Raw genomic sequence first — 144,179 nt, forward strand, 5'->3', positions numbered from 1 at the left:
TCTCCCTTACAGCAGCTCCTGAGCCATGCGTTCATCTGCTCTATCCTCCTATTCCTATGTGGCTGTCCATGATGGGTACTTTCTCCCCTGTTCCAACCCCCATGTCTGCTTGCTCAGGATATAAATCGTCCACTCCTCTCCATTAGGTTCCAGTCTACAAACCTCACCCGGGTTTCTGGTATTCTGTGATTGCTATGTGAGATAGAACATCAAAATAATATTGGGATTTTCAAAATTTAAAGCTCCATTAAAGATTCCCTGGATGTCAGATCAACACAGGACATTCACACACCTGGGTTAGGCTCAAGACTCACTTTCCCTGACACTGAGAGGCTCCTGTGTCACATTCTCGATTGGAATCCGACACTGTGTTTGGGAACAGGACATGGCACCATGGGCTTGAGACAACCTTCCATGTGGATGTTCAGAGCCAGTAATCTAAAAGGGAATCAGAGCAGAGCAGAGAGAGTCACAGAACTTGGTGTTCAATTTGTGGAGTAATTCCGTCACTGTTACGTCAATCTGATTCAGTGTCTGTCTGGGTGGCTGTGTGTCTGCGTACATCTGTGTATAAAATGGGGAGAATAGAGAGTGAGTCGAAGTGTGTGGTGTTGGAAAAGCACAGCTGGTCAGGCAGCATCTGAGGAGCAGGAGAATCGACGATTCAGGCATCAGCCTATCATCAGGAATGCCTTAAGCCTGAAATGTCGATTCTCCTGCTCCTCTGATGCTCCCTGACTGGCTGTCATTTTCCAGCACTACACTCTTCGACTCTGATCTCCGGCATCTGCAGTGCTCACTTTCTTAGAGTAGAGAGGGAGATTAAATCAGATTAAACCTGCCTTTATAATTTGTGGTTGGGACATCATCGAGGAAGCTTTACTGTGTATCAAACCCTGCTCTAGGAGGGATTGATGGGGATACAGTAAAGGCAGCTTTACTGTGTGTCTAACCCCATCTTGTCCCTGCCCCGACAGTGTTTAATGGGGATCTTTACTTTGGAACATAGGAACAGGAGGAGGCCATTCACTCCCTCGAACCTGTTCCAACTACGGGATCAATGGCTGATTCAATGATTCAATAGGATCATGGCTGATATGTGGCCTAACTCCACATTCTTCCTTTGACCCATATTTCTTAATACCTTAAAATGTATCCCTCTCAATCTCAGATTTAAACTCAATAACTGAACCAGCATTCACTGCCATGTGTGAAAGAGAGTCCCAAAAACTCTCCAACTCTTTGTGTGTCTACATGCTTCCTAGGATGTCTCCTGACCACTCTGGTCCCTCATTCTCAGCTTCTTCTCCCTCTCATTCTAGAATCTCCAACCTGTGGGAATTGTTCATTTTGATCTAGCCTGTCTTGTTCTGTTAGTATCCTGGAGGCTTCAGTCAGATCACTCCTTAACATTCTCAATTCTAGAGGAAACAGGCCTCATTTTAATAATCTGTCCTCAGAATGTAATCCCTGAAGACCAGGATGACACACACACACGCATACATATACACACACACACTCTGATATACTGTCCTATTCACACACAGACACACACTCACACTCCCTCTGAATTACACTCTCTCACACTCACACATACAATCTCTCTGATGTACACTGTCCCTCTCACTCACAGACACACATAATCTCTCTGATATACACTGACCCTCTCACTCACACCCACCATATCTCTGATGTACAGTTCCTCTCACTCACACACATTCTTTCTGATGTATATTGTCCCTCTCACATAGACACCCACACCCACACTCTCTCTGATGTGCAATATCTCTCTCACACATGAACACACATTTTCTCTCTCTCTCCCTCTGTCGTACACTGTCTCTCAGCTATAAAACACAGAAGGACTGTAACATACACACTCACACAAACAAACATACAGATGAATACATGTCCCTCACACACAAGCTCACGGATCGAGACATATCACTCAGTGAGGTACAGAGGGTGTGAGCTATAAGGAGAGGCTGAATAGACTGGGGCTGTTCTCTCTGGAGCATCGGAGGCTGAGAGATGACCTTTATATGGGGGATAAATGCTGGGCCCAGGCAGTGATGATCACATCCCATGAACAAATGAAAAAAAACAATCCCTTTGCCTTCCTAATCACTCACTGCCCCTGCAGACTAAGTCTGCAGACATAGCAAAGCTTCCTCACTTCCCTAGTCTCATGCGCTGGTAATAATGGGCAAACCATCCTAATATCTGATGACACCATTCTGTGATTTGTGTACAAGGATCTGGAAAATAATGTTTAATACTTAATAAGACCTGAGGTAAGGGAGGACTTGATTCAATATGCAAGGTGCTAGTCTCTCTCTCTCTCTCACACACACACACACACACACAGTTACCGTGGGACATAGAATGACAAAATAATATTGGGATTTTCAAACATTAAAGCTCTATTAAGGAATCCCTGATATCAGATGAACACTAGACATTCACAGACCTGGGTCAGGCTCAAGACTCACCTCCCTCCAACACTGAGAGGCTCTTGTATCACAGTCCAGATTGGAATCAGACGATGTATTTGGGAAAAGGACTTGGTGCATGGGATTAGGACTACCTAACCCTGTGCTGGCCCTGCCCTGGGAGGGATTGATGGGAATATAGAAAAGGCAGCTTTATGGTGTATCTAACCTCATCTGTCCCTGGTCTGAGAGTGTTTGATAGGAACAGTGTAGGGGATCTTTATTTGTAACATAGCAACAGGAGTAGGCCGAACAGCCCCTCAGGTCTGTTCCATCATTCAATGGGATCATGGATGAACTGTGGCCTAACTATGCATTCCTTCTTTGGCTCATCACTCTCAGTATCTTCACTTAACAAAAATGTGTCACTCGCTGATTTAAACTGAACACTGCTGTTTGTGGAAGAGAGTCCCAAACTTCTCCCCACCTTTGTGTGTCAAAGTGCTTCCTAACATCTCTCCTGAACGCTCTGGGCCCTCATTCTCAGATTCTGCTCCCTCTTGTTCGAGAATCTTCAACCAGTGGAAATCGTTGATCTAGCCTGTCTCATCCTTATACTTTGAAGTTTTGATCAGATCACCTCTTAACCTTCTCAATTCGAGAGGAAATATTTGCACAATCTGTCCTCAGAAAGTAACCCCTGAAATCATCAGATCCATACAGTGCGGAAACAGACCATTTGGCCCAACAAGTCCACACTGACCTCCAAAGAGTAACCCACCCAGACTCATTCTCTAACCTATTACTCTACATTTACCCCTGACCAATGCTCCTAACCTACACATCCCTGAACAAAACGGCAATTTAGCCTGGTCAATTCACTTGACCCGCACATCTTTGGATTGTGGGGGGAAACCACAACACCTTTAGGAAACCCACTCAGATACAGGGGGAACGTGCACACACCATACAGACAGTCGCTCGAGGCTGAAATTAAACCTGGGTCCCTGGCGCTGTGAGGCAGCAGCGCTAACCACTAAGCCACTGTTCTGGATCATTCTGGTAAATATCCTTTATGCTCACTTTTTACTCCAACCTGATAACCACACACTTGCTTGCACTGAACTCCATCAAACACAGCTTTGCCCATTCAAAGATCCCTGTAATTTTAAGCTACCATCTGCACTGTCTATAATGCTGCCTAACTTTGTACCTAACCCTGTACTGTCCCTATCCTGGGATTGTTTGTTAGGACAGTGTAGGAGTATCATTACTCTGTATCTAACACCATTCTGCCCAGACTGTGGGAGATTCAGATGGAGAAAGCATAGAAGGACACATATTCTGTATCTAACCCAGTGTTGGAGCTGCCCTGAATGTTTTTGATGGGGACAGGATGGGGGAAGCAGGTGATTTAATCAATACCTTACCCTACACTGAATATGGCCTGGAAATTTGAAATGTTGCAGGTAGATTTGCTTTGTATCTAACCCCATTCTCTACCTATCCTGGAATTTTAGACGGGGACAGCTTTGATATGGGCAGTCTGGTGAAATGGCAGAAGAACTGGAATAATGTGAAATATGCTTGTTGGATGTTTCACTGAAGACAAGATAAAAACAAAACGGTCAAATGTTCAATTGGGAGCAGGAACATAGAAAGCTCCTGGTTCATTTATGTTTTGTTAGATATCTCCAAGTTTCAGTTTGGGGCTGAAAAATTGTCACTGTGGGCAATGTCTCAAAAGCTGTTTTATGTTCCATATTAATGCATCACAAAAATGTGAATTCTCTTTGCACAGATAGGAAATGGAGACAGCTATCTGAAGGTGATTAAAATGCAAATTCCAGAATCCTTTCACAGAGAATGCCTGAGACAATGTCAGATTCCAGCAATGTCTGCCTTACTTTCCAAACTCCAAATATTTGAAAGACTCAAGTGTACAAAACCTGAAATAGCTTAGTCACTGAATCAAAATCAGTCAGAATTTGAATCCTCTGTGGCTAGGCCCCATCCCAAAATCAAGTGTTTATCAAATACCACTCTGACCTGCTGGGAGTTCAAACCGTGTGTTGTCTACAAATAAAAGAAAGTAATGCATCTACAAATAATGCAACGTTGTGTGTTCGTTTGTGTCATTGTGGTTACACAGGATTGAAGATAAATGAGACAGTGCGAGATAGGTAGCATTGTAACCAGTATAGTAGTGCCATTATAAAAGGATACTACTATCTTCAGTGATTGGGGCAAACAGAGAGGGATGGCGTTCAAAGTAGGCAAGTAATTTTTGATTTGTGATTTGTCATCTCTCCAATTTCCTTTCCAAGCTACTTCTTCCTAATCAATGTTTAAAACTAACACTGTCCTGATCTGATGCCATTTGGAAATCTGAATCTCCTTCTGTCCCTTCCTGCCTGTTACTCACTGTATGAGTGTCTGCCTGTTTCTCTCTCATCTTTCAGAACACATGGAAACCTCCATATACAGCAGCTGAATCCTGCGTGACGCAGCTCATTGTTGAGTTGGTCCATGGTGGGTACTTTCTCCCCTGTTTTCTCCCCTCTCATATCCAGTTACTCTATATATAAATCACACATTCCCCTCAATTAGATTTCAGTCCATAACTCACTCCCAAGTTTCTGTTGTTCTGTGTATAAACCACCTTGACTAGATTAATTTCAGTCTGTAACTAACTGTTATTCGATATACAAATTACTTTAAAACCCTCAATTAAAATCCAAACTGTAACTCAGCCCTAGATATATATTAGTCTACGCATAAAAAAAACCTACTCTGGACTCTTCGATAGGATTTTAATAGGTAGTTCACTCCCAGGTATATGTGGCTATTTACATAGATCACCTCAAACCTCTTGACTAGATTCCAGAGTGTATCTCACTTCTGGGTGTCAGTTCTTCTGCATATAACCCACTTAAAAACTTTTAATTTGATTCCAATTTGTTATTTACACTTGGGTACCTATTCTTTTTATAAATATAGCCCTGATCTATCAATTAGAATCCAATCTGTAACTCACTAAGAAACCACTCCAAAACCTTAGATTAGACTCTAATCCGTAGGTCACTCCTGAGTATCTGTTATTCTATATGTAAACACCCCAAGCCCCACAATAAAATTCAAATCTGTAACTGACTTCCATTTATCTAGGATTCTGTACATAAACCACCTCAAACCCTTAATCAGATTTTGATCTGTAATTCATTCCTGAGTATGTGCTATTCAGTACAAAAACTACTCTGAATCCCATCAATTAGATTCCAATGTGTTACTTACACCCATGTGTCTATGATTCTGTTTCTGAAACATCCTGAACTGTACATATGGGATTAACTCAGTTCAGGAAACCCGGTCGGCATGGGCCAGTTGGACGTAAGGGTCTGTTTCCGTGCTGTATGACTCTATAATTTCTATCATCTTGCTAATTCACTTCTGAATGATTGTTACTCTGTATAAGAAACACCTTGAGCCCCTCAATTTGATTCCAATCTGTAACGCATTCCTGGGTATCTGTCACTCTGTGTATAAACCAGCCGGAGTTTTCAATTAAATTCCTGAGTGCAACTCACTCTCAGGCATCAGTTAATGTGTGTACAAATTACTCCCAACATTTCAATTAGCTTTAAGTCTGTAACTCACTCTCTGGTAGCTGTTACTCTGTAAAGAAAGTCTGCGCCCCAAACCCCTTGATTAGAGTTACAGAAATCAGTTCTGTAACTCTCTTCTGAACTCTCTGTTATTCCATATATAAATCACCCTGATCTCCTCAATTAGATTCCTGTCTGTAATTCAATTCCTGGTACCTATTACCCTGTATGTAAATCCCTACTGAACCCTTGATTAGATTGCATGCTGTCACTCATTCCCAGCTATCTATTATTTGATATATAAACCTCCTGAACCCACACTGAGTGAGAATGAGTAAGAGAGGGTAAGTGTGCATGTGTGTGCTGTGTAAGCGAGAGTCAGTATTTGTATTTGAAAATGTGTGTTTATAAGAGTGTGTTGAGCACAAGTGAGGTTGTATGAGCACATATGTGAGAGCATCTGTGTGTTAGTGTGTGTGTCAGCTTGTGTGTGAGTGTGTGTGTCTGTGTGTGTGAGAAAGTTAGAAGTTCCTTCATGGGATTATTGACACTCAAACTGTTCACTCAGATGGACACACAGCCAGGCCTGGTCTCTGTCGCTCACACAGACATGCTCGCTCACAGTCAGAAACACAATCAGACACACAGACACACAAACAAACAAATGTAGTCACATTTGTTGGAAACATAGAAATAGAAGACAGGCAGAGAGAGTTATATATGGGAGTCACACTGACAGCAGGAGTATTCTGAGACAGAACCTCACCAATGATCCCCAGGATCTGCCTGGTCCTCTGTGTCAGGGGGTTTAGGGTCAGAGAATCTTACATGGGACCAATGTTCAATATTTTAAAACTGTATTGATGTTGCCAGTCTCTTTTGCTTTTCCCTATTTATAAAGTCAATGTCAGTGCTGTGCGAACACAAAATGGCTGCCAGGAACATACCGGTGAGATTGTGCATGGGAGAGAGCGATAGTGATATGATGTATGAGAGAGAGTGAGATTGTCCATGAGAGAGTCGGTAAGAATGAGTATGAGGGAGAGTGGGTCAAGTTAAAGTGGTGCTAGAAAAGCACAGCAGGTCAGGCAGCATCCGAGGAGCAGGAGCAGGAAAATCTGTGCTTTTCCAGCATCACTCTAATCTTGACTCTAATCTCCTGCATCTGCAGCACCCACTTCCACGTGAGTGAAAGTGAGACAGGGCATGTGAGACAGAAAGAGAGAGTGAAATTGTAAAAGAGACAGATAATGATTCTACATGAGAGAGAGGGAGAGAGTGAGATTGTACGTGCAAGGAAGAGAGAAATCATGAGATTTTACACAAGAGAGAGAGTGAAATTGTGAGATTGTGCATGAGAGAGGGTACCCGGTTTATCAGTTATTCTATGTATAAAGCACCCCAGTCCTCTCGATTACATTCCAGTCTGTACCTCAGGCATGAGTACCTATTATTCTATAAATAAACACCCTGATTCCCTCGATAAAATTCCAATCTATAACTACCTTCCATTTACCTGTTATTCTAAATATAAACCACCCCGACCATCGCCATTAGATTCCAGTCAGTAACTCACTCCTGGCTATCTGTTATTCCATGTGTAAACCAGCCCGAACCCTTCAATTAGATTCAAGCCTGTACCTCACTCTCTAGTATCCATGACTTTATATTTAAACAGCCCAAACTCCTCAATTAGATTCATTCCCCAGTATCGGGTAATTAATATGTGAAACACAAATCCTCGAAAATACTCCTATCTGTAACTCACTCACTCGTACCTGTTACTCTATACATAAAGTACCCCAAATCCGTCAATTATATTTCAGACTGAAATACATAACCTCACTGAGACCACCGATGAAATTCAAGTCTCTGACTCAGTATGAACAGTTGAATATTAAATTGGGAGCGGGAACAGAGAAAGTGGAGTTTAATTTCTGCCACATTCTGTTTCTCCAGAAACATTAATTTGATGGAGTGCAGCGGTTCAATAAGGCAGCTCCCTCCCACCTTCTCAAGGGCTGATGGGAATGGGGATAAATGCTGGGCCCAGCTAGTGATGCTCACATCCCATGAATGAATGAAAGAAGCAATCCCTTTGCCTTCCTGATCACTCGTTGCTCCTTTAGACCAAGTCTGCAGACACGGCAAGGATTCCTCACTTCCCTCGTCCCATGCCCTGGTAATAATTGGTAAACCATCCTCATATTTGGTGACATGAGCACATTAGATTTCTGTGCTTTGTGTACGATGATTTGGAAAATAATGTTTAATACTAAATAAGTACTGGAGTAAAGGAGTACCTGACCAAATAATGCAGGGCCCTGATGTCTCTCTCTCTCTCTCTCTCTCTCACACACGCACACACACTTACTGAGGGACAAGGAATGACAAAATAATATGAGCATTTCCAAATCTTAAAGCTCTGTTAAACAATCTCAGGAGTGGTTGATGGGGACAGTGTAGAGGGAGCTACACTCTGTATCTAACCATGTGCTGGCCCTGCCCTGGGAGGGGTTGATGGGGATGCAGGAAAGGCAGCTTTACTGTGTATCTAACCCCATCCTGTTCCTGCTCTGAGAGTGTTTGATAGGGACAGTGTAAGGGGATCTTTATTTTGGAACATAGGAACAGGAATAGGCCATTCAGCCCTTCAAGTCTGTTCCATCATTCAATGAGATCATGGCTGATCTGTGGCCTAACTACACATTCCTTCCTTTAGCCCATATTCTTAATATCTTTGCTTTACAAAAACATACCTCTCTCCGATTTAAACTGAACAACTGATCCAGCATCCACTGCTGTTTGTGGAAGAGAGTCCACATTCTCATTCTCAGACTACTCTCTCATTCTAGAATCTCCAACCAGTAGGAATCGTTGATCTTGATCTAGCCTGTCTCATCCTGTTTATACCTCGAAGGCTTTGATCAAATCACCCCCTAACTTTCTCAATTCTGGAGGAAAACGGCCTCATTTGTCCAGTCTCTACTCAGAATGTAACCCCTGAGGTCCAGGATCATTTTTGTAAACCTCCTTTGTCTGTATTCTAACCTGATAACCACACAATTGCTTGCACTGAACTCCATCTAACACAGCTTTGCCCAGTCACCCAGTCTATCAATATCCCTTTCTAATTTTAAGGTACCACCTGCAGTTCTACAATGCTGTCTAACTTTGTATCTAACTCCATGCTGTACCTGTCCTGGGACTGTTTAATGTGGACAGTGTAGAGACAGTTTTACTCTGTATGTAACTGTGTGCTGTATCTGTCCTGGGAGTGTTTGATATGGACAGTATAGAGGGATTGTACTCCATGTTACCCCATGCTGTCGCTGTCTTGGGAGAGTTCAACTGGAACAGAATAGGGTGATTTTTATTCTATATATATCTCACCATGCTGTTCCTGCCCTGGGGACACTGTATAGGGAGATTTGCTCTGTATCTAACCCTATGCTGTCCCTGTCCTGGGATTGATTGATGGGACCATTGTCTGTATCTAATCCCATTCTCCCCAGACTCTGGGAGATTCAGATGGAGAAGTATAGAGGGACACATACTCTGTATCTAACCCAGTGATGATGCTGCCCTGAGTGTGTTTGATGGGGACCGGATGGGGGATGTGGGTGGACAATTAATATTTAAACCCATGCTGAACATTGTGTGTCAGTTGGAAAAGCTGCAGTGTGAGAGATTTATTCTGTATCTAAGTGCATTTGCTACCCACCTCAGAGTTTTAGATGGGGCAAGTTTATGTAGGGCAGGAGGACTGAAATAATGTGAGATGAGAAGTGATGCTTAATGGATATTAGACTGAATACAAGATAAACTAAGTGGTCAAATGTTAAATTGGGAGCAGGAACATAGAAAACCTCGGTTTCACTTCTGTTATGTTACATATTTCCAAGTTTCAGTTTGGGGCAGAAATACTGTCACTGTGGGCTGTCTCTGAAGCTGTTTTCTGCCCCACATTAATGCATCATCAAATTGTGAATTCCCATTGCAGAGGTAGGAAATGGTTTCAGCTTTTCGAAGGTGATTAAAATACTAATTCCAGAACCTGTTTACAGTGAATGCCTGACACAATGTCATATTTCAGCAATATCTGCCTTACTTTCGAAGCTCCAAATAACTGAGAGAGTTGAATATATAAAATTGAAAGTTATCTGTTATTCCACAGACAAGCCACCTCAAAACAATCAATTAGATTCCAGCCTACAATTCACTCCTGGTATCTGTTACTTTATATATAAACCACCTCAAAACACCCGCAGATCCCAGTCTGTAATTGACTTGTGTTATTCTATACATAAAAATCACCCTGAACCCCTCGATAGGATTTCAACATGGAACTCACTCCCATGTATTTGTGATTATTCACATACACCACCTCAAACACCTTGACTGCTTCCCAATCTGTAATTCACTTCTGGGTATTTGTTATTCCATATATAAACCAGCTCACAGGAGGCCCAATTCCACCATAAACTGTTCCCAGGAGGCCCAATTCCACCACAGAACTTCCCTTCTTCAAAAACTGGAATTTCCCCTCCCACACTGATATGCCCTCCAGAGCATCTCCTCCACTTCCCGCACCTCCTCCCTTGAACTCCACCCCTCCAATCGCTAGATAGACAGAACCCTCCTGGACCTCACCTTACACACCACCAACCTCATTGCATCATCCTCTGCCACTTCTGTTTCCTGCAAACAGACCCCACTACCAGGGAAATATTTCCCTCTCCACCCCTATCAGTGTTTTGGGGAGACTATTCCCTCTGATTCCCTTGTCAGATCTATAGCCCCACTAACCCACCTCCCACTCCCAGTGCCTCCCCTTGCACCACAGGAAGTGCAAAACCCGTGCCCATACCTCCCACCTCACCTCCATCCAAGGCCCCAGAACATCCTTCCACATCCACAGAAATTTAACTGTACTTCCACCAATGTCATATACTGTATCCGTTGTACCTGATGTAGTCTCCTCTACACGGGGTATCTCTGGGACACCCACATCAACCAACCCCACCACCCTGTGGCTGAACACTTCAACTCTCCCTCCCACTCCACCAAGGACATACAGGTCCTGGGCCTCCTCCATTGCCAAACCCTGACCACCCAAAGCCTAGAGGAAGAATGCTTCATCTTCTGCCTTGGGTCCCTGCAACCACACAACATCAATGTAGATTTCACCAGTTTCCTCATTTCCTCTCCCACCACCTTATCCAGTCCCAAGCCTCCAACACAGCTCCTCCCTCTTGACCTGTCCATCTTCCTTCCCACATATCTGCTCTATCCTCTTCTCCGACCTATCACTTTAACCCCCATCTTTATCTACCTATAGCATTCACAGCTACCTCTCCCACAGCCTCACCCCCTGGCCCACAAGCTTCATTCCTGATGAAGGACTTTTGCCCCAAAGTTAATTCTCCTGATTCTTGGATGCTGCTTGTTACCTGTGCTTTTCCAGCACCACACTCTTGACTCTGATCTCCAGCATCTGTAGTCCTCACATTCTTCACATATAAACCACCCCAAACCCCTCAGTTAGATTCCAGCCTGTAACCTACTCTAAGGTACCTGCTATTCTATATATAAGCCACCCTAAACCCCTCAATTAGATTCCAGTCAGTAACTCATTCCTTGCTGTTATTTCATATACAAACCACCTCAAAACCCTTGATTAGATTTCAGTCTGTAACGCATTCCTCATTATTTATTAGTCAATGTAAAAACTACCTTGAAACCCTCGATTAGATTCCAATCTGTAACCAACTCCTAGGTATTCTGAATGCAAACCACCCCAAACTCCTTGATTAGATTCTAGTATGTAACTCACTCTCAGGTATCTGTTATTCTATATAAATTCACCTCAAACCCCTCAATTAGATTCCATTTTGTAATTCACACTTAGGTTTTATTTTAATAAAGAAATCCCCTGATCAAGTGATTAGGTTCCAGTGTGTAACTCAGTCCCAGATATCTGTTATCCGATATATAAAACAACCCAAACCCCTCGATTAGATTCCATTTTATAACTCACACTTGGGTTCTTTTTTTTATATAAATAAACCCCTCAATCGAGCAATTAGAATCCAGTTTGTAACGCACTCCTGAGTATCTGTTATTCTACCAATATACCACTTGCCCAATTCTCTCCATGAGATTCCAGGCAGTTACTCACTCTTGCATCTACGGTGTTCTCTACATAAACCACCCCAAACCCCTTGATTAAATTCTAGTCTAGTGGGTGGCACGGTGGCACAGTGGTTAGCATTGCTGCCTCGCAGCGCCAGAGACCCGGGTTCAATTCTCGCCTCAGGCGACTGACTGTGTGGAGTTTGCACGTTCTCCCCGTGTCTGCGTGGGTTTCCTCCGGGTGCTCCGGTTTCCTCCCACAGTCCAAAGATGTGCAGGTCAGGTGAATTGGCCATGCTAAATTGCCTGTAGTGTTAGGTAAGGGGTAAATGTAGGGGTAGGGGTGGGTTGCGCTTCAGCCGGTCGGTGTGGACTTGTTGGGCCGAAGGGCCTGTTTCCGCACTGTAAGTAATCTAATCTAATCTAATCTAATCTCACTCCCAGATATCTGTTATAACCACTCCAAACCCTTCAACTAGATTCCAGTCTGTAACTCACTCCTGGGTATCTGTTAAATTATATATAAACCCATCCTATACCCCTCAATTTGATTCCAGTTAGTAATTCACTCCCAGGTATCTGTTATTCTATATATAAACCATTCCAAATCCCTTGATTAGCTTCCAGTCTGTAACTCACTCCTGGGTATGTTGCCCTGTATATAAACCACACTGGATCTCTTGATGAAATTCAAAAGTGTGACTCAGTTCCATGCATCTGTTGCTCTAAACTATCCTGCACCCCTCAATAAGATTCCAATCTGCAACTCTCTCGCATGTTTCTGTGTCTCTGTACATTAACCACGATGAATCCTTCAATTGGATTCCAGTCTGTTAACACTCTCCCAGATGTCTGTTATTCTCTACATAAACCACCCCAAAACCCTCAACTGGATTCAGTCTGTTACTCACACCAGGGTATTCAATATTCTCACCAGGCTGAGAGGCAGGATTCCCCAACAGGGACATTAAAACCCAAATGATGTGAACCTCTCTAAAAAATTGACATAATATCAAAGTAATGTGGGTTATAGAGAGGACAGGATCAGAAAATTCGACAGTGAGAAAAGGTTGTGAAAAATTTAGAGAGCAGGTGAAACAGTAGAGAGAGAGGGACATTTTGAGATTGTGGGATATCTGTAATGCTTGATTCTGGGTTGACAGTAAATAATTAAACTGAAGATGCATCACAGAGGGGGAAAAAATAATCAGATTAACCCACAGCTGCACTGTTGCATGTGGGATCGTGCTATGCACCAGCTTCCCCAGTGTTATCATTGCAGGCAATGAGTGTTTTAATCAGCTAATCCATCATTTCAATGCTTTTCCAAGGTTCTGGCATGAAAACTCAGCACATTGCCCAATATGTTTCTTTGGATGTTGTGGAGAGATTGTCTGCGCCACAGAGGTAAACCTGGGATCTTGCTGTGCTATTTCTCCTGCTTTGCCTTTCAATTAATGATGTCCCTTCCTACCAAGGAGGGACCACTTGAAGATTCAAAGAGAGAAACTTTGGAATCAGGAGACCTTTCTACAAGAGCTTTCTGCAAAGGGAGAGACAGTCCTGAGGCCTGGCCTTTCTGCATGCTGTGGGGGACCACAGGTTGCATGTTGATTTACCCACAGAGATGTACAGCATGGAAACAGCCCCTTTAGTCCAATTCACCCATGCTGACCAGATACCCTGACCTCATCTAGTCCCATTTGCCAACATTTGCCCCATATCCCTCTAAACCTTTCCTAATCATACACCCATCCAGATGACTTTTAAATGTTGCAATTTTACCAGCCTCCACTACTTCCTCTGGCAACTCATTCCATACATGCACAACCCACTGGATGAAAAAGTTGCCCCTTAGGTCCCTTTTATACCTTTCCCCTCTCGCCCTGAACCTCTGTCCTCTAGTTCTGGACTCTCTCCACCTCAGGGAAATGACTTTCTCTATTTATCTTTATCCATGCTCTTCAGGGTTTTATAAACCTTAAAAGTCACCCCTCAGCCTCTGATGCTTCAGGGCAAACAGCTTTTTCCTATAGCTCAAATCCTCCAACCCTGGCAAAAGTCCTGGCAATTTTTTTCTGAACCCTTCTCATAGGAAGACCAGAATTGCATGCAATATTCCAACAGTGGCCTAACCAACATCCCATACTGCCGAAACATGACCTCCCAAATCCTACACTCAATACTTTGACCAATAAAGGAAAGCATACCAAATGCCTTCTTCACTATCCTGTCTACCTGCAACTTTACTTGCAAATAACTATAAACCTGTACTCCAAGGTCTCTTTGTTCAGCAACGCTCCCAAGGACCTTACCATTAAGTGTCTAAGTCCTGCTAAGATTTGCTTTCCCAAACTGCAGCATGTCACATTTATCCAAACTAAACTCATCTGCCACTCCTCAGCCCATTGGCCCATCAGATCAATATCCTGTTGTAATCTGAGGTATCCTTTTTGGTTGTTCACTGCATCTCCTCCGGGTGCTCCGGTTTCCTCCCACAGTCCAAAGATGTGCAGGTCAGGTGAATTGGCCATACTAAATTGCCCGTAGTGTTAGGTAAGGGGTAAATGTAGGGGTATGGGTGGGTTGCGCTTCGGCGGGGCGGTGTGGACTTGTTGGGCCGAAGGGCCTGTTTCCACACTGTAAGTAATCTAATCTAATCTCCAATTTTGGTGTCATCTGCAAAGTTACTAATTATACCTCCCATGTTCACATTCAAATCATTTGCATAAACAACAAAAAGTAGTGGACCCAGCACCAATCCTTGTGGCACACCACTGGTCACAGGTCTCCAATCTGAAAAGTCACCCTCCACCACCACCCGGTCTTCTTCCTTTGAGCCAGTTCTGTATCCAAATGGCTAGTTTTCCCTGCATTCCATATGATCTAATCTTGCTAACCAGTCTCCCATGAGGAACCTCGTCAAATGCCTTACTGAAGTCCATATAGATTACGTCCACTGCTCTGCTCTCATCAATCCTCTTTGCTATCTCTTCAAAGAACTCAATCAAGTTCAGGAGACATGATTACCCATGAACAAAGCCAAGTTGACTATCCCTAATCAGTCCTTGCCTTGGGCGACATAGTGGCACAGTGGTTAGCACTGCTGCCTCACAGCACCAAAGACCTGGGTTCAATTCCCACCTTAGGCGACTCTCTTGTGTGGAGTTTGCATGTTCTCCCAGTGTCTGCGTGGGTTTGCGCCGGTTTCCTCCCACAATGCAAAAATGTGCAGGTTAGGGGAATTGGCCAGGCTAAATTGCCCACAGTGTTAGGTGAAAGGGTAAATGTAGGGGAATGGGTATGGGTGGGTTGCGCTTCGGCGGGTCGGTATGGACTTGTTTGGCCGAAGGGCCTGTATCCACACTAAGTAATCAAACACACGTAAATCTGTCCTTCAGGATTCCCTCTAACAACTTGCTTTCAGGCTCACCGGTCTATAATTTCATGGCTTTTCCTTCCCTTTCTTAAATAATGGCACCACGTTAGCCAACCTCCAGTCTTCTGGCATCTCACCTGGGACTATCAATGATACAATTATGTCAGCATGGGGCCCAACAATCACTTCCCTAGCTTCCCACAGAGTTCCAGGGTACACCTGATCAGGTCCTGGGGATTTATTCACTTCTATGCATCTCAAGATGCATTCAATTCTAAATCCAAGTAGCATTGAGTTGGGCTGAAGTGCCCTGATTTGAGAACGAGTTGGAATAAGGTGGAGTAAATCGGTTTGATTCAAAAAGTGAGTATGAACAGAGTAAACTGAAGTGACTTGTGGGGCAAGGCCAAACAGGATCAGAGGGCCTTCTCGTGAGTCTGCTCCTGAACAAGGTGGCAATTAACAGGTCAAGGCAGTTGGAGGGGGGCACTTTACTTTATTTAATTGACATAAAAAGTGAATGAGTGGAAATCTTTGCTCTGTATCTAACCCCCTCCCCATTGTTGTACAGTCCTGCAAGTGTTTGTGGTGAAAAGTGTCAAGGGAGCTTTCTTTTCAGCTACATAGTAGCTATCTGTTGTACTTATCCTGGGAGTCACTAACAGGGACAGTGTTGAGTGTGCTTCAAGTTAGTTTAAAAGAATAGGTGATTTACTTTTAACAGAGTAATTTAATTTCTCTAATTTGAAAGAGTCAAGGCAACTTCACACTGATCCTGAGCTAGGATTATAGAATCCCAACAGTGTAGAAGCAGGCTATTTGGCCCATCTAGTTCTCACCTACCCTCCAAACAGGATCTCACCAAAACCAACCCATGCTGTAACCCTACACTTCCCATGGCTAATTCACCCCACCTGCCCAGCCCTGAACACTACGGCAATTTAGCGTGGCCACTCCATCCAACCTGCACATATTCAGGCTGTGGGAGGAAACTGGAGCACCCAAGGAAACCCATCCAGACACAAAAAGAGAGTGTGCAGACTCCACAGACAGTCACCCAAGGGTGGAATCAAACCAGAGGCCCTGGAGCTGTGATGCAGCAGTGCTAACCACTGAGCTACCGTACTGGCCAAGCTATACATGTCTTGGAAGTGTTTAAATGAGATCTTCACCTTGCAAATGTTAATCCAAGCAGATGGAATAGACAGTACAACCTGAGATCAGTCTTTAATTTCAGAGACATGGCTTTGATCATTGTGAGATGAAAGATTCAGGCACTGATAAGATACCTGGCACAGATTCTTTGCACACGTACACACAAGCTGAGACCAATGACGGCTGGGGACTGATGGTTCGAAGGATTTCAGCCCAATGCTCAGTGTGCTGAGTATCAAATACACTGACTGCGAGGAAGGTCAGATTAGTGTTGCACAGGGATATTGATGATCAGATATGCTGTAAACACCATTCATGAGCATTCTGGAACATGTGTAACCATGGTGACAAGGTGAGAGATTGTCGCCAGTCCTGAGGCATCCAGGGCCACTGCCACAGTAAGGTGCAGCGTTCTGGGTGAGGCATCATAGCCAAGTGGCGCCCGTCAGCAGAGCACAAAGCAGCAATTCCCAGTGGTGACCCATTAGGATTCTGGGGATATTTCTCTGTAGGCACACCAGAATCATCACAGTAACGGATTGGAGCTAGGTTCCTCTCGGTCACTTGCTTCAGCATAGAGTCCGACTCAAACTGCATGTAACCTACAAAGGAGACAAGAGAGAGAATGAGTTGCACTCTACCAACTTTGTTGAGCTCAGTGCCTACTCTCTGGGGTCACCAGTTCCAGCCCCTACCGTAATCACAGCATTCAGCCTAGGCTAGGCAACCACAGATAGAGTCCCAGGTACATGGTAGTAAGCACATAGTCCTAGGAAGTAATCCTGAACACAGGACAGGGGCATTCAGAGTTCAGCAGTCCTAGGCCTATCCATCCTACTTGAATGACTTATGTACAGATACATCCAAGCCTCTTTGCTAACGCAGTCTTTCGAACAGCAGTGTTTAGTGTAAAGAACATGGAGGGGCTGCATAAAGTGCATCACCTCAAACCTCTGCAGTGAACATTATATGCCAACTTTATCAACTTATCAATGCCCTAATAAATTTCTGATCTTGAGGGGCAACTTCTTCACTCAGAGGGTGGTGTGTATAAGAAGTGTGCTGGCAGAGGAAGTGGTATAATTATAAAACATTTAAGAGACATTTGGACAGCGACATGGAAAGGAAAGGTTTAAAGGGATATGAGCAAAGTGCAGGCAAAATAGACTGATTCCATTTAGGAAACCTGGTTGGCTTCGACACAGGGTCTGTTTCTGTGCTGTATTTGATACTCAGCACACTGAGCATTGGGCTATGCCCTCCTCATAGTCTACCCTTGCAAATTTTGTTTCACCTGCAAACTTTCTAATTGTCCCCTGCACATCAACATCTGGACAGGACTGGCAGCTTAATGTTCCAAGGTATATATGCTACAAGAAGGGTAGAACAGGATGCAAGATAGAAGGGGGAGTAGCGTTTTTAAAAAAAAGGGATAACATTACAGCTGCACTTAGAATCCTTAGTGTGGAAACAGGCCCTTTGGCCCAACAAGTCCACACCAACCCTCCGAAAAGCAACCCACCCAGCATCCTACCCTGTCATCCTATATTTACTCATGACTAATGTACCTAACCTACACATCCCTGAACACTATGGGCAATTTAGTATGGCCAATTCACCTAACCTGCACAGCTTTGGATTGTGGGAGGAAACCGGAGCACCTGGAGGAAACCCACGCAGACACGGGGAGAATGTCTGTGTGAAGTTTGCACAGTCGCCCGAAGCTGGAATTGAACCCACATCCCTGGTGCAGTGAGGCAGCAGTGTTAACCACTGAGCCATTGGGTCCAGGTAAGTTATTTGGGTGGACTGAGAAATGAAAAAGGGATGAACACCTTATCAGGAAATTGAGCAGGAAATTGAGAAGCAGATATGTACAATCTCAGTTATCTGTAAGACTAAGACGGTGGGTTATGGTAGGGGATTTTAACTTTCCAAACATAGACCGGGACTGCCATAGTGTCAAGGTCTTGGACAGCGAGGAATATGTTAAGTGTGTACAAGAACATTTTCTAATTCAGTATGGATACCTACGAGAGAAAATGAAACTCAACCTGGTCTTGGGAAGTAAGGCAGGGCAGAGGTATCAGTGGGGGAGCACTTTGTGGCCAGTGATCATAATTGTATTAGTGTTAAAATACTGATGGTAAGGGGTAGACTAGATCCAAAAAGTTAAAGTTCAAAATTGGAGGCATATTGACAACATTACACAAGAACTTTCAAGTTAATTGGGAGCATAGTTGTAGCAGAAAAGCTGATGGCAGCTGGAGCAGAGGCTGGTGCAATGTAAAAAGTTTCCATACTTCAGCAGATGAACCCTGGCTGACTTTTCTCTCCGAAATCGCTCCTGCCTGTAAGAACTTGGTTTTGAATTTATCTTTTTGCGAAGAGGTATGTTTATGGGATATTGCTGGGTTGGAACAGTTATCTAGTACAGAGAAAACACAATTATCTAAATACTAATTATCCAAAAATCTGATTATCCGAAGGAGATCTCCAGGTCCCGATAGAAACATTACATCAAAGACGTGTTTCCAACAGTGATCATGCTTTTTGTCAACAGTGATTAAACAGGCATGGTCTCCAAATGACTGACCTCCCAATTTCTCTCTCTCCACACACTTTCCCTGGAGTTCTACATAGGGGTGTACCCTAATACCCAGCCTTCCCAGGAATAATCTCTCCAACATTGTCACGTGCAGGGCAAACATGGAACATGTCAAAAATTTGCTGTAAAAAGTTGTGAGAGGGGCTGGGCCTGTGTCTGTGCGCTATTTGGAGACTTACCCCACAAAGGCAGCAGCAGCAGTATTGTTGTTGGTATGCAATCCAGATGCACCGGAGAGTGGATGGGGGGGGGGGGGGGGGGGGGAAGCTCGCGGTTTGTGCTGGGGAGCGGGGTTGGACCGGGTGGGGAGTTGGGGTTGGAAGGCCTTTAGGGGGCGGGGTGTGGTGGGAGCCAGGGGCAGGGTTGGAAGGGATTTAGGGGGCGGGCAGCGGGGTTGGACCAGGTTGTGGGGTGGTGTTGGACGGTGGAGTGGGGGGGGGGAACGGGGGGGGGCAGTGTTGGCCATGGAGTCTTGCGCGCTGTGCTGCTGCTGCTAGTCTCCTGAACGAGAAGCAGACTTTAAAACTCCGAGCCCCAGAGGAAAGGCATTTCATCGATTTTCCAAATAATCTATTATCCGAACGAAACAGTGTCCACCCATCACGTTCGGATAATCAAGTTTCCGCTGTAAATAGTTAGTTTTCTTAAATTCCGTTTTCTTTTGTTAGTGTTTCAACTGTAGTGTTTAAATAAACCTTGTTTTCCTTAAAACTGAGTGGTTTGGCATCACACGTGGATATCCACTTCACACCTGCGTTTAGAATAATAAACAAGTCGGCTCTAGGCCACCTTCTAAAGATATTTTGAGGGGGTCTAGCCTGGTCCATAAAACGCCCCTAACAAAAGAATTGTCACCAGTACTGCCCTCTGTTTTTCTTTCTCCCTCCCATAGTGCAATGGGCTTGACTGTTGCTGCACTCCAAGGATCCATCACCATCACTGATATCTGCAGTGGACAATCAGTTAGTCAGTAGAACCTAGAAAACAGAACATTACAGCGCAGTACAGGCCCTTCGGCCCTCGATGTTGCGCCGCCCCGTCATACTAATCTGAAGCCCATCCCACCTACACTATTCCATGTACGCCCATTTGCCTGTCCAATGACGACTTAAACACACTTAAACTTGGCGAATCTACTACCGTTGCAGGCAAAGCATTCCATACCCTTACTAGTCTCGGAGTAAAGAAACTACCTCTGACATCTGTCTTATACCTATCTCCCCTCACTTTAAAGTCGTGTCCCCTCGTGTTTGCCATCCCCATACTTGGAAAAAGGCTCTCCCTGTCCACCCTATCTAACCCTCTGATTATCTTATATGTCTCTATTAAGTCACCTCTCAACCACCTTCTCTCTAACGAGAACAGTCTCAAGGTCCCCAGCCTTTCCTCGTAAGACATTCCTTCCATAACGGCAACATCCTAGTAAATCCCCTCTGCACCCTTTCCAAAGCTTCTACATTCTTCTTATAATGCGGGGACCAGAACTGTACACAATACTCCAAGTGTGGCTGTACCAGAGCTTTGTACAGCTGCAGCATAACCTCCTGGTTCTGGAACTCAATTCCTTTATTAATAAAGGCCAAAACACTATGTCTTCTTAACAACCCTAGAGTCGGACCTCTATGAACTCCACACTACCTGCCTGTTTCTCTGGCTGCCTGGTGAATTATTAGGGATTAATAGTGAACATGCAGAGGCTAATACTGAAAGCAGGAATGTTACGAGATAGGGAGACGAGGGGATAAATGGTAGGGCTGCAGTTTAGAAGGATTCAAAGTTAGGATGTGTTACAGCCTTTCACTCAACAATCTGGAAGCTAAGGTTTCAGACGCACGGTGCATCTCAGCCACCTACAGCTCAGGCTGGAGTGTAGCAGAACGGTCAGTCTCTCACCTTCTCCATGGGCCACCCAGATGCCGAGAGTTGAGCCTTCCATTCCCTGCAGCAGGATCGAGCAGCTCTCCAAAATGGTCACTGTGACAAAGCGCGACTCAAAGCGCCTGGACCGGTTGTGGGTCAGCAGCACGCCCTGGCGTAGTTCACCACCTGAAAGAGATATTAGTCACACATTCTGCAACCAACTCCTGGGGCAAAGGACTCCCTTTCAGCCCAGGTCACTGCTCTGACACAAAGCTAGCAGGAAAATCACTAAAATTACCAAGTCAACAGTGTCATCTTTAAAGTCAAAACTGATCTTTGTGGTTACCTACAGAAAGGTAGGAATGAGAAGTATAAAAGTCAGGGGCAACTCTTTCTCCGCACCCTTTGGTCTTCCATTTATAATCAAGATGTTAAAAACATCAGACAGGGAGCACATACATTTAGAAGATTGAGATCAAAGCTGCAAATCTTTTAAAATTTTAAAACATATTTATAAATTAGAAGACTGGTGAACTTAGTTGGTTAGATGGCTAGAGTAAGGGGCTAAGAAGAATTCCAACACCAGGGAACAATTCCTCTTCTGGTGGTGATAGACCCACGACCTGCCTCGACAGTGTTTGAAATGTTTGATTTAAGGGAGAGAATTTAGCATTTTAGGAAGAAGCAAGTTAAATGATGTAAGGCAGGAATGTCACAGGTCGAATATCAATGCCGACACAAATATAAGAAAAAAGGTTCGAGATCCATGCCGTGTTCCTTGTGCAATGGAACGACTCCAGTTCGAGATGTGCTCACCGTCTATTGGTTCGCAGTCAACGTCAGAAACCACCCAACCAAGCAGCGCCATCAGCTGACAGCCGTTACACACTCCCAGGCTGAAGGTATCCTCTCGAGAACGGAACCGGGAAAACTCAGCACGTGCAGCAGGATTGAATCGTACGGTTGCTGCCCAACCTGTGGAAGAGGAAAGGTGAGGGATATTAATGGATCGGAGCTGTGCACTGCAGCACTGACAAGCAGATCAGATCGTCAATCAGGTACAAGATAACTGTTCCTACATTCCTGTGATTAAATACTCATATTCCATTTGATTAAACGTTCCTGCTTTGTACTCCAGGATGATTAAACATCTATTTCTATAAAATTCCAGGATTAAAGTAGCCCTCTTCCTTAAATAGTCCCACTCCCAGGTGATTAAACATTCCAGTTCCTACATTTCTCCTACCTTTGGCCGAGCCGAGGACGTCTGCATAACTGAATCCTCCGACAAACACCACTCCACGGAAAGAGTCCAAACTCATTCCTGCACAAATATCTGTCATTGTCACATCCCAAACCTACAGGAGAATGGAGTCAGGTTTTACTAAGCATCTATCACGACATACACACTATCATCCCTGCAATTCTGATATCACCCACCTGGGTTACTCACACTAGTTTCTTGTATTCAAGATGGTGTTGATGCACAACAACACTTTGCAAGCTCTCTACAGCAGATCTTATTCTTACACATCTTCCAATCATTCTGCTCTTTTAAACCTCAATTCGAAGTCTGTTAAAATCACTAACAACGCTCTCTTAAATCTGTTTGCAGGTCAGATTGTCCCAATACAGACACTGGATCTGGGAGGAAACCTATCAGCTTGTGGCAGGTCCGATGTAATGGACCTCAGGGAAAACCAGGACAGAGGCCCAACGAGTCCTGGAACGGTACCTTACCCCATGGTGACCCAACTTTGAGGAAGGCTGCCCCATCCCGAGGAATTCCAATCAAACTAATTTCCAATTCCAGGACCTAGACCTGTGCTGTCCTCTGCAATTATATCCTTGACTGCCTGACCCACAGGCCACAATCAGCGAGAATAGGCAACAGCACCTCTTCCAAGATAATGCTCAACACCAGCACCCAGAAAGGATGTGTACACAGCCCCGTACTATACTCCCTGCACACTCATGACTGTGTGGCCAAATTTCATCCTAACTCCATCTGCAAGTTCGCTGATGACACCACAGTTGTAGGGTGGATCTCAAACACTGAGACAGAATACAGGAAAGCGATAGAGTGCTTGGTGGTGTGGCGTAAAGATAACAATCCCTCCCTCGACATCAGCAAAACTAAAGAGCTGGCCATTGATTACAGGGAACAAGACGAGGGTAGGCCTCACCCGTCTACATCAATGGACCTCAGGTAGAGATGGTAGAGAGAGTCAGGTTCCTGTGAGTGACAATCACCAATCTGTCTTGGTCCACCCACATTGCTGCAAGAAAGCACAAAAACGCTTCTTTTTCATCCGGAGGCTAAAGAAATTCAGCATGCCCATAAAGACTTTTACTGATTTTTGCAGGTGCATCACAGCTTGGTATGGTAACTGCTCTGCCCAGGACCGTAAGAAACTACAGAGTTGTGAACACAGCCCAGTCTGCTATCCAAGCCAAATTTCCATCTATTAACTCCATCAACATACTTCTCACTGCCTTGGAATGGCACTCCCAGCCTGGATATAATCTCTTCTAATCTTTTGTCAGGAAAGTTTAAAAATATATACCAACAGATTCAAGAACAGTTTATTCCCTGCTACTATTAAACATCTAAGTGGACCTCTCAAATTTAACACTGACCTTACTCTTTGTGCACTCTCTCTGCAACCATAACATCCCATTCCTCACTCTGTTCCATTACTCTTACGGACTTGGTATGATATGATCTGCCTGTACTGCATGCAAAACAAGACATGTTCCTTGGAACATGCGACAATAAATAATCAAATCCATTACAAACCAGCCGACTCCCAATGTACCATCCAAAAGATACACTGCAGAATCTCAAGATTCCTTCCACAGCACCTTCCAATCTCAGGACCACTTCCATTGGACAAAATAAGTGCAGCAGATACATAAGACAACCCACCGTGCCTGCAAGCTGCCCTTCAATTCACCTGCCGTCCTGGTTTGGGATATACAATTGGGAATTTCTTCAGTATCAGAGTCAAAATCCTGAAACATCCTCCCGAAAAGCACAGTGGATGACTGTGCATTCTGAAGACAGCAGCAGTTCAACACAGCAACTCCCCACCATCTTCTCACTGCTTTACCTTACCAGTTGACACCCTGAACCCAAAGAGGGCGAGTCCTGTGCAACAACCCACTTGGACAGGCAACGGATTCCCCAGTCTCCCACCCCAGCTGCCTGCCCAGGGGTTGCAAATCCGCCTGGCAGAGGAAACTGTTCACTTCCGATCTATTTCCTCTCACCTGGAATCCAGCCATGACAAGCGATGCCACCATCTCCCTGTCACCATTACTTCCCTCTTCATGGATTACTGCTACTCGCGGCTGTGGCAAATCTGCTGACATGAAATCAGGTGTAATAGTCAGATGTTAAAGAGGACCGAAAGATCAGTAGCAGGTTTGTAACGTATGCATCAACTAGTACTGACATACGCTAGAGCGATATCACCGAGCATGGGCAGACAGCACCTGAGATGGACTGGGGGGTGATCACAAGCTGTGGTTCCAGAGTGCAACGCTCTCATATTTACCTAAACTGGTTGATAAGCTGAGTCTGTTAGCTGGTTGGAAGCTGAGTGTGTACCGGGGAGCAGTGCGATGCTCCAAACTGCTTTCTTCCTCCTCTACACATGCCCTATTAGACTGTAGCCTCTCCAGGCGAAAACTGGTTTCCTCCCACCAGGATCGGACAGTGGCTGTTCTTTCTGACAGAACCTCTTCCCCATTCACTCGCACCGTTATCTGGAAGAGAACATTTTTAAAAAATAAACTGGGCAACAAATCCAAATGAAATCACCCCATTATACCCTGTGTGCAATCCTGATCAACATCTGTGCCAGATATGGGTCAGGCAGGAATTATTCTCAGCTCATACGCTGGTCTTGATTGGTATACTGAGCTGAAGTGGATATCAGAGCCTTAGCTTGTGCAGCATGGTTTAATGGACAATCCTCAAGGCCAGAGCTGCTGATTGTTGCTGACGGTGTCAACCCCACACATTCAGCACAGACTGTAGATGGAGGCCAAGATCCTCCAGTGCTGTGGGGAAAACCCGGAATCCCTACTGTGTGGAAGCAGGCCATTCTGCTCTATGAACAGCATCTCACCTAGGCTCACCCTATTCCTGTAACTCTCTATTTGCCATGGCTAATCCACATATCCCTGGTCATTTGCTGCAGCTACATATTAACTTTGTGTTCATGGACGGTGACACCCACACCCAGATCTCTGTACCATAGCATGTTGCATTCTCCGCATTTAAATAAAATTTACATTTTTCCACACATCCTCCATTTACCAAATTTAGCCCAGCTATTTAAAAAAAAAACGACATGCCTTTCCATGCTCTCATCCTCCTAAAACTTCCTTCTCTAACCATCTTTCTATCATTAGCAAATTTAGCAACAATCCATTTGGTCCTCTTATCAAGTATTTAATATACTTTGTGAAAACATGAGGCCCCAACACTAATCCCTGTTGCATATCACTCACTGCATCTTGTCAGTCTGAAAATGACCCGATTCCTATGCTGTTGCCGATAGCCAACCAATCCTCTATCCAGACAATATGTTGTAGCCTGCACCATAGACCTGTCATGTGGTACCTTGTCATGGAATCAAACAGCAGAGAAACAAACCCTTCAGTTCAATTCATCCGCGCCGACCAGACATCCTAATCTGACTTATTCCCATTTATCAGCATTTGGCCCATATCTCCCGAACCCTTCCTAGTCATACACCCATGCAGATGCCTTTGATGTATGGTAATTGTACCCGCTTTCACCACTCCCTCTGGCAGCTAATTCCATACATGCACTATCCTCTGCGTGAACAAGTTACCACTCAGGTAATTTTGAAATCTTACCCCTATAACCTTAAACCAATAACCTCTAGGTTTGGAATTCCACCACTCTAGGAAAAAGACTGGGGCTACTCATCATATCCATGCCCCTCATGACTTTATATTCCAATGCTCCAGAGGAGAAAGCCCCAAACTATTCAGCCTCTCCTCACAACCCAAACCCTTCTCAAGTTTAACCACATCTATCTCATAGAAGGACGACTAGAATTGAACACAGTATTCGAAAATTGACCTCACCAATGTCCTGTACAGCTACAACATAACATCTCAACTGCTTTACTCCATGTTCAGACCAATAAAGCAAACGTGACATACAACACCTTCATCCCGTCTACCTGCAACTCCACTTTCAAGGAATTATTTACCTGCACCCCGAAGTGGTTCTTTCCTCTGTTTGGCAACACTCTCCAGGGTCTTACTATTAACCGTGAATCCTGCCCAAGTTTGTCTTACCAAAATGCAACACCTCATATTTAAATTAAACTCATTCTGCCACTCCTTGGCTCACTGACCCAGGTGATTAAGATCACTTCTTTACTATCCACTGTACGACCTATTTTGGCGTCATCTGCAAACATACTATCAAATGGCTTCCGGAAAGCCAGGGACACCACATCCCCCAACAAATTTACTGTTCCAGCAGCAGGAAGAGTGGGAGCTCTAACCAAAAATAACTGTTGTTAAAGCAAGGCTTTTCGATTTATATTTCTTGTGTATCATGTGATTAATTAAAGGTTTAATTGGTTAATTGAATAAGACCAGAGCATACAAGTACTAGAAATTATTTAGTTCATAAATTGTACAAGTTAAGTAAGAAGTCATGACTGGACAGATGATGCGTTGTAGCTGTATGATGTGGGAGCTGGCTGATCCCATTGTGAACGGCAGTGACCACATCTTCAGCAAGTGTTGGCTCCTGGAAGAACTCCGGATCAGAATTACTGATCTGGAATCTGAGCTTCAAACTCTGCAGCACATCTGGGACGGGGAGAGCTACCTGGACACTTTGTTTTAGGAGGCAGTCACACGCAGTAGGTTAACAAATTCAAATTCAGTAAGTATTCAAGGACAACCGGGTGTGACTAAGTGAGGCAGGTCGGAGGATTCTGAGTTCAGGAGTGCAGGAGCCTCAGCCCTTGACCTTGTCCAACAGATACGAGATTTTTGCTCACTGTATGGATGAGGAAAAGGGCTGTGGACAGGATGAGCCAGTTGACCACGGCACCATGGTGCAGAAGGCCATTCAAAAGGGGGGAACAAAAAGACAAGTAGTTGTTATAGTGGACGCGAAAATTAGGGGGAACAGATGGTATCCTATGCAAGCCGGATTGGGAGTCCCTCATGGCGCGTTGCCTGCCCGGTGCCAGTGTGCAGGACATCTCCGACCGGCTTGAAAGGATTTTGGAGTGGGAGGCAGCAGATCCAGTTGTTGTAGTCCACGTTGGGACTAACAGAGACAAAGATAAGGTGGAGGACCTGTTTGGAGATTATCAAGCACTAGGAAGGAAACTGAAATACAGGTCCTCAGATTACTGCCTGAGCCACGTGCCAATTGGCACAGGGATAAGAAAGTTAGGGAAGTAAACACATGGCTAAGGGATTGGTGTGGAAAAGAGGGATTCTATTTCGTAGGGCATTGGCATCAGTTTGGAACCAGGTTTGGGGGGGGGGGGGGGGGGGGGGCGGGGTGGAATGGAATCTGTACCTGAACCGATCTGGACCCAGTGTTCTGAAGAAAACGATAAATTGGTTGGTCACTCAGACTTTAAACTTCTGAGTCGGTGGAGGGGGCCAGCGAAAGCGACAGGAAGTATGGAGTTAATGGAAAGATAAGCACCAGAATAGCATGTGCTGGGTTTAAGCTTGAGGCAGACTAGGAATGAAGCAAAAAGGAAGGATAACTTAGGACATTTTATGATTTCTGATATCTCTAATAATAAGCTAGCATTAAGGCACTTCATCTGAATGCTCGTAGTATTCGTAACAAAGTAGATAAATCAACGGCACAAGTCATCGTGAATGATGATGTGATAGGTATCACACAGACATGGTTGCAGGGGGTTCAGGAATGGCAGGTAAACATTCAAGGATTTATAACTTATCAAAAAGACAGGGAGGTGGGCAGAGGGGGCGGAGTTGCCTTGTTAGTTAAGAATGAAATTAAATCTATGGCATTGAATGACATAGGGTCTGTGTGGGTGGAGTTGAGGAACCTCAAAGGCAAAAAAACCATAATGGAAGTTATGTACAAGCCTCCTAACAGTGGTCAGGACCAGGATTGAACAGACTATGTTGTTTTACAGATTGTGCTGGTCGATGACCGGGACACAGCAGCGAAGTCAGAGCTGAACCAACGAGCAGCTCATCCTGTAGATCTCAAGCTTGACTGGGTTCCAGGAAAAATGCCCCAGAAGGTGAGGAAAAGGGGATTTATGTATGGGAGGCAAGGGTGAGCTTTCATCAATGTCCAAGGTTAAGATCCAGCCAACGGAAGAGGCTGCAAGACACGCTGATTTTCATTGTTCATTCACAATTGGCAGTTGGGCTGTGTGTGTCCAGGGGTGCATGGAATGGGGATTGAGGAGAGTGGATCCAGATTATCCCCGATTTCTCAAATCCTCAAAGTGGTAAGCTACCCCCTCTGCAGGATCCCAAACGATGCTTGTAACCACAGTATTGTTCTGTCTGGTCTAGTCAGTTTTTGGTTAGCAGGGATTTAGTGATGGCAAACCACTTGAACGTGCAAAGAGATTTATCCTCATTTACTATCCCCTACAGTCCAGAAGAAAGGAGAAACTGAAAGAATAAATCTAGCAGCAGAGAGGGAACCCAGGCTTTATGCACCAGCAGAAAGCAAGCTGTATCTAATAGCTGCAACACCAAAAGCCCCAACTTCAACAACTGAAAGCAAGACTAAAACCCTGGCTCTGTGAGCCTGACTCCACGCACCCATGCTTCTTTTGCCCATTTTGTTTAAGTTTTAAAAAAACCCAAATCTTTACTCTGCTTTCCACGGAGCAGGCACCCCACCACCAGGTTTACAGCATCTCTCTTGGAGAACCAGAACAGACAGATTCCCCTTTGAGGCACATTACATCACAACTGTTGTAATTGTACCCACCTCTACTACTTCATCTGGGCAGCTCATTGCATAAGTGTACCTAACCTCTGTGTGAAAAGTTAGCCCCTCAGGTCCCTTTTAAATCTTTCCCCTCTCACTTAAACCTATGCCTTCCAGTTTTGGACTCATCCACCAAAATATCTTCGCTATTCACCTTATTTATGCCCCTTATGATATTATAAACCTGCAGGAAGCTGACCCTCAGCCTCCTGCACCAGGGAAATATGTTCCAGCTTATCCAGCCTATACTTATCACTCAAACCCTTCAGTCTTGGTTATGTCTTTGTAAATCTTTTTTGCACCCTTTCCAGTTTAATAACATCTTGCCTAAAGCAAGGCAACCCAGAATTGCGCACAGTACTCCAGAACTGGCCTGAGAAGTGTCTTGTCCAGCCACAACATGGTGTCCCAACTCCTGTACTCTCTGCTCTGACTGAAGGCAAGTGTGCCAAATGCCGGCTTCACCACCCTGTTTATCTGTGTCGCTACTTTCAAGGGACCTGCACCCCTAGGTCTCTCTATTCGACAGCACTCCCTGGGGTACCACCATTAACTGTGTAAGTTCTGCCCTGGTTTGTCTTACCAAAGTGCAACATGGACGTGGAACACTACAGCGCAGGAAAGCGCCCTTTGGCCCATGATGTTGTGCCGAACATGATGCCAAATCAAACTAAACCCTTCTGCCCGCCCTCGGTCCATGTCCCTCCATTCCATGCATATTTTTGTGCTTATCTTAAAGTCCCTAATTGCTCCTTTGCCCCTATTGTATCTGCCTCCACCATCATCCCAGACAGCCTCCTATCACTATGTAAAATAAAACTTGTCCCTCATGTCTCCCTTGCAGCTTAAATGCATGCATCCCTCCCCCACCCCCACCTCCTGAACATCACAGTCAGGCCTGCAGGGACTGACCAAACATCCCTGCCACCGCCCATTTTAATCTCCTTTCCCAACATGACTATCCTTGGCTGCCTCCATTGCCACAACGAATCACACTGCAAATTGGAGGAACAACACCTCATCGTCTGCTTGGGCAGCCTACAGACCAGAGGACTCAACCTTGAGTTCTCAAATTTCAAATAACCTCCCTTTCTATCCCTAGACTCCCTTTCCAACCCCTCCCCCTCCCTTCCACATTCCACCCTGACACCAACCGGATTCATTTCTCCCATTGACCAACCAGGTTGTACCCTCTACCTATCACTTATCCCCACTTCACCACCCAGCCCCCACCACACCCTTTATCTCCAGTTTCAACGACACCCACTCCCAATTGTGAAGAAGGGTTACACCCGAAATGTTGACTTCTGCACTTCCAGATGTTGCCGGTTTGCTGTGTTCTTCCAGCCTCCTGATTGTCAACTTGCAATTCTCTATTTGTCAAGAGCATTTCTGGGCACCTTCTTTCTCTCCTAGTTCCTTTCTTGCCTAATGTTCCTCACAGGCCCTGTCTGATTTTAGTTTCCTCAACCTTGTGCTGCTTCTTTCCTTTTGACTTAATTCACAACCTCCGTCATTTCCAAGAGTCCCTTACCTTGCCATCCTTGTCCTTCCTTCTCACTGGAACATGCCAGACTTGGAACTCTACCAGCAGGTCTTTAAACAGTTTCCACATGTCAAATATGGAATTGCCTGATAACAGCTCCTCCCAATTCACACTTCCTAGCTCCTGCCTAATGCTGATGTAATTTGCCCTCCCCCAGTTGAGAACCTTCCCACAAGATCCTGACATCCTTTTTCATAGCTATCTTAGAACTTGAGTTGTGGTCACTGTTTCCAAAATGCTCTCCCATTGAAAGGTCAGTCACCTGGCCACACTCATGAGCCAACACAATGCCCAATATAACGCCTCCTCGAGCTGGACTATCCAATACTAATTCAAGAAACCTCTTAGATGCACTTGATTAGATTAGATTAGATTCCCTACAGTGTGGAAACAGGCCCTTTGGCCCAACAAGCCCACATCGACCCTCCAAAGAGTAACCCACCCATACCCATTCCCTCTGACTAATGCACCTAACACTATGGGCAATTTAGCGTGGCCAGTTCACCTGACCTGCTCATCTTTGGACTGTGGGAGGAAACCAGAGCACCCAGAGGAAACCCACGCAGACACGGGGAGAATGTGCAAACTCCACAGTCACCAGAGGCTGGAATCGAACCCAGGTCCCTGGCGCTGAGGCAGCAGTGCTAACCACTGAGCCACCGTGCTGCCCCTCCCTCTTGCTCTAAGGGATTCCCAGTCAATCTTGGGGAAGTTGAAGTCACCCACTATGATATTTTACCTGCCTACACATTTGCTCCACAATCTCTTGGTGGCTGTTGGGGGGGGGCTTATAGTATAAGCCTATCAGAATGTTTGCACCTGCCTTTATTTTTGAGCTGTAGCCATACTGCCTCAGTGGATGAGCCTTCCAGCATGTCCTCTGTGTGCAGGTGTAACATTCTCCCTGATTAGTAATGCAACTCCTCCACCTCCTTTACCTTTCTCCCTGTCTCGTCTAAAACAACGAAACCCTGGAACGTTCAGCCCTGTCCCTTCCTCAACTAAATCTCTGTCATGGCCACACCATCATAGTCCCATTAACTGACCCCGGCTCTAAGCTCATCTGCCTTTCCGATAATACTCCTTGCACTGAAATAAACACACTTCAGCCCATTTAGCACCATGGTGTTCATTTACCTGTCTCTGCCTATCCTTTCATTTTGATTTACTGATCTTGGCATCTACCTTCCACTCTTAGCCCTGCACTTGCTGACCTGCTGCTCTGGTTCCCAGCCCCCTGTCACTCTAGTTTGAAACCTCCCAAATAGTTCTGCAAGATTTAATTTATCCAAATTAAACTCAATCTACCTTTCCTTGGTCCAATTGATCAAGATATTTAAGATAACCTTCCTCACTGTCCAATATGCCACCAATTTTGGTGTCATCCGTAAAATTACTAATTATTCCTCTTATGTTTTCATTCAAATCATTTTATATGAATGATGAGCAACTATGGACCCAGCAGTGTTCCTTGTGGCACACCGCTGATCACAGGCCTCCAATCTGAACAACAACCCTGTCTCCTATCATCAAGCTATTTTTGCATCCAATTGGCTAGCGCTGTCTACTAACCAGTCTACCACGCGGAACCTTATCAAAGGCCTGATAAAGTTCATGTGGACAACATCTACCGCTCTGCCTCCATCCATCTTCGTGGTCGCCTCTTCAGAAAAAAACTTGATCGCCTCTCACAAACGTGATTTCCTACGGACACAGCCATGCTGACTATCCCTCATCAGTCCCTGTCTTTCAAAACGCATGTGGATTTCTCTCAGTATCTTCTACAACACCTTACGTACCACTGACATCAGGCTCACCGGTCTGTCGTCCCTTGGCTCTTCATTACAGCCTTTCTTGCGTAAAGGCACAACATTAGCCACCCTCCATTTTCCAGCACCTTACTTGTGACTATCAATGATTCAAATCTCTCTCTTAGGAGTCTTGCAATTTCTTCTCTAGCTTCCCACGATGTCCTGGACTGCACTTGATCAAGTTTGAGAGATTTATTTACCTTTACGCATTTTAAGAGCTCCATCACCTCCTTTTCTATAATGTGGACTCGTTGAGACATCACTGTTTATTTCTCAGAGTTCCCTAGCTTCTATGCCTTTCTCCACAGTAGATTTTGATGCGAAATTTTGGTATATCACCCAACTTCTATGGTTCCCCAAATAAATGGCCTTGAAGATCTTTAAGGGGTCCTATTCTCTCTCGTTGTTCTTTCACCCTTAATATGCTTGCAGAATCTCCTTGGATTTCCCTTAACCTTATCTGTCAAGGCTATCTCATGTCCCCTGCTGAAAATGTGTTGCTGGAAAAGCACAGCAGGTCAGGCAGCATCCAGGGAACAGGAGAATCGACGTTTCGGGCATAAGCCCTTCTTCAGGATTGAGGAAAGTTTGTCCAGCAGGCTAAGATAAAAGGTAGGGAGGAGGGACTTGGGGGAGGGGCGTCAGAAATGTGATAGGTGGAAAGAGGTCAAGGTGAGGGTGATAGGTCAGACTGGGGTGGGGGCGGAGAGGTCAGAAAGAAGATTGCAGGTTATGAAGGCGGTGCTGAATTCGATGGATTTGACTGAAACAAGGTGGGGGGAAGGGGGAAATGAGGAAACTGGTGAAATCCGAGTTCATCCCTTGTGGTTGGAGGGTTCCTAGGAGGAAGATGAGGCGCTCTTCCTCCAACCGTCGTGTTGTTGTGATCTGGCGATGGAGGAGTCCAAAGACCTGCATATCCTTGGTGGAGTGGGAGGGGGAGTTGAAGTGTTGAGCCACAGGGTGGTTGGGTTGGTTGGTCCAGGTGTCCCAGAGGTGTTCTCTGAAACGCTCTGCAAGTAGGCGGCCTGTCTCCCCAATATAGAGGAGGCCACATCGGGTGCAGAGGATGCAATAGATGATGTGTGTGGAGGTGCAGGTGAATCTGTGGCGATATGGAAGTTTCCTTTGGGGCCTTGGAGGGAGGTGAGGGGGAAGGTGTGGGCGCAAGTCTTGCACCTCCTGCGGTTGCAGGGGAAGGTGCCGGGAGTGGAGGTTGGGTTGGTGGGGGGTGTGGATCTGACGAGGGAGTCACAGAGGGAGTGGTCTTTACAGAATGCTGATAGGGGAGGGGAGGGAAATATATCCTTGGTGGTGGGGTCCATTTGGAGGTGGCGGAAATGACGGCGGATGATGCGCTGTACATGGAGATTGGTGGGGCGGTAGGTGAGGACCTGTGGGGTTCTGTCCTGGTGGCGGTTGGAGGGGCGGGGCTCAAGGGCGGAGGAGCGGGAAGTGGAAGAGATGCGGTGGAGGGCATCGTCGACCACGTCGGGGGGGGAAATTGCGGTCCTTGAAGAAGGAGGCCATCTGGGTTGTACGTTTTTGGAACTGGTCCTCCTGGGAGCAGATGCGGCGGAGTCGAAGGAATTGGGAGAATGGGATGGCGTTTTTACAGGGGGCAGGGTGGGAGGAGGTGTAGTCCAGGTAGCTGTGGGAGTCGGTCAGTTTGTAGTAGATGTCCGTGTTGATTCGGTCGCCTGAGATAGAAATAGAAAGGTTGAGGAAGGGGAGGGAGGAATCGGAGACTGTCCAGGTGAATTTGAGGTCGGGGTGGAAGGTGTTGGTGAAGTGGATGAACTGTTCAATCTCTTCGTGGGAGCACGAGGCGGCGCCGATACAGTCATCGATGTAGCGGAGGAAAAGGTGGGGCCAGTGTAGCTCCGGAAGATGGACTGTTCCACATATCCTACGAAGAGGCAGGCATAGCTGGGGCCCATGCGGGTGCCCATGGCTACTCCTTTCTTTTGGAGGAAGTGGGAGGATTGGAAAGAGAAGTTGTTCAGGGTGAGGACGAGTTCAGTCAGTCGAAGGAGGGTGTCAATGGAAGGGTACTGGTCGGTACGGCGGGAAAGGAAGAAGCGGAGGGCTTTGAGTCCTTCGTGATGGGGGATGGAGGTGTACAGGGACTGGATGTCCATGATGAAAATAAGGCGTTGGGGACCGGGGAAGCGAAAATCATGGAGCAGGTGGAGGGCATGGGTGGTGTCCCAAACGTAGGTGGGGAGTTCTTGGACTAAGGGGGACAGGACGGTGTCAAGGTATGCGGAGATGAGTTCTGTGGGGCAGGAGCAGGCGGAGACAATGGGTCGGCCGAGGCAGTCAGGTTTGTGGATTTTGGGCAGGAGGTAGAAGCGGGCGGTGCAGGGTTGTGGGACTATGAGGTTGGAGGCGGTGGATGGAAGATCCCCCGAGGTGATGAGGTTATGGATGGTCTGGGAGATGATGGTTTGGTGGTGGGGGGTGGGGTCATGGTCAAGGGGGCAGTAGGAAGAGGTATCTGCGAGCTGGCGTTTGGCCTCAGCGGTGTAGAGGTCGGTATCTCATGTCCCCTTTTTGACTTCCCGATTTTCCACTTAGGAGTACTCTTCCACCACATACGCTCAAGGGGTTCATTTAATTCCAGCTGTCTATATTTGACATACGGTTCCTTATTTTTCTTGAGCAGAGCCTCAATTTCTCCAGTCATTCTCTATTCCTGCAAACCTGGCCCTTCACACTAACAAGAACAGTTTGGCAGACCTGCCTTCATTGCTCAGTCCTTTTGAGTATAAGAGTTGGGAAGTCATGTTAGGATTGTACAGGACATTATTGAGACCTGTTCTGAAATACTGTTCAGTTCTGGTTGTCCACTTACATGAAGTATATTATTAAGCTGGGGAGGATTCAGAAGAGATTTACCAGCATGTTGTTGGGTATGGAAGGTTTCAGTTATAAGGAAAGGCTGGACAGACTTCATTCCACTAGAGTGTAAGAGGTTGAGAGGCGACCTAATGGAAATATCTAAAATAATGAGTGTTAACAGTTGTTGAATTTCACCCATGATCAAGGTCAGAGGATATTTTTTTAAAAAAAGCATGAGGCAAAATTTTTTATATAGCGGGTGTTGTGCGTGTGAAATGAACTTCCAGAGGAAATGGAGGATGTGAGTACAATCACATCATTTAAAAGACATTTGAGTAAGTTCATGAATCGGAAAGATTTGGAGGGATATGGGCCAGGGGCAGTCAGATGGGACTAGTTTAGTTTGGGATTATGGTCACCATGGACTGGTTGGACCGAATGGTCAGTTTCCATGCTATATGACTCTACGCTCTCCCTGAACCCATGTTATCTTACTTTTGAAATCCTCCCACTTGCCAGATGCCCCTTTACCTCCGAACAGCCTCCCCCAGTCAACCTTTCAAAGTTCCTCTGAGGTCATCAACACTGGCCTTGCCCCAATTTAGAACTTTGGCTTGTGGGCCAGGCCTATCCTTGTCCATAACCATTCCCTTAACACTATGGCAGTCCCAGGCTATGTTTGGAGAGTTAAAATCCCCTACCTTTACAACCCTATTATTCTTTTAGCTGTCAGCAATTTTCCTATGCATTTACTGCTCAGTTTGCTGCTGACTATTTATGGGACACTATTTTGTATAGTGAGCACCCCCTCCTTATTTCTCAATTCCACCCATATAGCTTCATTTAAGAATCCCTCAGACATATCCTTTTACGTACTGCCATGATGTTTTCCCTAACCAAAATTGCCATTCCCCCAGGTAGACTGCCTCCAATTCTATCCTTCCTATCACATCTGTATCCCTGGAACATGGAGCTATCAGTCCTATCCCTTTCTCAGCCATGTAATAATTATAATCTCCCCGTCCCATCCATGCCCTGAATTCATCCGCTAGGCCTCTTCCATTGAAATAAATGCAGTTTCATTCATCAATCTTTTGGCTCTGCTGTAAAGCAGGGTTGCAGTCGTGATGCGAAAGACCTGGCTGCTGCTGCTATTTTCCCTTGAGGCGCTGTTCTCCTCCTCGTCCTCTTCCTCCACCCACTCCCTCCCTGCTGCAGAACAACTGTACCTGTCTGCATCTCCAATCGATCGCCCATTTACTGACTGAACCTGTGCTGTCACTACCTCCCTCAAGCTATTATCTATCACACTGTCTGCTTCCTGTATGCTCCTCGGTGCTTCCAACTGCTGCTCCAACCAATCTGTGTGGTCTGAGAGGAGCTGCAGCGAAAAACTCTTCTTGCAGACATTTATTTTGAAAATCTATTCCTGTCGAGAGTGTCGCTTTGCTGATGGATGTGCCATATTTTCATCCAAGAATTGAAGGAAGAGATCATTCTACCATCACAACCTGGAATTTCCATATCTTGCCCTTAGAACTGCAATGCTGAGCAAATTGCAAGGTATACCTGCAGCATTACTTGACATTTGGGAAGATTTAATCTGGACAAATGAGAGGTGATGCATTTCAGAAGGTCTAATGCAGCAGAGGAATATGCAGGACATGTCAGAACCCTTAGAAGCATTAACATACGAGGGATCTAGACATACAGGTCTGCAGTTTCCTGAAGGTGGCAGGCAATACAAATGGATGACGTAGTGAAAAGGTAAATGGCATTCTTGCCATTATCAGTTGGGACATAAAGTATAAAAATTGGCAAGTCATCTGTATAGTTTAGCCGTCCACAATCCCAGAGGGATGCGAAGGCTTTGTATAGGAAAGGTTTAAAGGTATCAGCCTGCTTTGGAAGTTATTAGCTAGGAGGAGAAATTGGATAGGGCTCCTGAAGAAGGGCTCATTCCCGAAACATCGATTCTCCTGCTCCTTGGATGCTGCCTGACCTGCTGCACTTTTTCAGCAACACATTTTCAGCAGGAGAAATTGGATAAACTTGGTTTGTTTTCACTTGAACGTCAGAGACTGAGGGCGCCTGATAGAGGTTTACAAAATTGAGGGGAATGGATAGTCGGAGTCTATTTCGCAGGGTACAAATAGGGCATAAGTTTAAGGTAAAAGGGGAAGGGGGGGGAGAAGTATAAAGGAGTTGAGAGGCAAGTTTTGTATAGAGAGTGGTAAACGTCTGGAATGCAACGCAAAAGGAGGTGGTGGTAAAAACAGAATAACAATGTTTAAGTGGCATCTTGATAGATATTCTGTGCCTCTTCATGTAGAGGGATATAATATGGATTATGTTGAGGCGAAAGGGTTTTAGTTTAAAAAGGTATCGTGTATTGGCACTGTCTTGGTGGGCAGAAGGACCTGTTCCTGTACTGTATTGTTTCTTTTGCTCCACTCCACAGCCCTTGATCTCATACTGATGAAGCATATGTCACATCAAATGTTGGTGTTTTCTTGCGTCTCCCTTCACTCTGCATGTCTTTCTTTGTGCAGGAGTTCATACTGAATCGGGCAAAGCCTGACCTTAAACCTCTGATCCTTCCTGACCTTTGGGTGAGGGATGCCCTGAGCCGTGTACCACAACTGCCATCTGTGGCGAGCAAGAGATATCTGACTAATAAGGTAAGGTGGAGTGACCAAAGAATCAGGAGGGTCTGAGATGGAATATGCAGGTGCCACTGGGGATAGGGTGGGTTTGTTCCAGGTTGGAGGTTTGCAGTGTCTACTATAAAATTTATTTGTTGTTTGGCAAGGAGATTTATTGTGGCTCAGAAGGAAATGGATTCAGATTTAGCTGGGCAGAGTTTGAGTTGGTTGCCATTTCTGGTTTGGTACTGGAGAAGGGAAGGAAGTTTCAGGTTTGGAGAGGGCTTTTTAAAAAAATTATTCCCAGAATGTGGGGGTTGCTACATAGGCTGGCATTTATTACCATTCTGTTATGGCCTTGGAGAAGATGTTGAGCTGCTGTCTTGAATATGTTGCTGGAAAAGTACAGCAGGTCAGGCAGCATCTGAGGAGCAGGAGAATCGACGTTTCGGGCCACAGCCCTTCATCAGGAATGTGCCGGTGGATCCAAAGAAAGGGGATTCATGGAATGCTTACATGATGGCTTTCTGGAACATGGAGGCCTCAAGGCTATTCTGGACTTAGTGCTATGTAATGAGCCAGACTTCATAAAAAATCTTCAAGTAAGGGAACACTTAGGAGGCAGCAATCATAATATGGGAGAATTCAGTCCGCATTTTGAGAGAGAAAAGGCAAAATTGGATGTAATAGCGTTACAGTTAAATAAAGGTTATTACAGGGGCATGAGAGGGGAACTGACGAAAATCGCCAGGAAGCAGACCCTAGCAGGGAAGACAGTAAAGCAACAATAGCAGGAGTTTCTCGGTGTAATCGAGGACATGGTGCAGAGGTTCACCCTAAAGAGAAGATAAATTATCCAGGAAGGGGAGAATTAGACAGCCATGGCTGACAAAGGAAGTATCAAAGGAAAGGACAGAGCCTATAAAGTGGCCAAGAGCACTGGGAAATCAAAAGACTGGGAAGGCTACAAAAACAAAACAGAGGACGATAGAGAGAAATAAAGGAGGAGAGGATCAAACATGAAGGGAGGCTAGCCAGTAATCTTAGAAGTGTTAGTAAAAGCTTCTTTCCATACGTAAGAAACAAATGACAGGCAAAAGTAGACATTGGGCCGCTCCAAATTGATGCTGGAAGGCTAGTGCTGGAGATAAGGAAATAGCTGAAGAACTCAATAAGTACTTTGCGTCAGTCTTCACAGTGGAAGACACGAGTAATATCCCAACAATTAAGGAGAGTTGACTATGGTAGCCATTACAAAATGTAAAGTACGAGAAAAGCTAAAAGCTTTCTAAAAACTGAGAAATCCATTGGCCCCTATGGGTTACATCTTAGCGTTCTGAGGGAGGTGGCTGAGGAAATAGCAGAGGTGTTGGTTGTGATCTTTCAAAAACCATTGGAGTCAGGGAAAACGTAGATGATTGGAAAAATCACTTGTCACCCCCTTGTTCAAGAAAGGATCAAGACAAAATATTAAAAATTAAAAATCGGCCAATTAGCCTAACTTTGGTTGTTGGCAAAACTCTAGAATCCATTGTTAAGGATGCGATTTCTAAATTCTTGGAAGTGAAGGGTCGGATAAGACCAAGTCAGCAGGGATTTAGTAAGAGGAGGTCGTGCCTGACAAATCTGTTAGAATTCTTTGAAGAGATAACAAGTAGGTTGGACCTGGGAAACCCAGTGGATGTAATCTACCTCGACTTCCAAAAGACCTTTGATAAGGTGCCTCACAGGAGGCTGCTGAATAAGGTGAGGACCTATGATGTTTGAGGTGAGCTACTGGCATGGATTGAGGATTGGCTGCCTGACAGAAGGCAGAGAGTTGGAATAAAAAAGTTCTTTTTCGGAACAGCAGTTAGTGACAAGTGGTGTCCCGCAGGGTTCAGTGTTGGGGCCGCAGCTGTTCATTTCATACATTAATGATCTGGATGATGAGACTGGGGGCATACTGGTGAAGTTTGCCGATGATATGAAGTTAGGTGAACAGGCAGATAGTACTGAGGAGTTGGGGAGGCTACAGAAAGATTTAGACAGTTTAGGAGTGTGGGCCAGGAAATGGCTGATGAAATTCAATGTGAGCAAATGAAAGGTCTTGCACTTTAGGAAAAAGAATACAGGCATGGACTATTTTCTAAACGGTGAGAAAATTCATCAAGCTGAAGTACAAAAGAGATCTTGGAGTGTTAGTTCAGGATTCTCTAAAGGTTAACTTGCAGGTTGAGTCCATGATTATGAAAGCGAATATATTTTGCCATTTATCTCAACAGAGTTGGAATATAAAAGCAGCAATGCGCTTCTGAAACTTTATAAAGCTCTAGTTAGGCCCCATTTGGAATATTGTCCAATTTTCAACATCTGCCAACACCTCAGGAAGGACATACTGGCACTGGAGTGTGTCCAGCAGAGATTCACATGGATGATCCCTGGAATGGTAGGCCTAACATACGATAAGTGGCTCAGGATCCTGGGATTGTATTCATTTCAGTATAGAAAGTTGAGGAGAGATCTAATAGAAACTTACAAGATAATGTATGGCTTCGAAGGGGTGGACGCTGGGAAGTTGTTTCCATTAGGTGGAAGACTAAGAGCTGAGGGCACAGCCTTAGAGTTAGAGGGGGTCAATTTAAAATGGAAATGAGACAACATTTCTTCAGCCAGAGAGTGGTGGGCCTGTGGAATTCATTGCCACGGAGCGCAGTGGAGGCCAATTAAATATCTTCAAGGCAAACATTGATAAATTCTTAATCTCGCAAGGAATTAAGGGCTACAGGGAGAATGCAGGTAAGTAGAGTTGAAAGGCTCATCAGCAATGATTAAATGGCAGAGTGGACCCGATGGGCCGAACGGCCTTACTTCCACTCTTACGTCTTCTGGTCTTAATACGGTGTATTACTTTCTCAAAGAACTTAAATTTGTCAAACAGAATTTACCTTTCACAAAACCATGGTGACTATGTCTGATTTTAAGTGCTCTGCTACAACTCTCTCAATAAGAGATTCCGGCATTTCCATTTGACACACGTTAAATTCCATGGCCAGTAGGTCCCTACTTTCTGTTTCTCTCCTCTCCTAAATAGAAGATGGGACACTTATGTGCTCTCCTTTCACACCTGACTCTCATGTCAGGGGGCTGGAATGGAGAGGAAATCTGGAGTTCAGCAAACATGTGGATCGTCAGAGCTGTCTTAATCAGAAGTGTACATTGGGATGGCTGTAAATTCCCTGAGAAATGGTCACTCTGCACATTGAGATCCCTGAAAAATGGTTACTTACCTTGCTCTGAGGGCCTTGCTCAGTGGTTGACCCAATTCTCCAGCACTGAAGGCCAGCAGTTCTATACCGAGCACTCACTTGGTCCACAGCCGTCTGCGACACCTCCAGTACCAAACCCAGTTCCTCAGCAAACAGCACCTCAATCACTGTGGAAAGAGAAGAATAGAGATTCAGTGCTGATATGGTGAGTGTCACAGGATCCTAGAATCCCTGCAGTGCACATACAAGCCATTTGGCCCATCAAGTTTGCACTGATCCTCCAAAAGCTATCCCAACCGTCTCCTAACCTGTCCCAGTACTCAACATTTACCATAGCTAACTCACCTAACGTGCACAACCTTGTACTGTACTTTTAAGAAAGTGAATGCTGGCAAGTACCTAGCAGGCACAGAGAGTACTGGAAAATCGAAAGTAACAGTTGACTGTGAAACAACTACTTGAGCTTGGTTGCTAGGTTTTCACAACAATCCAGATTAAGCCAGTTTAAATTATGCTCGGAGAAAGTGAGGACTGCAGATGCTGGAGATCAGAGTTGAGAGTGTGGTGCTGGGAAAGCACAGCAGACCAGGCAGAATCGATGCTGCCTGAACTGCTGTACTTTTCCAGCACAACACTCTACAGTTTAAATTATGCCCCAAGATACTAAAACCCAATCGAATTTGAATTTAACTGTTTTGACAACATCAATGAGATGATCCATTATTTTGGGGTATAAAAATCAGGCATTTTGAACAGATAGCCAGAGGGAGACCAAGAGCACCTACTGCCATACAAACTGTCTGCAGATCCGCTCTCTGAAAAGTTTCTTTTCATATGAAACATCTACGCAGAAGACCAAAGATGATCCAGAGGAAATCAACAGAGGTAGTTCGACATCTGAAGATGGCAAATGGTTTCGAAAATTTATTTGCTGTCAATTTAATAGGGACTTTATCAGATCAGTATATTGTTATAGAGTGGGAGGTAGATAAATTGTTAAGACTAAGGAGGCTTCCAGTGTAGATACTTCTTGTTTAATGTTCTCTTTGGAGTTAAAGAATAAATTAATATTTCCTTAAATAGTGGAATTTGGAAACTGTTACTCATACTTTCACAAATTACAAGGCAAGGTGAGCTTGTGTGTGTCTGGTTTAAATTAGCAGAAGGTTTTAGCCTGTGTCATAACAGACAAAGTGCTTGCAAACTCTACACAGTCAACCAAGGCTGGAGTTGAATCCAGGTCCCTGATACGGTGAGGAGAAAGTGAGGTCTGCAGATGCTGGAGATCAGAGCTGAAAATGTGTTGCTGGAAAAGCGCAGCAGGTCAGGCAGCATTCAGGGAACAGGAGAATCGACGTTTCGGGCATAAGCCCTTCTTCACCCTGATACGGTGAGGCAACAGTGTTAACCATTGAACTGCCACGTTAGGGGAGATGAATGGAGACTTTGGGACTTGAATACTGGATTCTGTGGGGCAGAAAACAAGCAATGGACAGATTTCTCAAAGGCAGATGAAAACAGGGCAGTGAGTGACCGAGCGCTCAAAACCCCCAAATTTCCCAGAAATTCAATTCTGTGGCTGATGAATCAGATGTCAAGATGCTGGCACACAAGTGAGAGACAGAAACCATGAGGAGCTGTTCCTCCAACTGGAGATTCTGTTGCTCACCTCAGCTTCTGACAGAGCATAGTGCAGCACTGAAGAAAGAACTAGATGACCTCAGGCTCATCCAAGGGAACGAGATCTTTCTGGACAGGGCCTTCAGTGAGGTTATTACACCGAGCATACCAGAAGAGAGTAGAAGGGAGAAGACGATGAGGAAGGCAGAGGCGAGACAAGTGCAAGAGACCCCGGGGTAAGTACCTGTCAGGAACAGGTTGAATCTCTTGGAAACCATAGAGACAGACGTCACTGCCAGTCAGAGAGGTGGTCAGGACTGCCAATCAGAAATTGGCGTGGAAGCAGAGCCCAGGAGTCAGGCATCACACAGAGCCGTGGTAATAGGGGACTCCATAGTGAGGGGGACTGAAAGGGGTTTCTGCGGCAACAGGCGGCATTTGAGTATGGTGTGTTGCCTTCCTGGTACCAGGATTAAGGACATCGCAGACAAAGTGCAGGAAATCCTTAAGGGCGAAGGTGAAGAGCCAGACGTGGTGGTGCATGTTGGCACATATGACGTTGGGAAGAGGAGGGGGGACATTCGACAGCGGGGTTTCGGAGAACTCGGAATAAGGCTGAAAAGCAGGACATCCAGGATGGCTATCTCCGGTTTGCTTCCAGTTCCTCGGGCTGGAGAGGGCAGGAACAGGGAGATAATGGACTTGAATGTATGGCTGGGGAACTGGTACAGGAAGCAAGAATGTAAATTCTTGGATCACTGGGGTATGTTTAGCAGTAAGGATAAATTATACAAGAGGGACGGGTTGCACCTTAATAGGTGAGGGACCAGCATTCTGGCAGACAGGTTTGCCACTGCAACACAGTTACGTTTCAACTAAATAGCGGGGGGGAGGGGACAAACTGGAAGTTTAAGAAGTAAGTTAAAGGGAAAGTTAGAACAAGAGAAGTCAAGAAAGACAACAAAATCAATGGAGCAGAAACCTCAAAAAAGGATCATGCCCTAAGGTCAAGTGAAATAGGGATTGATAGGAAGGGGTGAGGGGAGTAACAAATTTAAAAATATTATATATGAATGCACGAAGCATTAGAAATAAGGTGGATGAGCTTGAGGCTCATTTGGAATTTGGCAGCTACGATGTTGTGGGGATAACTGAGACGTGGCTTCAAGTGGACAGGGCCTGGGAAACGCACCATCCTCAAATCCCGCCTGTTGCCGCAGAAACCCCTTTCAGTCCCCCATTACCACGGCTCTGAGATGTCTGACTCCTCGGCTCTGCTTCCACGCCAATTTCTGATTGGCAGACCTGACCACCTCTCTGACTGGTAGTGACGTCTCTACGGTTTTCAAGAGATTCAACCTGTTCCTGACAGGTACTTCCCCCGGGGTCTCTTACGCTTGTCTCATCTCTGCCTTCCTCATCGTCTTCTCCCTTCTGGTAAAGGAAACACTGACTGGCAAAGGGGATGGGGTGGCCCTGTTGGTAAGGAATGATATGCAGTCCCTTGCGCAGGGGGACCGAGAATCAGGGGATGTAGAGTCAGTATGGATAGAGCTGAGAAATTCTAAGGGTAGAATGACCCTCATGGAGTTATGTACAGGCCCCCAAACAGTAGTCTGAATGTAGTGTGTAAGTTGAATAAGGAGCTGAAATTGGCCTGTCGCAAAGATATTACTACAGTTGTTATGGGGGATTTCAACATGCAGGTAGACTGGGAGAATCAGGATGGTACTAGACCCAAGAAAGGGAGTTTGTGGAGTGCCTCCGAGAAGGATTCTTAGAACAGCTTGTGCTGGAGCCTACCAAGGAGAAGGCAATTCTGGATCTGGTATTGTGTAATGAACTGGATTTGATCAGGGACCTCGAAGTAAAGGAGCCATTAGGAGGTAGTGACCACAATACAATAAGCTTTAATCTGCAGTTTGAAAGGGAGAGGGTAGAATCGGAAGTGAAATATTTCAGTTGAATAAGGGGAACTATGGAGCTATGAGGGAGGAGCTGGCCAAAGTTCAATGGTGCAATACCCTAGCTGGGACGACAGTGGAACAACAATGGCAGGTATTTCTGGGTATAATGCAGAAGATGCAGGATCAGTTCATTCCAAAAAGGAAGAAAGATCCTAAGGGAAGGCAGGGGTGGCCGCGGCTGACGAGGAAGTTAAGGACCATATAAAGATAAAATGGAAAAAGTATAACATAGCTAAGATGAGTGGGAAACCAGAGGACTGGGAAGCTTTTAAAGAACAGCAGAGGAGAACTAAAAAGGACATACACAAAGAAAAAATAAGGTACGAAGGTAAACTGGTCAAAAATATAGAGGAGGATAGTAAAGACTTTTATATGTATGTGAAAAGAAAAAAAAATGGTTAAGACTAAAATTGGGCCCTTGAAGACAGAAACAGGTGAATTTATTACGGGGAACAAAGAAATAGCAGAAGAGTTGAATTGGTACTTTAGATCTGTCTTCACTGGGGAAGACACAAGCAATCTCCCAGATGTAATAGTGGCTGAAAGACCTGAACTGAAGGGAATTTATATTAGGCAGGAAATGGTGTTGGAGAGACTGTTATGTCTGAAGGCTGATAAGTCCCTGGGACCTGATAGGTCTACATCCCAGGGTACTGAAGGAGGTGGCTCTAGAAATTGTGGATGCATTGATGATCATTTTGCAATGTTCTATAGATTCAGGATCAGTTCCTGCGGATTAGAGGGTGGCTAATGTGGTCCCACTTTTTAAGAAAGGAGGGAGATAGAAAACAGAATTATAGACCAGTTAGTCTGACCTCAGTGGTGGGAAAGATGCTGGAGTCAATTATAAAGGACGAAATTACGACACATCTGGATAACAGTAACAGGATAGGTCAGAGTCAGCATGGATTTATGAAGGGGAAATCATGCTTGACTAATCTGGAATTTTTTGAGGATGTAATTCTGAAGATGGACAAGGGAGATCCAGTGGATGGAGTATACCTGAACCTTCAGAAAGCCTTTGATAAAGTCCCACATAGGAGGTTAGTGAGCAAAATTAGGGCACATGGTATTAGGGGCAAAATACTGACTTGAATTGAAAATTGGTTGGCTGACTGGAAACAGTAGTGATAAACGGCTCCCTTTCGGAATGGCAGGCGGTGACCAGTGGTGGGACCGCAGCTTTTTACCATGTACATTAATGATATAGATGAAGGAATTGAAAGTAATATTAGCAAATTTGCTGATGACACAAAGCTGAGTGGCAGGGTGAAATGTGAGGAGGATGTTAGGAGAATACAGAGTGACCTGGACAGGCTAGGTGAGTGGACGGATGCAAGGCAGATGCGGTTTAATGTGGATAAAGGTGTGGTTATCCACTTTGGTGGCAAGAACAGGAAGGCAGATTACTACCTAAATGGAGTCAAGGTAGGTAAAGGGGCAGTACAACGAAATCTAGGTGTTCTTGTACACCAGTCAATGAAAGCAAGCATGCAGGTACAGCAGGCAGTGAAAAAAGCTAATAGCATGCTGGCCTTCATAACAAGAGGAATTGAGCATAGAAGCAAAGAGGTCTTTCTAGAGCTGTACAGGGCCCTAGTGAGACCACACCTGGAATACTGTGCGCAGTTTTGGTCTCCAAATTTGAAGACAGACATTCTGGCCATTGAGGGAGTGCAGCGTAGGTCCACGAGGTCAATTCCCGGAATGGTGGGACTATCTTACGCTGAAAGATTGGCGTCACTGGGTTTGTATACGCTTGAGTTTAGAAGGCTGAGTGGGGATCTGATTGAGATGCATAAGATTATTAAAGGACACTCTGGAGGCTGGAAGCATGTTGCCACTGATGGGAGAGTCCGGAACCAGAGGACACAGTTTAAAAATAAGGAGTAGGCCACTTAGAACAGAGTTGAGGAGAAACTTCTTCACCCAGAGAGTGGTGGGTGTATGGGATGCTCTGCCCTAGAAGGCTATGGAGGCCAAGTCTCTGAATACTTTCAAGAAAGAGTTGGATAGAGCTCTTAAGAATAGTGGAATTAAGGGTTATGGGGATAAGGCAGGAACAGGATACTGATGGAGGATGATCAGCCACGATCATAATGAATGGTGGTGCTGGTTCGAAGGGCAGAATGGCCTACTCCTGCACCTATTATCTATTGTTCCTCCAAGCACACGTTCCTTTTCTCCTGCTGTTGTTGCTCATGAGATCAAGAGATGAAGTCGCTGGTTGGAGGAACGGCAGTGGTGGGACAGAGGGACCGCTGCATTGGAGAAACCACAGAGCTCCTGCTGCTGTCACAAGGAGACTGCAGCCATATCGCCATCAATCGTTTTGAGAAGTAGAGCATTATACTGAGCTGGTCTCCCGGGTTCTGACGGACAGCCAGCTGATCGCAAGGTCCCGAGGCTTTGGGCAGCAATATCCTAGTAACCAAGCTTGAAGGCACGCCGCAGTAACCCAGCTAAAAGCTAACATGGCATAAGATAAGAATGACTCACCTCACAATCTGGGGATGGGTTGGAAAAGCAATGGAGTGCCATGCTCCAGGAATCTTTGACAATTGAGCAATTATATGGCACCTTTAACAAAATGAAGGTTCCAAGGTGTTTCGCACAAACACCAAAGCGGAGTAAGACAATAAGCAGATTGTCAGCCAAATGACCAAAAGCACGGTCAAAGAGGTAGGTTTTGATGAATATCTTCAAAGAAGAAACTGAAGTCAAGATGCCACGAGGTGTGGGGAGAGAATTCTAGGGATTGGTGTCTATTGAAAGCAGGACCACTTCCGGTGGAGCAATTAAAATCAGGGATAAACAACGAGACATTTGAGTGCGTGTTGGAGGCTGGAAGAATTGCAGAGATGGGGAGGAGTCAGGCTACAGAGAGATTTAAAAACACAGATGGTAGTGTTAAAACCAAGATGTTGCTTGGTTAGGAAGCAACATAGGGGCTGTAAGTAAAGGAGTGACAGGAGAATGGAGCTTGCCATGATTTAGACAGCAGGGGTTTGGATGTCATCAGATGGAGGTTAGAATGTGAGGACCAATCAGAAATGCAGTAGTCAGACCTGCAGGTAATGGAACACATGACGGAGGATTCAAGAACGTTGCGAGTGGAAAATGGGGGACAAAGGATTATGCCGCCACTTGGATCATGAGTCACTCACCGCTGGCATCGCTGTTTGAAATGTCAAGCTCCATACCACAGTTTCCCGCAATGGCCATCTCGAGCAAACACGTGAGCAGTCCCCCGTCACTGACGTCATGACCTGCACTCAGCAGTCGCTCTGGGAGGGGTGGGGGGAAGAGACGCTATGAGAAACTGTGCAGTGCAAGCACATCAAAAGCTAAATGCAAATTGTAGTTTCCAAAACTCACCCTCCAGGAGCTGCTGGGTGACTCTGAAGCAGGAGATCAGCTGCTGTGGGCTGTCCATGTCAGGACACACATTTCCAAGCTGCGAGTAACACTGAGCCAATGCACCTCCTCCCATCCGGTACTGACCGGGAGTGACTGGGACATATAGGAGCTGCCCTGAAACAAGGACAAAGTGTGCGACTACGCTTACAGCAAAGGTCAGACTAGACTCCTTTCCGCTTTCACCCTTACCATGCCCAGGTATCCTCCCTGCACACCCAGCCTCCAGATACTGAGCACAAATCCCCATGTCAGACCCGGTATGCCAGAGCAGACACACTGGCTCGTTACACTCAACATCCTCCAGCTCCTTGCCATACGATTACACCCTTGCTCCTCGTACCCACATCCTGAAACGCCGACTCTTGCCCTCATTCCATAACACCCAACGATGCCCCAGTACCTGCACCTCAGAAATCTCACCTTTGTGCCCAGCTCTGGCACTCCTACCCCATGATTCCCACGACCCACACCCTGTACTCCCAACCCGGGACTGTAAACTCTGTTCCCAGCAGAACTGATAGTCTGACTCCCGTACTCAAATTCCTCGGCCCCAACCATTGTCCCCTGCGCTCATCTTCTAGTCTAACAGTTGCCAGCTGCACAGAGCCCAACTCTCTTTCCAAGTCTCACAACACATCCCTGTGCTCACAGCTCAGGACTGTACCAATAGCAACCCCATATTCTCATACTGGGGCCCAACCCTATCTCCCAGTACTCTCATCCCTCACCACAAACATATTCTGATCCAGGACCACAACCCAAACCAACTCCCACCCCCTCAAACCCATGCAGGTCTGGATCCCTAATTCTAACCTCCCTATTTACTACTACTTTGGGACCTTGATCCTTGCCACTTGTAGTCACATCCCAGGAACCTGTCCACCCTCTCAATCCAAGGTGCATAATTTCCCTTCACGGCGTCATCCATACCTTGTCCGTGGGGATTTTTCAAGTCAGGGGTCACAGTGCAGGTGATATCAGGACACACAGCATAAACCGAGATCACAAGGGACCCTGAAACCAGCAGAAATGAGCATCAGTTGGAGAAACAGTACAGCAAGGACTCTTAAAAATTGTGGGACTCATAAGGAACGTCAGGACAGCTGAAGAGAAAACATACAGAATCAAAACTGAAGAAGGAAACAGAGTCAAAGAGAGTCTGAAGGAATTACAAATGCCCAAAAGGTTGGCACGGACACGATGGATCCAAGGTGAATTGGTGCCAAGGCCCATTTTATTCCCTCACCTGGGGCCTTCACTGTCTCTTCCCCAACACGTGCGGCCATGCTCAGAGAGTCCTTCCCACCATCAACTGCAACGCCGAGTTCAGACAAGGTGAGGCACATTGCCTTGCAGGCATCATACAGGGCAGCCCCCTCACCTGGCAACTTGGCAGGCCACATCCAGTTAGCGCTACATTTTACATCCTGGCACAGAGAGGACAACAAACATCAAACCCAGCACCAAGCAAATAAAGAGCACCACAGACTGAACCAGCTGGTAGGATAATCGTGGCAGAGATGGGGAATACTCTTAGCCAGGGGGCCGGGGCTAGATGATGAGACCACAAGAAATAGCAACAGAAGTAGGTTTTTTTGAGCTTCTTCTGCCATTCAATAGGATCATGGTTCACCCAATATTCCTCATTTCCAATTCCTTGTATTTTTCTGTAAACCTCAATTCCCTGACTGATTAAGAGAATGCATCTCAGCCTTAAATATATACACAACGGCTTTGCCTACAGCTCTCTGTGACAAAGAGTTCCAAACACACTCAACCCTCAGAAGAAATTCTTCTTTATCTCAAATTTAAATTGGCACCCCTTTATTCTAAGACTATGCCCGTCTGGTACTCTACTCTCCTGTAAGAGGAAACGTCCTCTCAACATTTACCTTTTCAACACCATTAAGGATCCTATATGTTGCAAAGGGATCACCTCTCATCCTTCTAAATCATAATGAGTAGAGTCCCAAATTATTTAACCTTTGCTCATAAGACAATCCCTCCATATCAGGGATATCTAAATGCACCTTCTCTTAACTTCCTCCAATGAAATGATATATTTCTTCAAATAAGAGGGCTAAAACTATTCTCAGTACTCCAGATATGGCCTCAGGAGCACTTTGCACAATTGTGCAAAGACTTCTCTACTCTTATTTCAAAGGGCTTGGAGTCTAAGGGCCAACGTTCCATAAACCTTTCTGAATATTGCCTCTGTGTTAACTTTGTGTTCCATGCACAAGTACCATCCAAGTCCTGGATATAAAAGTTTGTTCATTGAGCTGGAAGGTTCATTGTCAGACATTATGTCACCATACTCGTAACATCATCAGTGAGCCTCCGGTGACGCGCTGGTGTTATGTCTTGCTTTCAACTTGTGTGTTTGGGTTTCCCTGTGTTGGAGATGTCATTTCCTATTCTTTTTCTCAGAGGGTGATAGAGGAGGTCAAAATCAGTGTATTTGCTGATAGAGTTACAGTTAGAATGCCATGCTTCTCGTGCATGTCTGTTTGGCTTGTCTGAGGATGGATGTGTTGTCCCAGTCAAAGTGGCGTCCTTCCTCATCTTTATGTAAGGATACCAGTGATAACGAGTCATGTCTTTTTGTGACTAGTTTGTTAGTGGATACTATCACTAGTATCCTTACATACAGATGAGGAAGGACACCACTTTGACTGGGACAAGCCAAACAAAGAAACGCAAAAGAATTCCTTAAAACATGGCATTCCAACCAGAACTCTATCGACAAACACAGATTTCGACCCCATCTACCATCCTCTGAGAAAAAGAACAGGAAATGGCATCACTAATACAGGAAATGACATCAACCACCCAAGGAAACCTGAACACAAATAGAAAGCGGGTCATACACCAGTGCTTCACCAGAGGCTCACTGACTATGTTACCTAGTATGGTGACAAAACGTCTGAAAACGAAATTGGCAAGTCAGCGAGCAAACTTACATCCAGAACCTCAACCTGAGCTACAAATCTTCTCAAAATTCACTCACCCCGCCCCACCAAATCCCTGTACGTTACTGCTTTCTGCAGTATCTGTCAGATTAAAAAATATTTGATTCTTTTATTCTCCTTTCAAAACGAACAACATTATATCACATTAAACTCAATTTGCTCACTTTCATATCAAAATCTCTGAACTGTTCATATCCCTCTTGTAATCTGCCTTTCCACCCATGTTTACAGCCAGTGGGGTTAAACACTCACGCTCAGTTCAGTAACACGTGCAAATATCAGATTGGTCAGAGCTTCTCCAATAGCCATCCGAGCTCCTGCAACAGGATCAATCAGTCCTTTGATGGGCTGCTCTCCGATTGCAGTCGCCGCTCCCACGGTGTCAAAGTAGGACAGGGCGACAACAGCGACATCAGCTAAAGGAGTGTGGAGAGGACCCACACACTGCTGCTGGGCAACCAGGCCAGTCACAGAGCGGTCAACCTGCGGATCAAAACCGTGAGTCAGTGATCAACATTAGCATCAACACTGCCACCTTAAACGCCATCCTAACAAAGACCACTTCAGCTCAAGCCAGGAATATGATGAAATAATCTCATTTGCTGCAATGCTTCAACTGATATGACTTACTGCGGTATCATGCTGGAAATCTGACCCACAACTCCAGGAGAGATCGTTGTAGATTTCATAAAAGATTGCAAAATTTTCCAACTGACCTGCCTTTTAGACCCATGTTCTCAGTAAGCATGGGCCAGGTTTCTGGAGTTAGAGAGTACAGGACAGTAGATAACAGGAACAGGTCCTTTGGCCTACCATGCTCGCATCTTCCATGATGCCACCCTAAACTAATCCAATCTGCCTGCACGGGATCCTTATCCCCCTGTCGCCCGACTGTGTCTGCCTGAATGCTTCTTAAGCATTTAGATTAGATTAGATTACTTAGTGTGGAAACAGGCCCTTCGGCCCAACAAGTCCACACCGACACACCCGTGGCCATACATTTACCCCTTACCTAACACTACGGGCAATTTAGCATGACCAATTCACCTGACCTGCACATCTTTGGACTGTGGGAGGAAACCGGAGCACCCGGAGGAAACCCATGCAGACACGGGGAGAATGTGCAAACTCCACACAGTCAGTCGCCTGAGGCGGGAATTGAACCCGGGTCTCTGGCGCTGAGAGGCAGCAGTGCTAACCACTGTGCCACCGTGCCGCCCACATTTCTAACATGTCTGCTTCTATCATTGCTTCTGGAATCACATTCCCAGTACCTACCACCCGCTGTGAAAAAAAAATCTTGCTACTCATGCCTCCTTTAAATTTCCCTTCTCACCTTAAATCTATGCCCTTAGTATTTGAAATCTTCACCCTGGGGAAAAAAAATTCCATGCCCACTCCATCCACATCTCAATTTTATGTGTTCCTTTCACAACTATCCTTGTTGCGCTTCTTTAACAAAGGAATAACATTGGCTATTCTCCAGTATTAAGACCTTGCCTGTGGTGAAAGAAGATACAAACATTTCTGTCAAGGCTCTAGTAGCTTTTTCTCTTGCCTCTCCCTTCAGTATCCTGGGAGAGATCCTAACAGGCCCTTGGGATTTATCTAGTGTAATGATTTTCATTATACCCAACACTACCATCTTAAGTTCGATATACCCTAGAATGTCAACATGCTCCACCCCAATCTTACTATTATCCATTTCTTTCTCTTTGGTGAATTCCAATGTGAAGTACTCATTCAGGACCTCACCCATTTCCTCTGGCTCCTCACGTAAATCACTTCTTTTGTCAAGTGGATATACCATTTTTTTAGCCATCCGCCAATATAGTTACACAGCACGGAAACAGGCCCTTTGGTCTAATCACTCCACACCAACCATGATCCCAAACTATTCTAGTCCCATATCCCTCCAAACCTTTGTTACTCATTTACTTATCCAAATGTCTTTAATTTTGTAACTGCACCCACATCCACCACTTCCTCTGGAAGTTCATTCCACATATGACCCACTGTTTAAAAAGACCCGCCCTCATGTCCTTTTTAAAATCTTTCTCCTCTCAACTTAAAAAAATGGCCTCTAGTTGTTAAATTTCCCCCAACACAGGGAAAAGATACCTGCCATTCACTGTATTTTACAAGGTGATTAGGAGCTTAGATAGGGTCGACAGTGAGAATCTTTTTCCACGTATGGAGTCAGCTATTACAAGGGGGCATAGATTTAAATTAAGGGGGGATAGGTATAGAACAGATGTTAGGGGTAGGTTCTTTACTGAGTCGTGAGTTCATGGAATGCCCTGCCAGTAGCAGTGGTGGACTCGCCCTCATTATGGGCATTTAAGCGGGCATTGGATGGGCATATGGAGGATAGTGGGCTAGTATAGGTTAGGTGGGCTTGGATCGGCGCAACATCGAGGGCCGAAGGGCCTGTACTGCTCTGTATTCTTCTATGTTCTATGTATGTGCACCCTTCATAATTTTACAAACCTCGAGAAGGTCCTCATTCTCCTGCGCTCGAGTGAAAACAGTCCCAACCTATTTAGTCTTTCCCTATTACTTTCCAGCATAAGATCTTTTATTCAATGCCTCGTCAAATAAAGTATCCTATGTGCCTTCCTAACTACTCTATTCACATGTTCTGTTTCGATCATGGACCTACGCACATGCATACCAAGGTGCTGGTAATCCATTACTACTGAGGTTTTGACCGTTCATCATGTACTCCCTTGTATGACAAGTCCTATTAAAATGCATTACTTCACATTTTCAAGAAATTGAAAATTTTCTCTGCAACTGTTCTGGCCATACGACCCGCCTGTCTATTTCTTCCTGTCATCAAAAATTTTCCTCCTTGCTTTTTATCAGACCGATTTTTATGTCATGTCCGAATTAACCGAAAAACCTGGATGTAACTTTGCTTGCTGAGCTGGAAGGTTCCTTTTCAGACGTTTTGGCACTGAAAAGCCTTTTATATTCACATATAGATCATTAATACATATTACAAAAAGTGGCTCAGCACTGCATCAACCACACACCATTCGACACAGGCTTTCAGACTGTGTTTGACATGGATGATGATGTGATAGTGTAGGGGGACAAGCTGAGAATAGTTCACAGGTCGGCGCAACATCGAGGGCCGAAGGGCCTGTTCTGCGCTGTACTGTTCTTTGTTTTAAACAAAACCTCTGCCCTTTTGCCTCCTGCCACTTAAGTCAAATTAACATTGAATTTACAAAACTGCCTTTGATCCCAAGGGGTCTTCGGTTCTTGATTAGTCTTTCATGCAATACACTGTCAAAGGTCGTAATGACGTTCATCAGTTGCATGACCCTCAGCCACACATCCAGTCACCACCTCAAAACACTAAACAAATTTGAATATGTGATCTCTCCCTGATAAATCCATGTTGAGCATCCTTGATTAATTCTCATCTCTCCAAGATGAAATAAGTTCTGTCTCAGAATTTTCTTCAGAAGTTTCCCAACCATTGATGTTAGACTTACTGGTCGATTGTTCTTTGGTTTTATCACTTCCATCATTTTGCTCCTCATATAATGAAAAAGCCTCAGGATTCTCCTTTCATCTACTTGGCAAGGAAATTTCATGGCCCCTTTTAGTCCTCCTAATTCCTTGTTTAAATTCTTTCCATCTTCCTTTATATTATGGAGTCATAGAGATGTACAGAATGGAAACAGACCCTTCGGTCCAACCCGTCCATGCCGACCAGATATCCCAACCCAATCTCGTCCCACCTGGCAGCACATGGCCCATATCCCTCCGAACCCTTCCTATTCATATGCCCGTCCAAATGCCTTTTAAATGTTGCAATTATAACAGCCTCCCCCATTTCATCTGGCAGCTTATTCCATATACTTACCACCCTCTGCGTGAAAAAGTTGCCCCTAAGGTATCTTTTTATATCTTTCCCCTCTCACCCTAAACCTATGCCCTCTAGTTCTAGACTCCCCGACACCAGAGAAAAGACTTTGTCTACTTACCCTATCCATGCCCCTCAATTTTGTAAACCTCTATAAGGTCACCCCTCAGTCTCCAACGCTCCAGGGAAAACAGTCCCAGCCTGTTCAGCCTCTCCGTATATCTCAAATCCGCCAACCCTGGCAACATCCTTGTAAATCTTTTCTGAACCCTGAGGGGCGAGTCCGATTTCAGTTCCCTAAACCTCTCACATGCTTCCTTTAATTTTTGACACAAGTTTCAACATTACTTGTCATCCAGGGCTCCTGTATCTTGCTATTGTTATCTTTTACCCTCACAGGAACATGCTGGCCCTAAATTCTGATCGACTGATGTTTAAAACACTTGCATGCCAGGTGCTTAAACAGATAGCCTTAATCTAATTCCTCCAATTCCTGCATAATGCTGATGTCATTAGCCTCCCCTGCAAATTAGCACTTTCACACAAAACCTTATCCATACCCATCTTAAAACTGCAAAATTATGATCACTGTTCCCAAAATGGTCCTCCAAAGAAACTTCAATCAACTAGCCAGGATCATTGTCTGGTTATACCCAGTTCTCTCATTGGACTATCTACATATTGTTTCAAGAAACCCCCTTGGACACCTTTTCAATTCCACTTCACTGAGGGAGTCCCAGTAAACACTGGGGAAGTTAGAATCACTTAGTATATATTAATGATGTGGATGAGGGAACCGGGGGCATTCTAGCGAAGTTTGCCGATGATACGAAGTTAGGTGGACAGGCAGGTAGTACTGAGGAAGTGGGGAGGATACAGAAGGATCCAGACAGGTTGGGAGAGTGATCCAGGAAACGGCTGATGGAATTTAACGTGAGCAAGTGCGAGGTCTTGCACTTTGGCAAAAAGAATAAAAGTATAGACTACTTTCTAAATGGTGAGAAAATTAATAAAGCCAAAGCACAAAGGGATCTGGGAGTGCTAGTCGAGGATTCTCTAAAGGTAAACATGCAGGTTGAGTCCGTGATTAAGAAAGCGAATGCAATGTTGTCTCTTATCTCAAGAGGGTTGGAATATAAAAGCAGGGATATACTACTAAGACTTTATAAAGCTCTGGTTAGGCCCCATTTGGAGTACTGTGTCCAGTTTTGGTCCCCACACCTCAGGAAGGACATACTGGCACTGGAACGTGTCCAGCGGAGATTCACACGGATGATCCCTGGAATGACAGGTCTAACATATGAGGAACGGCTGAGGATACTGGGATTGTATTCGTTGGAGTTTAGAAGATTAAGGGGAGACTTAATAGAGACATACAAAATAATACATGGCTTGGAAAAGGTGGATGCTAGGAAATTGTTTCAGTTAAACGAGGAGACTAGGACCCGTGGACACAGCCTTAGAATTAGAGGGGGTCATTTCAGAACAGAAATGCGGAGACATTTCTTCAGCCAGAGAGTGGTGGGCCTGTGGAATTCATTGCCACAGAGTGCAGTGGAAGCCAGGACGCTAAATGTCTTCAAGGCCGAGATTGATAGATTCTTGTTGTCTAGAGGAATTAAGGGCTACGTGGAGAACGCCGGTAAGTGGAGCTGAAATGCGCATCTGCCATGATTGAATGGCGGAGTGGACTCGATGGGCCGAATGGCCTTACTTCCACTCCTATGTCTTATGGTCTAAACAAAGTTACTACTTACAGTAAATTGATTCTAGCTATTGACATGAACTGTTGACATATGACTCTACCAGTTAAAACTCCAACACAGACACATTCCGCTTACAGACACATCCTTGCAGGAGGTACAGACCAATTGTTTCACAAATTCTAAGGCCTCTGACCTATTGGTTAAAAATAACAGCACACAGAAATCGGTGAGGATAAACAAACTGACTTTCTTCAGGTATTAGGTGTTTGTCACTACAGTAAAAAGGACACCACCTTCCCTTCTCAGCATTTATCTCAGCCACATCTCAAGCCGTTCAGCCAATGGGTAGTCAATCATGTTGTTGACTTACAGAAGGCCAGTCACCATTCCACTGACCACTCAGCCACTTGTAGCTAGCCAAATCTTATTCTGTAAACACCCCTCGTGTGCGTTTGGCTGCAACTAAACTTCTCCCACCGTTTGAACAAACAGCAGTTTAAACATCACCTTATGGCAAGCTTGCTTTATAAAAAAAAAGTACAGGAATTCCTTTCACAGTCCTTTTCCCAAATTCAGTCCATATTAAATATTGCATAAAAATCAAGAGATTCAAATATTACGCAATAAGTTTGAACAAGCTAGGACAAAGCAGCCATTGAACTGGCACCTCATCCATGACATTCCATCGTCAACACACTGTGGCAGCAATGCACCCCATCTGCAAGTAGTACAGCAGCAATTCATCAATGCCCGTATGACAGCACATTCCAATTCCACAACCTATACCTCCTGAACCATAATAGCAGCTGATGCATGGAAATACCACTAACTGAAAGTTCCTGCTCAACTTGAAACCCTGTTGCCAAACCATCACCGTCACTGGGTCAAAATTCTAGAATTCTATCCCAAAATGCATTGGTTGTACAAGAACTGCACAGGTTCAAGACAGCAGCTCAACACCTTCTCCAGCACCATATCAGATGGGCAATAAATACCAGCCTATGTAGCAACCCCCACATTCTGGGACTGAATAAAACAAAGCACTCTCCAAACCTGAAACCTCCTTCCCTTCTCCAGTACCAAACCAGAAATGGCAACCAACTCAAACTCTGCCCAGCTAAATCTGAATCCATCTCCTTCTGAGCCACAATAAATCTCCTTGTCAAACAGCAAATAAATTATGCAGTAGACCCTGCACACCTCCAACCTGGAACAAGCCCACCCTATCCCCAGTGGCACCTGCATATTCCATCTCAGACCCTCCTGATTTTTTGGTCACTCCACCTTACCTTATTAGTCAGATATCTCTTGCTTGCCACAGACGGCAGTCGTAGTACACGGCTCAGAGCATCCCTCACCGTAAGGTTGTCAGGAAGGATCAGAGGTTTAAGGTCAGGCTTTGCCCGTTTCAGTATGAACTCCTGCACAAAGACAGACATGCAGAGTGAAGGGAGACGCAAGAAAACACCAACATTTGATGTGACATATGCTTCATCAGTATGAGATCGAGGGTTGTGGAGTGGAGCAAAAAAAACAATACAACACAGTACAGGAACAGGTCCTTCTGCCCACCAAGACAGTGCCAATACACGATATCTTTTTAAACTAAAACCCTTTCGCCTCAACATAATCCATATTATATCCCTCTAAATGAAGTGGCACAGAATATCTATCAAGATGCCTCTTAAACATTGTTATTCTTAAACATTTTTACCACCTCCTTTTGCGTTTCATTCCAGACATTTACCACTCTCTACACAAAACTTGCCTCTCAACTCCTTTATACTTCCCTACCCCCCCACCTTTTACCTTAAACGTATGCCCCATGTGTACCCTGCAAAATGGACTCCTACTATCCATTCCCCTCAATTTTGTAAACCTCTATCAGGCGCCCTCAGTCTCTGACTTTCAAGTGAAAACAAACCAAGTTTGTCCAATTTCTCCTCCAAGCTAATAACTTCCAAAGCAGGCTGACACCTTTAAACCTTTCCTATACGAAACCTTCACATCCCTCTGGGATTGTGGATGGCCAAACTATACAGATGTAACATGACTTGCCAATTTTTAATACTTTATGTCCCAACTGATAATGGCAAGAATGCCATTTACCTTTTCACTACGTCATCCACTTGTATTGCCTGCCACCTTCAGGAAACTGCAGACCTGTATGTCTAGATCCCTCTGTATGTTAATGCTTCAAAGGGTTCTGACATACACCATATATTCCTCTGCCTGCATTAGACCTTCTGAAATGCATCACCTCATTTGTCCAGATTAAATCTTCCCAAATGTCAAGTAATGCTGCAGGTATACCTTGCAATTTGCTCAGCATTGCAGTTCTAAAGGGCAAGATATGGAAATTCCAGGTTGTGATGGTAGAATGATCTCTTCCTTCAATTCTTGGATGAAAATATGGCACATCCATCAGCAAAGCTACACTCTCGACAGGAATAGATTTTTAAAATAAATGTCTGCAAGAAGTGTTTTTAGCTGCAGCTCCTCTCAGACCACACAGATTGGTTGGAGCAGCAGTCGGAAGCACCGAGGAGCATACAGGAAACTTCAGGGAGGTAGTGACAGCACAGGTTCAGTCTGTAAATGGGCGATCAATTGGAGAGGCAGACAGGTACAGTTGTTCTGCAGCAGGGATGGAGGGGGTGAAGGAGGACGAGGAGGAGAACAGCCTCTCAAGGGAAAATAGCAGCAGCAGCCAGGTCTTTCGCACCACAATTGCCACTTTGCCTTACAGCAGAGCCAAAAGATTGATTAATTAAACTGCATTTATTTCAATGGAAAAGTCCCAGCAGATTGAATTCAGGGCATGGATGGGACGGGGAGACTATAATTATTACATGGCTGAGGAAGGTGTAGGACTGGCAGCTCCATGTTCCAAGGGATACAGATGTGATAGGAAGGATAGAATTGGAGGCAGTCTACCTGGGGGAATGGCAATTTTGGTTAGGGAAAGCATCATGGCAGTACTTAGAGAGGATATGTCTGAGGGATTCTTAAATGAAGCTATATGGGTGGAATTGAGAAATAAGAAGGGGGTGCTCACTATATACAATAGTGCCCCATAAATAGTCAGCAGCAAACTGAGCAGTAAATAAATAGGAAAATTGCTGACAGCTAAAAGAATAATAGGGTTGTAATTGTAGGGGATTTTAACTCTCCAAACATAGCCTGGGACTGCCATAGTGTTAAGGGAAGGGTTATGGACAAGGCCTGGCCCACAGGCCAAAGTTCTAAATTGGGGTAAGGCCAGTTTTGATTGGGGCAAGGCCAGAGGAACTTTGAAAGGTTGACTGGGGGAGGCTGTTCGCAGGTAAAGGGACATCTGGCAAGTGGGAGGATTTCAAAAGTAAGATAATATGAGTTCAGGGAGAGCGTCCAACCTTCAGTCCAACTAGTCCATGGTGACCATAATCCCAAACTAAACTAGTCCCATCTGACTGCTCCTGGCCCATATCCCTCCAAACCTTTCCTATTCATGTACTTACCCAAATGTCTTTTAAATGATGTGATTGTACTCACATCCTCCGTTTCCTCAGGAAGTTCATTTCACACGCACAACACCCATTATATAAAAAAAAAGCATGAGGCAAAATTTTTAACAACTCTCTCCTCTGACCTTCAAAATGTGCCCTAATCCTGGGGGGAAATTCAACAACCGTTAACACTCATTATTTTAGATACTTCCATTAGGTCACCTCACAATCTCTTACACTCCAGTGGAAAGAAGTCCCAGTCTCTCCAGCCTTTCCTTATAACTCAAACCTTCCATACCCAGGAACATCCTGGTAAATCGCTTCTGAATCCTCTCCAGCTTAATAATATCCTTCATGTAAGTGGACAACCAGAACTGGTCTCAAAAATGTCCAGTACAATCTTAACATGATTTCCCAATCTTATTCTCAAAAGGACTGAGCAATGAAGGCAAGTCTGCCAAACTGTTCTTGTAAATGTGAAGGGCCAGGTCGGCAGGAATAGGAAACAATGCATGACTGGAGAAATTGAGGCTCTGCTCAAGAAAAATAAGGAATCGTATGTCAGGTATAGACAGCTGGAATGAAATGAACCCCGTGAGCGTCGGGGGTGGAAGAGAACACTTGAGAGGAAAATCAGGAAGTCAAAAAGGGGACATGAGATAGCCTTGCAGATAAGGTTAAGGGAAATCCAAGGAGATTCGACAAGTTTATTAAGGGCGAAAGAATAACGAAAGAGAGAATAGGACCCCTTAACAATTGACAAGGCCATTTTTTGGGGAACCATAGGAGTTGGGCGATATACAAAAAATTACCGTGGAGAAAGACATAAAAGCTAGGGAACTCTGAGAAATAAGCAGCAATGTCTCAGAGTCCACAGAAAAGGAGGCGCGGGAGCTATTAAAATGCATTAAGGTAGATAAATCTTTCAAACTTGATCAAATGTAGTCCAGGACATCGTGAGAAGCTCAAGAAGAAATTGCAAGACCCCTAAGGGATATTTTTGAATCATTGGTAGTCATGGGTAAGGTGCTGGAAGACCGGAGGGTGGCTAATGTTGTGCCTTTATGCAAGGAAGGCTGCAATAAAGAGTCAAGGAACTACAGACCGATGAGCCTGACGTCAGTGGTGGGTAAGTTGTTGTAGGAGATACTGAGAGAGAAATCTACATGCGTTTCGAAAGAAAGGGACTGATTAGGGATAGTCAGCATGGCTGTGCACATAGGAGATCAGGTTTGTGAGAGGCGATTAAGTTTTTTTGTGAGGTGACTATGAAGATAGATGGAGGCAGAGCGGTAGATGTTGTCCACATGAATTTTATCAGGCCTTTGATAAGGTTCCACATAGTAGACTGGTTAGTAGAGAGCGCTAGCCAATTGGATACAAAAATAGCTTGACGATAGGAGACAGAGGGTGGTGACAGGGTTGACCTTCAGATTGTAGGCCTGTGACCAGCGGTGTGCCACAAGGATCGCAGCTGGGTCCATAGTTGATCATTTACATAAAACGATTTGAATTAAAACACAAGAGGAATGATTAGTAAGTTTACAGATGATACCAAAATTGGTGGTATAGTGGACGAAGAAGAAAGTTGTCGTAAGTATCTTGATCAACTGGGCCAAGGAAAGACAGACTGAGTTTAATTTAGATAATAGCAAGATGTTGCAGATCTACTTGGGAGGTTTCAAACTAGAGTGACAGGGGGCTGGGAATCAGAGCAGCAGGTCAGCAAGTGCAGAGATTGAGGGGAAGGGAGATGCCAACATCAGTAAATCAAAATGAAAGGATAGGCAGAGACAGGTAAATGACACCATGGTACTAATGGGCTGAAGTGTGTTTATTTCAGTGCAAGGAGTATTATCGGAAAGGCAGATGAGCTTAGAGCGTGGGTCAGTACATGGGACTATGATGGTGTGGCCATGACAGAGACTTGGTTGAGGGAGGGACAGGACTGGTTGCTCAACGTTCCAGGGTTTCATTGTTTTTAGACGAGACGGGGAGAAAGGTAAAAGAGGTGGAGGAGTTGCATTACTAATCAGGGAGAATGTTACACCTGCACACAGAGGACAGGCTGGAAGGCTCATCCACTGAGGCAGTATGGCTACAGCTCAAAAATAAAGGCAGGTGCAAACATTCTGATAGGCTTATACTATAAGACCCCCCCACAAGCCACCAAAAGATTGTGGAGCAAATGTGTTGGCAGGTAAAATATCATAGTGGGTGACTTCAACTTCCCCAAGATTGACTGTGACTCCCTTACAGGAAGAGACTTTGTTTAGTGCAACCAAGAGGGCTTTCTAAAATTAGTATTAGATAGTCCAGCTCGAGGAGGCGTTATACTGAACATTGTGTTGGCTCATGAGCCTGGCCAAGTGACTGACCTTTCAGTGGGACAGCATTTTGGAAACAGTGACCACAACTCAAGTTCTAAGATAGCTATGAAAAAGGATGTCAGGATCTTGTGGGAAGGTTCTCAACTGGGGGAGGGCAAATTACATCAGCATTAGGCAGGAGCTAGGAAGTTTGAATTGGGAGGAGCTGTTATCAGGCAATTCCATATTTGACATGTGGAAACTGATTAAAGACTTGCTGGTAAAATTCAAGTCTGGAATGTTCCAGTGAGAAGGAAGGACAAGGATGGCAAGGTAAGGGACTCTTGGAAATGAGGGAGGTTGTGAATTAAGTCTAAAGGAAAGAAGCAGCACAAGGTTTAGGAAACTAAAATCGGACAGGGCCTGTGAGGAACATTAGGCAAGAAAGGAACTAGGAGAGAAAGAAGGTGCCCAGAAATGCTCTTGACAAATAAAGAGAATTGCAAGTCGACAAGGAAGAGGCTGGAAGTACACAGCAAACCAGGCAACATCTGGAAGTGCAGAAGTCAACATTTCGGGTGTAACCCTTCTTCAGGACTGGGGATGGGTGTAGGTGGAACTGTAGATAAAGGGGGTGGTGGGGGCTGGGTGGTGAAGTGGGGAAAGTGAGGACTGCAGATGCTGGAGATCAGAGCTTAAAAATGTGTTGCTGGAAAAGCGCAGCAGGTCAGGCAGCAAAGGAACAGGAGAATCAACGTTTTGGGCATAAGCCCTTCTTCAAGAATCCTGAAGAAGGGCTTATACCTGAAACATTGATTCTCCCGTTCCTTTGATGCTGCCTGACCTGCTGTGCTTTTCCAGCAACACATTTTTAAGTGATGAAGTGGGGATAAGTGATGACAGGTAGAGGGTACAACCTGGCTGGTCAATGGGAGGAATGAATCCGGTTGGTGTCAGGGAGTGGAAGGGAGGGGGAAGGAGCTGAAAAGGGAGTCGGGGGATAGGAAGGGAGGTTATTTGAAATTGGAGAACTCAAGGTTGAGTCCTCTGGGCTGTAGGCTGCCCAGGTGGACAAGGTGGTGTTGGTCATCCCCTGCAGGCCTGACGGTCATGTTCAGGAGGTGTGGTTGGGGGTGGGGGTGGTGAGTTCAAAGGAGACATGAGTGACAAGTTTTTTTTTAAACAGTCTGTCAAGAATGATGGTGGAAGCAGATACAATAAGGGCAAAGGAGCAATTAGGGACTTTAAGATAAGCACAAAAATATGCATGGAATGGAGGGACATGGACCGAGGGCGGGCAGAAGGGTTTAGATTTGGCATCATGTTCGGCAAAACATCATGGGCCAAAGGGCCCTTTCTTGCACTGTTCTACGTCCATGTCGTACTTTGGTAAGACAAACCAGGGCAGAACTTAAACAGTTAATGGTGGTACCCCAGGGAGTGCTGTCGAATAGAGAGACCTAGGGGTGCAGGTTCCTTCAAAGTGGTGTCACAGGTAAACAGGGTGGTGAAGTCAGCATTTGGCACACTAGCCTTCATCGATCAGAGCATCGAATACAGGAGTTGGGACACCATGTTGTGACAAGACATTTCTAGAGTACTGTGTGCTTTTCTAGTTGCCCTGCTTTAGGAAAAATATTATTAAACTGGAAAGGGTGCAAATAAAATTGACAAAACACAAAGACTGAAGATTTTGAGTGATAAGAACAGGCTGGAAAGGCTGGGACTTTTCTTCCCTGGTGCGCAGGAGACTGAGGGGCAGCTTTTTGCAGGTTTATAATATCACGAGGGGATAAATAAGGTGAATAGCCAAGATACTTTAGTGGATGAGTCCAAAACTAGAAGGCATAGGTTTAAGGTGAGAGAAGAAAGATTTAAAAGGGATCTGAGGGGCAATCTTTTCACACAGACGTTAGGTACACTGAGAGAATGAACTGCCAAATGAAGTGATAGAGGTGGGTATGTTGCAGCTGTACAGGACATTGGTTAGGCCACTGTTGGAACATTGCGTGCAATTCTGGCCTCTTTCCTATCAGAAAGATGTTGTAAAACTTGGAAGATTTGAGCTATAGGGACAGGCTGAACAGGCTGGGGCTGTGTTCCCTGGAACGTCGGAGGCTGAGGGGTGACCTTATAGAGGTTTACAAAATTATGAGGGGCATGGATAGGGTAAATAGGCAAAGTCTTTTCACTGGGGTTGGGGAGTCCAGAACTAGAGGATATAGGTTTAGGGTGAGGGGGGGGGGGGGGGGGGGGGAATATAAAAGAGTCCTAAGGGGCAACTTTTTGACACAGAGGGTGGTACGGATACGGAATGAACTGCCAGAGGAAGTGGTGGATGCTGGTACAATTGCAACATTTAAAAGGCATTTGGATGGTATGTGAATAGGAAGGGTTAGAGGGATATGGGCCGGGTGCTGGCAGGTGGGACTAGACTGGGTTGGGATATCTGGTTGGACCGAAGGGTCTGTTTCCGTGCTGTACATCTCTATGACTCTATGTGCCTCTAAGGGGAAGGTGTCTGTTCTGGTTCTCTTCAAGGGATGTAGTAAAGCTGGTGGTGGGGTGCCTGCTCCATGGAAAGCAGAGCAAATAGCTTTGAGTTTTATTTAAAAACTTAAAACAAAAAAGCAGCATGGGTGGGTGGAGTCAGGCTCACACCCAGCCAGGGTTTTAGTCTTGCTTTCAGTTGTTGAAGTTAGGGTTTTTGGAGTTGAAGCTGTTAGATACAGCTTGCTTTCTGTTGATGCATAAAGCCTGGGTTCCCTCTCCGCTGCTAGATTCATCTTTCAGTTTTTCCTTTCTTCTGGACTGGAGGGGATAGCAAATGAGGATAAATCTCTTTGCACGTTCAAATGGTTTGCAGTCACCGAATGCCCACTACCAACGTCCTAGGGGTTACCACTAACCAGAAACTGACTAGACTAGCCTGAACAATACTGGGGTTACAAGCAGCATTTGGGATTGTGCAGAGGTTATCTTGCCACACAGACGATTTGAGAAATCGGGGATAATCTGGATCCACTCTCCCCAATCCCCATTCTGTGCACCCCTGGACACACACACAGCCCAGCTGCCAATTGTGAATGAATAATGAAAATTAGCATGTTTTGTAGCCTCTTCACTGGCTGGATCCTGACCTTAAAAACTGATGAAAGCTCACCCTTGCCTCCCTTACATCACAATCCCCTTTTCCTCACCTTCTGGGGCATTTTTCCTAGGACCCAGTCAAGCTTGAGATCCACAGGATGAGCTGCTCGTTGGTTCAGCTTTGATTTCGCTGCTGTGTCCCGGTCATCGACCAGCACAATCTGTAAAACAACATAGTCTGTTCAATCAAACCTCTCAGCCTACAGTCCTGGCTTCTCCATATGAAGAACCCCACTTGATCAGCTAATTGCAGCTGAGTTCCCATTCCCAACAACAAATCACAGCCCATCCCTTCCAGGAGCAGCCAAGCAATGCCAACCACACTACTCCAGGACAGCCAATTGCTGTGTGTCCTTCCCTGTGAATTATTTCCCCTACAGACACCCCCATAATGAACCTCAAGGCTCACATTCCAATCCCGGTGTCCTGCTCCGATCCCCATCTCCCAGCCCTCCACACTAACCCTGCCTGCACTGATCCCAATGCCCACATCTTAATCCCCACACTCAGTCCTGCTCGCCACCATCTTCCACTGCACTACACTAACCCAAACTCGCACGGATTCCCAAACCCCCCACACGGAGCTCAGACCCCTGACTGATCCCCATTTCACAGCTCCCCAAAACAAATAGAAAGTCTGACTCCATCTGCCAATCCCAGCACCAGCCTCCCACCTTAGTGATTAGATTAGATGACTTACAGTGTGGAAACATGCCCTTCGGCCCAACAGGTCCACACCAATCCTCTGAACAGCAACCCACCCAGACCCATTCCTCTACGTTTACCCATTCACCTAAAGCTACGGGCAATTTAGCATGGCCAATTCACCTAACCTGCACATTTATGGACTGTGGGAGGAAACTGGAGCACCCGGAGGAAACCCACGCAGACACGTGGAGAATGTGCAAACTCCACACAGACAGTTGCCTGATAAAGAGGTTTCACTCACCTTTCCATCTCCTGTTATTTTACCCACAAAATCGACTGGACATTTCTCACGATCACAGATGGCTTGGAGAAATGCTGAGTCTTTGGAGCGCATTAGAAGAGCATTTGATTCTTGATACTCAGCTCCCCACAGCTCAAGCACACTCAGGGTCGGATCACCAACCTTCAATGACAGCAAACGTAGTCAAGGGCAATATTCAAATCCTTGAGGCATCTCCCACCTTCAATGATGGGGAACATGGGTCATCATTGACCCTATGTTTGGAGGTTCAGTGCAAGGTAAGAATACTTAAATATATGTGCTGTATATGTTTTCTCACTAACAGGAATCTGACAAAATATCAGAGATGTGAAGGAAGTGAAGGCACTGGATTGTGCAAAAACCGAGGAGTGAGATTTAATGCAAAGACTGTCGCTCTGAAGGGTAAATCAGTCACTTCGACTGGATGGCTTGTATCTCAACTTGATGAAAATAGCAGGGGTGAAAATAGTGAGACAGCTTGCCATAATCACTATGTCCCCAAAACACAGGGATGTTAGATGATTGGAGAACAGCAACTGTAGTAGGCAAGTGCACAAGATGGGGAGAGAAGAGGTGGGCACGTGAGACAGGCAGAGAAAGGACACAACAGAGTGTTTAAATGAGAGTGGACCATAGGCCTAGTTTTGGTTATGGAGAAAATCCCCATGATAATTTCACGACAGAAGTCGGTTCAGGGATCAGTTGCCCAACTGTAAAAGTATAATGACAGAATGCCTTCAGGTTCACTTTCAATTGGTTATGACAGAACTGCGTGTCTGTTAAAGGCACAGAATAATTACAAGTAGAAAGAGATTGTTGGTTGCTTTAAATGATTTTGCAATACAAGCTTCACTGAAAATGGTTAATCACGGCTGGTTTTAGTTTGTGTGCTACAGTAACATCTTAAAAATTGAAATCTTGTGTAGTTGGTTACTAGGATTTCAAGTATCTGAGTTATCAGTCGCAACAGGGACTGCAATACCATTAACTGATAGTGGTGTCGAAAGATGATGAAACTCAGATTTCAGCATTTGCGTAAGAGCTACAGGGGTAATATGAAAAAGAAATGTTTTATTCAGTGAATGGCTATTACATTTTTATGCACAGAGCTGATGAGGGGAGATCTGCAATTTTACTTGAGGGAATAAACATGCAGGGGTAATCAGGGAAAATGAAATGGACTGTAGGACAGAGAGCCATGGTCATCCCTTTTCTGTGCTCATCATGACTTGCTTTTCGCAAATGGGTCAGCAGTGAGATTAGATTGGATTAGATTAGATTAGGATTCCCTACAATGTGGAAACAGGTCCTTCGGCCCAACAAGTCCACACCGAACCTCTGAAGAGTACCCACCCTGTCCCATTTCCCTCTGAAAGGTGCACCTAACACTACGGGCAATTTCTCATGGTCAATTTACCAGACGTGCACATCTTTGGACTGGGAGATGAAACTGGAGCACCCGGAGGAAATCCACGCAGACACAGGGAGAATGTGCAAACTCCACACAGACAGTCACCTGAGGCTGGAATTGAACCTGGGAACTTGGTGCTGAGACAGCAGTGCTAACCACTGAGTCATCGTGCTGCCCCTAAATCTGAACCCACAGTCATTCACATTCAGTATTGAGCTGCCTCCATTTAATTTCTTGCTGTGAACACTTCTACTGTATCAACAACGTGCCCACCTTGAATTTGCTGGTGTAAATCGTAGCCCCAGCTGGCTCACTCAGCTCCTTCAACACGTTACCTACACGGCAGAACAAAACCATCAGCTCTTGATACCAGCCAAATACAGATGGTAGTAATAGACTGCAGAAAACAAGAATCCCTAAACCACTCCCATTCATTCACACAATCCCAATGAACTAAATCCCTTCCCAGTCACTCTTACTGTACAAGATTCTAAAGAATTCAAACTCCTTCTCATTCACTCCCATTGTAACCAATCCCAATGAATCCCCATCTCATTCACTCACACTGACAGAATCCCAAAGGATCTAAACCCCTTCTCATTCTCTCACTGTAGTTAGAGTCATAGAGTCAGAGAAGTACAGCATGGAAACAGACCCTTCGGTCCAACCCATCCATGCCGAACAGATATCCCAACCCAACCTCGTCCCACCTGCCAGCACCCGGCGCATATCCCTCCAAACCCTTCCTATTCATATACCCATCCCAATGCCTCTTACATGTTGCAATTATACCAGCCTCCACCACACCCTCTGGCAGCTCATTCCATCCTGTGTGGAAAAAGTTGCCCCTTCGGTCTCTTTTATATCTTTCCCCTCTCACCTTAAACCTATGCCCTCTAGTTCTGGAATCCCCAACCCCAGGGAAAACACTTTGCCTATTTACCCTATCCATGCCCCTCAATTTTGTAAACCTCTATAAGGTTTGCCTACGATGCTCCAGGGAAAACAGCTCCCAGCCTCAGTCTCACCCTATAGCTCAAATCCTCCAACCCTGGCAACATCCTTGTGAAACTTAAAAGGGTTCAGAAAAGACTAACAACATCTTGGCGACAGGATGGAGACCAGAATTGCACACAATATTCCAACAGTGGCCTAACCAATGGCCTGAAACGCCGCAACATGACCTCCCAACTCTGACCAATAAAGGAAAGCATATCAAACGCCTTCTTCATTATCCTATTTACCTGCGACTTTATTTTCAAGGAGCTATGAGCCTACACTCCAAGGTCTCTTTGTTCAGCAACACTCCCTAAGACCTTACCATTAAGCGTATAAGTCCTGCTAAGATTTGCTTTCCCAAAATGCAGCACCTCGCATCTATCTGAATTAAACTCCATCTGCCACTTCTCAGCCAATTAGCTCATCTGGTCAAGATCCTGTGTAATCTGAAGTAACCCTCTTCACTGTCCACTACACCACCAATTTTGGTGTCATCTGAAAACTTACTAACAGTACCTCTTATGCTCGCATCTAAATCATTTATGCAAATGACCAAAAGTAGAGGAGCCAGCACTGGTCCTTGTGGCACTCCACTGGTCACAGGCCTCCAGTCTGAAAAACAACTCTCCACCACCACCCTCTGACTTCTACCTTTGAGCCAGTTCTGTATCCAAATGGCTAGTTCTCCCTGTATTCCCTGAGATCTTACCTTGCTAATCAGTCTTCCATGGGGAACCTTGTTGAATGCCTTATTGAAGTGCATATAGATAACATCAACCGCTCTGCCCTCATCAATCCTCTTTGTTACTTCCTCAAAAAACTCAAAGTTTGTGAAACATGATTTCACACGCAAAGCCATGTTGACTATCCCTAATCAGTCCTTGCCTTTCCAAATACATGTACATTTTGTCCCTCAGGATTCCCTCTAACAACTTGCCCACCACCAACGTCAGGCTCACTGGTCTATAGTTCCCTCGCTTGTCATTACCATCCTACTTAAACAGTGGCACCACGTTAGCCAACCTCCAGTCTTCAGGCACTTCACCTGTGACCATCGATCATACAAATATCACAGCAAGAGGCCCAGCAATCACTTCTCTAGCTTCCCACAGAGTTCTTGGGTACACCTGATCAGGTCCTGGGGATTTATCCACCTTTATGCGTTTCAAGACACCAGCACTTCGTCCTCTGTAATATGGACAGTTTGCAAGATGTCACCATCTATTTCCCTGCAGTCGATATCTTCCACATCTTTTTCCACAGTAAATACTGATGCAAAATACTTGTTTAGTATCTCCCCCATTTTCTGCGATTCCACACAGAGGCCACCTTGCTGATCTTTGAGGGAGAAAGTGAGGACTGCAAATGCTGGAGATCAGAGCTTAAAAATGTGTTGCTGGAAATGCGCAGCAGGTCAGGCAGCATCAAAGGAGCAGGAGAATCGACGTTTCAGGCATAAGCCCTTCTTCAGGAAGAAGGGCTTATGCCCGAAACGTCGATTCTCCTGATCTTTGAGGGGCCCTATTTTCTCCCTTGTTACCCTTTTGTCCTTAACGTATTTGTAAAAACCCTTTGGATTCTCCTTAATTCTATTTGCCAAAGCTATCTCATGTCCCCTTTTTGCCCTCCTGATTTCCCTCTTAAATATACTCCTATCGTCTTTGTACTCTAAGGATTCACTCGACCTATCCTGTCTATACCTTACATATGCTTCCTTCTTTTTCTTAAACAAACCCTCAATTTTGTTTAGTCATCCAGCATTCCCTATATCTATTAGCCTTTCCTTTCACCCTAATAGGAATATACTTTCTCTGGATTCTCGTTATCTCACTGCTGAAGGCTTCCCATTTTCCAGCCGCCCCTTTACCTGTGAACATCTGCCCCCAATCAGCTTTCAAAAGTTCTTGCCTAATATCATCAAAATTGGCCTTTCTCCAATTTTGAACTTCAACTTTTACATCTGGTCTATCCCTTTCCATCACTATTTTAAATCTAATAGAATTACGTTCGCTGGCCCCACTGACACCTCAGTCACCTGCCCTGCCGTATTTCCCAAGAGTAAGTCAAGTTTTGCACTTTACACATCCACATACCGAATCTGAAAATTTTCTTGTACACACTTAACAAATTCCTCTCCATCTAAACCTTTAACACTATGGCAGTCCCAGTCTATATTTGGAAAGTTAAAATCCCCTACCATAATCACCCTATTATTCTTACAGATAGCTGAGATCTCCATACAAGTTTGTTTCTCAATTTCCCACTGACTATTAAAGGGTCTATAATACAATCCCAATAAGGTGATCATCCCTTTCTTATTTCTCAGTTCCACCCAAATAACTTCCCTGGATGTATTTCCAGGTATAATTTCCCTCAGCACATCTGTAATGCTATCCCTTATCAAAAACGCCACTCCCACTTGTCTCTTGCCTCCCTTTCTATCCTTCCTGTAGCATTTCTATCCTGGAACATGGAGTTTCCAGTCCTGCCCATCCCTGAGCCATGTTTCTGTAATTGCTATGATATCCCAGTCCCACGTTCCTAACCATGCCCTAAGTTCATCTGCCTTCCCTGTTAGGCCCCTTGCATGGAAATAAATGCTGTTTAATTTATTAGTCCTACCTTGTCCCTGCCTGCCCTGACTGTTTGACTCGCTTCTGTTCTCAACTGTACCAGTCTCAGACTGACCTCTTTTCTCACTATCTCCCTGGGTCCCACCTCCCCCCTCCCCCAGCCCCCCACCTTGCTAGTTTAAATTCTCCCGAGCAGCTCCTGCAAATTTCCCTGCCAGTATATTAGTCCCCTTCCAATTTAGCTATAATCCATCCTTCTTGTATAGGTCACTTCTACCCCAAAAGAAATTCCAATGATCCAAAAATGTGAATCCTTCTCCCATGCACCAGCTCCTCAGCCATGCATTCATCTGCTCTATCCTCCTATTCCTGCCCTCACTAGCTTGTAGCACCGGGAGTAATCCAGATATTACTACTCTCTCGGTCCTCCTTTTCAAATTGCTGCCTAACTCTCTGTAATCTCCCTTCAGACTCTCAACCATTTCCATTTCTATGTTGTTGGTTCCAATGTGGACAATGACCTCTTGCTGGCCCCTCTCCCCCGTGAGAACATTCTGCAACCTCTCTGAGATGTCCTTGATCCTGGCACCAGGGAAGCAACACACCAGTCTGATTTTTAGCTGCTGGACACAGAAATGTCTGTCTATACCTCGGACTAGAGAATCCCCTGACACAATTAATCTCTTGGAACCCGACGTACCCCTTGTTGCATTACAGCCAGTCTCAATACCAGAAACGTGGCTGCTCGTGCTATGTTCCCCCAGGAATCCATGCCCCCCTACATTTTCCAAAACAGCATACTTATTTGAAATGGGTATAGCCACAAAAGATTCCTGCACTAGCTGCCTACCTCTCTTACCTCTCATACTGTTGTTGGTGCAAATTCCTCATTGCTTCTAACTGTCTCTCCAACAGATCCATTTGATTTGATAAGATTTGAAACCAACAGGATTTATGGCAGATATAATCCACTGTAATTATTAAACTCCCTTTAAACTCCCACATCTGACAAGACGCACATATCACTCTACTAAAGGCCATTTTTGCTTCTTCACAATCTACAGACCCAGAAAATAGTACCGTCTTATTCCTCTACAAGCACTGCCCCAGGTTAAATTAATAGTTATGACTTATATTTTAAGTTTAATCAAGAGACATATCTCCAAAAACAGAAGAACCCACTCTACTCACTACTGCAGACTTTCTGTTGGTCACACTTAAAACAATAATACTTATCTGCTTCTGTGCTGTGAACTTCACCCAACAGTTCCTCCCCTAAAACCTCTCTTCACCCACTCCAACCATGCAGAATATTCAAACTCCTTCCCATTCACTGACTATCTCCATGGACCTTAACGCCTTCCCATTCATTTCCTCTGTATACAATCACAAGTAGCTACAAATGCATTCCAATGTCACAAGCTCTTGTACCTATCATGAAGCCCTCCGCCCATCATATTCCATCAACAACATGCAGCCCCAGCCTCTTAGCTGAAGGTATCTCCACACACCATTGCCTCCTGCGCCCTGGTCATGAATACTACAGATGGGATTGTTGCCCTGGCTCTCTATGCAGGCTCGCAAAGCTCGGTTCATCTTCTGCTCCATCTCAGCATCCCCTCTTTGCACAGCTCCAAAATCCAGCTCTGCTGTGTTGTCGCCCTGCACCTGGGATAAGAGACGAAGAGGAGGAGAGTAACAATCACAGAAACAGGAGTAACCTCTCCATTCTTGAGGCTTCCACTCACTCACCACCCCACCCCAATGTCTCTCATCTTTGCAGCTGTTTGTCCCATCAAGCTGACCCTTACCTGGATTGAGGAGGCTGCCCCACCCCCTACTCCAATTCGATAGACTGGGCCTCCAATCTTCACCACCTCCATTTCTGAAACCAGAGACACAGGTCAGTGCAGAGATAGTCAAAATACACAAAAAACAAAACAGGGAGTGGTGATAATAGACGGATCAGAGCTATTTTGATGGCTTGCATTGAAAAAACATGAGCCCATGCGTAGTTCCAAGGTACAGACTGAGGGGCCAGCCCCCAGGAAAGATAGAAACCAGGGCCAGACCATTCAGCCCTACAAATTTGTGCTGCCATTCAGTATGATCACAGCTGATTTTCTATCTCAAGGACTTGTACACTTAATGTTGCTGAACAAAGAGACTTTGGAGGAGACGTTCATAGTTCTTTGAAAATAGGGTCACAGGTAGATATGACAGTGAAGGTGTTTGGTACACTTGCAGTGCATTAATCAAATCCCATACAGGAGTTGGGAGGTCATGTTGCAACTGTACAGAACAACGGTTAAGTCACTTCTGGAATACTATGTTCAATTCTCATCTCCCTGCTATAGGAAAGATGATGTTGTGAAACTTGAAAAGGTTCTGAAAAGATTTAAGAATGTTGTCAGGGTTAGAGGATTTGAACTATAGGGAGAGGCTAAATAGGCTGGGGCTATTTCCCTGGAGCGTCAGAGGCTGAGGGATGACCTTATCAAGGTTTATAAAATCATGTGGGTCACAGACAGGGTAAACAGATAAGGTATTTTCAACAGGGTTAGGGAGGCTAAAGTTAGAGGGCATAAGTTTAAGGAGAGAGGGAAAAGACTTAAGGGTCCTAAGTGGCAATGTTTTCACAGAGTGGGTGGTGCGTGTATGGAATGAGATGCCAGAGGAAGTGGAGGAGGCTAGTACATTTACAGCATTTAAGAGGCATCTAGAGGGGCACATGAATAGGAAAAGTTGAAAGTGATAGGGATCAAATGCTGGCAAGTGGGACTAGATTAATCTAGGATATCTGGTCAGCATGGGTGAGTCAGCACGGATGACCCTGAAGGGTCTGTTTCAGTGCTGTACATCTCTCTGTCTCGGTGATCTCATATTCCCACTTTCTCCAACTCTTTGATGCCTTTAAAATCTTTAAAAACTTTCTTAACTTGGCCTTCACAGTAGTAGAGAATTCCACATATTGACAAAAATAAAAAGAAACAACTATGGATGCTGGAAATCTGAAGCCAAAACAGAAATAGCTGGAGGAATTCAACTACTCTGGCAGCATTGACGGAGGGGAAAAAAGTGATCCTTCTTCAGAAGTTATAATCTAAAAAAAATTGGTATTTGTCTTCATGATCTATTTATCTTCATCAATTGATGGGCAGCAAGGTGGCTCAGTGGTTAGCACTACTGCCTCACAGCGCCAGGAACCTGGTTCGATTCCAACCCTGGGCGACTGCCTCTGTGGAGTTTGCACATTGTCCCAGTGTCTGTGTGGGTTTCCCCTGGGTGCTCCAGTTTCCTCCAACAATCCAAATCTGGTTAGATGGATTGGCCATGCTAAATAGCCCACATTGTTCAGGGGTGTGTAGACTCAGTGCATTAGTCAGGGGAAATGTAGAGTAATATGGGCAGGGGAACGGGTTTGGGTGGGATACTCTTCAGAGGGTCAGTGTGGACTTGTTGGGCTGAATGACCTGTTTCCACACTATAGGGATTCTATGAATGTATTTCCCGGTTTCCCCAAATTCACTGTCTTTTGAATGAAAAATATTTCCTCATTGCGGCCCTAGTTGATCTAACCCCTATCCTATGATGGTATCCCCTCGTTATCTACTGCCAAACAAGGGAAAACAATCTCCCTAAATCTCATCTTTCCAGCTTAGTTTAAAATGTATCAAATTCTATCAGATCCTCTCTCACCCTTCTAAAACTCTGGTGAATGGAGGCTCAGTCAAACCAATCTCTCCTCATAACAGGGTCCTGCATTCCCTGGTATCAGCCGAGTGAATCTTCTCTGCAATCCGTATATGGCAAATATATTGCCCCTTAGGTAGAGAGACCAAAATTGCACATGATACTCCAGGTCTGGTTTCATCAAGGTCCTCTTCAATTGCAGTTAGACATCTCTATTTCAAAATTCAAATCCTCTTGCAACGGAGGCCAAATGCCACCTGCCTTCCAAACTGCTTCCTGTATATCCTGATGATCAAGAACGTCCTGATTTCTTCGGACATCCACACTTCCCTATAGGTTGCCATTTAAACAATACTTTTGTTTTACTTTATTTTTTATCAAGTGTAGAATTTCACATTTAGCTATGCTGTACTGCATCTGTGTATATTTGCCCACTCAATCAAATGGACTAAATCACTGTGAAGCCTCCTTGCATCCACTTATAACCCAGTCGGAGGACAGAACTGGTGTGGCGGTGGGGGGTGGGGACATTATTGTTGACCAGTGCATCAGGACCCTCAATGCAGATGTTACAGTACTCAAACCAGAGGTTAGTGCAGGGATTCTCTTATGTCTAAGAGACAGACTAACCTAGTACACCATAAAACAACTGGTTAGGAGTTTAAAAAGAGCCAAAAAAAAAATCAAATAGCTGCAGAAGGTCTGACGACACCATCTCTGTTTGCAGCCCTTTCCAAAGAGGCATTTTATCAGGCGAGTTTTATTGCACAGCTGCATACACTGTGCCACTTAGTGGGAATATGATACAGGATCTGCGCTCAGGAGCGGTCTCAGTTCTTGCACTCAACTTACTGGGGTAAATTCAAGACCACAGAGTAACTTAGTCAGCTGGATCCAAATTTGGCTTTGCGGAAGGAGTCGGAGGCTGGTGGTTATTGGATCTGCCCGTGGCTGAAGGTAACAAAATGGCTGCCTATGGTTTGTAGTTATCATGAGATGGTTGAAGGGCATTGTTAGTTGAGGCAGCAGTTTCCAAAATCAGAATCGGAGCATTCATGCAAGTGGCAAAGAGACAAGTTAAGGAAATGTGTTGTAGAAGACAATCAGCCTTGGACACAGAGACTGGTTCTGATAAGAACACTCCGGAAAAGCCTTGAGAGAGCATACTAGCTCAAAGAGTGTGCAACAAAACAGTCTGATCCCATAATCAATACTTTTTAAATAATCTATTTGATATATTGAAACTATAGATGCAGCCGAACTAAGAGATTCAACTCTATTCTTCTGGACAGGCAATCTTAGGCAGTAGAAACCTCTGAGGAGAAAGTGAGGACTGCAGATGCTGGAGATCAGAGCTGAAAATGTGTTGCTGGAAAAGCGCAGCAGGTCAGGCAGCATCCAAGGAACAGGAGAATCGATGTTTCGGGCATAAGCCTTTCCTGAAGAAGGGCTTATGCCCGAAACGTCGATTCTCCTGTTCCTTGGATGCGGCCTGACCTGCTGCGCTTTTCCAGCAACACATTTTCAGCAGTAGAAACCTCTATCCTGCTGGGGAGGAGGACTGAATACTCTAAGTGTTGGAATGTACCAAATAATAGAGGCACTTGATGATGGTAAGGTTGAATAATGGGGGCAACTCTCAATCTTAGAATGTCGTTATGTAGGCCAAGGATAGGTAAGGTGGGCGTTAGGAGGATGTGATAAAACTATCATCTTTCAACCAGAGAGCGATGGAAGTCTAGAATGCAGTGGATGTGTGGGTGAAGTACTTGAAAAACACTTGAAATGTCGTAGCATTCAAGGCTATGGGTCTGGTGCTGACAAGGGGACTCGTGCAGGTTTAGTGTACAGCCAAAGCTGTCTTGATGGGCCCCAATGTCTTTTTTTAAACTATGTGATTCCATGATTGAGAAGAAGTAAACCTAAATGCAAAAAAGAGGAACTAGCTAAAATAACAATTAAACACTACCAGCATGGGTTGGACAAAGTAAAGCTGCCTCTACAATTTTAAACTGAACATAAAGCTTTCTCCACACTGCTGCCACCAAATAGCCCCAGGAGAGGCATATTACAGGGCTAGACACAAGAAAAGTCCCCTCTTCTTTTTAAAACTGAAAGTAAAGCTCCCTCTAAACAGTCCCCATTAAACACTCCCAAAACAGATAGCATATGGTTAGATTCAGAGTCAAGCAACCTCTGAACTGTTCCAAACACCTTCAGGAAAGATGCAAAAAACTATTGCTGAGCCACCTTCCCCATCCCTCATGAGATCAAACAGCACCCACCTGGTTCTGGTTGCTCTTTGTGGACGTGCTGATCTTCCATTGTTCCAATCCCAGCACTGAACATAATTGGTTTCAACCATTCCCTCCTCTCCTGATTAGGAAGCAGCATCCCAAATGACCGCGCAAATCCTGAAATATTTAAACAAAAGGCTTTGGTCAAACCTTGAGTGTCCATGACAAAGTAAGCTTGAGGAGTACTTGGCCTGTTAAGGACCTGTCTTGATCTTACCAGCCCACTGTGACTCACCTGCTAGGACCGGCTCTCCAAATTTGTTTCCGTAATCCGATGCTCCGTTACTGGCCTCTATTGCTATCTCCAGGGGCCGTGCTAAATTCCCAGGATAGGCAAACGTTCGGTCTTCCCAGGGCAGCTCGTAGCCTGCAAAAAAGAGCACGTTAATCTTGCGTTAACCACGAGTCGCAGTTTCCAAGCTTGGTATCAAGTAAATATCACGAAAGCACTGCAGCAGGATAATTAAATGTTAGCAGTGATGCTGCTCGATGAACCATTTTCTACGGACATGGGTCCTCAGTTCAAAGTTCACCTGGGTATAGAAGATTCCCAAAGCAGTAGCCTGCAGTTCCGGCAATGGTATGTGCTCCTCGACCTGTGCACTGTATATCACGGATCCGACCTCCAGTCCCCGTGGTAGCACCACTGAAAGGAGCAACACCTGTGACAGTGACAAGCCAGTTAACAGTGAATCACACCTCAGCAAGACAACCAGACAGAGAATCACAGACATGGACACAAACCTGTGGGGAAGTTGTGTGTTTCTGCAGTGAAGATTACATGTCTCATCGTTTCTCCTATGTTCACCTTGCTAGCCTGTGACTGATTGCTGGGATATAGACCCTTCACAACTTTCCCGGTGATTGCACTGCAGGGTGGAAAGAGAACAAGTGTTTCATTGATCCGAAAGTTAAAATGGATCAACATCCTCTGTGAGAGTGATCGTGTTGTCCTCCAACAAGAACCTCATCACCCCCAATTCATCGATACACACAGCTCAAACTGCGCAGCAATGAGACTCTGTCCCCAACATGAATGAAGTCCCGTCCACATCAATGCTTGCTTCCTTTCCCTTTCCTCGTTTATCATGCTGTCTGCCATCCCCTCAGCTGCAATACTGCTGAGGCTAACCTGCTGTTGTCGGAGAACTTGATAACGTTGTTCTTGTTGCTAGAATCCTGTGTCTTCATGATCAGGTCGAAAAGGCTCTCCTCTTTGGTTTCACCATCAATCACCAAACGCCCCTTAAAGAACCAATGCCGGCTGTGTTCACTGGGGGCAGACAAACCAGTAGTAATTACCAAAAGCAACAAACAAGAGGGGCAGAGATGGGCACGAGTGGAATGGGTGCACCACCTGTTTGGGGTGGGGGAATGGCAGAGATGCTAATGGGGGAGTGAGTGGGGCAGTGGAATTGATGCGTGAAGAGTGTGGGGCAGTGGGATTAATGGATTGATAGACACTGGAGAGTGCGGCACTTGGATTAATTTAGGGAACCGATTCACATCCAAGAGAGTGAGGCAGTCAGACTAGTTTGAGTTTGACAAGAACGTCAAGTGGACCACAGGGTGTAGCAGTGGTCAACCTCACCTGTTGGACTGTGCCAGGTCAAAACACTCCACGCTGCTGGGATTCCTGCCCACTTTTCTGAACAATCCCGTGTAATATTCCAGGTCCCAGGCATCAAAGGCCAACCCTGTGGAAGGAAGATAGTCTGCATTAGCCCTTTTCTAGAGAGACAATTCATGTTTCAGCCAAATGTTTCAGACTGAGAATGCGCACAAACGCAACAGGAATAAACAGAACTGGAGAAAGAGTGAAGCAGCTTAAGAAGCTGCTGCCATAACATCCACCTCAGCAACAAAAGGTCAAGGGTCACACCACAACAATCTGGTGCTTGGTATTCAGTATTACTGTAGCCTGCTCCAGTATTTCATGCAAACATATTTGGTAGTCTAATAATTTTTTCTTCTAAGTTCATTAGGTTGCATGCAGAATAGCACACAACAAACATTGCTTTATTTCCTGCAAGTTTATTGTTTGTCTAACAGATAGGATCATGACAGACACGTCAGTCCTATGTCGTGCATATCCTATCCCATGGGAAAACTACAGAAAGTTTGCTATATCCTGCACATCCACACGGGCAGAGGTATCAGCAGCTGGACTGACAAGCTCCAAGTTATAGAGACTGATCAGTAGCTGGAATCACAGTTACCAAAAAAGGACAAAAGAACAGTGGACACCACTTTTCTTGATGTGTTAGGCCTGCAGATGAAAGGATGAGTGAGCAAAGAGGACCAGCCACATAGCACAAGAACCTCTGTGCATCTCCCTCCAAAGCCAGTATTCAGATCTGAAACCAGTGGAAGTTGTGGCTCTCCAATGGAATGCAATGAGACCTGAATCTCTGGCTCTGTGGCTCACTCAGCTATACCAGGTGTGGGAGCTAGGAAGGAAGTTAGGAAAGCAATATTTAGAGGAACAGGCAGGTCTTTCTGCCTGTGCAGATTTGACTGTAGGCTGGTGTAGTTCCCATAATGCCGATTACGGAATCAATGAATGATGACGATGGAAGCTAATTGACCTGTCAGGCTTGTTCCAGCTCCATCACTTAGTGCCAATCTCCTACATTTAACCCGTAACTCCATTTGTTATTACTCTCTAAAAACTTATCCTCTTGAATGCCTCAAATGAGCCTGCCTCCATCACACTGCCAGGCAACCTAGCAACTTGTCAATATTCTTTTGGAGTTCCACTATCCTTCTCCTCAGTTTACACATCTTTCAAGTTTAACGTCATCTGTAAACTTGGAAATTGTCCCCTGCACACCCAAATTCACACCATTAACATATAATTAGAAAAAGCAAGTGCAGATATTAACTTACAATTTGCAGGGCTCTCCAAAATGAAGCTAAATGACATAAGAAAACATATGAAGCCTGGTGATGACCTCATGATTATAACTGTCGCTGAATTTTAAAAGTATTTGTGTTTCGCAGATGGAACTTACATTGTAAATCAATCGAAATGAACTGAACTGTCACAGTAACTCTGGAAACAATGAAGTGCTGTTTTGAACATGCACAGAAAAACAGATGTAAAAATAAATACTACTGATCAGCTACATTTGTGGCTTTCGTAGACTTATGCTGTGTAAGCATTATAAGTTGATTGGATGATATGGAAGCGGTGAACAGCAAGCAGAAACTAAAGTTTTTATATCAAAGCTCATCAAAAGCAAGCAAAAAGTTAGAAGAAACCCACAAATACATAAACAACATCCTTACTGGTATAATAGTTCACCAAAGAAGAGGAGAACAATAACAGACTCCTCTTCCTGGACATGACTGAAGAACAAAACGCCAACGGAGAGCTGCAGACCAGTGTTTACAGGAAAGACACAGACACAGACACAGACACGATACTCAACTACAGGACTAATCATCCCAACACCCACAGACTGACCTGCATCATGACATTATTTAAACGAGCCACAATACAGTATAGCACCCAGAAACTATGAGAAGCCGAGGAAAAACACCTATACAACGTATTCAGGAACAACGGGTACCCAATAAGTGCAGACCGCCGATTCCTACACAACCGACTTAAAAAAAATACACAACACACCCAGAGCCTCTAGCTACCCTGCCATACATCAAAGACATCTCAGGGATAATGACCAGACTACTCTGGACCCTTGTCATCATGGTAGCCCGCAAACCTATCACCACACCTAAACAGCTCTTGATGAACTTAATAGATCCCATACCAACAACCAGCAGAACGAATGTCATATACAAAATATCCTGCAAGGACTGCAACAACCATTACATTGGACAAACAGGCATGTACCAGGATACATGAGCACCAAATCACCAAAGGAAATGACCAAATATCACTGATATCCGTGCACACCGACAATGGTGGACCCCAGTTCAACTGGGATGATACATTCATCCTGGGACAAGCTAAACAAAGACATGCACAGGAATTGCTAGAGGCTTGGCATTCAAACCAAAATGCCATTAACAAACATATAGATTTGGAACGCATTTACCAACCTCTCAGAAACAGAACTGGAAATGATATTTGTTTACCATAACAAACCAAGACAGAAAAAGCAAGCAGGGCAGAACAACACCACTTCACCGGAAACTCAGTGATGATGTTACATCACATGGTGACAAAGCTTCAGAGAACGAACCTACCAACTCAGGGAGCAAATATTCAACCTAATCCACAACCTGAGTGACAAACCTTCTCCAAAATCTCATTGTATAATTGAAGGACTTAAAGTTTCAGGCACATAATTCTATGAAGTTTGTGTTATGTGGACAAGGTGGTTAGAAAGTAGGTTATCACGCTTGCCTTGATTGCTGAGTCCTTAGAGTATTGGAGTTGGCAACTATGTTGAAGTTGGCAACTATGTTGAAGTTGTAGAGGACATGAGTGAGGCCTATTCTGGAATACTATATCCCATTTCTGGTCGCCCAGTTATAGGAAGGATAGTATTAAGCTGGAGATTTTCCAGAATGTTGCCAGGCATGAAAGGCTTGAGTTATAAAGGAAAGCTGGATAGGCTGGGAGCTTTTTCACTGCAGCTAAGATGGTTCAGAGGCAACCTTATAGAAATGTTGAAATATTGGGGGAGAGACATCGAGTTAATGGTAGCAGTCCTTTCCCTCTGATGGAGGGGGGTTTCAAGACGAGGGGCACGATTTTAAGGTGAGACGAGAGAGATTTTAGAAATACACGAGGGCCAAACAAATAGAGGGTGGTTCGTCTGTGGAACAAACTTCCTGAAGAAGTGGTTGATGCGGGTACAGTTACAATGTTTGAAAGACATTTAGATAAGTTCATGAATAGAAAAGGTTTGGAGGAATATGGGCCAGGAGCAGGCAAGTGGGACTAGTTTAGCTTGGGATTATGCTCAGCATGGACTGGTTGCACCCAAGGGTCTGTTGCCACACAGTATGACTACAACTCTCACACTGGGAGCATCCCGTTATTAGGCATGCCTTAGGTTATTGATATCCAGTGTAAACCCAATAGACGACAAAAGGCCTACATAAAGGTCTCAATACCAACCCTTGCAGAACTCTGCGACCAACCTTCCCCCCCCAGCCTGAAAAATACCTACTGACCATTACTCTCGTCTAAAATTGGCAGAATGATAGAAACTTTAAATTACTTGGCCAATCGAGTCTGCACCAATTAAAAACCACCTAAATATTGTAATTCCATTTTTCAGCACTTGGCTCAGAGCCCGTACATCTTGCCATCACAAATGCACATTTGGGTCATGGGTGTTTCTGCCTCTATTATCCTCACAGGCAGCGAGTTCCAGATTCCTATCACAATCCAAATGAAAGAGTTTTGCCTTACATTTCCTCGAAACCTCTACCTCTTACATTAAATCTACACCACCTGGTCATTGATCCTGCCATCAAGGAGAAAAGTTTCTTTCTGTCTACCCTATCTATGTCCCTCATCATTTTATACATCTCAATCAAGTGCCTCTCAACCTTCTCCGCTCTAAGGAAAGCAACCCCAGTTTATCCAATCTCTCTTCATAACTGGAACTCTCCAGGCCAGGCAGCACCCTTGTAAAATCTCCTCTGCACAAACTGAAATGCTATCCCTCCTACAACATGGATTTCAGAACTATACACAATACTCAGGTTGTAGCTCACTCAGCATTTTAGTTCCAGCATAATCTCTCTACACTTAATTCTATGCCTCAACAATTAAAGGCAAGCGCCTTCTTAACTACTTTACCCCTGGTCTTGTTTGTTCTGCTTATCTGCATCAACTGAAATTTATCCACTGAACTTTATTGCTACTGATCAGCCTGTCTCTATCCACAAGCAATCGAAGGCCAATGTCATTACTATTTACCGCTCCACCATATTTGAACTAATTTACTGATCAAAGCCTCTACATACAAATCTAAATTGTTTATATAAACAACAAACAGAAAGGACACCACTATTGACCCCTTTGGGGCATAAATGGACACAGAACTTTCAGTCAGAAAGCAACCTCCAACCATCACATACTGCTTCCTGCTGCTCATGGATCCAATTTGCCAAATTTCCTTTGCCAAAGGGTCTTACCTTTGCTATCAGTCACCTGATGGGACTTAATTCAAGTTATCTATGTTACCATTGTTCCTTTCATACCGTGACTTACAACATTTTTCAGATGTATATTGTGAGACACTGCAGTAAATGCCTTCTGAAAATGCATCCATACCATGTCAAAAGCATTACCCTCATCAATGCTTCCAAAAAATTTCAGAAAATTCAACACCAAAAGGTTAGAAATCCAAGCTGCCATGGATATTACTGAGCAGCTGCAGAACACAGACAGGAAGGCAAGTAGTGAGATTGTTGTCAATAACACCACAAGCTAAAAGATGCATGAAATCACACAGGCAGATTTGAGAGAGAGTTAGAAACAAAATGCAAAAATTTCTGAACCTCCAGCACACTCAGCACCACACCTCAGCTAGTGCAGATTAAAAGGCCAGAGCAGATGAATGCCTTGATAGGGAGAAGTTTCAGAAGAGAGATATTCCTGGAACATTGCAACTGGTTCTAGGAGAAACAGAACTTCATGGGTCAGATGGTCAACTGGGCTGGCAGCAAAGTCCACATGCTTATTGAGTTCTTGGAGCTTGGCCAACATAATGTTAACATGAACTTGTCCAAAATAAGCTAGATGGGCTGAGAGTGAAGACTGAGAAGAGGGTGCTGTAGTTACTACAGCTGGAAGGAGTAGAAATGGCAGCTCAAGATTCCCGTTTGCAGGGTCTTCAGACAAATTGGAGATGGAACAAAAAGGAGGAAAGATCTCAACAGATTCCATAAACGAATCAAAGGACTATTAAATTAGGTCAAATGGAAAACCTGGTACAAACTCTTGCCAGAATTACATGACTAAGTTTATAATTCACCCTCAAAGAGCCTGAGGGAGATAGATCAGCAAATATGTCAGCAATCTCCGACAAATACAGGAACAAGCAAGTCATTTCAATTACCATAAAAATAATAATGTGATCAATTTAGACCAGAATTGAATGCGGTATTCCAAATAATTCAGAGGGAGCCCAGTCGGGAAAATACATGGAGAACATTTTAACTCCACAAGAATGGATTTACTTTTAGGAATGAATCTGGGTAATGGACAGTGGCACCAGTGTTAGGACATTTTGAATCATAACCAGAGGTGGTTTAGAATGGATGAGGAAAATTCCTTTCATCCAGGTGGTAGGAATCTGGAAAGCAATATCTGGGAGGGTAGTAGAGGGAAACCCTCACAAATGTTAAAAAGCACGTAATGTGCATTTGAAATAGCCCTTAGTTTTGAATGTTATGACATGTGAGATTTCTATAGCTAGGTTGGCACAGATTCGATAGGCTGAAAGGCCTCTTCTATGCTATTCTTTTATTCATCTAAAGCAGATGACGAGGGATAAAGATAAACCAAGAGTAAATAATTGCAGAAAAGCAGGACACTGCAGGAGCTAGAATAATTCAGCAGGTTTGTGAAGAAAGAGAAAGAGCAAAAGTCTGTGACAGAACCTGCCCAACAAGTCCACACCGACCCTGGGAAGAGTATTCCACCCAGACCCATTTCCCTTCCCCTATTATTCTACATTTTCCCTAACTAATGCACATAGCCTACACTTTCCTGAACACTATGGTATTATGAAGGTGTAGGCATGTGAAAGAGTGAAAGCTGGCAAGGACTTAATCACCGCACCACGGTGGCTCAGTGGTTAGCACTGCTGCCTCACAGCGCCACAGACCCGGGTTCAATTCCAGCCTCGGGCAGCTGCACATTCTCCCAGTGTCTGCGTGGGTTTCCTCTGGTTTCCTCCCACAGTCCAAAGATATGCAGTTCAGGTGAATTGACCACACTAAATTGCCTGTAGGGATAGGTGCATTAGTCACAGGGAAATGGGACTGGGTGGGTTACTCTCCGGAGAGTCAGTATTGACTTGTTGGGCCAAAGGACCTGTTTCCACACTGTATGAAATCTATAGGGAGTCTAACCATAGCACAAAATCCACCTTCCTTCGCAAGTGTGTAATTGGTTTTGGGCAGCACGGTGGCACAGTGATTAGCACTGCTGCCTCACAGCGCCACAGACCCGGGTTCAATTCCAGCCTGAGGCGACTGTGTGTGTGGAGTTTGCACATTTTCCCCGTGACTGCGTGGGTTTCCTCCGGGTGCTCCAGTTTCCTCCCACAATCCAAAAATGTGCAGGTTAGGCGGATTGGCCATGCTAAATTGCCCATAGTCTTAGGTGAAGGGGTAAATGTAGGGGCATGGGTCTGGGTGGGTTGTGCTTCGGTGCGGACTTGTTGGGCCGCAGGGCCTGTTTCCACACTAAGTAATCTAAAAAAAACACGCTGAAAAATTTAAAATTGTAACTTTTGGCTGTGAAACAAATAGCTTGAGACGAGTTGCTATGTTACACAACAAATTCAAATTTGACCAGTTTATATTATGACCCAAGATACAAAAATACAACCAAATTTGAATTTTACTGTTTTGGTGACATCAAACCAGTGAGACTATCCGATGTTTTGGAGTGTAAAAATCAGGCAATTTGAACAGTTAGCAAGAGCAGCAAAGAGCACCAACAGACTGAGCCCGCAGAATTGTTTTCTGAAAGGCGCCTTTTCATATGAAATCTGTGCAACAGAAGACTGAAGAAAAGAGGACCCAGAAAAATGTAGAGAGGAAAATTGACACAGCTGACTGGTTTTGAATTTTGTTAAATTTAAATCGGGGGGGGGGGGGGGGGGGGGTTTATCAGATCAGTATATTGTTGTAGAGTGGGAGACAGATAAATTAATCAGACAGAAGGAGGTTAACAGTGTAGATAGTTGTTTAATTTTTTTTCTTGACTTGGAGTTAAAGAATAAATTGTTAATTTTTTCTTTAAATAGTGGGATTTGGTAGTTCTTTGTCACTCATACATTAACCGATTACGAGGCGAGGTGAGCTTTAAAATTAGCAGAAAGGTTTACCCCATGTCATAACACTGGGTAATTTAGCATGGCCAATTCACCTGACCTGCACATCTTTGGACTGTGGGAGGAAACCAGAGCACCTGGAGGAAACCTATGCAGACACAGGGAGAACGTGTAAACTCTACACAGACATTTGCCCAAGGTTGGATTCGAACCTGGGTCCCTGGCACTGTGAGGCAGCAGTAATAACCACCGAGCCATCATGCTGCCCATTTTGTTGGTCAATCTTCAGACGGAAGATCCTGCAAAACTCCACCACCACAGGAATCCTTGGGAGGAGCGATGCAAGTGACAGTGGCATAATTGCATTGTGACTGGCCAAGTAATCCACGATTTTGGGGGTTGGAAGGAGGGTGGTTTGACATCTTTTCACAGGTAAAAGCTTGGTGACTGGCAGCAAATAGATTGCAGTAAGTCAGCTCTGTTGAGCAAGAGCGCCTCATCTTCCGCCTAGGAACCCTCCAACCACAAGGGATGAATGCAGATTTCTCCAGCTTCCTCATTTCCCCTCCCCCCTCCTTATCTCAGTCCCAACCCTCGGACTCAGCACCACCTTCTTGACCCGCAATCTTCTTCCCGACCTCTCCACCCCCACCCCCTCTCCAACCTATCACCCTCACCTTAACCTCCTTACACCTATTGCATTCCCAACGCCTCTCCCCCAAGTCCCTCCTCCCTACCTTTTATCTTAGCCTGCTTGGCACACCTTCCTCATTCCTGAAGAAGGGCTTATGCCAGAAATGTCGATTCTCCTGCTCCTTGGATGATGCCTGACCTGCTGTGCTTTTCCAGCAACATTTTTCAGCTCTGATGAGGAGTTATCTAGACTTGAAATGTTTAGCTTGCTCTTTCTCCATGGATGCTGCCTGACTCACTGTGATTTCCAGCTTTTTTCAGTATGCATAACTAAGTGCACTTCGGATAGGCAGGTGGTGAGCGGATGGAGCATTTAAAAGGAGGGTTGAGTAAATGGGCAAAAAAATCACCTGGCTGATGGTGCAAAACATAGGGAAATGTGAAGTTGTTCACTTAGTAGGAAGAATAAAAAGTAGAGTTTTACTTAAACAGAGAATGACTGCAGCATTCTGCTTCACTGATATTTGAAACTGTGTTGCCAGGGCATTTGCCTGGGACTCAAATGCTTTTACTTTCAGCAAGAACTTTGCTTACAGCACTTATTGAATGTCTTTTGGAAATGCTGGTACAGTACATTTAAAGTCTCCCATTTATCCATAGCACATGTTACTCCTTCAAATGAAGTCTAAAGCACGATGCCCTTTCACAGAATCACGTTGACTTTTCCTAATTACCCTGTGATCGAAGTGAACTAATACCTTCAAAAGTCAATTGGTTCCCAAGATAGATGCCAAGTTAAATAGCTGTTTTTCATCTCCTCAACCCTTCAAGCATAGGTGTGTTATATTTGCTAGTTGCCTGTCTAATGCAGCCTTTCCTGAATTGGAGGGATTTTGAAACATTAGCCAGTCACTTCTAAAGGATGAAGTCTATCAGAATCTGGAGACCTGTAAGCCCACAGCTCCGTTACTACCCTTTCCCTTTGGTTGCAATTTCATGAAGCTGCTCTCTCCCTACCACCTCTGATTCAAAGCTATTACTGGGATGTTTTGTGTATTCTCTACAGTAAAGACAAAGAAAAAGAGTCAAAGCAAAAGGAAAGTAGTGCAGATGCCAGAGATGTGAAATAAAAACAGAAAACGCTGGAGAAATTCAGCAGGTCTGGTAGCATCTGTGGTAACAGAATCAGAGTTAATCTTTTGAGTCTATTAGGACTCTTTTGAAACTGAAGGAAAACATGTTCACTTCATCCCCCATTTCCTCATCTTTGTTATTACACACCATTATCACTGGAGGGAACCAACACTCACTTTATTCTTTTGCTTTTAAAAATCTTGCTATTGTTTTATATTTCTTGCTTACTTTCATACACAATATCTCCGACGTTTTAATCCTGCCCCAAAATGTTAGCTTGAGCCTGTGGGTTTCTCAGTTCTGAGGACGGGTGACTGGATCCAAAACATCAACTCAGATTTCTCTCCATAGATGCTCCCAGACTGCTGAGCTTTTCCAGCAATTTTTGTTATTGCCTCTGTAGATTTCTAGTCTAGTAGTAATATGACAATTCCCAACTCTGCCCACATCTGTCTTCCAGCTCTCCCCACAATTTTATTGCATTGGACCCAGGGACCCCACTCCCCCATTCCTCTCCTCCCAGAAACCTGGGACACCATTCCCTATCCATTCCTTGTCAACTCCATGTGTTCTACTCCTGCCCGAGTGTTCCCTTAGCCCTCCTCCTCCACTCATTTTCCCCATTCCCCCCATGACCCAAATTCACGCCCAGAGCTCTGTGCTCACCCAGTTCCTGGTTTGCCTTCTCCAGTGCACTCTTTCCTCCGTTCACCACATCCACATCATACACAGGGGCAGGCCGTGCTGACACGCAGAAACTCCCAATGGGGTGCTCATAAACGCACTCTGTCATCCGATCGTAGAAAGCAGTCAGCAGCTCACACTGGGCTGAAACTCCCTTCTCAGGCTCACGGATCTGTAACAGTGCCCGCAGTTTTAGCAATTAACACTGAGGAAAAGATGGAGGGACAAAGGGACAGGGTGTGAAGATAGGAATGGATGGTAGGGGAAGGGACTAATAATGAAAATTCATCAAAAAAAACGACAAAAACAAAGCAGACCATTGAACTCACTTCATCATTCAATACAAATCAATGGTGGTCCTCTAACCCAAGGCCAAATTCCCAGTCTCCCCATAACCATCACCACCTTTAGTTTATCTACTTTCTTGGATACATTTAGTCAATCGACCACAAGAGGATAAAGATGGGCAGGCTGACCAGTGAAGTTGAATAGTAGGACCCTGGGAAGCGCAAAGGATCAGAAAAACCTTTGTGCGCGTGTCAACCAATCCCTTAAGGGATCAGGGTAGTGATTAAGATGACACATGGGATACTTGCCTTTATTAGTTGAAGGATAGAGATTAAGAGTAGGGTGGTGATTCAGGAACCGTAAAGGTGATGGTTAGACACAGCTAGAGTATTGTGAGCAGTTCTGAAACCCACACTATTGTAGTGATGTGAGAACACTGGAGCAGGTGCAAAGGATGACTTGCCAGAATGTTGCCAGACTGGAGAGTTTCAGTTATGAAAGAGAGTGGACAGACTGGGGTTGTTTCCCTTAGAGCAGAGGAGACACTGTTCAGATGTGTTAAAATTATGAGGGATATAAACACTGCAGACAGGAAGAAACTTTTCCCTTTGATGAAATGATCAAATGAAAGGATGCATAGATTTTAGATGAGGGGCAAAAGCTTTAGAGGAGATGAAAACATTTTTCACGGAGAGGGTGTTGGGAATCTGAATTCACTGCCTGTAAAGGCGTGAAAGTATCTGTCTCCACAATATTTAAGAAACATTTAGGTGTGCAGCTGCAATGCTAAAGCATACAAGGCTATGGGTCAAATGCTGAAAAATGGGATCAACAGGCAGGCATTTTTGATTGGCAAAGACACAATGGACTGAAGGGCCACGGTATCCAAAGTGAGTTGGTTAGTTGAATATAAAAGTGCTAGAGTATTTTGCTGACTGGAGATCTGTGATTAGTGGTTTCCTGCAAGGTTCACTGCTGGGCCCTCTTATTTGTAATATATTATTTGTGATTTGGATTAAAATACAGGCTTAGTTAGTAAGTTTGCAGACAATTGATGGAATTGTGGACAGTGAGGAAGATTGTCAAAGAATATAGCAAGATATAGGTTCGTTGGAAAGTTGGGAGGAGAAATGGCAAATGCAGTTTCATCTGGACAAGTATGAGGTATTGCAATTTTTAAAAGTGCAACAGGAGCGTATACACTAAATGGCAGGAATCTTAGAAACATTGATATACAATGGGATCTTGGATGGAAGTCCACAGCTCCTGAAAATGGCAAAACAAGTGGATAACGTGGTAAAGAAGGTGTAAGGCATGCTTGCCTTCATTGATTGCGGCATGGAGTATAAAGATTGGCAAGTCATGTCGCAGTTGTACAAAACTTTAGGTAGGCACACCTGCAGTTTTGGTTGCCACACGATAGGAAGGATGTGGAGATTGGGAGAGAGTACAATGGTTTACCAGGATGTAGCCTGGATTGGAGTGGTTTAGCTAGAAGGAGAGACAAACTTTGGTTATTTTCATTCGAGGAGAAAGTGAGGGCTGCAGATGCTGGAGATCAGAGCTGAAAATGTGTTGCTGGAAAAGCGCAGCAGGTCAGGCAGCATCCAAGGAACAGGAGAGTAGGCAGGTGCTGAGGAAGGAGATGTGGCTGTGGTAGTGAGTCTTGGATGCTGCCTGACCTGCTGCGCTTTTCCAGCAACACATTTTCAGCTCTTATTTTCATTCGAGTCGGGGGCTGAGAGGACAACCTGATAGAAGTATATAAAATTGAAAGGCATGGATAGGGTGGATCGTTGGAATCTTTTTCCCAGGGTAGAAATGTCACATACTCGGGGGGCAGAAATTTAAAGTGAGAAGTAAAATTTAAAGATGGGAGGGGCAAGTGGCAGGTGCCTGCAATGCATTCCAGATACAATGGCAACATTCAAGTGGCACTTAGACAGTAACACGAACAGGAATGGAATGGAGGGATACTGACCATGTGTAGGGAGCTGGGCTTAGTTTAGATAGATGGATAAAATATATGGAAAATGTCATTGGCATTAGGCGGGCTAAGGACCTGTGCTGGATCAGTGGTGCTGGAAGAGCACAGCAATTCAGGCAGCATCCGAGGACAGGCAAAATCGACGTTTCGGGCAAAAGCCCTTCATCAGGAATAAAGCTTAACAGTAAAGCTGCTTGCGATTTTGCGCGCGGGAGGCATCTGCATCCAGCATCTGCAGTCATTGTTTTTACCTCTAAGGACCTGTGCTGTCCTGTTCTATGTTCTAAGCAGTAGACTTATGCAACTATGATTCACTTCTGCTGTCTTCTGTGGTTGAGAATCTCTCAGGTTCATCGCATTCCAAGTGAAGAAGTTTCAAGTCCAAAATGATTTACCCTGTATTCCGAAACTTCACCCCCTTGTTCTGGACACATCCCACCCAGGAAAACCCCCATCTCTGCATCGTCTGTCCTGGCAGAATTTTATTCTTTTCAGTCAGATAACCTCGGTATTTTCAATGCTTGTGACTACAGGTCTAGTTGATTCAATCTCTCCTCAACTGAGGAATCTGCCATCCCGGGGACCATCAGTGAATATAACAGGAGGAGAAGGAGGGAGTATGAATCTGATTGTCCAGTATGCATTCAGAAGACATCAGCCTGACTGATCAGCAGGGCTACACCTGCCTGGGTACATGATAGCAATTTTGTTTTTCTTCAGTTTCTCAAGGGATTTGAGTGTTGCTGGCAAGGTTTGCTGCCCATTCCTAATTGCACTTGAGGTGAGTGGCTTGCTCGACTATTACAGGCAGAAGCAAAAAATTGACCATGTTGCGGTGGGTCTGGAGTCACATGCAGGCTAGACCAGGTAAGGATGGCAAATTACCATCGCGAAAGGATGTGATATCAATGAAAAATGTCAAGACTGACCTTTGTTCTCGGTGTTTTTGATTGTGGATTAAAAATAGAAGAACAACTTTACAAACCAAAGATTGCTGAAGAGTTACTGCACTTGTTTAAAAGTAACTGTTTACACTTATGCTAGTTCCAGCAGATGACCTGGAGCTCAGGGATGGGGATTACAGGGATATAGCCAACAAGTAGATAAAAGATCTGTCAATTAGTGAACCAGTTATTTGATGACCAAGGCCTTCTGGCTGCAATTAACTGTGTGATTGGCTCCCAGGTAGCTGAACAGCTTAGTGCTTTGAACAATACAGTGAAAAGTCATCATGTCTCTCTAGCTGCAGGAGCTATTTTCATTCCCTGTAGTATAAAACACTATTCTGGAAGAAAACCAGCGTATTATCTTTTACCGGTTGCTGTAAATAGTGATTTTTAACAAGTCAGAAACCTTTCATAACTATGAACCTGCCAGCCTATGTCTTCTGACAACCAGAGAAAGAATCCAGTGAAGGGGGACTGAGAAACCGCATCTGAGCAGCACAAAAGTTTGCACATTCTCCGAATGTCTGTATGGATTTCCTCCGGGTGCTCTGGTTTTCTCTCACAGGATAGGTGAATTGGTCATGGAAAATGCAAGATAAGAGAGAGAGGGTAGGGGCATGGGTCTGGATGGGATGCTCTTCAGAGGGTCAGTGCAGACTCGATGTGCCGAAAGGCCCGCTTCTACACTGTAGGGCTTCTATTAAGAACCATATCAGCAGATCCTGTGAACTGAACTGCTTTCCAAGTTTTCCCTCGCGTCCAGCACGCCCATTAATTTCCCCCATCTCTTTCTAACAAGGATGCTTTTATGAGGTGGATACTGTTTTTACTAGTAGAGTTGCGTGCTGATGGTTCATAATTGTTGTTCTGCAGCTACGTCTAATTATTTGTAATTAATCTCATTTCTTGTTAGGTATAAAAACCTGGCCCACGTTTCCTGTCAACCTCGGGGTGAAAGATGAAACTTTCCAGAAATCTATGTATATTTTAAACTCTTAACTTTTCTGATTACTCTGGAAATGATTGCGCTTGAATTCACTGTGAAGTGTAATTCAATTGGCCACCATTACTGAGACAAGCTTTCAATTCCACACTTGTATTGAAGTTTCACCATCCACCGTGGTAGCATTTGAACTTGTGCTCCTATTAGCTTGGACCTTTGGATTACTGGCTTAGTAATACTGCCACCTCACTCCTCAGGTCTCATTCCTCTCACCTTCAGGAGATATCGCCGGGAGCACTCAATACGGTCCACCGCTGTCAAACCAATGGACTTGCAGATTGACACAGCATTGGTCGACCAGGCTGTCGAGAAGTTCAATCTGAAATGTGTAAAATTTACAAACTATCTTGTGTGCAAAGACTGAAATCCAAAACCACGACAGGCCCAGAGAAACCACAGACAATCTACAGATTCCCTACCTCATCACAACCCCAAGTATGCCATTAATCTGAAGTCTAAGGAAAATCACCCTCCAGTGGAAAACAGGGGGCCTCTCCTGTTCAGAGTTGCCTGGCCCCACCTCCTCCTCCACAATTTCCAAACGCACCCAACAGACTTTGTTTCCAGGCTCACCTTGGCCCAATCTCCACCAGCATGTCCCCATCACTCTTCCTCAGGAAGGGCTCAGTGGAAATGGTCTGAGAACTGAAAGGGGATTGCAGAATCCAGGTGAGCTTCTGTCTGTCCTGTGGACTGGGGGGTGTAGCACCTGTGAGAAAGGACAGCAAACATTATCAGAGTTCACAGATTTGAACTGAATGAAAATCTCTAGGGGATCGCTTGGGGTTTGTCTCACTGGGAAAGAACATCCAACACAGATGAGGAAGATTGATTCATACATTTAGGATAGGGGGATGGGTGTGGAGCGGGGGGGGGAATAAAGTCCAAAGGATACGTGAAGGTAAGTTTTGCTTTTAGGAACAGTGTGGTCGTAGTCTCGAACACACTGTCAGGGTTAGTGGAGGAGGCAGATATGTTAAAGGGCATTTGAGGGACTTTTAGATAAGCATATGAATATGCATGGATAGAGGGATATGGACCAAGGGCAGACAGAAGGGATGAGTTTCATGGCATCATGTTCAGCACAATATTATGGGCTGAAGGGCCCATTCCTGTGCTGCATTATTCTATATTCATACAGGCCAAGAGATCAAAGGAATAAAGGAACAGGAGTACACCATTCAGCCCCTCAAACCTGTTCTGCCATTCAATGAGATCACTGTTAATCTGTGACCCAACTCCATACACCTGCCTTCAGCCCATTTCCCTGGATAACTTTGCTTAACAAAACATTGTCTATCTAGGTTCAATTGAATTTCTTAATATAAAGAGTGTAGGGGCATTCTTAAGAAAAAAAAATCATGGAAGCAAAGAGGGGAAATGAGATTGAATTATCCTAAACCTTATCTGCCAATGCTAAGGGATTCTACAAGTATATTAAGAGTAAGATGGTAACTAGAGAATGGGTAGAGCCCCTTGGAGATCAACAAGGTAGTCTGTGTTGAACTACAGAAAATGGGAGATATACTCAATGAATACTTAAATAAGTTTTTACTGTGGAGAAAGAAATGGATGCTAGCGAACACAAATATGTAAGTGTTTTAAAAACAGTTCTTATTACAGAAGAGGAACTTCTAGAGGTCTTCAGAACAAAGGTAGATAAATCTCTGGGGCCTGGTCTGATGCATTCAAGAACATCGTGGGAAGTAAGGGAGGAAACTGCAAGGCCCCTTGCAGAAATATTTGCATCATCTTTAACTACGGTTGAGATGTCTGACGAGTGGAGCTTAGCTAATGTTGTGCCTTTGTTTAGGAAGGGTTGTAATGGAGAAACCACTGAACTATAAGCCTGTGAGTGTGACTTTGGTTGCGGATAAATTGCTGGAGGCAATTTTAAAAGATTGGATTTACGGTCATTTAGAAAAATTGATGAGGGGTAGTGAGCAGTTTTGTGTGAGGAAAATCATGTCTCAAAATTGATTCATGTTTTTTTTAAAGGAAGTTATCAAAAACATTAATGAGGGCAGAGCAGTAGACATTGTTTATTTGGACTTCAATAAAGTCTTTGACAGGTTCTGCATGGTAGATTGGTTAGTAAAGTTAGGTCACGTGGAATACAAGGTGAACTTGCCTGTTAGATACATGATTGGCTCATCGGCAGTGGAGGGTTGCCTTTCGGACAGGAGGCCGGTCACCACCATTGTTCCACAGGGATCGTTTCTGGGTCATCTCTTGTTTGACATTTTTATAAATGATTTAGATGAGAATACAGAAGGCATGTTTAGCAAATTTGTGGATGACACCCAAATTGGTGGTATAGTGGACAGCAAAAAAAGTTATCTAAGATTACAAAGAGATCTTGATCAATTGGGTCTGTGGAGTGGCAGATGGAGTTTAATTTGGATAAATGAGAGGTATTGCATTTTGGTAAAGCAAACAAGGGCAGAACTTATGCAATTAATGGTATGGACCTGGGTAAGGTTGTAGAACAGACAGACCTAGAGGTGCAGGTACATAATTCTTTGAAGGTTGCATCCTATGCAGACAGCATGGCTAAAAAGGCGTTTGGCACGCATGTCTTCATTGCTCAGTCCTTTGGAGTATAGGGAAGTCATGTTGAGGCTGTACATGGCATTGGTGAGGCCTCTTCTGGAGTAACATGCCCAGTTCTGGTCGCCCTGTTATCGGAAGGATATTATTAAGTAGGAGAGGGCTAGGAGAGATTTACCAGGTATGGTAGGTTTGAGTTGTAAAGAAAGGCTGAATAGGCTGGGATGTTTTCTCTGGAGCATAGGAGGTTAAGAAGTGACCTTATGGAGATTTATAAAATCACGAGGAGCATGGATAGGGTTAATGATAAGTGTCTTTTCCCTAGCATGGGGGATTTGGAGACGAGGGTGCACATTTTTAAAGTGAAAGGAGAAACATTTACAAGATACAGGAGGGGAATTTTTTTTTTTTAAAAAAAAAGAGGGTGGCTCACTCATGGAATGAACTTCCTGAGAAAGTGGTGAATGTGGGCATGGTTACAACATGCAAAAGTCACTTAGATGAGTACATGAGTCGGAAAGGTTGGAAGAAATATGACCAGGAGCAGGAAGGTGGGACAAGTTTAGTTTGGGATTCTGTTCAGCATGAACTGGCTGAACTGAAGGGTCTGTTTCTATGCTGTATGGCACTATGACCGTGACCCGAGGATTTAAAATTGACAACTGAACTACCATCAAGTGTCATTTGTGGAAGAGATTTCCAAGCATCTACCACCTTTGTGTATATAAATGGTTCATAACATCTCTTCTGAAAAATCTGGCTCCAGTCTTCAGACTATGCCTCAAGTTCTAGAATCCCGAACCAGTGGAAACAATTTATCGTGATCTATCCTGTGTTTTCCTGATGATATTTTGAAGGCTTCACTCAGATTACTTAACATTCTAAATTTGAAAGAAACAGATCTAATTTGTGTAATCTCATAATTTAACCCCTGAAGTCCAGGTATCATTCTTGTAAACCCAAGTTGTACTCATTCCAAGGCCAACATATCTTTCCTAAGTTGTGCTGCCCGAATCTGCTCACAGGGAAAATAGAATCATTCATTTCAAATTATTGATTTTTTTTATCAAAACGTATTAGTCATGCAGATCAAATCAACATCTATGGACATAGGTAATGGATAAACAACAATTTCATTTAATGCAATCAATGGACCAACAGCCATCTCCTGCTTCTGAATACATGTCCAGGTCCAGCCACAGACCCAAACCAAACCTTACACGCATCCTTGCCCAGCACAACGAGAATACCACTCTGACCTGTCCAGTTTACATTGAAGCACAGTTCCCAGCTGATGTGCTCAATCCTCCCCACATGAGGGTTTCCAGATTGAAGGACCTCCAGGTCGACAGGCGGCAGCTCAGTCGGACTTTTATAGAAACGAAGCACAGCCATCTGAGAAAATAGAGCAACAAAAATCAACTGTGAGTGAGCCAAATCGGCCAGACCAGGGGGAGAGGGGGAAAGGCAGGTATGGATAGCCCCAAAGAGAAATTGGTTATGGGAACAGGTAAAGGCTTCACCAAGAATCAGGTGAGGGACAAAGTTTGAGGCAGAATCTGTACAGAGACACCAGGTCCTGCAGCTGCAACTCCAAGAGTGAACAAACTTTGTATTAAGCAGAGCTCTGGCAATTGATAGCACGAGTCTGACAGAGGCCAGGGTCAGGGGGAATTAATTACAGCTCAGATTAAACATCATCTGAAGGCTGAATTGAATGAACTCTCTAACATCTATCACATTCCTGGAGACATACATCAAACACAGAATCATACAGTTCAGAAGAGGCCCTTCAAACTAAAGACTATTCTACACAGAAATGAATCCCATGTTCCAGAACTTTGCCCATTGCCTTGAATATTATGACATTTCAAGTGTTCATCTAAGTACTTTTTTAAAGTTTGGGAGAGATTTTCAACTACCTTTCCAGGCAGAGGCATTCCAGATGCCGACCAGACATTGGGAGAAAATATTTTCCTCTAAACCTTTTGCCATAAAATTGTGCACACTTGTTATTGACCCTCCAACTATGGGGAACAGCTGCTACCCACCCACACTGACCATGCCCTCATGATGTTATAGATTTCAAAAGGGTTCCCCTCAGCTTTCTCTGCTCGAAAGAAAACTTTTCGTGCCTGCCCAGCCTCTCTTCACAGCTAAAATACTCTATCCCTGGTGGCATTGCAGTGAATCTTCTCTGCACCCATTCAGTGCAATCACAGCCTTCATGTAGCTGCTGCTCACATATCCAGCTCCAACATAATATTCCTACCTTTATAGTCTACAATAACCGACAAAGACAAACATCCCATATGCTTTCATAATTACCATATTAACCTGTTCCGTTGCTTTCAAAGATATGTGGACAAGAACCCCAAGAGCCCCTGTTCCTCGGAGCTTCCTAATTTCATTAAGTACTTTTCTCACCTTGGTACCTTTTCCAAAGTATATCACCTCACACTTTGTGTCAAATTCCATTTGCGACTGCTCTTCCCAAGCTGATGTATCTACCTCATTGAAATGCAGAACAGGTCAGACAGCATCTTAGGAGCTGAGAGTCAATGTTTTGGGCATAAGCCCTTCATCAGGAAGGGGACTGAGAGATAAATGGGGGCAGCGGTGGAAGGTAGGTGGGAAGGCAATAGGTAGATGCAGGTGGGGGATGATATGGAGAGGTCAGAGGAGAGGGCAGCATCTGCACGTCTTGCTTTCTCCCAGAGGAGAGGATGGAGCAGATAGGTGGGAAGAAAGACAGACATTTTCCGAGGCTGGAAATCAGAGTTTGAAAAGTGTGGCGCTGGTTCAGATGCTGGAGATCAGAGTCTGCAGAGTCTCACTTCCTCCTGATATATATCCCGTAACACAAAAACTTACTCCTCACTGTCACCCACCTGATCATTCTATATCATCTGCAAACAAGTCGACTATCAGTCTGTTTGTTACCCGTTGATAATCTGGTGTTTGCATGACCAAACTGTACACAGCAGTAGCTCAGCCACACCATGGCTATGTGAGTCAACTGTGGCCCTGAACTTTTGCCTGCCTTTCTCGCCCTGCAGACTCATTATTTACTGACCTTCAGCACTGGCCCAGTCCAGGGCTGCTTAAAGCCTGCTGAATTGCAATAACACCAAGCAGGACAGGTATGAGAGCAAAGGATACCAGGGAGGTTACACAAACCAGCAGAAGCGAATCATTCAGTTCTTTGACCCTGCTGGACCATTCAATAGATTTTCTCCACCTGGCCCCTTCTCTCCTTCTTGGTCTATTTCAATATTTTTACTTTATTGTCAGTCAGTCAGTCACTCTCACTTTTCTTTTCCTTTCACTCTCACTCTCTCTCCCTCCCTCCCTCCCTCTCCACTTTCTTTCTTTCTTTCTTTCTTTCTCTCTCTCTCTCTCTCCCCCCCCTCTCTCTCTCTCTCTCTCTCACTCTCTCACTCTCTCACTCCCTCCCTCCCTCTCTCTCTCTCTCTCTCTCTCTCTCTCTAAATAACAATACCCGTACCTTCCCTGCTCTCTCTGTGTGAGAATACTCTTACCTTTATCTCTCCTCTGTCTCGCTCCCTCGCTCACATTCGAATCTACGCACCGAAGAGAGAGCTTCCGGTCCCTGCCGGAAGTCACTTTTCCGCGCTGTCCCCGGATTGGCCCATATTACAGGCCCCGCCCATTCTCTTCCCCTCCCTCCTCCCACACCCGGGAGGACCCGCCCCCTCACTGCCCGGCATCTCCCCAATTACCCCCCCACCCGGGAGGACCCGCCCCCTCACTGCCCGGCATCTCCCCAATTACCCCCACACCCGGGGGAACCCGCCCCCTCACTGCCCAGCATCTCCCCAATTACCCCCACACCCGGGAGGACCCGCCCCCTCACTGCCCGGCATCTCCCCAATTACCCCCACACCCGGGAGGACCCGCCCCCTCACTGCCCGGCATCTCCCCAATTACCCCCACACCCGGGAGGACCCGCCCCCTCACTGCCCAGCATCTCCCCAATTACCCCCACACCCGGGAGGACCCGCCCCCTCACTGCCCGGCATCTCCCCAATTACCCCCACACCCGGGAGGACCCGCCCCCTTACTGCCCAGCATCTCCCCAATTACCCCCACACCCGGGGGAACCCGCCCCCTCACTGCCCAGCATCTCCCCAATTACCCCCACACCCGGGAGGACCTGCCCCCTCACTGCCCGGCATCTCCCCAATTACCGCAACACCCGGGGGAACCTGCCCCCTCACTGCCCAGCATCTCCCCAATTACCCCAACACCCGGGGGAACCCGCCCCCTCACTGCCCAGCATCTCCCCAATTACCCCCACACCCGGGAGGACCCGCCCCCTTACTGCCCAGCATCTCCCCAATTACCGCAACACCCGGGGGAACCTGCCCCCTCACTGCCCAGCATCTCCCCAATTACCCCCACACCCGGGAGGACCCGCCCCCTCACTGCCCGGCATCTCCCCAATTACCCCCACACCCGGGAGGACCCGCCCCCTTACTGCCCAGCATCTCCCCAATTACCCCCACACCCAGGAGGACCCGCCCCCTCACTGCCCGGCATCTCCCCAATTACCCCCACACCCGGGAGGACCGGCCCCTCACTGCCCAGCATCTCCCCAATTACCCCCACACCCGGGAGGACCGGCCCCTCACTGCCCAGCATCTCCCCAATTACCCCCACAACCGGGAGGACCCGCCCCCTCACTGCCCAGCATCTCCCCAATTACCCCCCCACCCGGGAGGACCCGCCCCCTCACTGCCCAGCATCTCCCCAATTACCCCCACACCCGGGGGAACCTGCCCCCTCACTGCCCAGCATCTCCCCAATTACCCCCACACCCGGGGGAACCCGCCCCCTCACTGCCCGGCATCTCCCCAATTACCCCCACACCCGGGAGGACCGGCCCCTCACTGCCCAGCATCTCCCCAATTACCCCCACACCCGGGGGAACCCGCCCCCTCACTGCCCAGCATCTCCCCAATTACCCCCACACCCGGGAGGACCCGCCCCCTCACTGCCCGGCATCTCCCCAATTACCCCAACACCCGGGGGAACCCGCCCCCTCACTGCCCAGCCTCTCCCCAATTACCCCCACACCCGGGTGGACCCGCCCCCTCACTGCCCAGCATCTCCCCAATTGCCCTCACACCCGGGAGTACCCGCTCCCTCACTGCCTAGCATCTCTCCAATTACCCCAACTCCCAGGAGAACCTGCCCCCTCACTGCCCAGTATCTCCCTAATTACCCCCACACCTGGAAGGACCCGTCACCTCACTCTCCAGCATTTTCCCAATTACCCCTTCACCCAGGATGACCCGCCCACTCACTGCCCAGCAACTTCCCAATTACCCCCACACCTGGGAGAAACTGCTCCCTCACTGCCCAGCTTTTCCCCAATTGCCCCCAAACCCAGGAGGAACTGCTCCCTCACTGTCCAGCAGCTCTCAAATTACCCCCATACCTGGTAGGACCCGTTCCCTCACTGTCCAGCATTTTCCCAATTGCCCCCTCACCCAGGATGACCTGCCCCCTCACTGCCCAGCTTCTCCCCAGTTATCCCCAACACCCAGAAAGACCTGCATCATCCCTGCCCAGCATCTCCACAATTACTCCCACACCCGGGGTGGACCTGTCCCCTCATTGCCCAGCATCTCCCCAGTTACCCCACACAGCTGGGACGACCCGCCCCTCACTGCCCAGAATTTCCCTAATTACCCACAATTATCCCCAATTGCCCACAATACCATCCAAATATCCCCACATCTGAGGGGACGCACACCGTTTATCCCCAGCACCTCCCCAATTACCCTACATTACCACCCAATAATCTCCACTACCCACTCTTACCTGAGACAACCGGCCCCTTCACTACCCAGCACTCCCCAATTACCCTGCATTACCACCCAATAATCTCCACTACCCACCCCTACCTGAGACAACCGGCCCCTTCACTACCCAGCAACTCCCCAATTACCCCCATTATCCCGATACCTGAGTCGACTGGCCCCTTCACTCTCCAGCAACTCCCCAATTGCCCCCATTTCTTTCAATTAACCTCCATTACCTGCCAGTTACCCCATACCCGTGAGATCCCACCTTTCATTGCCCAGCAACTCTCCACATGACTCCCAATTACTTCCCAATTCAGCCATTACCACCCACTTACCCTCCATTACCCCCACACCTGAGAGTTCCTACACCCTTCCTTCCCCAGCAACTCCCCAGTTACCCTCATTACACAAGACACCTGAGACAACCTGCCCCTTCACTCCCCAGCAACTCTCCAATTACTCTCATTACTACACAGTTATCCCCATTATTCCTCCACCTGAGATGACCTGCCCCTTCACTGCCCAGCCACTCCCCACTTTCCACCATTACCCTCCAATTACCCTCCATTACCTGCCAGTTACCCCATTATACCTCACACCCAGGAGGACCCAACCCAAACTCTAACATCTCCCTAATTACCCCCAATACTGCCCAATTATCCTCCAATTAGCCCCCCTCACACCCAGGAGGACCTACCCGTGCACAGTCCAACAACTCCCCTACTAGCCCCACTAGCCATCCTTTAACTCCATTATCCCATATCCAGGAGGACCCGTCCCCTCACTGCACAGCAACTTCCTAATTACCCCACACACCCAGCAGGACCTGCCTCCTCACTGGCAAGCAATTACCCCAATTACCCCAGTACCCCCACACCTGGGTAGATCCACCCCTCACTTTCCAGCAATTCCTGAATTATCTGCCGCTAACTTCCAATTACCCCATACCAAGGACCGCCCCCTCACTACACAGAAACTACTCCATTACCCTCATTACACCCATTTGCCCCCATCACCCTCATCATTCTCCATACCGAAGGGATCCGCCCCCTCACGACACATAAACTCTTCCATTACCACTCTATTACTTCAATCACCCCATTACTCCCAATTACACCCATTACCCCATTCACCCTCATTACTCCTAATTACATGCATTACCCCAAACAGCCCCATTACCTCAATTACCAAGAGAGTGAACCTCCTCATGACACAGGAACTCTTCCATTATCCCAACCCTTTAATCCCGTTCCCGAATTACTTCAGTGAGGCCCATTTACCCTTTCATACCAGGAGGATTTGCCCCACAGGAATTCTTCCATTTCCCCAATTACTCCAAATTATTCCTCCATACCAGGAGGAACCACCCCCCCTCACTACACAACGACTATTCCATTACTCTAACAACCCTTTTACCCTAAATAACCCCCGCAATTGAGAGTGTCTGCCCACTCACCACACAGGAACTCTTACACTACCCCCAATTACAGAGAGGATCTGCCCTGTGACTACACAGGAACCCATCCATTACCCTAATCACCCCATTACCCCCAATCACCCCATTATCTCCAGTCACAAAGAGGATCTACCCCACCCCCCAACTACATAGGAAGTCTTCCATTACTCCAATCACCAACATTAGTCCTAATTACCCCCATTACTGAGAGTATCCACTCCACTCCCATTACCCTCTCACACTTGCATTACCCCCACTCCTTCTATTCACCTCAACCTCTTCACCCCCTTCACTTGTCTCTCTCCTTCCCCTGCTCCCCACAGGAGGTGAGAGTCTCCTTGACGTCCTTCACTGAGAGCTGTCACACGTTTAATCTAAGTTTGAGTTACTCTCTCAGCAACAGAGCGTCACGGCAGCTCCATTCAGTAATTTGCTCTGAAGAATGAGTTGTTTGCAAAGTGAGCCCTTTGATGGGATGTTTGATCTGTGATTTCTATGTTTGTGGACCAGCAGACAGTGTTTGTTAAACTAGCACAGAGTTGCTTTGAAACATGTGATCCATAGTCTTTCCCGTACCTGTTGCCTCCAGTTTTTTTATTGACATCATGTGGATCGAATCAAAATGGCTGAAGACTGGCATCTGTCATGCTGGGGACCACAGGAGGTGGCTAAATGGATCATCCACCGAGTATTTCTGGCTGAAGATTGCTGCAAATAATTCAGCCGAACCTTTTACACTGATGGGTCTGGCTCCCTATCCTTGAGGATGGGGAGATTTGTAAAGCCTCCTCCACCTGTGAGTTTAATTGTTGAAAACTACTGTATATGACAGGGCTGCAGAGCTTAGATCTGACATTTTGGCATAGGATTACTGAAGAAGGGCTTCAGAAGAAGGGCTAATGCCCGAAACGTCGATTCTCCTGTTCCCTAGATGCTGCCTGACCTGCTGCGCTTTTCCAGCAACACATTTCCATCATAGGATTACTTAGGTCTGTCTATTACTGTTTACATGTATACTGTTTGGCATACAAGTAGTCCTGTTTAGTAGCTTCATCAGGTTGACACCTCATTCTTAACTATGTCTGATGCTGCTCCTGGCATGCCTTCCTGCTCTCTACATTGAGCTAGAGTCAATTCCCTGGCATGACGGAATGGTTGAGTGGGGGATTTGCTGGGTCATGAGGTTGCAGATTGTGTTTGAACAAAGGTTTGCTGCTGTTGATGGCCCACAGCACTTCATAGATGTCTAGCCTTGAATTGCTAGATCTGTTCGAAGTCTGTCCCATTTAGCACGGTGATGGTACCACACAATATAATGAAATGTATTCTCAATGGAGTGAAGACAGGACTATGTGACAGGTAACTCTTACTTATGCTGTTACTGACAGATGCATCGGCAACCGGCAGATCGTTAAGGATGAGCTCAAGTATGTTTTTCCCTCTTGCTGGTTCCCTCGCCACCTACCACAGACCCAGACTAACAGCTATGTCCTTTAGGACTCAACCAGCTCAAACATGCTGATCCAGTCTTGGTGGTGGATACTGAAATTCTCCACCCACTGATCATTTTGTGCTCTCGCCACCCTCAGCACTTCCTCCAAGTGTTGTTCACCATGGAGGAGTACTGATTCATCAGCAGAGGGTTTCTTTGTCCATGTTTAACCTGAAGCCATGAGACTTCATTGGGTCTGGATCAATAGTGGGGAAACTCCCTTCCGACTGCATACCAATGTGCTACCATCTTCACTGGATCTGTCCTGCCGATGGGACAGGATATACGCAAGGTTGTTGCTGGTCATGTCTTGGGATATGTCAGTTATGATACCATCAGTATGACTATGTCAGGGTATTGCTTGATTAGTGTCTGAGATAGCTTTCCCAATTTTGGGACCAGCCACCAGTTGTTAGGAGGGAGGACTTTACAGAGTTGATCAGATTGTTTCGCCATTGCCTTTTCTATGTCGATGTCAGACAGTCTGTCTGGTTTCATTTCTTTGTGAAGATTTTGTAGCGATTGATAGAACTGAATATTTGCTAGGCCATTTCTGTTGGCAGTTGAGGGTCAACCACATTGCTGTGGTCTGGAGTCACATATAGGCCAGACTAAGTAAGGATGGCAGATCTCCTTCCTTGAAGGATTTTCCAGCAATCGACAATGGTTTCATTTGTCATCAGTAGATTCTTGATTCCAGATATTTTGTATTGAATTCAAATTCCACCATCTATTGTGGTGGGCTTCAAACCTAGAATTAGCTGAACTTCTGGATTAATAGTCGAACAGTAATATCACTAGGCCATCACTTTCCATCAGTACATATCAAGCAGAAACAGCTTTTCACTATCTACTCTGTCCAACCCTCTCATGATTTCAAAAACACAATCAAATCTCCTCTCCTTCAATCTAGTAAGTTGCTTCTGCATTCTCTCCTAAGTATTTGCATCTTTTTGACAATGTGGACATTGGCAACTGTATATAGTAATCCACCTGAGGTATTGTAGAAGACTCCCTGTCTTCTGTGAGTTACCTCAATCCAAGCTAAAAATGGAAAATGCTGGAGAATCTCAGCAGGTCTGGCAGCATCTTTGGAGAGACAAACAGAGCTAACATTTTGAGTCCAATATGACTCTTCCTTGGAACCAAATTCTGGTCTGAGGAAAAGTCATATTGGACTTGAAACATTCACTGTGTTTTTCTCTCTCAACAGATGCTGCCAGACTGGCTGAGTTTTTCCAGAAGTTTCTATTTTCATTTCAGATATCCACCTTCTGCATGGTTTTATTTTTGCCTAATCCCTCCTCATACATTATCCCAAACACCATGACCCACATCTACCATGTCCCCTTAATGAACTCTGCTCATTATATCCTCAAAGAACTCTAGCAAATTTGTCTAGCATGATTTTCCTTTCACAAAACCATATTGACTGTTTGATCATTTTAAGATTTTCTATTTCTTCATTAATAATGGATTCAAGGATTTTTCCCCACAACAAATATTAGGGTAACTTCCTGCTTTCTATATTCTTCCCTTCCTCAACAGGGGTGCCACATTTAATCCACTGAAACCCTCCCAGAATCCAATGAGTTCTAGAATATTTTGATCAATGTCTCTGCAATCTCTGCGTCCTTCAAAACTCTTTACAGGACTTTACAGGGCTAATCAGATTGTTTCGCCATTGCCTTTCCTATGTCGATGTCAGACAGTCTGTCTGGTTTCATTGCTTTGTGAAGACTTTGTAGCGATTGATAGAACTAAATACTTGCTATGCCATTTCTGTTGGCAGTTGAGAGTCAACCACATTGCTGTGGTCTGTGCTGTGGAATAGACGGTCAGATTCTGACAACCTGCCTGCCTGCAGTCCCATTAGTTTGTCAGATACTTTGCCCCCTCATGATCGATACTGTGATAAAATTGTTCTTTCCATTAGCACCTTGCACAGTGTACACTTGAAGGGAAATCATTCTGAATATGATTTGCTTCATATATTCTGAAAAAGTTAGCGACTGCATTCTTTAAAATCTGTCTTTAAATTAAGATATAGTGGAAGATCATTTTTTTGCTTGGCACTTGAAGCCACTCAACATTGAGCTTTCTACTGAACTATTTATTTGTTTTCAGCTGCTTCTAATGGCATTTGATGAACTGGTCAGATTTTGGGGCGGCACGGTGGCACAGTGGTTAGCACTGCTGCCTCATAGCGCCAGAGACCCGGGTTCAATTCCCACCTCAGGCGACTGACTGTGTGGAGTTTGCACATTCTCCCCGTGTCTGCGTGGGTTTCCTCCGGGTGCTCCGGTTTCCTCCCACAATCCAAAAAATGTGCAGGTCAGGTGAATTGGCCATGCTAAATTGCCCGTAGTGTTAGATAAAAAGGGTAAATGTAGGGTAATGGGTGAGTTGCGCTTCGGCGGGTCGGTGTGGACATGTTGGGCCGAAGGGCCTGTTTCCACACTGTAATCTAATCTAATCAAGATACCCTTTTGGTCTTGAGATCGAATGATGGCATGGTTGATCATGTGCCTGTCCTTTGATCATGGGTGCCTGTAAGAAGTCTTGACTCCTTCCCTTCTGAGGTTCCTTTTCAGAATTGGATTTCCTTTTTGATCCTGGTGTTGAAGTCACCAAGGATGCTCATTTTACTGGGTCTCTCGCCTGCTGCAGCCTTTACCTGCCATCACAGCCGCTGATATCAATTGAATGTCTTCCGCCTGGGTCACCACTGTGGACTTGTTTTGGATTGCCTTTTGTCTGGTTTGTCCTCGCTGGCCTTACCATCAGAGCTCCTGACAGTAACACTCTTAGGATCAATGGAATACTCAAGCCTACAAGATGACAATCCATGGGTGGCACGGTGGCACAGTGGTTAGCACTGTTGCCTCACAGCGCCAGAGACCCGGGTTCAATTCCCGCCTCAGGCGACTGACTGTGTGGAGTTTGCACATTCTCCCCGTGTCTGCGTGAGTTTCCTCCGGGTGCTCCGGTTTCCTCCCACAGTCCAAAAATGTGCAGGTTAGGTGAATTGGTCACGTTAAATTGCCTGTAGTGTTAGATACAGGGATAAATATAGGGGAATGGGAATGGGTATGGGTGGGTGTGCTTTGGCGGGTCGGTGTGGACTTGTTGGGTCGAAGGGCCTGTTTCCACACTGTAAGTAATCTAATCTAATGAACAAGGATTGATACTGTGATGGTGGTCAAGTGGACAGTGCAGCTGAAGAATGTTTTGAAACATGTATTTACTGTAATTGTAAAATTCATAAATGGTGAGACAACTGAAGATTATCATCAAATCTCATTCTCACTAATGATCCGAGTCTTCACATATTAAGGTTCATTTGCTATGACAATGAAGCAGACTACATCCCTCAGAGGAGGTGACCTATTTGAATGGAGGATTGAAAATTTTGGTAGAACTGGAAAGTTTAACAAAGCTCTGATGGGAATATCATGCAACCAGCCCACAGCATGAAATGTTTCAAGTTCCTCAAGAAATTATCAACTAAAATTTGAAATGAAAGTTACCAATGACTCCTTTGAATGTTGCCAAGTTATGGAAAGTCTTGTGAAACATTAGCAGACTTACACAAAAGCAATATAAGCTTTAATAGATGAATGTAATTACTGCGTTAACATTGCCCAATTCACATTGCAAACATGAATAGGAGCAGCGTATAAACAGACTTATAGAACACACTACCAATGGTAACACAAACAAAAAACAGCCTAGTGATAATAAAAGGTAGTCACAGACACAGTAATATTAAATGGGATCGGAAACCATTTGTAAACATTCGCAAGCCCATGCAAACACACCTGTGCTCAGTAACACTGACGGAAAGAGACTGTCAACAGTAAAAGATACATAGAAACCACTGACCTGAATTTAATCATGTATATTAATCATGACATCTTAACCAGATAGGTATGCCATATGCGTTTCTTGCTTTTTGCTCTTTCTCACATGGTTATCTTGAAATTCTAATTGGTAGTGTAACACACTGGAAACATGTGATTTAGAGAAGCTTTTCATTGCTGAAATCTGGCATCAACTGACAATGCGGCATCTGTTAAAGAAGCTCCCACAATAATGCCCCCTGTATGAGAGAGCCTTGTTATTTGAAGTGATGTCTGACTGCCTAGGTAATGCAGCCCCATGATTTGGCAATGCTTCTCCGCATGTTCTCCTCCAAGCCACCAGGAACTGTGTTCCATCCTGAAGATAGCATCAAGGTGGCCAAGAAGAAGTTGGCAAATGAGGTGAGTAACGCTCATGGGCCACATCTTGATCCAGTGTAGGAAGTTGATCAGTGACCTATTAAGTTGAGGGTCAGTATCTCATACAGTCAGCATACACATGTGCTAAGTGAACAGCTATCCCGGAAAAGTGAATACACAATCTGCTGAAAAGTGAATACACAATTAACTTTAATAGCAGATGGCACTTTAGGCCAAGGTGTGGGTAGGTTTGCCTTGGATGTGTGCCTTGATGAAACAGGTGAATAGCTAGCTTGAATGTATCATGGAGATACCTGCAGGCAAGGAGAGTTAGGTGTAAATTTGCATGCCATTGACCCCACACTTTACCAAGCAGGACAAGCAGATACTCAGTGCCAGGGCAAGAAGACATTCCTGAATTGAGGCACTTTATAAATGCTGAGGAGGAGCTTGTTCTGCTTGTTGGAGATTGTTGGCGAGGTTAGAGAATGATTCATGGCAGATGATGAGGCTGCACCAGCCAAGAGTATGGATGAAACATAAGACGGTAAGACATAGGAGCAGAAGTGGGCCATTCAGCCCATTGTGTGTGCTCTGCCATTCAATTAGATGTGGATGATCTAATCATTCTGAACTCTACTTTCATGCCTTTTCTCCATAACCCTAACATTGGCCATGTGATGATCACTATTTCCAAGGGATCTTTCTATTCTGAAGTAATTTCTTAAACCTGCCTTCTTACATATCACAAGATCCAAGTAGTTTGGTTCCTGGTAAGAACCACAACATATTATTCTCAGAAACTGTCTCAAACCCACCCATGAATTATTCCTTACAGCCAATCTGACTCTCCCAATTTACGTGAAAAATAAAGTTACCCATCATTAATGTACTGACTTTCTTACATGCCTTCATTATCTTCCAATTTATTTTCCGGCCTACCACATAGCTACCATAAGAGGAACATTTGACTATTGCTACCAGTGTCATCATTCCCTTGTTATTTCTTATCTCCTCCCATATGGATTCTTGCTGCCCTACATTGTCCCAATGAGGCAACAATGCTACCCCATCACCCTTTCCTCCCTGCTTGTCCTTTCAAAAAGTTAAAATGAAAATTTAGTTCCCCGTTTTGATCCCCTCATCTCCATAATGTATATAAAATCATATGTGTTAACCTGAATTTGTGTCACTGATTCTTCTATTTTGTACTGAAGGCTACACATCTTCAAGTTAAGAACTATTGAGATTGCCTTGTTAGCATTTTTCTCCCCTTTGATCTTATGTTTTGCTATTGTATACACTGTCCTTTCTCGATCCTCTCTGGGTGTTTTTTTTTGCCTGTTCATAATACTTTATTGAGACTAATTTATTTTACAGTCATTTTCAAACTTTCTGGCATTGTTTCTTTGCCCCTGCAGATTTGGTGATCTTAAGGACAGAAAAATGCAGTCTTACTAAGAGGTCTACACTCCCCTATAGTAACACTGTCCCCATTCTGCACATCCCTGAAGCAGGGATATATGAACAGATATATTCAGGTATTGTTATCTGAAGAGCTGCCTAGTAATGCAACCATGCTCTCTCACTTTGTAAACTTACAAGGTCTCTTTCAAACCCTACTCCCATTCCCCAAATCAGATAAAACTCCTCTCTACAGGCGTAATTTTTCAATATGCCACAACACTGGTCCCAGCACATTGGAAATGTAGCCCTTCTCACCAGAACAGCTCCTTTCCATTGATTAGAGTGGTGCTGGAAAAATATAGCAAGTTCAGCATCATCCGAGGACCAGGAGAATTGACATTCTGGGCAAAAGCCCCTCATCAGGAATGGCTGATGAAGGGCTTTTGCTGTGCTTTTCCAACTACACTCTAATCTTGGCTCTGATGTCCAGCATCTGCAGTACTCACTTTCGCCTCCTTTCTATTGATGTCACTTTACATGAACGTAAATGCACACTACCCACTCTATTCTTTGAGCCATGTGTGCAGCTCCTTCACTTTATTTACCAGTTCGTCCATGGCTCAGGTAGTAATCCAGAAATGAATATGTTGGAGATTTTGCTTTGAAAGAGAATTATTCGTCCGTCATGTTATACATTGAGAGACACAGACTCACTGACACATTACACTATTGTTATAAAGTGAGATCTGTCCTGACAACAACTATAATTCAGTGCTTTAAAATGATGGAGGAGAAAGTGAGGTCTGCAGATGCTGGAGATCAAAGTTGAAACTTTATTGCTGGAACAGCACAGCAGGTCAGGCAGCATCCAGGGAACAGGAGATTCGACGTTTCGGACACAGGCCCTTCTTCAGGAATGAGCAGAGAGTGTTCAGCAGGAGAAGATAAAAGGTAGGGAGGAGGGACTTGGAGGAGGGGCGTTGGAAATGTGATAGGTGGAAAGAGGTCAAGGTGAGGGTGATAGGTCGGAGTAGGATGGAGGCGGAGAGGTCAAGAAGAAGACTGCGGGTCAGGAAGGCGGTGCCGGGCTGGAGGGATTCGGCTGAGACAAGGTGGGGGGAGGGGGGATGAAGAAACTGGTGAAGTCCAAGTTCATCCCCTGTGGTTGGAGTGTTCCCAGTCGGAAGATAAGACGCTCCTCCTCCGACTGTCGCGTTGTTGTGGTTTGGCGGTGGATGAGTCCAATGACCTGCATATCCTCGGTGGAGTGGGAGGGGGAGTTCAAATGCTGTGCTACAGGGTGGTTGGGTTGGTTCGTCCGGGTGGCCCATCCCCTATCAGCTTTCCGTAGAGACCACTCCCTCCACGACTCCCTTGTCAGATCCACACCCCCCACCAACCCAACCTCCACTCCCGGCACCTTCCCTTGCAACCGCAGGAGGTGCAACACTTGCGCCCACACCTCCCCCCTCACTTCTCTCCAAGGCCCCAAAGGAAACTTCCATATCCGCCACAAATTCACCTGCACCTCCACCCACATCATCTACTGCATCCGCTGCAGCCGGTGTGGCCTCCTCTATATTGGGGAGACAGGCCGCCTACTTGCGGAGCGATTCAGAGAGCACCTCTGGGCCACCCGGACGAACCAACCCAACCACCCTGTAGCACAGCATTTCAACTCCCCATCCCACTCCACCGAGGATATGCAGGTCATTGGACTCATCCACCGCCAAACCACAACAACGCGACGGTCGGAGGAGGAGCGTCTTATCTTCCGACTGGGAACCCTCCAACCACAGGGGATGAACTTGGACTTCACCAGTTTCTTCATCCCCCCTCCCCCCACCTTGTCTCAGCCGAATCCCTCCAGCCCGGCACCGCCTTCCTGACCCGCAGTCTTCTTCTTGACCTCTCCGCCTCCATCCTACTCCGACCTATCACCCTCACCTTGACCTCTTTCCATCTATCATATTTCCAACGCCCCTCCTCCAAGTCCCTCCTCCCTACCTTTTATCTTCTCCTGCTGAACACTCTCTGCTCATTCCTGAAGAAGGGCCTGTGCCCGAAACGTCGAATGTCCTGTTCCCTGGATGCTGCCTGACCTGCTGTGCTGTTCCAGCAATAAAGTTTCAACTTTAAAATGATGGACCTATCATCAACAGCACGGTATCCCAGTGTCAAATAATCCAGATTTGTCCTCATCAGTGCTTTACCCTAATGTAAAACAGTACCCATTCCCATCAGTACTGCCCCCTAGTGTTATGCAGAAGTTTCTCTTTCCCCACCAGGTTGTGCTAAAGTGGTCAACATTTCCCGTCCCACCAATATTGTGTCCCAGCGTTAAACATCAACAGACCTGTTCCCACCAGTTCTATACCCCAGTGTTATACAACGATATACTCATCTCTACAAGCACTGTGCCCCTGTGTTATACAGTGACAGGCCTGTCCCCAACAGTACTGGACCCTAGTTTTATTCAGAGACACATCTGTCCCATCACTAAATTTCAGTGTTATACAGGTTGAAGGAAGATTACGACTGGTAGCTCAACAGTCCAGGACATAGAGATTTCAAACATGGTAAGGGAGACATGTCATAAGTCGCCTTTCCCAATCTATCTACTTGCATAGTCACCTCTAGTGCTACGGACTTGGACCCTGAAGATCCTTCTGTACGTCAATGCTTTTCAGGGTCCTATCATTAATCTTATGCTTTCCTTAGCATTTTATCTCCCAAAGTGTAGTATCTCTCAGTTATCCGGAATAAACTCGATCTGCCATTTCTCCACCCAGATCTGCAACTGATCTATATCCCACAAAGGATACATCCTTTGTAATCTTCGACACTATTCGCAACTCCACTGACCTTAATATCATCTGCAACGTACTAACCGACCCATCTACATTTTCATCTAAGTCACTTATATACATCTCAAACAGCAGAGGTCGCAATACAGATACTACTCACCAGACCTTGAATCTGTAAAACACTCTTTCACCACCCTATGGGTAAGCCAATTCTGAATTCATGGTGCCAAGTCACCACTGGTCCCGTGCAATTTAATCTTCTGGATCAGCCCACCATAAGAGACCTTGTCGAAAGCATTACTAAAATCCATGTAAAAAGCATCCACTGCTCTACCTTCATTGATCAACTTTGTCATCTCAAAAAAATTAATCAAGTTAGTAAGACATGACCTGCCCTGAACAAGGCCGCATTGACTGTCCCTAATTAGGCCATACTTTTCGAAATGTGCACAAGTCCTACCCCGAAGAATCCTCTCCAATAGCTTCCCAACCACCGATGTGAGACTCACCAATCTGTCATTTCCTGCATTATCCCTATTTCCCTCCTTCAACAGAGGAACAACGTTAGCGACTCACCAGTCCTCCAGGACGTCTCCAGTGGCTAGCAAGGAAACAAGGCCCCAGACATCTCCTCTCTTGCCTCTCTCAATAACTTCACGTAAATATTATTGAGCCCTGCTCTTCAAGAGATTGAACACCTCTTCATTCTTGATCTCAGAATACCCTAGCATGCTCCATATAAACCTCCCTAACCTTCAAATCATTTTTTTGGAATACCAATGAAAAACATTTATTTAGAATCTTACCCATATTCTCTGCCTCCAAGCACAAATTCCCTCCTATCTCTTTGAGTGGCCCTACCTTCTTCCTCGTTATCCTCTTGTTTTTAATGCATTAATAAAATGCCTTGGGATTCTCCTCAAACCAACATTTCACGGCTCCTTCTTGCTCTCCAAATTCTCTGCTTGAGTACCTTCTTGCATTCCTTATATTCTTCATAGGCCCTGTCTGATTTAAGCTTCCTAAATTTTACTTCTGTTTTGTTTATCCTTTTGACTAAATTCAAACCTCCCTCATTACCTAAGGGCTCCTTACCTTGCCATCCTTGTCCTTCCTTCCTGACTGGAACATACCAGTCCTGAACTCTCCCCAGCAGGTCTTTAAACAATTCCCACTGGTCAAATGTGGACTTGCCTGATGACAGCTCTTCCTAATTCACACTCCCTAGCTCCTGCCTAAGACTGATGTAAATTGCCCTCTTCCAAGTGAGAACCTTCCCGCAAGGTCCTGACTTATCCTTTTTCATAGCTATCTTAAAACTTGAGTTGTGGTCACTGTTTCCAAAATGCTCTCCCACTGAAAGGTCAGTCACCTGGCCAGGCTCCTTAGCCAACACAATGTCCAGTATGACCCCTCCTCTAGTTGGATTATCCAGATAATGTTTCAAGAAACCCTCTTGGATGCACATAACAAATTAAGCCCCATCTCTTGCTCTAAGGGTGACTCAGTCAATATTGGGCAAGTTAAAATCACCCACTATGACAACTCTGTTTCTATTGCACCTTATAATCTGTCTACACAATTGTTCCTCAATCTCTCGGTGGCTGTTGGGGAGCCTATAGCTTTATTCCTGATGAAGGGCTTTTGCCCGAAACGTCGATTTTGCTGCTTGTCGGATGCTGCCTGAATTGCTGTGCTCTTCCAGCACCACTGATCCAGAATCCAGCCTATAGCATAAACCTAACAGAGTGATTGTACCTGTCGTATTTTTTACCTCTACCCATACTGCCTCAGTGGATGAGCCCTCCAGCATGTCCTCTGAGTGCTGAAATATCATTCTCCCTGATTAGCAATTCAACTCCTCCACTTCTTTTACCTTTCTCCCCATCTCGTCTAAAACAACAAAACTCTGGAATGTTGAGCAGTCAGTCCTGTCCCTCCCTCAACTAAGTCTCTGTAATGGCCACACCATCATAGTCCTATGTACTGACCCAGGCTCTAAGCCCATCTGCCTTACCAATAACACCTTTTGCATTGAAGTAAATGCACTTCAGCCCACAAGTATCATCGTATTCATTTACTTGTCGCTGCCTGTCCTTTTCTGTTTGATTTACTGGCCTTCAGCATCTACCTTCCCCTCAATCCCTGCACTTGCTGACCTACTGCTCTGGTTCCCAGCCCCTGCCACACGAGTTTGAACCCTCGTACGGAGGACTGCAACATCATGCATTTATCTATATTAAACTCAATTTACCATTTCTTGGCACAGTTGATCAAGACTTTTCAGAAAACCTTCTTCACCATTCACTATGTTACTAATTTCGGTGTCATCTGCAAACTTACGAATCATACCTCCTATGTTTTCATCTGAATTGTTTCATATAAATGATGAGGAACAGTGGACCCAGCACTTATCCTTGTGGCACACTGCTGGCCTCCAGTCTGAACAACAATCCTCTGTCTTCTATCATTAAGCGATTTTTATATCCAATTTGGGACAGCACGTTAGCTCACTGGTTAGCACTGCTGCCTCACAGCGCCAGGGACCCGGCTTTGATTCCAGCCTTGGGTAACTGTCTGTGTAGAGATTGCACATTTTCCCATGTCTGCATGGTTTTCCTCCCACAATCTAAAGATGTGCAGGTTAGGTGAATTGACCATGCTAAATTGCCCAGAGTGTTCAGGGATGTGTAGGTTAGGTGCATTAGTCAAGGGTAAATGTAGAGTAATAGGGTAGGGGGACTGGGTCTGGGTTACTGTTTGGAGGGTGAGTGTGGACTTGTTGGGCAGAATGACCTGTTTCCACACTGTAGGGGTTCTATGATCTACACACTCTGATATCTCAATGTATATCCCTGATTTTAATTGCTCCACCATTAGTGGTCAGGCTTTCAATAAACTAGATACCCAATCTCTGGAATTCACACCCCCCACCTCTTGGCATCTTGAAGATATTTGTTAAAACCTACCTTTGGCCGTGCATTTGGTCAGTTGGCTGACAATTTGCTTATGTTTGTGCGAAGCACCTTGGAACCCATTCATTATGTTAAAAGTGCCATATAATTGTACAATTGTCACAACTTCCTGGGGCATGGCACTCAATTGCTTTTCCAACCCATCCCAGATTGTGAGGTGGCCCATTCTGATCTTGTGCCGTGATAGCTTTTAGCTGAATTACTGGGGCATGCCATCTAGCTTGGTTACTGGGATATATCAGTCCAAAACCTCAGGACCTTGCGCCCAGCTAGCTGTCCCCCAGACCCCGGAAGACCAGCTGGGTATAATGCTCTACTTCTCGAAGCGGCTGATGGCGATATGGGCACAGTCTTCTTATGACAGCAGCAGGAACTGGAACAAATCCTGTGGTTTCTCCAGTGCAAGGGATTCTCTGTCCCACTAGCTGCTGACCCTCCAACCAGAGACTTCATTTCTTGATTTCATGAGCAACAAGAGCCGGAGAGAGGGAACGTGTGCTTGGAGGAACTGAGGTTAGCAGCAGAATCTCCAGTTGGAGGAACAGCTCCTCACGGTTTGTCTCCACTTGGGCGCCAGCAACCACCTTCTGATTGATCAGCCAATTTCTTGGAGATTTTGGGGACTTTTGAGATCTCACTCACTCACTGCCCCATTTTCTTCTGCCTTTGAGACATCTGTCCATTGCTTGTTCACTGTCCCACAGAATCCAGTTTTCAAGTCCCAAAGTCTCCTGTCCTCTCCACTGACATGACAACTCAGTGGTTAGCACTGTTGCCTCACAGAATCAGGGACCTGGGTTCAACTCCAGCCTTGGTTGATTGACTGTGTGGAGTTTGCACACACTTTCTCTGTTTGTGAGGGTTTTGCCTGGATGCGCTGTTTTCTCTCAGTTCAAGGATGTGCAGGTTAGGTCAATTGGCCATGCTAAATTGCCCCCTAGTATCCAGAACTGTGCATGTTAGGTGGGTTAGCTATGTTAAACGTTGCATTATGGGGATAGGATGGAGGAGGGTTGGGTCGGCCTTTGGAGGATGCGTGCAGACTTGATGGGCCAAATGGCCTCTATCTGCACTGCAGGAATTCTATGATTCTGTGACACTCACAATCTCAGCACTGACTTTCCATTCTTCTCTTTTCACATTGATTGAAATGCTGTTTACCAAGAAATTGGGTTTAGTGGCAGAGGTGTCGCAGACAGTTGGGGGCCAAGTGAGTGCTCGGTATAGAGTTGCTGGCCTTCAGTGCTGGAGAATTGAATCAACCACTAAGCAAGGCACTCAGAGCAAGGTGAGTGACTACTTGCCATGGATATCAACGTGGGGAGTGACCACTTCTCATGGAATTTACAGCCAACCCACCTCCAATTAAGGCAGCTCTGACAATCCATATGTTTGCTAAACTCCAGATTTCCTCTCCATTCCAGCCCCCTGATCTGGTAGTGAGCTGTGTATGGAGAGCACATAAGTATCCTACCCTCTATTTAGGAGAGGAGAGAAACAGAAAGTAGGGACCTACTGGCCACTTAATGTAACGTGTGTCAAAGGGAAGTGCTGGAATCTCTTCTTGAAAAGGTTATAGTGGGGCACATAAAATCAGATGCAGTCACTGTGGTTTTGTGAAAGGTAAATCATGTTAGACTATAAGAGTTCTTTGAGAAAGTGATATCTCATAATAATGGGGGATGTGGTGTTCTTGATTTTCCAGAAGCCACTTGATCGTTAGTATGTTTGCAGCTGGCACCAAAATGGTGGTTCAGTGGATAGTGAAGAAGGTTATCTAAAATTCCAGAGATCTTGATCAGCTGGGTCAAGGGCCAAGGAGTGGCAGATAGAGTTTAATTTAGATAAATATGAGGTGTTGCATTTTGGTAAAACAACCCAGGTCAGAACTCACACAATTAATGGTAAGGACCTGGAGAGTGTTGCCAATAAAAGAGGAAGGAAAAACCTCGGGGTGAAGGTACATATTTCCTTGAAAGTGGAGTTGCAGGTAGACAAGGTGGTCAAGGTGGTGCATGGCATGTTTGCCTTATTGGTCAGATCATGGAGTACAGCAGTTGAAATGTCATGTTGCAGCTGTCCAAGACATTGCTGTGGACTGCAGATGCTAGGGATCAGAGTTGAGAGTGTGGTGCTGGAAAAGCACAGCACTGACTTTCCATTTTTCCATTCTTCTCTTTTCACAGTGACATGCTGTTTGCTGAGGGACTGGATTTGGTGCCGGAGATATGGCAGACAGCTGGGGACATTGGTGAAGCTACTTTTAGAATACTGCATACAAATCTAGTTATCCTTCTATGGGAAGGATGTGGTTAAACTTGAGAGGGTGCAAAAAAGATTGATAAAGATGTTCCCAGGGCTGGATGGTTTGGGTTATGAGGAGAGGCTAAATAACCTGGGGCTTTCTTCCCTTGAGCATTGGAGGGTGAGGAATGATCTCATAGAGGTTTATAAAATCATGAGAGGCATGGATAGGGTGGGGGAGTCCAAAACTAGCAGGTATTGGTTTAAGGTTACAGGAGAAAAATTTCAAAAGGACCTGAGGGGTAACCTTTTCACGCAGAGAGTAATGCATTTTAATTGATAAAAGACTTGATAAAAGGACCAAATGGATGGTTGCTAAATGTACTTATGATACAAACATAGGCCGGAAAGGAACTTTAGGAGGGCGTGAGTATGGAAAGGGGCATAGTTCTTTTTAAATAGCTGGGCAAATTTGGCAAATGGAGAATGATGTGAAAAAATGCAAACAGAAAACTGACATTTTATTTACATGCAGATAATGTAGCATGTTGCAGTACAGAGGGACCTGAGTGTCACAGTCCATGACCACAAAGCAGCCAAATCATAGAAAGGCCAGTGTATTGTAAGGGCAATTGTATCATTTATTGTAAGGGAAATTGAGTTCCTAAGTTTTGCTTATGTTTTTCAAGGAATTGGTGCAGCCAGATCTGGAGTACACTGCACCCTCTTGGTCTTCATATCAAAGAAATGCTGTAAATGCAAAAGAGACCATGCACTTAATTGGATTCCTGAAACTGGCAGTAGATCAGATGAGGAAATGGAAATGGTGGACAGGCTGTGCCTATATTCATTGGAGATTAGAAGATGGTCTTACTGAAGCATCCAAGACCCTGAGAGCACTTGACCAGGTGGATACTGACAAAATGTTGTCCCTTGTGAAGGGCATGAGTTTAAAAATGAGGAGTGTTTCATTCAAAATTCAGGAGAAGCAATGTTGTCTTTGACGTTCATTAATGTGTGGCCCATTTCCCCAGAGAGCAATGGAGGCAGAGTCTTGAAATATGTTGTGGGTGGGTTTGATGTTGAACAGGAATGTGGAGTTCAGGCCATGATCAAATCAGCCTGACTATACTGAATAACCAAGTAGTTCTGAGGGGCTGAAGGGACTAGTTCTCTTAATTTATGTGTTCTCCATCCACAGCCTATGTGAAGTGAGCTGCTGTCACCTGGTATGGTATTGAGTTGGGCAGCATGGTGGCTCAGTGATTAGCACTGCTGCCTCACAGTGGTAGGACCCGGGTTCGATTCCATTCTCAGTTGACTGTCTATGTAGTGCTCACATTTTCTCCTCGTGTCCGCGTGGATTTCCTCTGGGTACTCAGGTTTCCTCCCACAGTCCAAAGATGTGTAGGTTAGGTGGATTGGTGATGCTAAATTGCCTATAGTGTCCAGGGATGTGCAGGCTATGCGGATTAGCCATGGAAAATAGAGGAATGGGTGAGCCTGGATGGGATGCTGTTCGGAGGGACAATTTCCTACTTCCACTGTAGGGATTCTATGTTTTCCACAGCGTTGGAGAATCCTGCCATCCATCGAGAGTCTGTGCTGAATTGTGTGTGTGTGGTTGGGGAGGAGGGGGGCTGTCGGGGGTTGGGGAGGTGGGAGGAGAAATGGGAGGTGGGGTGGTACAGGTCAGCATTAATCTACAGCTCTGGCCTGATGACTGTCCATTAAACCAAGTTGCACAAGGTAAGGCTCTGATATACCCTACAGCTCAGTATACCAAGCATGATCAGTTCCTGTATGGATTAGAGTGGTGCTGGAAATGCACAGCAGGTCAGGCAGCATCTGAGGAGCAGGAAAATCGACGTTTTGGGCAAAAGCCCTTCATCAGGAGTAGAGGCAGGGTTTCACCAGTTTCCTCATTTCCCCTTCCCCCACCTCACCCCAGCTCCAACCGTCCAGCTCAGCACCGCCCTCATGACCTGTCCTACCTGCCAATCTTCCTTTCCACCTAACCACACCACCCTCTGATGTATCACCTTTATCCCCACCTCCATTCACCCACTGTACTCTTTGCTACCTTCCCCCACCCTCCTCTCTGACCTATCACCTCCATCCCCACTCCCATTCACCTATTGTACTCTATGCTACTTTCTCCCCACCCCCAAACCTCTCTACTCTGCAGGCACCTGGCCTCTATTCCTGATGAAGGGCCTTTGCCCGAAATGTCGATTTTCCTGCTCCTCGGATGCTGCCTGAGCTGCTTTTCCAGCACCACTCTAATCTAGATTCTGGTTTCCAGCATCTGCAGTCCTTGTTTTTACCCAGTTCCTGTATGGGCTGAGAATAATTCCTGTAGGAGCTGAGAATAATTTCTGCCTGTCCCAACAGACCACAGATATTGATCAGGATGGCACACGCGCTATAATGGGGCTGATTTCATTAGGGTTTGTTGCCCTGGCGACAGAGAGTTGGTGGCATCGCTTGTCATGGCTGGATTCCAGGTGAGAGGAAATAGATAGGAAGTGAAATGTTTCCACTGCCAGGTGGGTTTGCAACCCCTGGGCAGGCAGGTGGGGTGGGAGACTGAGGAATCCATTGCCAGTCCATGTGGGGTGTTGTACAGGACTCACCCTCTTTCGGCTCTGGGTGTCACCGGGTAAGGTAAAACAGTGAGAAGATGATGGGGAGCTGCTGCCTTGAACTGCTGCTGTCTTTAGAATTCAGAGACATCCACAGTGCCATTCAGAAAGATGTTTAATGATTTTGACTCTGAGACATTGAAGAAACTCCCAATTGTATATCCCAAGTCAGGCCGTCAGGTAAGTTGGAGGGGAGCTTGCCGGTTTTTCTTTTGGTGGTGAGGGGAGGGATGGTGGGAGAGGAGCAGTTGTTTCTGCAGCTCTTGACCTGCTCAATGGACGTGGCCCTGAGTTTGGAAGATGTTGTGGAAGGAGTCTTGGTGACCTTCCGCAGTGCATCTTTTGAATAGTGCATTGGAAGAGGGCATGTTATTTGACAGATTTGATTTATTATTGTTGCATGTGCCTGGGTACAGTGAAAAGTCTTGTTTTGTGTGCAGTACAAGCAGATCATATTGTACCAAATGTGTAAGTGAGGATCTGAAACCTGAATACAGGTTAAGGTGACTAGTTGTAGTCAGGGGCAACCACTTAACAGGTGCCTTTAATAACCTAGGTGGCAACAAGATGACTTCTCCATGCAAATAACATGACAAAATAGTTTCTAGGCTGCAAAGCTGAATAAAATGGCTTTTAAGTTACTAACTGCTAATTCTGCATAAGTGAACTAAACACAGTCTGCTTCAATAGAGATTAGTAAACAATGAACCCTTTAAAGCATAGAAATAATGTGACTAGATAAGACATTAATAGCCATCCTGACTGATCTGGTGCAGATGCAATGCCTCAGTTAGTGAGATAAGGGTGACCTAAGTATTGGAAAATAAAGTTGGTTCCCAGGAAATATCATTGGACCAAGTAACTGTCAAATAAAGCAGTTATCGTGTATTCACCGGTAATTAGATTAGATTACTTACAGTGTGGAAACAGGCCCTTCGGCCCAACAAGTCCACACCGACCCGCCGAAGCGCAACCCACCCATACCCCTACATTTACCCCTTACCTAACACTACGGGCAATTTAGCATGGCCAATTCACCTGACCTGCACATCTTTGGATTGTGGGAGGAAACCGGAGCACCCGGAGGAAACCCACGCAGACACGGGGAGAACGTGCAAACTCCACACAGTCAGTCGTCTGAGGCGGGAATTGAACCCGGATCTCTGGCGCTGTGAGGCAGCAGTGCTAACCACTGTGCCACCGTGCCGCCCACCAATTGTTTGAATGTACTGTGTGATCATGGCCCGTACACTTCTTTAAGAAAAGTATTAAAATGTCTTTGGTTTAAGTCATGCGTGCGGCTCCTCCGAGGAATACAGAAGTGCTCAACTCCTGTGTTCCTGGACGCTCTGTACCCAGCCATATGAAGAAATAAAGAATGAAGTCTTAAAGAACCGGACTAATTGTGAGTTCTTATTGACCGATCACAGAACAGACAGAGATCCCCCCGGGGTACAGATCTTCAATAAGGGTGATGGAACAGAATGAGCAATATAATGTTACGGCTGCAGAGAAAGTGCAAAAAGAGCGAGATCAATGTTAAATTTGAGAGCTCCATTTCGAAGTTTAATATCAGCTGGGAATAAGCTGTTCTTGAATCTCTTTGGACCTGTGTTTAAACTTTCCTGACAGAAAAGATTAGAGAAGATTATATCCAGGCTGTGAGTGATCTTTGATGTTGACTGCCATTCCAAGGCAGTGAGAAATGTGTAGATGGAGTTAATAGATGGAAGCTTAGCTTGGATGATGGTCAGGGCTGTGTTCACAACTCTCTGGAGTTTCTTACAGTCCTGGGCAGAGCAGTTACCATACCAAACCATGATGCATCCTATGATGCACCTATAAAAATCAGTAAAAGTCTTTGTGGACATGTTTAATTTCCTTAGCCTCCGACGAAAAATAAATGTTTTTGTGCTTTCTTGATAATTGCACCAATGTGGGTGACCAGAACAGATTGGTGATTGTCTCTCCCCAGGAACTTGACGGTCTCTTCCATCTCCACCTCAGGACCATTGATGTAGGTAGAGACATGCCCTCATCTTGCTTCCTGAAGTCAATGACCAGATCTTTAGTTTTGCTGATTAGATTAGATTAGATTAGATTACTTACAGTGTGGAAACAGGCCCTTCGGCCCAACAAGTCCACACCGCCCCGCCGAAGCGCAACCCACCCATACATTTACCCCTTACCTAACACTACGGGCAATTTAGCATGGCCAATTCACCTGACCCCTGCACATTTTTGGACTGTGGGAGGAAACCGGAGTACCCGGAGGAAACCCACGCAGACACGGGGAGAACGTGCAAACTCCACACAGTCAGTTGCCTGAGGTGGGAATTGAACCCGGGTCTCTGGCGCTGTGAGGCAGCAGTGCTAACCACTGTGCCACCGTGCCACCCACGGTGTTGAGGGAGAAACTATTACCTTTACACCACACCACTAAGCATGCTATCACTTTCCTGCATTCTGTCTTGTCATTGTTTGAGATCTGCCCTACAATTGTGGTGTCATCAGCGAACTTGCAGATGGAGTTAGGATGAAATTTGGCCACACAGTCATGAGTGTACAGGGAATATAGTAAAGGGCTGTGTACATAGCCTTGCGGGGCACTGGTGTGGAGGATTATCATGGAAGAGGTGCTGTTACCCATTCTCATTGATTGCAGTCTGTGGTCAGGAAGTCAAGAATCCAGTTGCAGAGGACAGAGCTGAGATCTAGGTCCTGGATTTGGAGATTAGTTTGATTTGAATTGCTCGGTATGGGGCAGGCTTCCTTGGAGTTGGGTCACCATTGGGCCAGGCACTGTTACTGGACTTGTTGGGCCTCAGGTCTGGGTTTACCCAAAGTCTGGAAGGTTGGACCTGCGGGAAGCTGGTCGGTTTGCTGCAGGATCCAGTGTCTGTATTGGGACTATCTGACCTGCAAGCAGTTTTAAGCAAACATTTTTCGTTATTTTATCAGGTTTTGAATTAAACTTCAAAAGAACAGAACGATTGTAAGATGTGTAAGAATAAGATCTGCGTTGAGAACTTGCAAAGAGTTGCAGTGCGTCAATGCCATCTTGAACACAAGAAATGAATGTGAGTGACCACAAGGGTAATATCAGAGTTACAGGAGTCGTAGCATGTGTCGTGGTAGTTGCTTAGTAAAACCTGACTCCATTCTCCTCTAGGTTTGGGATGTGACAATTATCAATATTTGTGCAGGAATTAGTTTGGACTTTTACCGTGGAGTGGTGTTTGTCAGAGGATTCAGTTAAGCAGATGTCCTCAGCTTGGCCAAAGGTAGGAGAAATATAGGTGTGGGAATATTTAATCACGTGGAATGTGGAAATGGGACTATTTAAGTAAGTGCGATACTTTAATCCTGGAGGTTTGTAGAAACAGAGGTGTTTAATCATCCTGGAGTTTAGTGCAGGAATGTTTAATCTCATGGAAATATGGAACAGGATTTTTGCAGGAATGTAGGAAGAGTCTTTGGGATGTTGGACCTGATTGATGATCTGATCTGCTGGTCAGTGCTGCAGTGTACAGCTCCCATCCATTAATATCCCTCACCTTTCTTCTCCCATACGATGGAGAGCAACCATGCGATCCAATCCTGCTGCATGTGCTGAGTTTTCCCAGTTCCATTCTCGAGAGGATACTTCAGCCTGGGAGTGAGTAATGGCTGTCAGCTGATGGCACTGCTTGGTTGGGTGGTTTCTGATGTTCCCTGCAATCCAATGGACAGTGAGCACGTCTTGAACCGGAGTCGTTCTATTGCACCAAGAGTTGCATGTGGAACGCGGGACGGATCTCATACCTTTTTCCCGTAGTGGAAACAGCCCAGTCTTTGATATTGTACCTGTAACCTTCCTAACTTTCCTCACTTAACTGTCATCTCCCTAAATTACTAATCTCTCATCCTTAAATCAAACATTACAAACGCTGGCGATGATAGCACCCATCCACATTCTTAGCACTTTATTTGTGGGCTGTTTGTCTCGAAGTCCAATGGATTTCTCAGTAACTAGGTGCTGTTTGACTCAGCCGGCTGGCTAACTCACCCATTCAGTGTATTGCTTACAGTGCAAAGTCAGTACCCATCCTGGTTGAGGTTGACTCAGGAATTGCCTCCTTGCCTTCCCCCGCCTAGAGAAAGGGAAGAAGATGGCAAGCTGTCAGTAACAGACTGCAGATGAAAACAGGATCAAACATCAGCAAGCATTCTTTCTGTAGCTTAGACAAGTATTCCTCTGTCAATATATGTTGATCCTCAGGGTAGGTCCTTGTTTGCTGATGCTTCATTCTGAGCTCTTTCCTTGGCTGCTTTTTTTTCGTCAGTGGCAGTTGCCTTTCAGTCTGAGAAACAGGGTGAAGAGGCAGGTTCTGGGTCAACACTCAGCAGAAGAGGAATTGTTCTCTGCTGTTGAAATTCTTCTGAACTCCAGCCACCTAACCAACTGAGTTCACCAGTCTTCTAAGTTATAAATACGTTTAAAATTTTTAAAAGATTTGCTTTTGTCTTCCAGCTCCTTCATTCTTACAGCTCTGAGCTCATCCTTGTCAATATATTTGCTCCCTGTCTGATGCTTTTAACATCTTGATTATAAACTGAAGATCAAAAGGTGTGGAGAAAGAGTTGCCTGACTTTTATACTTCTCATTCCTACCTTTCTGTAGGTAACCATAAAGATCAGTTTCTTTTGGTTATGACACTGTTGACTTGGTAATTTTAGTGATTTTTCTGCTAGTTTTGAGTCAGAGCAATTACTCAGGCTGAAGGGATGTCCTTTCCCGTGACTTAGGTGCAGAACGCGTGACCAATATCTCTTCCAGGTGGTGAAATATGCTAGGGTGTCCTGCTGACCAACAACCTGTGCAGGCGCTTTGAGTCTCGCTTTGGCACCGTGACCATTTTGGAGAGCTGTTTGATGCTACTGCGGGGAATAGAAGGCTCAACGCTGGGCATCTGGTTGGCCCATAGAAAAGGTGAGAGTCTGATCGTTCTGTTACATTCCAGCCTGAACTATAAGTGCCTGAGAGATGCATCGTGCACCTTAAACCTTAGCTCCAGATTGTTGAGTGACAGCCTATAACACCTGTTTGTGTATTCACACATCCTAACTTTGAATCCTTCTAAATTTCAACCCTACCATTAATCCCCAACTTTCCCCATCGCTAACATTCATGAGTTCAGCATTAGCCTCTGTGTGTTCACTATTAATCCCTAATAATTCACCAGGCAGCCAGAGAAACAGGCAGTTCCTAGTGATTGCCCATTGCAGATATCAGTGAAGGTGATGGATTCTTGGTGGAGTGCAGCAAGAGTTAATGGCATTATGGGAGGGAGAGAGAAAGGCAGAGGGAAGTACTGATGACAGCTCTTTCACTAGGGGAATGCTATGGACCACTCCAGACTCCCTCAAAATATCTTAAGAAGGTAGACGAGACCCTAATGATTTCTTATTTTAAACGTAGATGTGAGGTGGATATTCCAAATGTGATGCAGCTGGTCAAACCACTCGGTTTTAAGTAAAACAGAATTTATTTAAACACTATAGTTGAAACACGAACAAAGGAAAATGGAATTTAGGAAAACTTATTACACCGGCATAGTAACTATTACTAGGTAGCTGTTTCAACCCAGCAACATTCCATACACTCACCCCTTGGCTAAAAGATTAATTCAAACACAGGTTCTTACAGGCAGGAGAGATTTCAGAGAGAAAAGTCAGTCAGGGATCATCTGTTGAAGCATGGAACCTGTTTGCACTTCACCAGCTTCTGCTACAGCTACCATTAGCTTTTCTGCTACAACTATACCCCAATTATCTTGAAAGTTCTTGCCCAATACCGTCAACATGCCTCCAATTTAGAACTTTAAGTTTTAGATCCGGTCTATCCCTTTCCATCAGTATTTAATACTAATACAATTGTGATCACTGGCCCCAAAGTGCTCCCCCAATGACACCTCTGCCCTGCCCTCTTTCCCAAGCGTAGGTCAAGTTTCGCTCCTTTTATAGCTCCTTTTATACATACTGAATCAGAAGATTTAACATATTCCTCTCCATCCAAGCCCTTGACACGATGTCAGACCCAGTCGATGTTTGGAAAGTTAAAATCCCCTACCATAACCACCTTCTTTTTCTTACAGATAACTGAGATCTCCTTCCAAATTTGCTTCTCAATTTCCTGCTGACTTTTGGGGTGTCGATAGTACAATCCTAATATGGTGTTCATGCCTTTATTATTTCTCAGTTCCAGCCAAATAACGTGCCTAGACCTACTCCCAGGAATATCTTCCATAAATGCATCTGTAATGTTAACTTTAATTAAAAATACCACTCGCGCTCCTCTCTTGCCACCTTTTCTACCCTTGCTGTTGCTTCTGTGCCTTTCTAGATTTTGACATGCAGGGGACAGTTAGAAAGTTTGTGAAGGGTCACTGGAGATTGGGCCAAATGGCCTGCTTTCACATTGTCGGGATATTATAATCCTAGCTGAGGATCACATAGAGTGAAGTTGCCTCTACTTATTCAAATTGGAGGAATTAAAGTGGAAGTAAAGCTAAATCTTATCTGTTAAAGATAAAATACCTTCTATTCTTTTAGACTGACTTGAAGCACATTCAACACTGTCCCTGTCAGTGACTCCCAGGACAGGTACAACAGGTACACGATGGAACTGAAAATAAAGTTCTCCCAACAAAGTTCACATGAAACATTCACAGATACAGCATGGGGGGTGGGAGGGGGCTGCTGGTGGGGTAGATACAGAGCAAATGTTTCCACTCATTCACTTTTTAAGTCAACTAAACTGAAAGTAAAGTGACATCCCTCCAGTGGCTTGGACCTGTTGGGGGCCTTCTCATGGGTCTGTTCCTGATCAAGATGGCAATTAACAGGTCCAAGCCACTGGACGAGTGTCACTTTACTTTCAGTTTAATTGACTTAAAAGGTGAATGAGTGGAATGAATCTGGCAGATATGGCAAAGAGTAAGATCATAGAATTCTGTCCATTCTCTATTTATCTCTAACACATCATAATGACCTCATAGATTTGCTTCATTGCCAGAATGTTGAGAAAACTTGCCCCACAAGTCACTTCAGTTTACTCTTCATTCAAACTCACTCCAAAGCCATGCAATTTACTCCACCTCACTCAAATTCATTCTCTCTCAAATCAGACCACTTCAGTCCAATTAAATTCAACTTCAATGGTAACATCTCCACTTGGATTTAGAACTGGCTTGCGCACAGACGATAGTGCTGGGTGCTTTCCTGGTTGGAGATCCGTGAATACCAGCGCTCCGCAGGGATCTGTTTCGTGAAACTGTGTGTGGATAGTCCAACTTGACTAGAGGCCTTACTGGACCATTTATTGCCTAAAGAGGCTGGCTAGCTGACTGACCTTTTATTGGGAGAGCATTTTGGAAACAGTGATCGCAAAGTCTTCAGTTTTAAGAAAGCTATGAATAAGGATAAGTCAGGACCTTGTTGGAAGGTACTGAATTGGGGGAGGTCAAATTAAAACAGTATTGAGCAGGAGCTAGGGAGAGTTAATTTGGAGGAGCTGTTATTGAGCAAGTGCACATTTGCCATGTGGGAATTGTTTAAAGATCTGCTGATTGGACTTCAGGATTGGCATACTCCACTACGGAGGAAGGATAAGTATAGGAAGGGATCGTTATATCTGGTCCAGTTATTTTGAAGACCATGGGAAATATTTTGAAATATTTTTAACACTATTTTTACCATTCACTTTTGTTCTGTTTCTCAACATTCTGGCAATGAGGCAAATCTATGAGGCCATTAAGAAGTGTAACAGACTGAGGAGTCAGAGATAAATAGAGAATGGACAAAATTCTATGATCTTACTGTTTTCCATATTTGCCAGATTCATACGTCTCTATAATGAGACTGATACAATCCGCACTGACAAACAGTGTGTCCTCTGCTATCAGTGAACCATCCCCAATTCTAACGGATACAGACTCTCTTCATGTAATTAACTCATGCACTGAGCCCATCCTGACCAGGGGAAGGACAACTCTCGATGCGAGTCCTACTGAACCCACCTTCCCATCATCTCCATCAATCCTATGCATGGGAATTTGACCAAAAAACACAACCAAAAACAGACCTATCCCCAACTGAAGCATACAGTTTCTCAGGTCAGTAGTTTAGCTCAGTGTCAAGCTGAGACAGTGGAGATCTCTCTGCTGGACAGAGCAGCAGCACCTCATCACAGCCTCTCTCTCTGTCTCTGTCTGTGTCTGTCCCTTTTGTGTTTATAGTGAAACAGTGCCACCCTCTGATGGCCTCCCTGTGCCACAGCACAAGTGGCAGATTTCTTTTACCCTCGGACAATTTGCTTCTGTCCACTGTTCATTCCATTATCTCTAAACTGCAGTCCCTGTTCCCAGTCCAAATCAATCCAAACAATAACAAATAGAAATAGAGGTGGATAAGTAATTGGATTGTTTTATCTTTCTAAGTCCGTATAAAAATTTAGCTTTATTGCATAAACTGTAAAAACTCGTGGTTTATTTTCTGAGTCACTCTGTGCAATCACACAATCCATCTAAGATAAAGAGAAAGCGAATTCCTGATCCCTGAACAAATTGTCACATTGACTCCAAGCTCTGGTCCTGCATTATAACACTGATTGGGAGTGTTGGGGAGGGGTGGGTGGAGGGGGGGGTGGGGGGTGGGGGGGTGGCATGGGACCATTTTGACATTGGTACAGACTTGGGAGTTGCTCATTGCAGAATTCTCACCATTTGCTTGGTTGTTCTTGCTATCTCAATGTTAGGGTTATTCCAATTATATTCATGATCTGGTAGTGACAGACACAGAGTGGCAAGCTGCTATATGTTAGTATTAGTTGGCCCTCTCACTGGACTGAACTTTGTTCCATATTCCTTATCGCCTGCCAGTCCAAGTCAGGCCTGTATCCCTGTTCATTTGTATCATCCCGCTGATGTTAAATTATAAATATACTGTGTTCAGTCGTCTAACAGATGTAAGCTCATTTGGGTAAAACTCAAACTCAGGAAGCTTGCTAACTTCACTTTAGTTTCATTAATTTGTGCAAAATTCTTGTGTCCATTTGTATTGGAACAGTGTGCTACGTCTGCTCTGGGTTGTGTCTGCAGCACTGTGTCTATATATAAACTCTGGATCCAGTGGGGGTGGGGGAAGGACAGGGACCGACCTGGGCTAAGCCATTGACCTGCTACTTTCTCCCACACCCCCTTCTAATCCCACAAAGTTGAAAATCACACAATATCAGATTATAGTTCAACAGGTTTATTTGGAAGCACTAGCTTTGGAAGTAGTAGCTATCTGATGAAGGCGAAGCTAGTAGTTTCAAATAAACCTGTTGTAGTATAAACTGGCCTTGTCTGATTTTTAACTTTGTCCATCCCAGTCCAAAACCGGGACCTCCTCAGCACAATCCCACAAAGATGATTGTTGGTGTGACCCGTACCTGGGGGAAGTGTGTTCCAGGTAGAGACAGCTGTGAGCTGACTGAATGAACTTGAGTTGGGAAGGAGATGGGGTTTGAGTGACACATCCTGAGGGTATTTAAACCTGGCTCAGTCAGCCATTAACCTCTTGCCAAGTGGACTAACCAGGGGTGAGTATCTATCTGTTACTGTCTTTGTGTATGAGTGTGAGTTGTGCTTCAATCTCAAACCCAGTTTTAAACCTTTAAGCCTCCCCAAAGCACAGTGGAACACAGAGAGAAAGAAATCATTTGGAGAGCGACCTGGGACTAGCTGGAATGGTGAGTATTGCCTCTGTCTCTCCATGCTTCAGGTTTGTTCCTGCCTCACTTTTCCCCTTTTCTATTTCATTCTGACTCTCTTCCCCCACCCCTCACTCCCGACTTACTCTGGCAGCCTTGTTTTTGCTTTTACTTCACTCTGCCTTTCTGCCTCCTCTCCTGTTACTTCTCTTTTTGGTGTGCCCAAACTTTCTTCACTCAGTTTCTTTTCATTTCTGTCTTCGGTTCTTTCTTGTCTTTCTCTCCTTCTTTCGCTTCCCCCTTCTCACCAACAACCAAGCGATGTCTTGGCACTTGTTTGAAAGTTCTAGTGAATATGAATCAAAATAGAACAGTCCTTCCTTAGATAAAGAAAGCAAAACTGCACACAATATTCTAAACGTCTTATATGGCCTGAGCAGTACTGTTGAAGTACAGATTTGAGACAGCCCAGGGACTCAGACCTGTAAAGCCTCTCTCTTGGTTCATCCCAGAGCTCGTACTCTTTGAAAGTCTGGAATAAAAACCTCTTACAGACAGTTTAGTTTAATTTTCGTCATCCATGTTAGTCAATAATAGCATCACTTTTACAACATAACACATGTTATGTGCTAAACTAGCTAGGATCTAATAACCTAAGAGAGTACCAACTCTTCAAGTGCAGGCTACTTCGATGTACTGATACAAAGTGGCTTCCTTTATACAAAAGTTTACAAAAACATGCGCATTCTTTATTAGACAAATAACAGTGAAAGACAATAATTTGTTGTACATCTCATGACAGGTCTGTGTGCGCTTGACTGATCACTCCTATAGGCCTTGAGACATCCATTAGGTGGGAAAAAGAAATCCACTCAAGTTAGGCATCTGCTGGCGAGATAAGTTCCTATAAACAAGTGCCAGTCTAATTTCATAGAACATAGAACATAGAAGAATACAGCGCAGTACAGGCCCTTCGGCCCTCGATGTTGCGTCGATCCAAGCCCACCGAACCTACACTAGCCCACTATCCTCCATATACCTATCCAATGCCCGCTTAAATGCCCATAATGAGGGAGAGTCCACCACTGCTACTGGCAGGGCATTCCATGAACTCACGACTCGCTGAGTAAAGAACCTACCCCTAACATCTGTCCTATACCTACCCCCCCTTAATTTAAAGCTATGCCCCCTTGTAATAGCTGACTCCATACGTGGAAAAAGATTCTCACTTCGACCCTATCTAAACCCCTAATCATCTTACACACCTCTATCAAGTCACCCCTAAACCTTCTTTTCTCCAAAGAAAACAATCCCAAGTGCCTCAGCCTTTCCTCATACGATCTTTCTGCCATACCAGGCAACATCCTGGTAAACCTCCTCTGCACCCTTTTCAGTGCCTCCACATCCTTCCTATAGTATGGCGACCAAAACTGCACACAATACTCCAGATGCGGCCGCACCAGAGTCTTATACAACTGCAACATGACCTCAGTACTCCGGAACTCAATTCCTCTACCAATAAAAGCCAGTACGCCATATGCCTTCTTCACCGCACTATTTGCCTGGGTGGCAACTTTCAAAGATTTGTGTACATGGACACCAAGATCCCTCTGCTCATCCACACTACCAAGTATCCGACCGTTAGCCCAGTACCCCATCTTTTTATTACTCTTACCAAAGTGAATCACCTCACACTTAGCTACATTGAACTCCATTTGCCACCTTTCTGCCCAGTTCTGCAGCTTATCTATATCCCGCTATAACCTGCCACATCCTTCCTCACTGTCTACAACTCCTTCGACTTTTGTATCATCCGCAAACTTGCTCACCCAACCTTCTAACCCCTCCTCCAGGTCATTTATAAAAATGACAAACAGCAATGGTCCCAAAACAGATCCTTGTCGAACACCGCTAGTGACGGCACTCCAAGATGAACCTTTGACATCAACTACTACCCTCTGTCTTCTTCCATCCAGCCAACTCCTAATCCAAACCTCCAACTCACCCTCAATGCCATACCTCCGTATTTTTTGCAGTAGTCTACCATGGGGAACCTTATCAAACGCCTTACTAAAATCCATATACACCACATCTACCGCTTTCCCCTCGTCCACCTCCTTAGTCACCTTCTCAAAGAATTCAACAAGGTTTGTGAGGCACGACCTGCCCTTCACAAAACCATGCTGACTATCCTTGATCACATTATTCCTATCCAGATGTTCATAAATCCTATCCCTTACAATTCTCTCTAAGATTTTGCCCACAACAGAAGTGAGACTCACCGGCCTATAGTTACCAGGGTTATCCCTACTCCCCTTCTTGAACAAGGGAACCACATTTGCTAGCTTCCAATCTTCTGGCACTACTCCTGTAGACAACGAGGACATAAAAATCGAGGCCAATGGTTCTGCAATCTCCTCCCTTGCTTCCCAGAGAATCCTAGGATAAATGCCATCAGGCCCAGGGGACTTATCTATTTTCACCCTTTCCAGAATTTCCAACACCTCTTCTCTACATACCTCAAAGCCATCCATTCTACTTAATTGTGACTCAGTACTCACATTGACAACAATGTCCTGTTCCTGATTGAATACTGACGAAAAGTATTCATTCAGTGTCTCCCCAATCTCTTCAGCCTCCACACGCAACTTCCCACTACTATCCTTGACTGGACCTATTCCTACCCTAGTCATTCTTTTATTCCTGACATACCTATAGAAAGCCTTAGGGTTTTCCCTAATCCTACCAACTAAGGACCTTTCATGTCCCCTCCTTGCTGCTCTTAGCTCTCTCTTCAGGTCCTTCCTGGCTACCTTATAACTCTCAATCGCCCCAATTGAACCTTCACGCCTCATCTTTACATAGGCCGCCCTCTTCCATTTAACAAGGGATTCCAATTCCTTATTAAACCACGTCTCCCTCACACGACCCTTTCCTCCCTGCCTGACGGGCACATACTTATCAAGGACACTCAATAGTTGCTCCTTGAACAAGCTCCACATATCAATTACACCCTTGCCTTGAAGCTTACTTTTCCAGGCCACACATCCTAAGTCATGCCTCACAGCATCATAATTTCCCTGCCCCCATCTATAACTCTTGCCCTGTAGTGCACACTTATCCCTCCAATCCTGGCAACATCCTTGTTAATTTCTTTCTGAACCCTTTCAAGTTTCACAACATCTTTCCGCTAGGAAGGAGACCAGAATTGCATGCAATATTCCAACAGTGGCCTAAACAATGTCCTGTACAGCTATAACATGACCTCCAAACTCCTGTACTCAATACTCTGACCAATAAAGGAAACGCATACCAAACGCCTTCTTCACCATCCTATCTACCTGCGACTGCACTTTCAAGGAGCTATGAAACTGCACTCCAAGGTCTCTTTGTTCATCAACACTGCCTAGGAACTTAACATTAAGTGTATAAGTCCTGCTAAGACTTGCTTTTCCAAAATTCAGCACCTCGCATTTATCTGAATTAAATTCTATCTTTCACTTCTCAGCCTATTGGCCCATCTGGTCAAGATCCTGTTGTAATCTGAGGTTACCATCTTCGCTGTCCACTACACCTCCAATTTTGCTGTCATCTGCAGACTTACTAACGGTTCCCCTTATGCACGCATTCAAATCATTTGTGTAAATGACAAAAAGTAATGGACCCAGCACCTATCCTTTCGGCACTCCACTGGTCACAGGCCTCCGGCCTGAAAAACAACCCTCCACCACTACCCTCTGCCTTCTACCTTTGAGCCAGTTCTGTATCCAAAATGGCTAGTTATCCCTATATTCCGTGAGATCTAACCTTGCTAATCAATCTCGCATGGGGAACCTTGTCAAACTCCTTATTGAAGTCCATATAGATCACATCTACTGCTCTACCCTCATCAATTCTCTTTGTTACTTCCTCAAAAAACTCAATCAAGTTTGTGAGACATGAGTTCCCACGCACAAAGCCATGTTGACTATCCCTAATAAGTCCTTGTCTTTCCAAATACATGTACATCCTGTCCCTCAGGATTCCCTCCAACAACCTGTCCACCACCAATGTCAGTCTCACTGGTCTATAGTTCCCTGGCTTGTCCTTACCACTCTTCTTAAACAGTGGCACCATGTTAGCCAACCTCCAGTCTTCTGGCACCTCACCTGTGACTATCAATGATACAAATATCTCAGTTAGGGGCCCAGCAATTACTTCTCTGGCTCCCCACAGAGTTCTAGGGTGCACCTGATCAGGTCCTGGGGCTTTATCCACATTTATGCGTTTCAAGATATCCAGAACTTCCTCCTCTGTAATATGGACATTTTGCAAGATGTCACCATTTATTTCCCTCCAGTCTATGCCTTCCATATCCTTTTCCACAATAAATGCTGATGTGAGCAAACAGATTCTGTCTGTGCACTCCACACTCAGACTGGTGCACTTTCAGATCGAAAAATAAAACAAGTGATTCTATTGTCACAAAATGGTCCTTTTTTTTGCAAAAAGCTGTTCCTTTTCTCGAGGATACTCTGTCCTTGAGTTTTTTTTTCAGAGGAATCATAAAACTCTCTCCTGGTTTGGCTTAGACTGGTTCGGTACAGAGATTAAAGGGTATTGAGATGCCTTTTTGTTCATAAGTAAACAGATGAGACTGCAGGCCAATGTGGTCATGTTCTAGAAGTGACCTATATAATGAAAGGGGAATGGTCAGTTCTCTCGCTGAGCAGTTCAGACCCCAACTAGTTGGGAGTTCAGCAGTGGACTGTGTGTACATGCTCTCTCTCTCTTTCTGCCCTTCTAACTTCAACCTGCAAGCATCTGTTCCTTTCTTGTCACTGTATTTTAAGGGGTTTGTACAGTTAGTGGGACTGTACAATATATTAAGAACTGCAGACTTAAGTCTAGTTTGGATAGCCTGGGTTTTGTAGGGGTTCTTTATTCTGTTCTTCTTGTTCCATTATGTAATTTTGTGAATACATTTTTGTCTGTTTTAAAACCTGGTAGTCAACCTCGTTAACCTATTCTGGTTTTCCCTGTACACTTACCAAAACAAATTGCAAATGTTTTGAGTGGTCTGTCCTGGTCCATGGCACTATGTAATAATGAAGACCATCTGAACAATTGTGAACTTGTCCAGATACATTTTATTCAAGATTGAGCAGTATGTCACAAAAGATAATAGAGAGTAGGTTTGAAAGGGATGAAATAAACCAAGCCTTAAAGCGATGTAAGGATGGAAAACTCATCTCTAAATGTTTGGAGGCTTGGCTTTATTTTAACCTTTTTTATAGGCCTAAGAAGTTAACCCTCCTTCCCCATCTCTACAGCAGCTGTCAAGCCTGCTGAGTGTTTCTGTAGCTTCTGTGATTATTGGCAATTCCCAGTGGAAGCAGTATTACACTGACTATTAAAGGAATCCCTGTGCAGAAACACAAAGTGGGAATTAACAGAGGAAAATTTCAGGAAACCAGAAAATCTGAGTCTTACTTTCCTATTCCACACTGGAATTCTCAGATAAACACCTGAAAGACAAGGAACAATTCAAATGTAACTCTTGTATATTTTCAAGTAAAAATCAATGATCGATTTATTGATAAATATTGAGAGACGAGCAATAAAACCAGAAATCTCATTCATGTCCACCCTGTGGTCAAAGTTTTTAAAAAAATACATTTTATCTTTCAATTCAGTCACTAATGTTGTGACTAGTTATGTCAAATGATTAAAACTTTATTTTTTCATAGATGCTGCTGACCTACTGATCAATCTCATACCATCTTGGAGTCTTTCTGTTAGTCGATTTCAAAATTGGAGCCTTGTGATGGTCGGGAATTATGCCTGGGTCAACTGTTTGGAAGGCAGCTATTCTCACCATGATAGCATCATCACTAAGCAACATTACCCTGTGCAATCCCAACGCACTCTTAACGTGGGACACATCATGACACATTCAAAAGATCTGAAAGAAAACAAGTGTTGTTGACAACACTGAGCAGGACTGATAGGAACAGCTTCAGATTTCTTCAGTTCAAGAAGAGTCACTGAACTCGAATTATTAACTCTGCTTTCTGACAAATGGTGTCAGGACTGCTGAGTTTCTCTGAGGAGAAAGTGAGGACTGCAGATGCTGGAGATCAAAGTTGAGAATGTGGTGCTGGAAAAGCATAGCAGATCAGGCAGCATCCGAAGAGCAGGAGAGTCGAAATTTCAGGCTTAAGCTCTTCATCAGGAATGCGGCTTATGGGCCATGGGGACTGAGAGATAAATGGGAGGGGGTGGGGCTGGGGGAAGGTCGATGAGGGTGGGTTGAAAGTGAAAGGTCGGAGATGAGGGTGGAGCAGGAAGGTGGGAAGGAAGATGTCCATTTGTCTCTCAGTCCCCCTGACCGTCAAGCCACATTCCTCATGAAGGGCTTGTTCCCAAAACATTGACTCTCTTGCTGTTCAAATGCTGCCTGACCTGCTGTGCTTTACCAGCACCGCGCTCACAACTGCTGAGATTCTTCACCAATTTCTGATTTTGTCTGAATCCCGAGAAAACGTCTTAAAACTCAATTAACAATCACGTCACTTTCCTTTGTTAAACACACTGTCACGTAGGGCCAGATAATTGCTCTTTCCCTGCTGTCTGATGGCCAGTGACCCTAAATTGAGTGACTTTAATTTGATTTTTCTTTTTAAACTCTGACTTGAGACTTTACAGGGCTTAGCAAAGATCCTGTCTGTGGGCGACTGAACTAGGGGTGTACAAACTGTTAATGGCCTGTTGATGTGATTATAACACTGATGGAAAACATGTCAATTTTACTTCCATCTTTAACCCTTGCACCATGTTTCAGTCATCTAAATTCTGAGAAACTGGACTGAAATGGTTTAACCTGGAAATATATTTCTGAAAAGCCAATGTGCAATGGGTTCAAAAGAAGGAAATTCAAAACATCAGTATAGAACAGAAAGTGGTTGAATTCATACTGCAATATTTAAGTTATTTCTCCTACATTAAAATAGTAAGCTGCTTTCAGCATCTTTAACATATAGTTTGACCCTGGTGATTGGGGCATTGGCTGTTATGCTGGTATGATCTGTGAATCGATATCACCTTCCATGAGCAGGCCACCCTTAGAAACATTAAAATAAATCAATTGACACATACTTGAATGTTTGTGAAGTCAAATTTATCTTTTTTTTATCTGTCTTTATTTTGAAGTTTTAGAACTTTAATCTACATCAGTGATATGATTTACAAATTGTTCATTTTAGGAATGAACTGTTCTAAAAAAAAGATTAGATTCCTTACAGTGTGGAAACAGGACCTTCAGCCCAGCAAGTCCACACCGACCCTCTGAAGAGCAACCCACCCAGACCCATTCCCCGACTTTTACACTTGACTAATGCGCTTAACACTATGGGCAATTTAGCATGGCCAGTTCACCTAACCTGCGCATCTTTGGACTGTGGGAGGAAACCGGAGGAACCGGAGGAAACCCATGCAGACATGGGGAGAATATGCAAACTCCACACAGACAGTTACACAAGGTAGGAATTAAACCTGTGTTTCTGGCACTGTGAGGGAGCAGTGCTAACCACTGAGCCACTGTGCTGTCCCTGAAATGTTGTTGAAATGTACTCTTTTTTTCTGATATTTTTGGATTAACCTACTTTTAACTAAGTTAAAAAGTCGTACAACACTAGGTTATAATCCAACAGGTTTATTTGGAAGCACTAGCTTTTGGAGTACTGCTCCAAACACCAAATGAAGGAGAAGCGCTCCGAAAGTAAGTGCTTCCAAATAAACCTGTACGCTTGTAACCTGGTGTTGTGTGAGCTTTGACTTTGTCCACCTCATTCCAGCTCCGGCTTTTCCACATCATTCCTTTAACTAAGAACATTGGGTTTGCTAATGTTCCTTCTTTCAGTCTTTCATTCAGTCATTTCCTCTTTTGCAATGAGACACCCTGTCAGAGCTCGGTATGACATAAATTTTTCCCTTCGATCTCTGCAGAATTGTGAAACTAATGATGAGTTTATTTGAAAAGACAACACATAGGAAATGGGGGATTAGGGCGTCAGTGTCAACAGGGAGAGACACGGAGAGAATTCATGACAGAAAGGTGGAAAAGGAACTAAACAGAATTTGTTTAGTGGGTGTAGTGGGACTGAGAAAACTGTGATTAATCGACATTTAGTTTGCTGTGAAGGTATTTGCATGCTGGGAGTGGAGCTCAGAGCAGGAGGTAACGGGTCAGGGCCGTGAGGCGAGGTCGAGCGATGCCCTCTGACGCCCAGGAGGAGGAATCAGCAGCCATTATCTGAATGAATGAAATCAGTTTTGTTTTTAGAGAAATGTCCCACTGGGTCCTTTATTCTGCTTTCATCAACTAGTAACAAGGTAGCACCCCCCCCCCCCCCCCCGAAATACCAGCAAGAAGTACTTCTGTATTATAACACAGGACACGTGTAACAGATGAAAATCTTTAACATTATTGAGTATAGTGTCCAGGGATGCTTATGGTGGGTGGGTTAACCATGGAAAATACATGATTACAGGATTCCTGTTTAGGAATTGCTCTATTGTGTAAACAATGAGATAATGTTGTCACTCTCCAAATTTTCTGTGCTCCCCCAGCCCCCACTTTTTGCACCTGCCCCAATGTTGCGACCCCTGATTTTTAATTTTTCAGATCTACCCCTCCCCCAAGTATTAGTTTCCTGAAAATATTTGACACTCTCTTGATATTGTTCCCCCAGTCTAATTCCCCCTCCTACAGTGTAATTCTACACCCCTCCCCAAACTGTCCAACCCCCATGTTCCTACATGCTCACCCCTCTAAGTGAGAAAAAGAATTTATCTAAAGCTCCCAATCAACTTTTGTTCCCCCCACCCGCCCCCCTCCCCGGCGTACTGTGTTCCTCCCACAATTATATTCCTGCCCACAATTTCCACTGCTCATTTTCAGCCTCTTTCCTATTACCCACATCCCTCCCTGGGGTTTTCCAGCTCACCCCCATTTCTTTAACCACCTCCCCCAATATTACACCCCCATCCAGTTGGTGTCGTCCCATAATTTTTTGTACCCCATACTTTGCTGCCTTATACACCCTCCTACTGTTTTGTAGCCCCACCCACATTCCCCTACTTCACCCCTATTGAATTTACCCTCTAACCATGCCCCCAACTACATATAAGCTCCCTCTGTGTCTCCACCATGTATAGTCTGCAAACCCCACCCCCAACCCCGAATCACCACAATCCACTTTTATGAGTCCCAGCCCCTATGTTGGAGGGGTTTTGGGGACAGGGTACACATGCGCAGGGGCTGACCGGCCTATTGACTACTTGTACCCTCATAATAACAGCAAGATCCCAGTTCTCCCAGGCTTCCTCTGCAAGCCTCCCTCCCCTCCCTCACTGAGAAAGCGACTTTATTCTCCTCAACCAACCCCAGCATGCATAAAACACAGGAGACAGAGAGAACAGCAAGATCCTACTGTGATGATGTATGTGCAGTACCATGTGGCACTGAGTCCAAATCTAGCTCAGGGACAGGATCAGCAGGACAGAGGGATGGCGAGCAAGCAAGAGAGAGAACCTGGGTGAGAGAATGAGGGACAGATAAGGAGGGACAATACAAGCGAGTGAAGGGACAGCAAAAGCACAACAGGCAGCGCAAAAGGCAGAGAAAAATTCCATGGAGAAAGAAATTGCAGGACACATTATTGAGTGGGGGGGGGGGGGGGGGGGGGGAACGGGGATGTGAGGTGGGGGGGAGGGGGGTTGGTGGTGAGGGAGAGACCGAAAGAGAACTGCACAGCGAGAGAGAGAGATAGAAAGACTGTCAAGGCAGAGCGTGAAACCAGGGAAAGAGAAAGAAATCCAAACAAAGGTAGAGACAAGAAAGCGCAGAAAATGATCCCAGGGAGAGACAGTGGAACAGTGAAGGAATGAGAACCGAGGGAGAGAGAGAGAGATACGGGTCAGACAAAAGAGAGATAAAACCAAGGGAAAGAGGAAGGGCAAATGAGAGAGAGAGAGAATGTAAAACCCAGGGAGAGGACAAGAAGCAGCAGAGAGAGAGAACCCAAGGGAAGAAACTAAAAACAGAAACAGCGACAGAGCAAAAACCCAGGCAAAGAGGCACACACAAAGGATAAAAAGAATCATGTCAGGGAGCCGAGAGAAAAGGACTGACCAAGGAATAGAGAGCAATCGTAGGGAGACAGAGACAGATAGACACACGTCCTTAGTGAGACCGCACGTGAAGTACTGTGTGGAGTTTTGGTCTTCTTTTATTTAAGGAAGAATGTTCTGCTAATGGAGTGAATGCAGTGAAAGTATATCATACTGATTCCTGGGTTGGGAGGGCTGACAGTTGAAGAGAGATTAGATCAAATATGGCTGTTTAGAGTGGAATAATCAGCCATGATCATACTGAATGGCTGAGCAAGTGTGAAGGTCAAATGCTGTACCTTGTTACTGTTGTTTTCTATGTTTCTACACAAATGCCTACATGCATGTAAATACATTGGATTCTGACTGAGAAGAACCTCTGGTTTAATATAAGAAATAGGTACAGATGTAGATCATATTATCAGTCGAACCTGAGAGGATAAAATCATGGGTCATCTGTCTCAACTTCACTTTCCTGTGCAATGTTGCTACTTTAATTCTGAAATGTGTGCACGTGGCTCAAATATTTTTCTATTGAAAACACTATTGTGTAGTGTAAATGGTCACTAAACCCTTCGAGATTTGAATTGTTTACAGATATTTGAATTTGCAATGGTACAGCATTTTGAACATACAAATATTTAATTGTTGTATTGCTTTAGATATGGAGCTGCTCATAATCTGTACAGTTGTCCTGGATTCAGCAATTCATGCGGTGTTGTGGAAACCTGGTGAATCGCAGGCTCATGATAAAATTGAAACTAGCTGAATGTTCAGGATGAATCTTCCTCCTTACTGAATGCAAGTGATACTGATTTGATTACATATATTTTCGACGATAGACATCCTTTATTGCTAGTAGTTCTTGAGCTGGACTTCGCAAAACCCTGCAGTATATTGACACTTTCCAGAGGATCAGAAAGATCAACTTTTGAGCAGGTGTGAGAGAAAGTTAAAGACAGAGAATGAGAACTGAAAACACAATGCGGGGTTAAAAAGGAAGCAAAAAAAAAAAACAAACTTATTGACTACTTTCCAGCAATTAATGGAATATAGTGTTAGTCCCACAGCAATAGCTTCTCAATATACCCTTCCTTCATGGTGATAACTACTTAGGCTGCTGTGGGTTACAGTGCCATTTTAAAGTCGCTTGGATGGAGTAAATGGAGGAGACGAGCTCCTGCTGAGTTAACACCTGGGCCTAGTCCATTTGGACTTGACTCATGCAGTGAGAAAATCGTTTTTAATAATGCAGAAAGAAAAGTAACTGAAGACACCTTCCAGGTTCAAGTCTACTTTGTTTCTCTCTCTACATATTCTGCAAGACTTGTCCGACATTTTGTTTTAATTTCAGAATTCTAGCATCCATTATATAGTGCTTTTATCTTCAGAAGCAGAACACAGTAGGTCAGTAAGTTTTATGTTGCCATTCCCTCAAGTATCAGTCTTTTGATCTGGTAAACTCTACAGTCCCACACCAGCAGTACTTCTGCTTTCCTTATAGCGTCTGTTCGTGGTCTGCATCTATCTTTATTTCTAGTAGTTTGTGTAACAATTTTCCCAGCTTGAATATCAAAATACTGTTGTTGGTGTCCAATTGTAAAATCATTCATCTGTTAGACATGTGATTGATACAGATAAAGGCAATTTACACAATTCTGAGATGAAGTGCTAGTGTGTCAAGTAAGTTCAATATTGTTGTTGGCTTATTAACTCTCATCATGACACTAAATTGAGGGACTTAAATTTTCATGTTTATTTTTACTCCATGTTGAGACTTTCCAGGGTTCAGCAAAAGTTCTGGGTTACTAAACTGGGGACATACAACCTGTTGATTCATTCTGTTGATGTGATTATCAAAATGATGGAAATTATGTCAATTATACTTCCTTCTGTAAACCTCTCACCTTGTTACAGTAACCTAAGTGCATCTAAATAATTGAGAAACGGTGCTGAAACTGTTTAAGTCTGTAAGTATATTTCTCAGAAGCGAGTAAGCAGTGGGTTTGAAATGAAGGGAATTCATAATATCAGTATAGATCAGAAGAAGTACCGCTGATTGAGTTAATTTGAGAAGTTATTTCTCCTAAATTAAAATAATAAGCTGTTTTCAACTTATTTTACATTTAGTTTGACCTCGTTGTCAACTTTTTGATCAGATGATATGCCCTGTAGTATGGAAACAGGCCCTTCGGACCAAAACGTCCACACCGACCCTCCAAAGAGAATCCACCCAGTCCCATTTTCCTTTGATTAACGCACCTTACACTATGGGCGACTTAGCCAGGCCAATTCATCTGATCTTATATCCTTGGACTGTGGGAAGAAACTGGAGCACCCAGAGAAAACCCACACAGACAAGGGGCAAATGTGCAAACTCCACGCAGACAGTCACCGGAGGCTGGAATCGAACTTGAGATGTGAGGTAGCAGTACTAACCACTGTGCCATCTGCAGTGTCAGTGATCTGTGAATTCATATCACCTTCCACGAACAGACCACCTTCAGTGACATGAAAATAAATCAGTTGACACATACCCAAATGTTAGTGAAGTCAAATTTATCTATTTTTTTCTCATTTGTTTTGAAGTTGTAGAAGTGTAATCTGCATCAGTGACATGATCTACAAATTGTTCATCGCAGGCATTAACTGTTCAAAAATTATTAAAATTGTTGAAATTTACTTTTTCTGAATGCTCAGGACTAACCTTCGTTTAACTAAAAACATGTGGTTGGTCTGTTTCCATTTTCAGTCTTTCTTTCAATCAGTTACTCTAATACAATATGACAATCTGTCAGAGCTTGTTATGAGACAAATATTTCCAGTTTACCTGTGCAGAATTGTGAAACTGAGGATGAGTTCATTTGAAAAGCGAACACAGAGGAATTAGAGCGGCAGGGCAGGGGTTATGGGGGTAACAGGGAAAGCGGCATAGGGGATTCATGATAGAAAGGTGGAAAGGAACTGGTTCATTGGATGTAGTCAGCTTGAGAAGAATGGGTTTAAGAGACATACCCTCACGGTAAAAATAATTGGTATGGTGGCGAATGGAGATCAGAGCAGAAAATGTTTAGGAGAGGGCACAGTGATCATGGGAAGAATGGAGTTGGAGAATGCCAACTGTCTTCGCATTCTGAAAATGGGGGGTGGTGAGGTAATAATGACGTTCAGGTGATTGAATATTCAAGGAATGGGAATTCAGGACAATGGGTAGAACAGAATGGAGAGGAAAGCACTTTCAGAAAGATCAAA

At 44.9% G+C, this 144,179-nt stretch overlaps 1 protein-coding gene across 3 annotated transcripts; it reads right to left on the bottom strand.

Annotated features, from left to right (window-relative positions):
- Window positions 1-16,754: 16,754 nt before the first annotated feature.
- Window positions 16,755-99,584, bottom strand: pfas (phosphoribosylformylglycinamidine synthase). Of its 3 annotated transcripts, XM_043694627.2 has the most exons (29): window positions 99,499-99,584; window positions 97,216-97,351; window positions 93,980-94,115; window positions 93,620-93,725; window positions 89,164-89,353; window positions 79,326-79,431; window positions 78,867-79,007; window positions 78,479-78,603; window positions 78,268-78,396; window positions 77,970-78,101; window positions 77,723-77,851; window positions 73,556-73,629; window positions 73,256-73,412; window positions 68,446-68,507; window positions 66,741-66,902; window positions 65,842-65,952; window positions 58,134-58,265; window positions 51,511-51,741; window positions 49,533-49,713; window positions 49,217-49,300; window positions 48,245-48,400; window positions 48,034-48,153; window positions 41,301-41,446; window positions 24,735-24,945; window positions 24,448-24,542; window positions 22,421-22,532; window positions 21,991-22,149; window positions 21,208-21,360; window positions 16,755-17,308 (listed from the first exon to the last, which is right to left on the bottom strand). In XM_043694627.2, the coding sequence occupies exons 2-29, from the start codon at window positions 97,349-97,351 to the stop codon at window positions 16,998-17,000; spliced, it is 3,987 nt and encodes a 1,328-aa protein (XP_043550562.2). In that variant the 5' UTR covers window positions 99,499-99,584; the 3' UTR covers window positions 16,755-16,997. The 3 variants fall into 3 exon arrangements, with proteins under 3 accessions (XP_043550562.2, XP_043550563.2, XP_043550564.2); XM_043694628.2 differs by lacking the exon at window positions 99,499-99,584 and having other exon boundaries at window positions 24,448-24,539; XM_043694629.2 differs by lacking the exons at window positions 97,216-97,351; window positions 99,499-99,584 and adding an exon at window positions 95,538-95,896.
- Window positions 99,585-144,179: the final 44,595 nt, after the last annotated feature.

The sequence above is a fragment of the Chiloscyllium plagiosum genome, unplaced genomic scaffold, assembly GCF_037043375.1.
Source record: "Chiloscyllium plagiosum isolate Xiang-an unplaced genomic scaffold, Cpla_swu_hap1 HiC_scaffold_50, whole genome shotgun sequence".
Lineage (NCBI taxonomy): Eukaryota > Metazoa > Chordata > Chondrichthyes > Orectolobiformes > Hemiscylliidae > Chiloscyllium > Chiloscyllium plagiosum.

Bases quoted from the DNA above. Each gene is read 5' to 3' on its own strand.
- pfas (XM_043694627.2), bottom strand. From the start codon at position 97,351: ATGGCTGTGCTTCGTTTCTATAAAAGTCCGACTGAGCTGCCGCCTGTC. The intron at 79,432-89,163 runs GTGAGCACAGAG...TTCCTTCCACAG, and splicing joins GAAGGCAAACCAGGAACTGG to GGTTGGCCTTTGATGCCTGG. The intron at 79,008-79,325 runs GTGAGGTTGACC...GTCTGCCCCCAG, and splicing joins GACCTGGCACAGTCCAACAG to TGAACACAGCCGGCATTGGT.